At 46.8% G+C, this 112,271-nt stretch overlaps 6 protein-coding genes across 8 annotated transcripts; 3 read left to right on the forward strand and 3 right to left on the reverse strand.

Annotated features, from left to right (window-relative positions):
• The first annotated feature begins 2,622 nt into the window (after nucleotides 1-2,622).
• rint1 (RAD50 interactor 1) lies at nucleotides 2,623-61,555 on the forward strand. The gene is made up of 15 exons (XM_030113562.1): nucleotides 2,623-2,803; nucleotides 6,129-6,254; nucleotides 6,859-6,974; nucleotides 16,998-17,171; nucleotides 17,861-17,999; nucleotides 35,517-35,703; nucleotides 37,437-37,547; nucleotides 38,342-38,567; nucleotides 40,421-40,558; nucleotides 43,723-43,817; nucleotides 44,102-44,206; nucleotides 44,408-44,628; nucleotides 45,999-46,179; nucleotides 51,239-51,357; nucleotides 60,575-61,555. The coding sequence occupies exons 6-15, from the start codon at nucleotides 35,632-35,634 to the stop codon at nucleotides 60,783-60,785; spliced, it is 1,479 nt and encodes a 492-aa protein (XP_029969422.1). The 5' UTR covers nucleotides 2,623-2,803; nucleotides 6,129-6,254; nucleotides 6,859-6,974; nucleotides 16,998-17,171; nucleotides 17,861-17,999; nucleotides 35,517-35,631; the 3' UTR covers nucleotides 60,786-61,555.
• Nucleotides 61,556-68,552: 6,997 nt separating this feature from the next.
• Nucleotides 68,553-75,402, forward strand: prl2 (prolactin 2). Its single transcript, XM_030114080.1, has 5 exons — nucleotides 68,553-68,687; nucleotides 69,926-70,141; nucleotides 70,504-70,611; nucleotides 74,573-74,752; nucleotides 75,208-75,402. Exons 1-5 carry the CDS (start codon nucleotides 68,553-68,555, stop codon nucleotides 75,400-75,402), a joined length of 834 nt encoding a protein of 277 aa, XP_029969940.1.
• A 3,382-nt stretch (nucleotides 75,403-78,784) lies between these two features.
• hspa14 (heat shock protein 14) lies at nucleotides 78,785-85,215 on the reverse strand. The gene is made up of 14 exons (XM_030113499.1): nucleotides 85,119-85,215; nucleotides 84,752-84,832; nucleotides 84,392-84,474; nucleotides 83,541-83,589; nucleotides 83,137-83,242; nucleotides 82,445-82,535; nucleotides 81,449-81,553; nucleotides 80,971-81,132; nucleotides 80,503-80,658; nucleotides 80,282-80,384; nucleotides 79,995-80,210; nucleotides 79,731-79,895; nucleotides 78,997-79,064; nucleotides 78,785-78,930 (listed from the first exon to the last, which is right to left on the reverse strand). Exons 1-14 carry the CDS (start codon nucleotides 85,173-85,175, stop codon nucleotides 78,849-78,851), a joined length of 1,524 nt encoding a protein of 507 aa, XP_029969359.1. The 5' UTR covers nucleotides 85,176-85,215; the 3' UTR covers nucleotides 78,785-78,848.
• An 876-nt stretch (nucleotides 85,216-86,091) lies between these two features.
• LOC115404254 (beta-2-microglobulin-like) lies at nucleotides 86,092-88,263 on the reverse strand. The gene is made up of 4 exons (XM_030113510.1): nucleotides 88,131-88,263; nucleotides 86,823-87,095; nucleotides 86,613-86,643; nucleotides 86,092-86,512 (listed from the first exon to the last, which is right to left on the reverse strand). Exons 1-3 carry the CDS (start codon nucleotides 88,192-88,194, stop codon nucleotides 86,630-86,632), a joined length of 351 nt encoding a protein of 116 aa, XP_029969370.1. The 5' UTR covers nucleotides 88,195-88,263; the 3' UTR covers nucleotides 86,092-86,512; nucleotides 86,613-86,629.
• A 1,858-nt stretch (nucleotides 88,264-90,121) lies between these two features.
• On the reverse strand, nucleotides 90,122-93,656 carry LOC115404251 (beta-2-microglobulin-like). Of its 3 annotated transcripts, none has more exons than XM_030113503.1 (4): nucleotides 93,448-93,656; nucleotides 92,398-92,670; nucleotides 91,227-91,264; nucleotides 90,122-91,115 (listed from the first exon to the last, which is right to left on the reverse strand). In XM_030113503.1, exons 1-3 carry the CDS (start codon nucleotides 93,512-93,514, stop codon nucleotides 91,251-91,253), a joined length of 354 nt encoding a protein of 117 aa, XP_029969363.1. In that variant the 5' UTR covers nucleotides 93,515-93,656; the 3' UTR covers nucleotides 90,122-91,115; nucleotides 91,227-91,250. The 3 variants fall into 3 exon arrangements, with proteins under 3 accessions (XP_029969363.1, XP_029969365.1, XP_029969362.1); XM_030113505.1 differs by having other exon boundaries at nucleotides 90,122-91,157; XM_030113502.1 differs by having other exon boundaries at nucleotides 90,122-91,112; nucleotides 93,448-93,655.
• A 1,053-nt stretch (nucleotides 93,657-94,709) lies between these two features.
• On the forward strand, nucleotides 94,710-96,750 carry LOC115404253 (beta-2-microglobulin-like). Its single transcript, XM_030113509.1, has 4 exons — nucleotides 94,710-94,870; nucleotides 95,747-96,019; nucleotides 96,199-96,229; nucleotides 96,330-96,750. The coding sequence occupies exons 1-3, from the start codon at nucleotides 94,807-94,809 to the stop codon at nucleotides 96,210-96,212; spliced, it is 351 nt and encodes a 116-aa protein (XP_029969369.1). The 5' UTR covers nucleotides 94,710-94,806; the 3' UTR covers nucleotides 96,213-96,229; nucleotides 96,330-96,750.
• The last annotated feature ends 15,521 nt before the right edge of the window (nucleotides 96,751-112,271 follow it).

A 112,271-nucleotide genomic window follows, 5' to 3' on the forward strand; every position in this document is an offset into this window, starting at 1 on the left:
AACACATATTGGTTTGAGAAGAAAAACGCTTTATTTTCGGGACCCCAGCAAACTTGCCAGACTACTTTCCTCTGGACCTAAACCAGACAGGATCTCTGCTCACTGGACGCTGTCAGGGGTCAGGGGTCAGGGGTCAGTCTGTGTGAATGCACAACACTGCTGATGGGGATGCTATACAGACTCCTGTCAAAAATCCCGAACTATGCCTTTAAACCAGTTAAGTGATTCAGTGTGTTTTGGCCAATTGTGCATCTCAGTTTAATTTTCATAAGACCAAGTCTGCAGTACCGTGTGCAGTCAGTTAATTAAAGGACTGTTTAACATGCTGGGAACAGACCATAAAACACCATCAGTAAAACAAATTACCAAGCTTTGTAAATGGAGTAGGATGAAGCAAGGATTCCTCATTCCGAGCCGCCGCACTGGCACTCCAGCCACTCCAGCCAGCTCCATCGGCCCTGCTGCTCAGCACAGCTGCAGCCAGCGGGTCCCGACCAGGTCCCGACCCACGGGTCTGGGTCCCCAACCAGGGACGCGGCCAGCCCCGTAATAAGCTGCACTCACCGAGCGGCGCCGAGCCCCGCAGAGCCTCGCCAGGCGGCCAGTCATGATGAACAGCGTGCATCTCGGCCACACCAGGTCGACGTTCGGACCGATACGAGCGGAAATACGGTGAATGACGCAGCGAAGAGGTGCTCAGTGCTTTGGCTCGTGGAGAAACGAATTACAAAGCTTCACAGAACAGATGGCGGTTGACCACACTTTGGTTGTGACAATCAATCAGGATAATGATTTTAACAGCAGACCCACCTCGACTGTGACTCCGCTGGGATGTTAGGTTTGCAGAGGCCAACTCCAGACTCACTGCGAGGCTTTAATACTCCACAGTCGACGCGCCACACGCGCTCCACACAAATCATCCTCCCATTTCCGGTTCTCACACATGGGGTCGTTTCACAAACTCTGAGTCTGTCACCGTGAAGAAGGCAACTCTGAGTTTTCCCGATCGCTCTCTCTCTCTCCTATTCTCTCTCCTCTCCTCCCTCTCTCTCTCTCTCTCTCTCTCTCTCTCTCCTCTACCTAAAGAAAATGCCAAAATTTCTATTGCCACTTTAATTATGTTTTAATTTTTTTATTTAAAATGTTAATTATTTCACTTGAGGCACGCTCATACCACACATCAAAAGCATTTATTGAAAGAAACACAATTTTAGAGACACACTGGAAACAAATCGATGAACATACTTGTACACACAAGCTGTTGACTGTTATAGTCAAATGACAGAAAACATCACAGGGTGAGCATATGAAACAAGCACCATCCGCAGCATGAAGTGTCAAGAGGGACTGAACAACACTGCCACAATATTTGAGAGAACAATCAAGAAAATAATAAGCAGATTACAAAAATAGTCATATCAGTAAAGACATTTTTTTGTAAAATATCAGAAATTTCTAAAGTGCAATATAGTTTTTGGGGTGTTGTGTTTAGGTCAACTATTTATACAAAGTGTGTGTGTGTGGTGTGTGTGTGTGTGTGTGTGTGTGTGTGTGTGTGTGTGTTCTCGTATTTCTATCCTTGTTGGGGCCAAATGTCCCCACAAGGATAGCAAAACGTGGAACGACGTGCCTTGTGGGACCTTTTCCGGTCCTAAGTAGGAGAAACACTGTTTCTTGACCATGTTGTTGTTACTGAAAAAAGTAAAAGTGCAAAAACATTTCTTTAGGGTTAGGCTTTATTGTGGTGTGGGTTAGGGTTAGGGTAAGGGTCAGGGTTAGGGGCTAGACATGATGGGAGTCAATGGAAGGTCCCCACAGGATAGAAATATGAGACTGTGTGTGTGTGCGTGTGTGTGTGCGTGTGTGTGTGCATGTGTGTGTGTTTTAATTTGTTAAAAATGTCTCTACTGGAAATCTTATATCTCTACAGGAAGTTTGCGTTTGGTTCTTCACAGAGGAAGGTAACTCAGCCTTAACTCTAACCTGTTTCACGGAGGGGGGTAACCTCTCAAGCTGCGTTCACACCGCCAAACTTTACCGGCGTAACAGACTAGACTGACTCTTCAGATCCTCATCACTCCCATGACACCAGCTGAGCCAGAGCAATGCTTCTTCAACACTTTCCTCAGAAACACCATGACCCCATTGAGAATGTGAGGGGTCAGTGACCCCACTGAGACATTTTTCTCATGCACTGAGAAAAAGTCAGAAACATTCCTGATTTTAACAGGAAGTTAATCAAAAAGTCTGACTCTCAGAAGGACGTAAGTGCTAAATTCTCCTAAATGAAGCTGAAATTGGGTTGATGTGATCTCTCCTGCTGGTTCTACTCAGAACTCTTTCTGCAGCATTTTGAATCAGTTGAAGACAGATTTTTCTTGTTATTTATTTATTTTTTTTTTTTAATTTTTATTAATATTTTTAAATTATAGTAGGTTTCTGTGGAATTGGACATGTCCGAAATGACACTAATAAAAAAAGAAAAATAGGAGGCCGTTAGCTTTATATCACACCCCCATACAGAAGGGGGCGGTAATGAGCCTCAAAAAGCTGCTGCCGCCCACCTCAAACAGAAGAAGTAGTAAAGCTGGACGACGCTGTAGAGAAGAAGGAGGAGGAGGAGGAAAGATGGCGGCGCCCGCTGCAGCGTCGTAGAAGAAAGAAAAAGTGACCAAAGTTTGGAAAAGCCTTCAGAGGATGTCATGGATTTTCTGGAGAGGGAGGTAGGCGCGCCCTTCGATTCTTGGACAATGTTGGCGCCTGCTGGAAAAGCTGAGAGAAGAGACGCCGTGCTTCAGAACAGGTGAGTGATGGGATTTAGAGCGTTAAGAGCCTCGTCAGGTTTATATATTCTAGATGCATTAGATCTAAATGCATACGGTTAAAGGTCAACTCGCTGCATATGATTAACATATAATTAAAAACAATTTTTTTTCGAAAGCCATTTTTTTTCTTTTCCTTCACCACATCATTCTGTACACATATATTAAACAGATTGAATACCAGGGTTGATGCATTTAACATTATATCGCAGTGTCGCAGTGGATTATGCAGCAATTTCATGGATGCATAAGATTGGAGCTTGTTTAGAGCTAGAGACAGTCTGGCTCCAGTCTGCGGCCCTCTTAGCCCTCTGAAGCTCCCTCAGCTTCTTGTTGCTCAGAACCTGACATGGACCGAACACCAGCTTGGCCTCCTGGTGGGGTCGGAGAATCTGAATTCTACAAGCTAATAGTTTCAGTTCAAATCAATCCCAGTCTTACTCACACATTCTGTCCCTAAAGTGCTTCACCAAGGAGCATAAAACAGAATGAATATATATATATATATATATTTATGTTTTGGCTGTTGAAAGTGCCAAGGGCTGGTTATCAGAGCCTTACAGAAAAAGAGGGAAAAAAATGTATTGTAATCTAAAAAATAAGACCACCCTCGTCAGAATTAAAAGCCAGTCCAAAAATGTGGGTTTTCAGCTTCGATTTGAAAAGGCTGACCTCAATGTTGGTGCTAATGTCCAGGGGACAGCCCACTGCTTCAGCCTGGATTGTGGGACTTCTGGCAGAAGCTGACCTGAGGAGCGCAGGGCCTGCCATACTCATGGACAGTTACAATCTCTGACATGTAAGAGGGAGCCAGGCATTTGATGGCATTAAAAACAAACAACAGAACTTTAGAATCCATCCAAAACAAACAGGTGGCCAGTGGAGTGATGACAGCACAGGGCTGAATATGTTCACGTCTGGATGTCTCTGGTAAAAATCGGGTCAGATGAGGAAAAATTGTTGCTCATCATTTAGTGGTTTTATTTGCTTTTTGTCACCTAGCTCTCGTGTCATTTTGTGTGAGATTTGTCGCCACTCTGTTCACAGTGCTGCCTTTGAGATGTCAGTGTGGAAAGTGTCTACCGTATTGGCCCGAATATAAGACAACTCCGATTAACACGACCCCTATTTTTCAACGATCATTTTGTGGAGAAAAAAAAAATGCTGAAGACAGTAAGGTCACTCATAAAACAACTTTTTATTATACAGTTATTATAAACTCAAAAACTCACAACTGAGGTAACATTTCACGGGATATAAAATGAAAAAATATATTCTCTTTCTCAAAATAAGAAACAATAAGCAACAAATAAGAACTTCAAGGGGTCAAAACTGCATAAATGATGTAAATAACTTTCCAGGTCCTTCAGCTGAATCAGGCTCTGGTGGTGGACATTCCGTCTGTCCGTCTTTCAGAGACGTATTCACTCACCCTTCTATCAGTCTCTCTGAAGCGTCTCTCAGGACCACGGAAAGCTTTTCTCATAGCGTTAGCATCTGGAGTGTTTTTTCTGTGCTCTCCAATAAGAACGAGGCTCTGCTCCACCAGACCTCCTGGCGGCTTGGCAGTAGTTTGATGACTCTGCTGCGTTGATCACCATCAGTTTAAAGTTGGTATCATAACTTCTCCTCTGTTGTTGCTCAGTTGTCCAGCGTTCAGCCCCTTTGTTCCAGATGATCCGCCATTTTTCATCAGATCATCTGATCTCATTTCATCGCTCCACTCGCTCTCTGCTCAGTGATACTTTGGCTCCATCTAGCGGTGCGGATGCGTATTGACCAATACGGTATATAGCTTCCTCTGTTACCCCCAATTTCCACCGGACGCGAAAGCGCCGCGCAGTGGAGCGCCAACATCTTGCTCATAAAGTGAACACACTGGGAGCGCAGCGCCGCGCCGTCCAGATGGGGAGGGCTGGTCCTCGGAGAGGCTCCCGTGCTCTTGATATCATACGAGCATCACTTGATATAAACAGAAAAAAAAAAACACACGCACACCTCATTTTGCTTCTGCAAGGTCGCTCTGCTCGTCCAGCCACATTGATCTGTAATTTATAGTACTTCCAGCAAGGATGAGTACATGGTTTATGTTTTGATCTCAAATGAGTGCTTTTCTTTATCCAATAGTTACTTTTATATGGTTTATTCTACATAAAAACGGTAATTTCCGCGTTTGCTACTGTCTGAGACCCTGTTGAGCTGATGCTTGTGCCTCCCGAGGCGGCGGAATAACATGTAGGAAAAAAGTTACGTCCGTGAGGTCGTGCATTGTGTTTTATTTTGAAACTTCCGGTGTAACTTCCTGTCTGGTGCTTTCTCAACGACGGTGAATTTACGAGGTTTTGAAGCAGCGGCGCAGAAAATAGAACTGAAGGGAATCGCCAGCACCACGGCGTGCCGCGGAGCTTCTGGAGCCCGACGCGGCGCTTTCGCGTCCGGTGGAAATTGGGGTTTAGACAGCTGCTGACTGCCCTTTGTACCACTGGGGGGCAGCAGCCTCGTGGTGTCAGGGGGTGCTACAGTGAGTGTAAACCTGCAGAATTCAAGGACACTGTGATTCACAGTATAACATGCAGTGATACGCAATTAAGGGTGCTTTCACACCTACTAGTCCGCTAGAGTGGTTCGGTTCGGACATAAATTATTCATAAATGTTGCAGCTGTCAACTGGTTCGGTTCGCATTCACACCACTTGTTTTTGCAGATGAACTATCCACTATGACCCTCCTGCCCCTTGGTGGCGCTGTTCACATAATAATGTGTTTTGGGTGCGGAAGTGAACCCTGATATGCCAGCATGTGTGACGTGATGTGCTGCGCGGCTTGCTACGGAAGCCTCCGCCGACCAAAACCTTCTCCACAACGAGCGGACAAGACCGAGGCTGGTCAACTTTCACACCAGCAGCGGACCGCGCCGACCGCACCGAGACCACCTCCTCGAGGAGGTCTCGGTGCGGTTCTTTGTCCCGGACCAAAACTAACTGGTCTGCTTTCACACCAGCGCGTACGAACCGAACCTGCCGGAGTTGGGGACGCTAGTCCGCTTCAAGCGGACCAGATGCTGTAGGTGTGAAAGCATTCTTACACACGTTCCAGACCGAAACCTCAGTGAGAACAAGAATAAAGATTAAAACATGCTAGATGTGTGTGTCTGTGTGTAAAATAGATCAAAGCATCTGCAGGGGTCCAGTCAGTGGTCTCTCTCGGAGTGTCTGGAGAGGCGGTCTCTCTTGGAGGAAAGCGGTGGTCTCGGTGTGTGTGATGCTTTTGGTGCGTTCAGATCATGATTGCTTGCTGTCTCTTCCAGGTCGTGAATGTTTCTGGCTCGGTGCCTCCCAAAGTCTCGGAAGCTCTCTCAGTTGCGCGTGAAGCCAGATGTTCTCTGGACGACCTGCTGCACAAGGAGCAGCTTCTCTCCAGCAGTGTGGACCAGGTGAAGCGCCTCTCAGAAAGCAGCATTAGATCACTTCACAGATTTACTTCGACTGGATAGTTTTTAGAATAGATTATCAAAGAGTACAGCCATACCCCGACACAAACACAACACTCAATAACAATATGATGTTAAATATGTTAATCATAGATTCAGGAAAAGGACTGTCCCTCAGCCTTTTAGAAATAATTCAGTGTCAGAAGAATTCATAGAGCGAGTGTTCCAGCAGTTCACACTGTGCCTTTTAAACCTTGGCGTCTTGAAGCCAGGTTACTGAGCTCAGTGGGCTTAGACCAAAGCCGTTTGTTCTGTTTCACACTTCTTTATATCACAGATAATGAACCAATGCAACACCATTCCTATATTTTTATGAACTGCCTTCTCACTGTGACAGTCAGTATTTAAAACACTCTACTGATTTTCCAAAAATGTAGAAAAAGTCACTTGTTCAGAATTAGATTTGTTGTGATGTGAATATACTGCAGTTTGCCTGAATTCTCGGAGGTGTGCACTATACACTCTTATTTCAGAACTGTTGTGGTTTACAGAACTAGTTCCGTTGTCCAAGCGTTGTAAATAATCATCTTGGTGTTCTGCTTTCTAGCACTTAGCAGACGTCCAGTTGTGGATGGATGATCTCGGCGAGACACGCGACCAAGTGGACACTATAGAGAGGCACATGAAGTACCTGCGCTGCCTTCAGCACCTGGAGGAGCTCAGGTAATGACATGGAAACAAACTCATGTCACATTTCATACCAGGTTGTCTGTCCTGTTGTCACTTATAATATCGACCCTATATTTTTACTCCAAAAAAAGGCAGTTAGTATTGTTAGTCACGCTGATTTTTATGCACCATCTAATCCCATTTTTGTGGCGTTACAAACATTAAAAATATGACATTTATCTAAATACATTAGCTGTCATTTACAAAGCTACTATAATAATCTTCCAAACTGCATTCAAGGTATGTTCGAACATAGAAAGAATTGTTCTAATCTTAGGGGCTCTTGCATTTTAAAAACAAAATAGGGTAAGAACAAATAAAAAATGCAAATTATCTCAGTAATTGGAGTCACCAAGTGGAACGAACTTGATGAGGGTATAAAAACATGCAAGACCTTGAAAGTATTTAAAAAGCAGTTGAAAAGATTAGCTCTTGAAAAATATCAATCCCAGGGAAAATAAACTAAATAACCAAAATGATTTTGAATGGACTCCTCTTATCTTGTTAATGATATTGATAGATATTAGCCTGGTTTTCTCTTCTCCCGTTTGTTTGTTTTTTCTTGTCTTTTCTTGTCTTTGTCTTTTGCCTACATTTTTTTTTCTTTTATTCCTTTTCTCCTATGAAATATGGAAAATTTTGTTTTGGTTGAAAAGGGTTAGGCAAAATCAGTTTTGACTTCAGCCTGAACCCTTCGGTCACAGGATGATGAAGTTGATGATTTTGATGAGTTGTTGTTGTTGATACTGATGATAATAACTTATGTGGATGGAGACGATGATGATGATGATGATGATGATGATGCCATCATCGTACACAATTGTTACAATGTTTATTCTTTTTCCATACTGACCGAATAAATCTACTACTACTACTACTACTACTAAAAAAAAAAAAAAAAATGTAATCTTTAAGTTGTTTTGTATCTCACTCACCTGCTGGGTGTTAAAGGTCTCCCTTTGGGGGGGGGTTATATAATATGTGTATGTATTGGATTACATGGATGTTTTTCCCGTTACTCGTCCATCTTGCATGGGCGTATGTCCCTCTCACCTGTCTCTGGTCCTCTGGTCCTCTGGTCCTCTGGTCCTCCTGTCCTCCTGTCCTCTGGTCCTATTCCTCCACTCTGCTGCCTCCAGCCTCTGCATCGGTGTCGGCTCCTCATCTCCTGGGTCCGGTACCTGCTGTCCTTTCTGCCCTAGCTGGGTCCTGGACTCTGTGGGACCAGCAGACCCTCAATTACCCCTTTTTGACCAAACTGGTTCCAGTGTCAAAATGGGGCTAGTCCCAACTTTGAACTGGTTCCTTGTGTTCGCACCAACCGCGGCCCTGGCTCTGGCTCCCAAAAACTGGGGCTTTTCAGGCCCCGCTTCGCAGCTGGGCCAGCTCAGGCCCCGATCTGGCCCCGGCCATGGACTTCAGGCCCTGGGGGGCGGGGTTACGTCTCCTCCGGCAAAACACGCAGTCGCCATTGTTTTGTTTTTTTTATCGGAAAGCTACGGCGGAGCAGCATTTAATTTAGTTTAATTTAGCCAAGAAATGGATTTTAAGAACAAGCGGTGGTCTGAGGAGGAGACCGGGGCTTCCTGGTGCTGTGGTCTGCAGCAGAGGATTACAGTCAGGTCGACACCAATCCAAGTCGGCCCGCAAACTCGGCACCGCCCCCGGATACAGCCAGGTCGACATCAAGCCAAGTCGGCCTCGGGGGGGGGGGGCTCTCAAGTGGCCGAGTTGATCGGTGCCGACTTGACTGTAAGCTGCTTACCAAATCGGCCAAAAGCCTCTTTCTTTTTAATCATGATGCGGCTGCGGCGCGGATTTGCACAGTTTTTTTGACGACCTGTTTGAACCAAGTAGCTTAGCTACGAGCGCTTAGCGGTTGTCTTGTCGTTTTACCGGTCCCCAAGGCATTCTGGGAATCGTAGTGCAACGATGCCGACTGCAGCACGACGTTTTGCAGTTTTTTTTTTCGTGCCGGCTGCGCCGCTTCTCCTCACGTAGCAGGCGGACTGGAGGACAAACTGTGATGATGGTGACTGACAGGTTCGAGGTGGAGAATGGACCTGGAGCTTCATGTTTGACGTTCTGTTTGAACCGAGTAGCTTAGCTACGAGCGCGCAGCACGAGCGGCTGTCTGGTCATGTGACCAGAACATGTGACCAGGCGGCGTTTGATCAAACCAGTCGCCTTTCATTAGAATTATAAACTGCAAATTGTCGCGCCGCAGCCGGCATCAGCTCCAGGATTTGCACAGTTATATTATAATGCAGGCGACTGGTTTGATCAAACGCCACCTGGTCACATGATCTGGTTGGAGTCATCCCTATGTTCCCCGGGTCCGATGTTCCCCGGGTCCGATGTTCCCCGGGTCCGATGTTCCCGGGTCCGATGTTCCCCTCTATCAATACCGGGGAACATAGGACCCTCTTTCCCCGCTGTGTCATAGCGCACTCGGATGTAGGTTTTTTTGTAGTTTGTTTTTTGCTGCGGCGAGAGCGCAGATTTGCATTTGCACCAACCTAGTTGATGTAAACAACAGTGAAATATAATAAAATTTTAAAAAATGTAAATAATAAAAATTTGAGGAGTCTGTGCCTTCAGAGCTGACAGAGCGGACGTATAATGAAACTTTTCCTAATCACAGCTAAACTGTTTTTATTCTGGTGTAAACTATCTATTAGAGTTGGGCGGTATCCAAATTTTGATACCGTCATACTGTCGGTCATACCCCGGTATCTGGTATTACCATGACTAATTAAAAAATTATAACTCAAGGCTCAGACAGCATCACCAAACTGCTGGCTGGTCCCTACACCGTTCAGAAACGGAAAACCAAACACTGATAATGAAAGAACAACAACATAATATGCGAAATATTAACAACTTTATTAGCAACAGCTTAAAAAGTGCAAATACAACAAACAATTAACACAACCATCCAGAACAGTTTTTGTGCAGAGTGCGCCACGCACATATCAATTAAATTAAAATCACAACCTGAACAACTTTTAATAACTAAAAAGAGCAGCTTCTAAAAAGCTTTAAATACAACAGTCAAACAATTAAATTAACCTGACCGTCCAGAACAGTTTTTGTGCAGAATGCGCCGCGCACACATCAATTAAATTCAATCAACTTCGTATTGCACAATTTACAAACTGCCTCGTCAGCACACCGCTCTCCCTTCTCGTTAGCTCAGAACCGAAATACTGCCGGTCCGCTGCAGTCCTGGTCTGCTTTGGGACCAGGTCACTCGGTGCGCGACTCGCCATCTTTCTCCTGCTCTCTCTCTCTCTGTCTCTCTCTCTGTCTCTTGCTGTCTCTCTCGCGCTCGCACTTTCACGTGATGACGTCATGTTCATAAACTTCATCAAAAGTCTCAAATTAAACTACTGTGAAAGTAAAACTGAGAATTCAACCACATAAGTGCTGCTGGACAAAGAATCATTTTTAGGCATTGAATAAATTATATTTTATATTTAATCCTTATCTTCTATATAAGTGCATTGCCATTTTTTTCAATGACGGTATTGAAACTGATACCGTTGTTTTTGAAAGACACCGCCGGTACACCGTATTACCTTATTACCGTATTACCGAAAAACCCTACTATCTATCCAATCTGTGGACAAAAATAATGATTTAAGATATTTAGTGATTTAAATAAGCAGCTTGTGTTTGTCACACTATCCGCTCAAAAGAAAAAAACTAACGCAAAACAGAAAAAAAAACACACATGGAAAAGCTGTGTGATTATCAAATGCGGCGGTCAAATTCTAAGACATTTAACTATGTTTCCCTCCTCCGTACAGTAGAACTTAATTTTCTGACAGGCTCATCACAGTCCTCACAGTCTGCTGCTGCAGAGAGAGGGGGGGGGGGTCACGCTGACGGAGATGCCGAGATGAATGAATGAGCTCTCCGCTTATTCCTAATAGTGGAGATGAACGTCAATATAGGAATGGAGGGAAATAATGATTAACACTAGAACTAAAATGATGAACACTAGAACTGCCAGCATTCTTACCCCCCCTCCACAGGCCGCAGCGCTCAGCCAGACCGTCATACATTTCGCTGTGTTTTTGCGCAGGAGCACAACAGGTTGTTTTTCTGGGATTACAGTCAGGTCGGCACCAATCCAAGTCAGCCCTGGCCAACTCGGCACCGCCCCCAGGATACAGTCAAGTCGGCATCAAGCCAAGTCGGCATCAAGCCAAGTCGGCATCGCGGGGGGGGGGCTCTCAAGTGGCCGAGTTGGTCGGTGCCGACTTGACTGTAAGCTGCTTACGAACTCGGCCAAAAGCAGCACAGACCCAGTTTGGATCCAACGGGAGTGAAGCAGCTGCTGCATGACTCCATATCCTGGTGAGTTTCATTCTTAAAGCACCGAGCTGTGAGCCTGCTGTGGATATGAAGCAAGAAATCATCCAAACTTTGAAACGCAACAATTTATGTTGATTCTGTTTTGTAGAGTTGTTGGGTCGCAGTCATCAGCCTCGTTAAGCTCACCGTCCCGTCCTGCAGCTGACCGGTACTCCTGCAGCTGACTGTCATCGTGCTGCAGGACGTCTGGATCAGCGTCCTCCCAGACCAGACCAGACTCGACCCGGTAAGATTTGTTTACAGTAGCATCTCATGACTGCACAGTACAGCATTTGTTTGTTTTCTCATGAATGTAGAGAATATTTATTAAAAGCTGTTCTTGTTTCTGTGCTTTTATTCAGCAAAACAAAGTGCGGTTCTGACGGCGGCCCGGTGGACCGTTCGGACCTGCAGCAGCTGGAGCGGCCAGCAGGGGGAGCTCATGTCGGTGTTACTGGAAAACAACATGAACAGACTGGACTTTCTCTTTGTATAAATATTATTTATCTTTGGTGTTTTCTGGTGTGGCGTGAATAAAGCAGCTGGAATAATAGATATTTTGTGTCATATTTGTGTTACCATCGCACCATGTAGGTAAAAATCACCGACACCTGCTCAGTAATCTTTTTTTTTTTTTTTTCCCTTGTCCTGTTCGGCAGCTGGGGCGTGCAATATTGTATGATTGTAGCCTTTTACTATCCGAACAGATTTTAATGTTAGAAGCAGGACGAGACTGAGTCTCCTCCTGCTGCTGCCTTTATTTAAAGCTGGCATCCGGCATGGCTGAGGACAGGACCGGGACGGAAATGCTCAAAGAGCAGGGACAGAAAGAGAGAAAGGTAAAGAGAGGGAGAACGGAAGGGGGGGGGGGGGGGGGGGGGGGGGCACAACCTATGTACAAAGTCACAATACAAAACAGTGTTGTCGACGCACCACACGCAACCCAGAACAATCCCAAACCCCCAATCTAGACAACACCAAAACAGAGCCGACAACCAACACAGAAAATTACAGAACCATACATACATTTTTTTTTTCGAACCATATTAGTGAACAGACCAGGCCACAAAAATAAAAGGAGGTGTAGGGGAGGAAGGAAATGCAAGGACACCACAAAACCGTTTTTTTTTTTTTTTTTTTTTTTTTTTGAATATAGCTAGTCGTAACTAGTAGTAACTATAGTAACTCGGGGCGTGCATCAAGAGAGGTCTGCTACAGATCACCATTATTCGAACCACCACAAGAAGACAGGTAACCCAGTATGTAAAGAGTGATTAAAGATCACGTGATCATGTGAATATGATGGTGACAGTGATGGTGATAGTGATCATGCATATATGACCTCTGACCTCTGAGAAGGCCAAGAAGCAGGCCAGAGAGGCCCTCAGAGCCCAGACAGCCGGCGGACATCACAGAGCCCGGATCAAGCCTGCCCCCCCAGGCAGACGCCCACGCTCCAGTCCCAGAAACGGGGCAGAGGAAAGCCCCGGCCGGGGACCCCGCAGTCCCGGGGCCCGGGCCCCGCGGAGCCACGACCGGCAGGAGCCGGTCCACCCCGGGCGCCGGACGCCCGGGGCGGGCAGGGCCGAGAGCCCGAGGCCCAAGAGCCCAGGAGCCAACCCCCCACCCAGGCGGAGGGCCATGACCCCCCGGGAGAACCAGCCCACACGGGCGGCTACCCACCCCAGGCCAGTACACCCCCCAGCGCTCCGGCCACGCACCCCGAGATCCAGGGTATCACCCCCCCCCCCCCCCACCCCACCCCCACATACATATCCAGATACACACCCACACATCACATACCCACACACTCACGATACACCTACATAAATCCCCACACATACAAAAACATATATACATACTCCACATACACACCACACACATATACACATACATGTACACGCACCTTCCCCACCCCCTAACCCCCACAGCCCACCACCCCCTATCTACCCCCCATCCACCCCGCCCGTCCCCCACCACCCACCCACCTCCACCGCCACCCCCAAACCCATCCACCCCACCCCCCTGTCCCCCACCACCACAACCACCCACCCCGATGCCCTGAATTCCGGGGCAGCACTAGACACCAGGGCGGTGCAGCGACCCAGGCCGCGGCAGCACGCCCGAGCTGACCGGGCCCCCCCAGCCAGTCGACCCCCTCACCCTCACGGAAGGAGAGAGCCCCCAGGCACCAGGGCCCAGGGCCCCCAGCCACACCCGCCCCAGGACACCCCGGCCGCCCTGGACATGAACCGGCACCCGCCGACCCCGGCCCCCCGCGGCCCCCGCCCCACCGCCGCCAGACAGCCCCAACAACGGCGGCCCCCCCACCCCCAATCCAAACCAAACACGAAGACAGCCCCCAGCGAAGCAGTCCAGATCCCGACCCAAGACAGTGCCAACCACCTGCAGCCATCAGGCCCCCCCCCACCAACAACCAACCCCCAGAGAGGAGAGGCCCTCATCTTCCCTTACATTAAGTGATGGAGCTGATCACAGGGGACCAGAGGGAACCGATTCAGCTGATTGATCCTCTGAACAGACAGACTCGTCTCCAAGCTGATATGATCTAATAGAAGATTCTTAACTGCCTGATACTCAGATTACTTCTGGATTTCCAATTTACAAGGATAGTTTCTTTGCGATGCACAAGATGGTGAGAAACCATGTAGACAGAGTTTATCGACATGTTAATTTCACCCAGATCACCCCCCCCCCCCCTTCCGTTCATCCCTCTCTTTATCTTCTCTCTTTCTGTCCCTGCTCTCTGAGCATTCCGTCCCGGTCCTGTCCTCAGCCATGCCGGATGCCAGCTTTAAATAAAGGCAGCAGCAGGAGGAGACTCAGTCTCGTCCTGCTGCTAATATAAAATCTGTTCGGACAGTAAAGGCTACAATCATACAATATTGCACGCCCCAGCTGCCGAACAGGACAAGGAAAAAAAAAAAAAAGAAAAAAAAAAAGAATTTTGAATTGTATTAGTTGTATATTTGAATTCTTTGTCATTTTGAAAGTATTTAAACATATTGTGACCACGCATTTTGGTCAAAGTTGTTAGATAAGTCAGCCTCCCATTTAAGGTCGGAAGAAGATTTCATCTTCTACCTTTGATAATACTTTATATATCTTTGATAGCAACTTTGGGGAACTGAGGTTTAAGAATTCTTCGACCCCGAGAGGTAGCTGTCCCTGCAATTGTTTAAAGGTATACTTTTTGCCTATGATAGATTTAAGTTGATGATATTCTAAAATGCTGGCTGCTGATTCCATATTGTGAGATGAGAGTATTGAATGATAGAAAGTTGCCATTTTCAATGCTCAGTAATCTGATTACATGATCTGTCTACATGCGCTACTGACAGAAATTAATTCAGTTTTCGAGAGAAGTTCAAGAGAAATGTGGAAATTTAACCGCATCATGACAGCAGGGTGTTTAAGAACAAACACGGGTGATTCCTCACTTCAATGTATTTAATGGAACGATGGTAAGAGTAGAGTTCTGGAGACAGAAACAATGACATTATCCCTCTGTTCTGTAAACAGAACGCAGAACCTTTGGTCACACTCTAAACATCAGTCACCAGAAAGATTAAAATCCTCCATCAGATCACAGAAGTATTGAAATAAGTCCGCCACACAGAAGTTTAGCACAAAGTGATGCTGCTGGAATGTGTCCAGCGGCAGCGAGACGGAGGAACCAGGAAGAACCAGGAGGAACCAGGCAGCAGGAGATCTGCAGCTCACAGTGCTGAAGATCATCTAGAAAGAGAAAACAGACATCATCATATATTTACTAAATTTGTTTAACCACGACTTGAATGACGCTAGTCTACTGGTTAGCAGCTAAGCTAACGTAACACGTTCACTATAGAGCAGTAAAACGTCTGATATTTGCCTTCTTTCTTCAAGACGCCGTCGCTGGTGAGACGAGGGTGGTCGTGGCTAACAGCTTGATGATGGTTTGAGAGCTCGCCATGAAAAAATAGAAACACTTTCTGGGAGTCCTCCATTGTTGTGGTTAGTTGGCGTGTGAGCAGCCTGCGTCCACAGTGGCGTATGACGTTCTGCAGTGACGCTGTGCCGTAGCTCCACCTCCGCGGCTCCCGAGGCGGTGAAAGCAAAGCCGGTGCTCAGGAGGCCCGGGCTAGCAGCAACTTCGGCCCTGGCCCAGATTTGGCAACGGGAGCCAATGCGTCAAAAAGGGTGTAAATGTGTCCATCATTGACTGGTACCCGTGCTTCATTCTCTTTCAGTATTCTCTTGAGCCCACGCATTTCAGTCATTTGGTTGCCAATTCAGCTGCATAATGATCAGAGTCGCTCTGTCCCTGGAGTTCAACTTCTCAGAGCCGTCCTGAGGACGCGCTCTCTGATCTCCAGCTTCAGAAAGTTGATAGCGAATCGCTCTCGGGGGCGTGTTTGGTCGTGGTTTCGGCACTGAAGCCCTGTGCGCTCTGGTTTCTCCAGTTATCGTCCTCCACGCACTCCTCCCTCTGTGAATAGGTTGATCCACTATTCCCTCCTGTAGCCCCCAGATGCCAAATCATTCTTTTTCATCTGCCTTCCAAATGCATTTCTTTCTGTGCGGCCGTCTTTGTTGTTCCAGCGATGTCTTAATAACGTCATTGGACATGGGCGCTCCACTCCAGCCGCTCCCACGGGCCACGCCTTCTCCCAGAATTCCCTCTGCGCCTGCGCCGTCCGTTTGAGCCACTTCAGCTCGCAGGTCTTCCACCCAGCTGGGCCGTACTTGGGCCCCTGTCATGCATCTTTCCTGGCCATTTTGAACCTGGTCCTCCTTCTTTCTTTTGTCTGTTGTGGTTTAGGTGTTTCATCCGTGTTGAATATTCTTCCACCTTCGAGTTGAGGTTAGAAGGATTTTTCTTTGTTCTTCTGGATTATCGACCGGGAGCCCCTCATTTCTGCTGCTACAGTCCAATCAACAAGCCGAAAGTCCCAGCACGGGAGGTTTCAGGCTTTGGAGAGACGAACATCAGCATTTATGTGGTGTCTCTCAGCAATAAACTGCATGTAAATGATTTAGATGGCAAGTAAACTTTCTTCATCCTTGTGGGGGAAATCCTTCTCTCCATTTTATCCATCCTATTGGAAGTGAACCTTTCAGTTCAATCCAGCTTTATTTGTATTGCACCAATCTCAACACAGTCATTGTAGACACCTTTACAGTGAAAAAACCACAAATTGCCCATGAGCAAGCAAAAGTGAGTGTAGACAGGAGAACTCCCTTTAAAGTCAGAAACCTGCAGAACCAGACTCGGAGGAGACTGAATCTGGGCTTTCTGCTATTGTGGTTTGGGGTGAGGGGATAGAGAGAGAGGACAGATGGAAAACCTTCAGGGACTTTACTATTTAGACATTCAGTGACACTCCTGCAGCTAATACACTCAGACAGGCTGATATGTCCTGGAAAAAGACATGAGTCTCACAGGGTTTGGGTTTTATAATTATAAACTTCAGGTGCTCCAGAAACCATCTGGCTTAGATGTCTGGGGGTGTGATACAAATCAAAAATCTTTTCGTAGACTGCTCTTCATTTGTCAAAGTGTTGATACACACTTTAATCCTCAAGCTTCATGGGGTCAATTTCTTTGTAATAGGAGGTTTTAAAGACTCTTGCTGTGTTGTGTGTTTGCAGTGCCGCAGTCCCAGCAGTGCCTGATGACCAGCAGTGTGTCTGAAGCCATCCGGGCTGTCGATGCCTTGCTGCACTGGAATGTGGACTGAAGCAGTCTGCATGTTCCTCACTCAAAGGCTTCCTTTATAAGACTCTTCGTTTCTGGCACAAGATAATCAAGGACCGGTTGTCCAGGTAAATTTCCATTATTCCTTCAACCACGCATGGCTGAGAGGTCTGTTGCCACATGCTGTGTTACCCCCCGATGCACACTGGATGCGGTCCGGCTGCGGAACAGCTCCGGTCCGGACACCCGGCTAATCCGTAGTCATTAAAATCAATGCTGTGATGCACACCGGCCGCGGTCCGGCTCCGGTGCGGCTCCGGAGCCTCAGCGGAGCTCCGGTCTCTTTCCGCAAAGATCCTGTTTTTCCGCATGCCGGAGCCCTACCGCGTCAATCCAGACAGAAGCAAGTCAGGCGCCGGAAGGAAACCCGATACATGTTCCAAAATAAGTGACTTCAAAATAAATCTGTTTTTGCCTTAATATTCTATTTTTTTACTTCTTCTGGTAGAACACAGAACAAACAACGTCATGTAGTCATTATACGCTTTAGAAGAATGAACGTTTTTTTCGTCACTGCTGAAAAGTGAAATGACACCAAAATGGTTCAAAACAGCTCTGTGACCGAGCAGCTCCGTGTTGCCAGATTGGGTGGGTTTATGCCAAATCAAGTGTCTTTTTTGAACCCGGTGTGCATCACAGCATTGATTTTAATGACTACGGATTAGCTGCGGTGTCCGGACCGCAGCCGTTCCGGAGCCGGACCGCATGCAGTGTGCATCGGGGGTTAATTAGCTGCTCTTCCCTCTCTTTCTTCCAGTGACTTTGACAATATTTTGACTCAGCTTCACTGGCCCATGTTGTCCCCTCCCACTCACTCCTGACGCCGGCTGTCACGGCCAGGAGATCAGCAGCCAGCTGGAGCTCGTCGTCACACAGCTGCTCGCTCTGCAGACCTCGTATCCTTTCACTCAGCGTTCACTCAGCGTTCACTCAGCGTGGCACAAGGTGCTGCAGCTCATGTTCATGCTGAGCAGGGGGCATGGCTTTACGGGTGTCCGCTGCAACTTGTCCTGGCTGATGGAAATCACTGGCCATGTTTAGACCCAGTCATCAGCAACAGGAGTCAACCGTCTGCTTTTGCTTTATTTCTGCTTTTAACACATTTCCTGGTTTTGAGAAAATGTGGCTGTTGAAACATCAGTGGTGAACAAAGTACTGAACTCCACCTCTTTCGTCAAAATATAAAAGTTGCTTAGAAAAATTTTTTACTGCAGTTACAGTATGAAAGTCATTCCTTTTGAAAATATTTAATACAAAGTTACTGTAGCAGTCCCCAGAAGAAAGATGACGGAGGTTTTTCGAACGGGTGGAAGATGTTCTTTACTGCACACGTAGTATCGTCGTCGTACGCCGCCATGTCCAGCAAGGTTCAGTTGAAACCACCGTGAAAACTACAAGTGCATAAACAAACAAAAACAAAATACATTTGAATCACATAAATAGAACTACAGATTAAATTGCATTGTCACACAAGCACAGACCTCGCTCCGCTTTCCCAGGGCTGCAAAATATTCTTCTTTAACCAAAGTCCGTGGCTGCGGGCTCCATTGCTGCTTGTAGCTCTCAGAAACCGAAACCGAAAAAACAATCCACTTCCGCTTGTGTGAAGAACAATCAGTTGTGTGCGAGCGCCCTCCAGAGGACAAAAATTAAAACAACAGCTCTAAACAAAAGGAACTAATGTGATCAAATAACATCCACTTACACTCCCACCCATGATTCCAGTCACAAATGTATGTAAACAAAACATGGTAAACTCAAACACGTCTGACTTGAGCACACAGACGGCACTGTGACTTGGAGTTTAGTGAGCTTCGAGGAGCACAACTAATTTTTGGATTGGCCGCTCAACTATATGTGCTTTTTGCGGCGTGCCTTGTTTCTTTGGTTCAGTCCGATCTCCTAACACAACTTTAACTCTGCGGACTATAACCATCATCATCTTCTGATGCTTCTGTTGCTCTGCCTAGTTGCCACTGGCTTCAAGGAAGCATCTCTTCTCTGAGTATGACTACGTCATTGATTTTCAAGTTTCGACGTGGTACATGCCATTTTTGTCTGTGGAGATGTTCAAAAGGTATTCTCTTCTCCACCTGCTCCAGAACTGTTCCGTGAGATATTGGACTCTACGCCACCTTTTCCGTGCGTATAAGTCCTCCTTTACGAACGTCCCTGGAGGGGGTAAAGCAACTTTTGACTTCATGAGTATGAGGTGGTTTGGAGTGAGCAGTTCGAGTGACTTTGGATCATTGATTGTATTGACACTCAGTGGTCGCCCATTGATTATTGACATTGCCTCATAGAAAAGTATCCTGAGAGAAGAATCATCCAATCTGCCCGAACACTGGGCAATAGTAGCATTGAGAACGTTGCGGATGGTTCGGATCTGGCACTCCCAAACGCCTCCAGTGTGACTGGCAGATGGGGCATTGAACACAAACTCACATTGTCTGTCAGCTAAGAACGATTGGAGAGCACCTGCATCACATTGGTTGGAGGCCTTTCTTAGCTCGTTTTTTGCCCCTACAAAGTTTGTGTCTTGATCACAGTAAAGTCTACTTACAGCTCCTCTTAGACTGATAAAACATCTCCAGGCGTTGATGAATGAGTCTGTGGACAAATCTTCCAGCATTTCTATGTGTACTGCTCGAGATGACAGACAGGTGAAGAGTAATCCATATCTTTTGTGCTCTTTCCAGCCTTGTTTAGTCATAAATGGCCCAAAGCAATTCATTCCACAGTACACAAAGGGCTCTGAGATTTCGACTCTCTCCTTTGGAAGCTCTGCCATCCGTTGTTGTTCAGTGGGGCGTCTTAGCTTTCGACATTGGACACATTTGGTTATCAGCTTTGACACTTGATTGCTTCTGCCAATCACCCAAAATCCATTAGCTCTTAGTTCCAGGGCTCGACATTATAAATGGCCCGGTGGCCCGGGAGCACTTTTAAAACCGTCCGGGCCAGTAGAATGCGCAATGCACTGGCCCGTTGGGCCAGTGAAAAATAATGCCTCGAAAATAAATAAATCATTTCACATTAATTCCCAATGGTTCTGTGAATAAAACGTAGCGTTACGTGATTCCAATCAAAGATGAGGTTTTATTCCTTCTGTGCGCAGCAGCTGCTGTCACACACAGTGGAGCCGGCTCCTCCCGGGTACGTGAACGCCGCCACTGGCTCGCCTCGTGTTCAGTCAGCGGTGCATCGCTGGAGAAGAACAGCAGAAGACGACGACACAAGTTCCACCTTATAACGATTTTTTAAAAAAAATTCTTAAACCCCCAATTCTTAAACTGTTTTAAAATAGTTTTAAGTCAAGTGGGCGGTACCGCTGAGTGCACATACTGTTCTACTGTAGCAGTACTAAAATAAATGGCATTGATTGAAACAAATACAGTGTCATGTCAAGTTGCCTGTATAGAGGATGCACGCTTAGCGTGCGTGTCCGGGCCAGTGAACATCAAAATCCACTGGTACGGGGGGCCAGTAGTAAATTTCCCTTAATATCTACCCCTGAGTTCCATCAATGTTTGGCTTCTGCCTTAATGACAGATTTTGGAGTGGCAGTGTGAGATGATCAATCTCGTTATGTGATGATCTTTGGGAAGCACAATGGGATGTTTGACTTCGAGACCAAGAGTAGATTTCTTCAATCTGCCTCCGACACAGATGAGTCTCTGATCTAACATGGGTTCTAGTGAAAACAGGGGCTTGAACTCGGAAGGTTTTCTCCCACCTTCAACCTTTCTAACTCTTGAGGGAAGGCTTGCTGCTGCAACAGACGTATTACAGCAGGGGTCGGCAATTAGCGGCCCGCGGGCCAAATGTGGCCCGCCGAACCGTCCAATCCGGCCCGCGAGAGGATTCCAACACGCGCGCGCACAAACGCACGCATTAGCCCGGGCCCTCCAGCGGACGCACGCACCCCTGTTGGAGTGCGATGTCTGTCATTGTGTTGCAATAGACAATCTTCGAAGGATGTGTTGTTTAGTTCTAGTTTCCGGTTTGTCACTGAAAAAATAAAGAGGACTGGCACCTCGTCTGGAGAACAGAGAGCGCAAGTGAGTGCTGCACTGAGCTCACCGTGTGTGTTTATTCTCCAGTCAGTTTGAGCGTAACGGTGTGTTTCCACCGGACGCGACGCGAATTTTTCGGGTGACGAGATTACATATAAAGTCAATGTAATGACGCGATTGTCGCTCAACCTTGAGCGGCGGACGGCAAGCGTTTCCAGGGAAAAATCTCTCTGCCGCCCGCCACCCGCCGCTCCATTGCTCGTCGCTCGAGTTGAAATAATTGAACTTTTCAAGTGAATTGGCGCCAGGACAGCCTATCAGCGTGGAGGTCTTCACGGACGTGCTGACGGAGGGCAGCAGGGCTCCGACCAGGCAGAACAGTTGGCATGATGCCAAGGCGCGATCTCACTTGTTCACCGCTTCTGGTGGAAACCGGGCGTCAGCCTGAAGCAACGCTGGAACCGGCCGTCCGGGCGCAGCTCCTGCAGAAGACGGTGGAACTCACCGAGCTCCGTGGCGCAGCTGCATGCAGCCAGAAGCGATGCCGGCGCCTCGCCACAGCTGGAGCTGGCTTCCAAATAATACAGAGCAGCGATGGTGGCAGGCGGAGCATCTCAATCTCGATCTTTATTTGTAAAAGCACTTCTCACATTCATAAAAGTGCTGAACAGTAAAAACAGTCATAAAAACAAAAAAAGAACAAAACCGGCACCATCGATCAGTATGCGCGCACACCCACACACATACACACAGACAGCCGGGTGCACACAGGACTGTGGGACAAACATCAGAAAAATCCTGTCCACTGTGCAGGAGACGGTGATGAGGAGCTGTGATGTTTCTGCAGGATGTTCTGTGTTGCATAGTTGTTCCAGCGTGACCCGTCCCGTGAATGAATTCACACACCACCGATAAAACTTGTGCAGCTAGCGCGGCGCGGTGTCATTTGTCGCGCGAATGCAGTGGGCCCCCCCCCCCCCCCCCCCCCCCCCCCCGCTCTCAAGTCCGCGGATGGACGCGCGCACCAGCCGGAGACCCTTTGGCCCGCGATTGAAGTGCCCCCAAAAAAAGTGGCCCGCCGCCAAATCTAATTGCCGACCCCTGTATTACAGTGTCAGCAGCTTCTTTTCTTTCTTTGACTGTAACATGAGCAGCGTGTTGAGTTTGCCTTGATCCAAGTCTCTTTATTCTCACAAGTACTTTCAGAAGCAGTGACCAGCTCGAAAACCTTGAGAAACGATCTAACAGATCATTTTGCCTCGTCACCTGTGTTTTAAGCACTTCGACGGCTTTGACCTCTGGATCTCCAACTAACAGTTCAGCTGTGGCAACTGGGATTTTGGGCTCCCACAGGAACTTTGGACCAGCTAACCAGTTAGTGGTTGTCAGCTCTGATACGCCAAGACCTCGAGAGGCATGATCAGCAGGGTTTTGTGCTGAATCCAAATAATGCCACTGTTTGGGGTCAGTAGTTTGTCTGATCGATTGGACACGATTTGCGACAAATACGTGGAACCTTCGCGCTTCATTGTTAATGTATGCAATGACCACTTGGGAGTCTGTCCAAAAATGCTCTTCATCAATGTGCATTTCAAGTTTGTCTTGAGCATGACACTTAACTTAGCTGAAGTGACTGCTGCTGAGAGTTCCAAGCATGGAATGCTAGTGATCTTTGTGGGTGCGACCCTAGCTTTAGCAATCACTAAACTACAGTGCGCTTCATCTTCATCTTCATCTTCATCTTCATCTTGAAAAAACGATTTCCGGTTCCGGTTGAGTGAACGCTGGCGCGCTCTTGCTGCCGCTGCTCACCGATAAACTAAACAAGATAAAACTGTGATCGCACAGTATTGAATGTCGTGATCGACTTGTGGCTTCGGCTGTTATCTGTGGCCTTCCTGGACCTGTGACCTGTGGCTTACCTCGGACCCCTGGCGCCCTCGTATTCTCCTCCTGAGAAGCGATGTGGATCTATCAATTAACGAGATGGTTTGCTGTCATCTGGTTCCTCGTGTCATACGTGTCCTGGCCCCAAACAAATGCTCTCCTCCTGTACTCTGCTGCCCAACTTTTAAAACTTCGGCACCATGTCTTCGTTCTGCGCCACCACCTGGGCTCGATATCCCGCCAGACATCGCCTTCCAGCCCCGACGGAGATACGAAGGGGGACCCAAAAGTTCCCGGACTGTAGTTATAACTTTTTATTTTTTAATCTTCGCAATTTTTTGAAACTGTCACCTTCAAAATCCTCTCCTTTGGCTTGAATACAACGCTGCACCCGAGATTTTCACTGTTCAGAAGAGTCGCCATGACCGTGCGTAACTGTGCCGGAAAGATAGAGCTTCGATTTTCCCTCCCCCGCCTGTATGCCTGTCTTACTTTTCCGCTGCCGCTCTAGTTTCATCTTTGACAACAAAAAGCTGTCGCCCGGGGCCAGATCAGGGGAATATGGCGGTGGGGAGGCTGGCTGGTCACGGTTTTAGTCCAAAAATGTGCTTTACGCACAACATTTGGTGCTATTTCTGTGCGTGACGGGGCGTCCTGTGGTCTGCTGTCTGCTATGATGCGGCCATTTCCGGGTGCCTTCATCTCACTGCTTCTAATAACCGCCTGAGGATGATCTGTCTGGATCTCTACAATACTCCCATCAGTTCTGCAATGTCATCAAAAGTCCTGCGTGGATCTACCAGGACGTCTTATTCAGTTTTTGTGACGTTTTCCTCTGTTCTGGAAGTGGATCGTTGTCCTCTGCGTGCCTGGTCTTCGTGATGTAATCTGATCGCTCTTAAAGGGCCCAAACCACTCAGACGCCCTAAGAATCCTTCTTAAAGAATGTCTGCAACATGGTGAGTGTTTCTGCCGCTGTTTTCCCAATAAAAAACAAAATGTTTTGACAGAGCGCATATCCGTGGATATCCGCCATCTTGAAAAATCGAAGAGCGGGGTGTCACTCTGTCAACACAAACAGTGACTGTCAGCTGACCGCATCACGGGGGAAGACCAAACCTGGCACAGTTATGCATGAGGCTATCCTGTAGCGACATCTAGCGGCCAAAGTCGGAAATTCATTGTATTTTTTTATTAATAGAATCAGTCCGGAAACTTTTGGGTCCCCCCTCGTACATTCACCGTGGATCACGCCGTAAGTTGCAGTACAATGACTCTCATCCAAAAAATCGCTCTGGTCCACCTTTCGCCGTCCGTCCTGTTACGCTGGTCAGGATGTTGACCACAGCGTCCTGGCTAGCTTAGCTAAGTCAGCTAACTCCACGGCCAAGAGCTTCTCCACCACTGTCAACTTCGGTCTCCTCAACGTCCGCTCTCTCAGCAGCAAGGAGCATCTCATCCGTGATGTCCTTGTGGACCAAAAGCTTGATTTCTTGTGCCGAACTGAAACTTGGCAGCAGCCAAATGACTTTGCCTCTCTGAATGAGTCGCGCCGCCGGGGTTTGTTTACATCTGTCAACCCCGCACGTGTGGGCGGGGCGGAGGTCTTGCGATGTTACAGCACGAGAGTTGGAAAGTCGTGCTGGTACCTGCTGCTCCAGTGTTCTCCTCATTCGAGTACTCTGCCTCACTGCTGCCTGGACCCTCTCCTGTAATTGTGGCTACCGTCTACCGCCCGCCAAAATATAATAAAGACTTTTTGAATGACTTTTCTCACCTACTTACTCACTTCTCATCTCTGTCTCAAAATACAGTTATCCTTGGTGATTTCAATATTCATATGGACAATACCACTAATCCCCTTTCTAAAGATTTTTCATCCTGTTTAGAAAGTTGTGGTTTGCAGCAATACATCAACTTCCCAACCCACTGTAAAGGTCATACTCTGGATTCAGTCTGCTGCTCTGGTATCACTCCTTCTGACTTTACGCCTCACACGCTGCCATATTCTGATCACATGCTAATTACTTTCAATACTAGCCTCTCTTTATCCAAAGTTATCCTCCCCCGTACCATATCATTCCGCAATATCAAAAACATAAATGTTGACACCTTCTCTTCAGACATTAATAAGTTCCCAAGCACACTTGTCAGTAGCTCACCTGACGATCTGGTCTCCCACTACAACAACAGCCTCCATACACTCCTGAACAGTCATGCTCCACTAAAAACCAGATCCGTCTCTTTCTCCCACTCTGCACCCTGGTTCACCCCGGTTCACCCCTGCCCTCCGTCAGCTCAAATCCCGAGGTCGACAGCTGGAACGGCTGTACAACAAAACTGGACTCACCATACACAAAGAAATGTACAATAATCATGTCATGCTTTGTAAGGACCATATTTCCTCACTACTCTGGTCTAATTCACACAACTCAACCCTGTTCTCTCTTCTCAACAACATCACAAAACCCCCTGACTCTCTCCCCCAGCACATGCAATTTACTGATTTCTGTAACTCCCTCATGTCCTTTTTTGTCTCCGAAATCTCTGATATCCACCAGCAATTGTCTACATGTGGTACTGCAGTCTCTGGAGTCTCTACGATCCCCATCTTGCCCATCGTAACCCCACTCTCTAGCTTTGTCCTCCCCTCAGTCCAAGTCATTTCTGAATTCATTCTTAAAGCCAAACCCTCCACCTGCCAGCTGGACCCCCTCCCTACAGTTCTTGTAAAAACCTGCTTATCTTCACTTGCTCCCCTCATCATCAACATCATTCATTCCTCTCTTATTTCTAGCACTGTCCCTCACTCATTCAAAACTGCTACTGTGACCCCTATTCTGAAAAAACCTGACTTGGACCCATCGAATTTCAATAACTTTCATCCTATTTCCATCTTACCATTCCTCTCCAAAATCCTTGAAAAATCTGTAGCCTCTCAACTCCACAATCATCTCATCACCAATGACATCTACGAGCAGTTTCAATCCGGCTTCCGTCTCCGACATAGTACTGAAACAGCACTCCTCAAAATCACCAACGACCTCCTTTTAGCCGCAGACTCTGGTTTACTTTCCATTCTCATCCTCCTTGATCTCTCAGCAGCATTCCACACCATTTCTCAGCTCTCTGCTTCTCAGACTCTCATCGATTGGCATCTCCCACACACCCCTCGCCTGATTCACCTCCTGTCTTTCTGACCGCACACAATTCATCCAACTCAAATCTCATAAGTCCAAGACCTTCTCTGTCTCTGCCGGCGTGCCCCAGGGTTCTGTCCTGGGTCCCCTTCTCTTCATCATTTGCATTCTCCCGCTTGGTCACATCTTCCGTAGACACAATATAAATTTCCACTGCTACGCTGACGACACCCAGCTCTACCTCTCTACCAAGCCATCTTCATCACTTCCTCCAGCCTCCCTCTCCGTCTGCCTACAAGAAATTCACTCCTGGTTCACTCTCAATTTCCTGAAACTAAATAGTTCTAAAACCGAAGTCCTCCTTGTAGGCACCCCCTCCACTCTCTCCAAATCCAACAGTTTTTCCATTTCCATCCACAACTGGACTGTCCCCCCCTCCCCTCAGGTCAAGAGCTTGGGTGTCATCCTTGATAGTACACTCTCTTACCATTCCCACATCAATAACATTCCTCGGTCTGCATACTTTCACCTGCGCAACATCTCTCGTCTCCGACCCTTCCTCACTTCTCAAACCACTCCATCCTGTCCACAGCCTTGTCAAATCCCGGACTGATTACTGCAACGCACTTCTCCTTGTTCTCCCCAACAAATCCCTCCAGAAACTGCAGCTCCTCCAGAACTCTGCAGCTCGCCTCATTACCCGGACTCCTGCCATTCACCACATCACCCCATTCACCACATCACCCCATCTTACAACAACTCCACTGGCTTCCAATAAAACAGAGAATTAACTATAAGACACTTCTCATTACATTCAAAGCACTCCATAACCTGGCCCTCCTTACATATCCGACCTCCTCCACATGGCCACTCCTGTCCGTTCACTCCGCTCTTCCTCCAGCCTCCAGCTTCCTGTTCCCCCTGCCGCCTGGTCTCCATGGGTTCCAGAGCATCGAGTCGCTCTGCTCCAGCTCTGGAACGCTCTCCCTCCAGACCTCCGCACCATTGACTTCCTGCCACTGTTTAAAGCCCAACTCAAAACTCACCTCTTCAGACAGTCCTACTTCAACAATGGCTCATAGTCAATCAATCAATCAATCAATTTATTTTTGTATAGCCCAGTATCACAACAACAGTTGCCTCAGAGGGCTTCAAGATGTTACATTTGTCGTTAAAAGTAAAAACAGTGAATAAGCATAATGGTTATATGTCAATATTTACAGTAACGAGACAGAACGAAGCAACCACCGCCTTCGACCCTCACATCCGGCAAGAAAAAACTCCAAAAACCCAGTGGGAAAAGAAGAAATCTTGGGGAGAACCACAGTATGGAGGGATCCCTCTCCCAGGGACGGACAGCTTTGGCAACAGCTAGCATGAGACAATAAGAAATAAAGCCTAGGACAATGTTGAGGACAGTCCGTTGGACGGTCCAGCACAAGAACCACGGATCCCAGCAGTAGAACCGAAGCCAGTCCACGGGCAGGACCGACAGGGGTGTCCTCCCGGTCCGGACGGAGCTTGTTCATAGGCCTTCGTAATAGTGGAGTCAGCAACTGAAACTGGAGAAGACTCCCCCTCGAAGGGGGGGACAGCAGGGGAAAAGCAATGGACGGACTAAAGGGAATAACATTCAGACATTAGAGGAGGACAGGGCTCAGTGCACCGTACTTCCCACAGCGTTCTAGCTCCTGGGGCAGCTTTGTGGATACTTAACTGTTTAGACTAGTATTTAGTTAGTATAGTTTAGTTTAGTTTAATTTAGTTTGGTTTAGTTTAATTTTGTTTAGTGTAATTTGGTTTGGTTTGGTTTAGTTTAATTTAATTTAATTTAATTTAGTTTAGTTTAGTTTAGTTTAGTTTGGTTTACTGTAGTTTGGTTTGGTTTACTTTAGTTTGGTTTGGTTTGTTTTAGTTTAGTTTAGTTTAGTTTAGTTTAGTTTGGTTTACTGTAGTTTGGTTTGGTTTGTTTTAGTTTAGTTTAGTTTAGTTTAGTTTAGTTTAGTTTAGTTTAGTTTAGAATCCCTAGCTGACCTGATCATAGGCTGCATCGAAGAGAAACGTCTTGAGCCTAACCTTAAATGTGGAGACTGTGTCTGCCTCTAGTCGCACTCACCATTCAATGTTGTTGCCTTTTGTTTATGTTGTTAAAACTCCTTTTAATTTTTTTCGGTGTTTTAATGTTCAGCGTCCTTGGGTGTTGTGAAAGGCGCTTTTAAATTGAATTAATTATTATTATTATTATCTTTGTTGTTTTTGTACCTAAGGTAGGAACAAGCACCATAGCCTACATTACTAGCATCGCTAAAGTGATGTAGCTCTACTCTCACAATGTTGTCAAAATCAGGAGGTTGATAACATCTGGGCACTGTGATTGTCTTCAGAATGTGCAAACCGTCTTTCCACTCCTCCCACCGTGAGCTCAAGCTCTCAGGAATAGGATCATCCCAGCCAATGCCTCTGCGACATAGCTCCTGCAGAATGCTTTTACCACTCAGAACAAACGGAGCTACAAACCCGAGTGGGTCAAACAGGGATGAGATCACAGACGGTATGCTTCGGCGAGTGGGGGTTTTCTCTTTTGTGCTGGTATTGAAACGGAAAGTGTCATTTTCAATAGACCACTAGACACCAAGCACATGGCCATCTGTTGTCACATCTGGTTTGAGATTTAGAGGCTCTGTGGTATCTGCTCTTTCTGAGGGTTCAAGATGGGACAGAGCTTCACCGTGGTTTGAGTTGAACTTGTGCAGTCGCAAGCCTGCTTCTTTACACAGTTCTTGGGCTTCTGTAATGAGCTCTTTGGCTTGGGTGACAGAAGGGACACTTGTTAGCCCATCATCGACGTAGAAGTCATTTTCGATAAAGGCTGCGGCTTTGGGGAAGTCAGATCTGTGTTGTTGGGCTAGATACTTAAGACCGAAATTCGCACAACCGTGCGAGGAGCCAGCACCAAACAAGTGGACAGCCATTCTGTATTCCTTGGGTTCAGTGTCTAGCTGACCGTTTTCCAACCATAGGAATCTTAAGTAGTCACGCATCTCAGGTGTGACAAAGAACTGATGAAACATTTTCTGGATGTCACAGATCACAGCTACAGCTTCTCTTCTAAAGCGACAGAGCACTTCCACCAACGAGTTAGTCATGTCAGGACCTGTGAGGAGTGTATCGTTCAGTGAGATGCCTTTAAACTTGGCAGAGCAATCGAAGACAACTCGTAACTTGGCGGGCTTCTTCGGGTGGTACACCCCATGGTGTGGGATGTACCACACAGTTTCACTGTCAGATCCTGGGGGAGCTAACTCTGCATCACCACTCTCAATAATGTCTCTCATGAAGGCTGTGCAGTGTTCATGATACTGTTTGTCAGCCTTTAACCTTTTTTGTAGGTGCTGCAAACGGACAGTGGCGAGTCTCTTGTTGTTTGGGAGGTCTGGTGGGACATAGGCTGTGTTCGAAACCGCATACTTACCTACTACTCATACTAACTTATTGAGTATGCAGTGCGTTTACACTGGCAGTATGCGATTTTGAGTAGGCGAGAAGTTCCCGGATGCATACTGCATTCGCCAGAAATGTTGAGTGGACATTGTGAGTTCACTACTCATACTGAAATTACCCAAGATGCAACGCGACGGACATTTGAATAAACTTTATTCAGTTCACAATGATTGTTTCTTAATGATTTACATTTAGCAAGCTAAGTATGGTTCTAGATATATTTTTCCCTCCAATTTTTGTGCTCCTAGGTATATTATGTTACAAGATTTTTGATTGGATTGACATTGATTAAAAATAGTATAAAAATAAAAAAACACTTATATCTGACAACAAGTCCATGTTGAAAGCGACCATGATGTACCGAAGATGGCGAGCCGATCTTTGTTGAAGAGCCGAAAAAACTCTCCGTCGGTAAAGCATCATAATTGGCATCATAACTGGTCCGTTAACGGCACACCGGTCCAAACGGCGATGTTAAGCGAGATATATTGCTGAAAGATTGGCTTCTTGTTTTCAAAGTAAAAGCACAGATTTATCACTGAGGTTTTTTTTTTTTTTTGCATGAAAAAGGGAAAGGGATGGTGTATTTTGGTGAAAATAACCAGAAGTGCGTTGCTCACTGCGGCTGGCTTGAATTTCGCCGAATTCGTCCGAACAAAATCATAAACGGCTGGTATTCGGACAAATAAACGACACACTCAGGCTCCAAATGACCACTTTGTCTCCTAATTTACAAAAAAAATCTTGATGAAGTTATACATTTGAAGAGTTCAGAGCTAAAGTGAAATCAGCTTCAGCAGGTCGATTTCTGCTCAGGGAGGAGTGCAATGCATTGTGGGTTATTATGTAGTATGCTGTAGTGTAAACGCTTTGCATACTGTCTGATGGACTGAGTAAGCAGGATGCAGGATGGATAGTATGAGTATGGAAGGATGTCGTAGGCAGTGTGCGGTTTCGAACACAGCCATTGTCTTTGAAAGGGAGGGGCATTTCGTAGTGCCCATCTGGCCTTTGTACGATTGTGTCACGCAGAAGCTGTATGAAGCGGACATCATCTTGAGACACATACTTGTCCTCATAGTTCCTCTCATTAAAGTCTGACTCCAGGACTTTGAGCGCATCCACTGCTGATGGTGTGGGCACTTCTTTCACTGTGATACGATGCACGTAACTCTGATTGCCTTCTCTGTCCAAATGGGGATTTGCTGAGCCAATGACACTCCAGCCCAGTATAGTTCTTTGAGCAAACGACTCATTTACATTTCCAGTAACTACCTCTAGGGGAGCTAAGGCTGATGGGCAGTCATAACCGATTAACAATCCCACATCACAGTCCAGAAGTGGCTTCATTTTGTTAGCAAGTGGTTTGAGGTGGGGCCACTGAAGTGCCGTTTCCTTAGTGGGAATATGGGACTTGTCAACTGGAATAAAGTCTCGAGAGTAGGCCTGATGTATTTGGATGTGAGCGTCAGAATCAAACCCACGTACTTGTAAGTTACAGGCAAGTTTACTCGCTACAACAGTGTTGACAGAGGTCATGGTACTTAACTTTAACTGCACTGGTTTTGACTCAACATTAAGTTCAGTGGCCAAATCACCTAAAATGAAAGATGAGTCACTCTGGGTGTCAAGTAAGGCATAAGTGAGGATTTCCTTTTGGGGGTTTGAGGCAGCTGAGACAAAGACTGGTGCTATGCTGGATGTGGCAGATGTTTTTCTTGTTAGCACATGAGACATAACTTTGTGTACTTCTTTGTTAGCACTTTCTCCTGAGACGTTCTCAGCATCCTTTTGTTTTGATTCCCTTGGTTCCTCAATGTGCAGACAAGTAGGATGGCGTCGGCCACACTTGCCACAGGAGTGGCGTGCTTTACATTGCTTTGAAAAGTGGCCTTTTCTTAGACATCCAAAGCACAGGTCATTTTCACAAATAAATGTTGTCTTTTCATCCATGGCCTTTGCTGCGAACGCAGAACATTTCACAATGCCATCTGTGTCCTCACGGCAAAATAAACAAGGTGACTTAGGTTTTGGAGTCACAGCAGGGGTTGAGATGTTTGATTTGGTCTGAGCAGTTGTGGTGAGTGCTTTAGCTCGCTTAACATATCTCTCTTCTGAAGCCTTTTCATTAATTAAGAATGGTGAGGCAACAGGATTACAAGCCACTTTGGCTTCCCTTTGCATGAAGCGTGTAAAATGAGCAAAGCTGGGATACTCTTGATTTTTGTCCATCGCATCCACAACAATACGACTCCATCTTTGTACGATCCACTCAGGCAGTTTCTTTAACAGCTTATGATTTTCTTCACAATCATTTAGAATCTCTAGACCCTTGACTTGAGGAACAGCCTCAGCACAACTCTGCAGGGAGTCTGCAAACTCTCTTAATGCGAGAGGATCATTAGCGCATATTTTGGGCCATTTCATAAGCTTTGCTCTGAAGGCTCTTTGAATCATGAATGGACTGCCGTATCTTTCCTCCAACACATTCCAAATACCTTGATATGCCATCTCAGTGTTTCGATAGAGGTAACCCTCCACTGCCTTCTTTGCCTCTCCTGCAGGATAAGATTTTAGGTACAACATTTTCTCGCATACAGGTTGTGGTTTGTTCCCGATTAATGCCATGAATGACACTTTCCAGTCCATAATCTTCAGTGGATCGCCACTAAAAATCGCAGGCTCAGGTAGTGGGAGGCCATTTAGTGTCAGAGAACTTGCCAGGGCTTGAGCTATGCTGAGCTCTTGCTGGGGTGGAAGAGGTTGGAATGAAGGGGCCTGAGGATTCAGGGAGAATGGAGCATCATTGTTAATATTTGCTGGTTCATCTGAATGGTGCGATGACAGCGAAATTCTTTCAGACTCATCTTGGGCACTGTAAGCTTTGACTCAAGCAGCTGCCACTTTTACTTCGCTGTCTGCCTTCAGTTGTTGTAACTTGTTTTTCTCCTCCTCTATTTTTGCTTTTGTTTCAAGCTCCTCTTTTTTGAACACGGAGAGTACTTCAGATTCCTTGATTTTCCAATCACTCTCCATTTTACTGACCTTTGCTTCCTGTACGAGTATTTCTTTGGTGACACAAGCCTGCTCCACCACAACAGCTAGTTGAGCTTCTGCATCTGCACGATTGACTGAACTGACGGTCTCAGTTATGGTGGTCCTAAATACTGAGCCAAAATCATTTCTACTCAACACCATTCTGACTCTTTCCTTTTCAAGACGATCGTTAAATGGTTCCTCCAAAGTGTCATGTCGTTTTTGACTGAGCTCACATATTTCAATTGTGAAGGTATTGCACACGTCCATTCTCTTAACCATTTCCTGTGTCATAGCCTGGTTGCGTGGGAGGGGCTCATAGTTTAACTTGACTACATCACATTTAGCCCAAATATTGTGGCTGGCTTCTTCAAATGTGAGGACCTGTTTCAGCCCTGTTCTGATTTCTCTTGCTGATTCTCTCCAAGACTCATATGATTTAGTGAACGCCCTTTCGTGTTTCTTTGTCTCTTGATCATGCATTTCTTTGCCTTTCTGTGTTAGGCTTCTTTCACGGCTGCTGGATCTAACCTGTGGCTGTTCTGCTTGCTGTGTCTGTTCTACTTCTTCAGCTGGAATTGATATTTTGTTATCTTATTGTGTATGATGCCGTAAGTATAAAGTCTGGCTTTACTTTTCATAAACCTGTGCCTTATTTCTGCCTTTTGTAGGACACAATGCTCAGCTCAGACATTTACACTTTTTTCCAAAACCTCATAAAGCAATCACACATATGACAAAGTGTCGTAAACTTCAATACTGCCAATAAGCTGCAGAGACTCACACAGGTAATATTAACAAACTGACCCAAACACTTTTAAGAGTTTGCATGAAAACCACTTAAGCTATTATAAACAGTCTCTTAGCATTGCACTTGGTTTTTAAATGTAGTCAAACCAGAACTTGAAATGTCCTCCGGCGATGAGATGGCGACGACACGTGCAGGCTCTTCTGACCATTGCTCTCGGCTGAGGGATCTTGCCTGGACATGAACCGTCGTGTGTCTTCAACGGTCGAGTTTTCACTGTAGAAGTCCCCAGAAGAAAGATGACGGAGATTTTTCGAACAGGTGGAAGATGCTCTTTACTGTACATGTAGTATCGTCGTTGTACACCGCCATGTCCAGCAAGGTTCAGTTGAAACCACCATGAAAACTACAAGTGCATAAACAAACAAAAACAATATACCGTATTGGCCCGAATATAAGACGACTCCGATTATAACACGACCCCTATTTTTCAAAGATCATTTTGTGAAAAAAAAAAAAAAGCTGAAGACAGTAAGGTCACTCATAAGACAACTTTTTATTATACAATTATTATAAACTCAAAAACTCACAACTGAGATAACATTTCACGAGATATAAAATGAAAAAATATTACTACAGTATTGAATTAAAAAATATATTCTCTTTCTCAAAATAAGAAACAATAAGCAACAAACAAGAAGCCTCAAGGGGTCCAAACTGCATAAATGATGTAAATAACTGTCCAGCTCCTTCAGCTGAATCAGGCTCTGGTGGTGGACATTCCGTCTTTCCGTCTTTCAGAGACGTATTCACTCTCCCTTCTATCAGTCTCTCTGAAGCGTCTCTCAGGACCACGGAAAGCTTTTCTCATAGCGTTAGCATCTGTAGTGTTTTTTCTGTGCTCTCCAATCAGAACGAGGCTCTGCTCCACCAGACCTCCTGGCGGCTTGGCAGTAGTTTGATGACTCTGCTGCGTTGATCACCATCAGTTTAAAGTTGGTATCATAACTTCTCCTCTGTTGTTTGCTCAGTTGTCCAGCGTTCAGCCCCTTTGTTCCAGATGATCCGCCATTTTTCATCAGATCATTTGATCTCATTTCATCGCTCCACTCGCTCTCTGCTCAGTGATACTTTGGCTCCATCTAGCGGTGCGGATGCGTATTGACCATCTACCGTAAGTCCGCGATTATGACACGACCCCACTTTTGAGGATGCAGTTTCTGGAAAAAAACATCGTCTTATATTCGGGCCAATACGGTACACAAGCACAGACCTCGCTCCGCTTTCCCAGGGCTGCAAAATATTCTTCTTTAACCAACGTCCGTGGCTGCAGGCTCCATTGCTGCTTGTAGCTCTCAAACGTATGTACAAAAGGAAACCGAAACCGAAAAAACAATCCACTTCCGCTTGTGTGAAGAACAATCAGTTGTGTGCGAGCGCCCTCCAGAGGACAAAAAGTAAAACAACAGCACTAAACAAAAGGAACTAATGTGATTAAATAACATCCACTTACAGTTACATTTTCTTGCACGAGTTCGATGTTTTCTTGATGTTTGTATGATGTAACTCTCTGAAACCAGCGAACGATAAAGTGATTCACTGGTAGAACCACTCAAATCTTGTGGGTGTGCTGCTTTCTCACCAGAGTTTCCTCTGCCACCTTCTTTGCAAAAAAGGAAGAGTTCCAACAAGCATCCTGGAAATGTCTCGGAGTCAAGAGTACAATATTTGCCTCTGAATTATAAGGGAGTGAAAGTATTTAGTATTCAAAAAATAAAAACTCATTTAGAAATACAAAATATTCAACTTAAGTTCACTGCGCTTCGCTTTAATTTGTCCAGTGCATGAGGTGAGGATGGCGACGCTTCGAACAGATGAAACTGTGTGATGTGTTTCTGTCACTGTTTGTTTTATCATAATGTAGCAGATTTAAATATAATTGCGTTGATGAGTTATAAAGCAGCTTTGACCTACAGAACTACTTTTATTTTTCATTTAGACTATTTTGTTGTCCTCAGAATGACTTCATGCTGCAGGACTATGTTAAACAGATACATTTCAGTGTGTCTTTAACTTTCCGGTCAGAGATGATATCATTTCACAGGCTTTGGTCCCCTCCCGAGGTGAACCGTCCCCTCAGCCTGGGTGTTCTGCCACACCTCCACCACACACTCTGCCCCTCTGTCTGCCAGTCCAGATCATGCTGCTGCCGCTCAGCAAGAGGTTCAAGTACCACTTCTCTGGGAACCGACAGACCAACTCCCTGAGCAAGGTCTGTCACATGCTGAGCGCTCTACCTTTAGAAAGATGAACACTTAGTACATTTTTACACCCAAAAGAAAGAAAGAAAAAAAATATATATATATGTATATATGTATGTATATATATGTATATATATATATATATATATGTATATATGTATGTATACATCTGTAAATGTCAATAACCGACGTTCGCCAGAACGACTACATGTTTCAGTCATCTATTGGTCACCAGTTAACACGGGCACCAGTTAATTCGAAACATCGTCATGCGGAGCAGAGCTCACCGAGATGTGGCGCTCAGCGGCGGTGCTCCAGCCGGGGAGCAGCGCTCCTTCAGCAGCTTCTCATGGAGATGTTGGGACATTATTTGAGCAGATATCAGCAGATAAAAACTCTCTGCTGGGCGCTGAGGACTGCTGCTGCAGGGAGGAAGACCTGGAAGTTCCTCCAGAGACTCTGTCCTCATGTCACAGGACGCTGTATAATCCGCTTCACCCAGGGTCCTTGGAAACGAGGATTCATCGTGGATCGCTTTGTATGCCGTACATGAATACACTCGCGTTGAATACGATGGTTTACAATCGGATTGAAAAAACACCCATGTAAACTAGGCTATAGTGGTACGTGGAGGATTATGAGGAGACAGACAGCAGGATTAGCAGCAGCAGCCACTCAGTGCTCGGCTGTGGCTGACAGCAGGCCTGAGCTGCAGGAGAATGCAGCCTACGCTCATGTATGGTCAAGAGACACGGCAGCCCAGAGTGGGAGGGAGCGCAGAACAGGCTTCTCCTCAGCACAACCAGATCGTAAATAAATGGACAGACCTTTCTTGACGTCACCCATTGCGTTCCCAATTTCTGTTCTGAAGACTTCAGCGAGTCCAGCAGGACAAATCCACATTGAATATTTGAAACCGATGTAAATGTGATTGGTCCAGCCCGTCATATGACCGCATCACGTGGACAGAGGAGGCGCTGTGATAGGGCCATTTATGCAAAACTTTAACTTGTAATATAAAATCGACATATGATAAGTGAAAATCAGAGTCTGGTGAAGCAGCAGGTTCTAGAAACTAGTGACAGAGACCAGAACATGTTCTGAAACCAGGCGCTTTATATGTTTATTTGTACTCTGAAAATTGGCATTTTTGAATGGGTTCCAGTGAGACTGGGGCTCTTTTTGAAACCAGCATCGTCACCCCCTGCTGGAATTTCCCCAGAATTACAGCTTTTTTGCACTTCCGCATTATCTTCATGTTTAATGAACAGAGGTTGCCGCTTGGGCAGGATTTCTGAGGTCAATCTTTGACGGCTAATAAAATTCACACCGAGTGACTTATTACAAGGTTGTACTTAGCTTTTGTAGAGAAACTTCTCCTCTTTCACACAGTGGTACTCTGACGTCTCTACAACAAACGCCTTCGGAGGAGTTCATTTTTTTCGTGAGAAGTAAATTTGAGCAAAAATCTTACTTTGAAAGGCAAATTGCCAGTTTCCTGTTGGCTTTACTCACTTAAAGTCTCCCAAACTGGCCTGCGCAACGCTCTGGGCACGTTATGTGGCATGATATTACTTTCTGCACTTTTAAGCTTTGATAAATGTAGGTTTAAACTGAGACCAGTAGAATCCAATGTATCTGTCCAACAAATGTCCAACAAGCAACACAAAATGAGACCAGATTCAGGTGACATTTACAGTCTCTGGCTAACAGCAAACATCCACTTTTCCTGTGTGCTTTATAGCCGGAGTGGTACCTGACACAGACCCTGCTGTGGATGGGGAACAGCTCAGCCTTCATGGAGGAAAAGATTCAACCGATTTTAGATCGATCTGCTGCTACCATCAATGCCAGGGTATGTTTTTGGTGTTTTGTTTTTTAACTGGATCAGGAAAAGGAAGTGAAGCATTATTTTTTACTGCCTGACTGATTGCACGCTAAATTGCATTTTCCCAGTTTATTACTGCGCAGTTGAGAATGTGTTGGTGTAATGCTGTCAGCTTGATTGATACTGTTATTTTACTATTGCTACTGGAATATAGTATTTCTTAAAAGCTAATATACAGTATAATTTAAAAATGCCACACCTCAAAATAGAGCCTCTAAATTAAATTTGAAAAGGTGAAAGTGAGGTTTTGTGTGGAAATGTGTTGTGAGTTTACACGAGACCCCGTTCTTTTGTAAAGGCGGCCTCATGGGGATTGACAGTAGCAGCTCTTTCTGGACACACTTCCTCGTCTTCCTGGACGTCACCTTCCCGTCACTGACGTGTGTTCCTCTCTCAGGGTTGATACTAGCAGAGTGACCATTCACTCAGATCACCAGACAGGATTTCCACGTTTAAGAAGAGGTTAAAATGAAAAAATATCTGACTGGAAAAACAGACTTTAACCGTCACGAAACAGTCCAGGTGCATTTTGAAATGTTTTATAATTTGCATCCATGCATGGCCTCATCATGAACACGAACTTCTTTCCACAGATATAATGAAATATTCCTTCTTTTTTTTTTATGTGCTAAACTGGAACCAGTCATCCTCTGTCAGTTCAGAGCGTCTGCCCGTGTCTGTCCTGTCACCTGGTTACTGTTTGGATTTGAGAACTGATTGAAACAGGAGCTGCTGTGTTGTCTGTCTGTCCCTCCGTGCAGGTGGAGTTAAGTCGAGGTCTGCTGTCTCTGGTCCAGGAGAAGGTGGCCTTTGATGCTGGGCGGCTGCTGTATGACGACGTGCTCTTCTGTCACTTGGTGGAAGAGGTGCTGCAGTTTGAGAAGGAGCTGCGAAGTACCTACTCATACCCGAAAACATTCCCGGGCCTGCTTCACCTGCTGCTGGACGAAGCAGTCTTGCAGAAGTGGCTGACGGTCGAAAAGAAGAGTAAGTTACCCAGATTCAGAATATGACTTTGCACAATACGTGTCTCAGTTTTGTCCGACAGTGCTTCTTTAACTGTTTCCCATCAACAAGCTTGGACACAAATCAGGGTGTAAACGGGCAAAGTTAGGGAGGAACGTTATTAAAAAAAACATAGCTAATCTGTTACAGGACCTTAAAAAACGTGTTATCTGGTGGGATCTTTACGATTATAATTGTGGTTCAAACTCAGCCTTAACATGTTCTGTACATCTCAAAAATCCAACTTCCTCCTTATGAGGGGCTTTAAAACATGTTTGATAACTTTAGCAGAGTGATGCTGTCAAAAAACTGTACAAAAAAAATCTTCTGAGTTTACAGTCGATAAAAGGGCTTTAATATTGACTGTCTCAAGTCATTTTCTACATACCGTATTGGCCCAAAAATAAGACGACCCCTATTTTTCAAATATTTTGTGGAAATAAAAATATGTTGAAGATAATAAGGTTACTCATAAAAAAGTTGTTATAGAGGTCAGAAACACCTGCATTAATCAGCTCGTCCTGTCATGAAAGACAGGAAACAAGGAGCCTCCTGAAGTTCAGGAAGTGGTTGAGTTGTGCATGGAGTCCATTGACCCCTCTGTCACGGGCTGAGAGCGTCAGTGTTGCTTCACTTGTTCTGAGCAGCTGTGAGGAGGGTGGGAGGAACCCTGCTCACTAAAACACTCCAAATGTTCGGACTGCTTCACGGCATGCGTCACATCATGATAGAACATTGTTTAGCCACCATTAGATTTATTTAGATTCATGACCTCGTCGCTATCCGTCCTTCACACAGCCACTGGAAACAAATGAAGGCGAGTTCAGTCCGACAGCACGCCACTGGGAGCAGCATGTTACCACGCCACGCGCTAGGCCTCATGGGAACTGTAGTATCCTTCAGGCAAAACACTACCGCTTTGTCCACTGGCGCCGCCAAAATCAACCAAAACTGAAAGTTCCTTAGTGTTGCTTTAAGATCAAGAAATGTTACTGCAGTAATAAATAAAAAAAAAAGTATATTTTCTTTCTCAAAATCTGAGGCTCCGTCTCAGTGAATAGGCAGCAATTAAGTAGCCTCAAAGATTCAAAACTGCATTAATGATGTGAATAACTTCATAACCATCAAACTCAAGTTCCATTCAACTTCATGAGCATTAAAGGAATACTCCGAAGATTTTGGACCCACGCCCTATCCCTATCATTGACAAAGTGAGACAAGCTCATAAATACCTTATTTGTGTCTGTGCGTCCAGTGGCTGGATCCCAGCTGTTAGCATCGTAGTTAGCTTAGCTCAGCTGCTGGAGGTGAAGAGGAGACAGAGCCGGACTGACGAAAGTGGACAAAATCCTCCTTCCAGTGGTCCAGGGGACGGCGTGTTAGCACGTGAAGTAAATCCCAATGGTTATAAAGCATTTTAAAAGACGTGTTTTCTCTTCAACCCTTTAAGCGTTAGCCTTAGTTTCCGGTTCTGTAGCTTGTCCTTTGGTTTCGGATCTGCTTGTGATGTTTGCTTTCAGCATATTGAGTTTCAATGTTGATACAGTTTTTAAAGAAGCATTATACAGTCTGACAGCTTATGAGCAGAAGAGATGCTGTATTAATATGATTTTACAAAATTGCGGGACGAGCATGGCTAAACACCTCCATATCCATGACGGGTAATGGATCCAAGCACATGTAAACAGAAGGTGGAACAAAATCTGTTTCTTATATCGCTAAGTTAAGTTCCTAAAGGGCGGAGTGGTAAGTAGTAGACTCGTATCCCCAGTGGATATGGATATGGATCTGCAGTTGACCATTGAATGGAAACCAGTGAATCTGTTTTCACACAGTGGCCGTGGAGAAGATGGATGCCATGCTCTCAGCAGAGGGAGCCTGGAGCTCTCAATACAAAGACATCAATGACATGGACGAGTTGAAGGCTCCAGATTGTGCAGAGACTTTCATGACTCTGCTGCAGGTCATCACTGGTACGACTTCTTTCACTGGCCGTTTTTTCTTAAATGTTCACTGATTTCAACATGACTCCCTGCTTCAACACACCTGAGTCTCATGAAGGTTCATCGCCTTGTGTAGCAGAAAGTCTGATAGCAACCCTCCAGGGTCAGAGTTCACATCCCTACTTCAGGCCACAGCAGACGACTTCGAACAGATTTGGAAAGGACTCCTGGAAATCCTTCAGCTCACATTGAAGACAGGCGTTTTGAGTTTTTAATCACATCCCAGTCTCAGACTTTAGAGATTTTACAAAGACTGAATCTTGCAGGGTCACTATTTACAAGACTAGAAATAGATTCCTGTAGGATTTTCTTTCTCATCGTGCTCTTAGTACAAACTTCCAAATTGGGGGAGAAGCAGCTTTTGGCTACAGCTGCTTGAATGTGTTCTGAAAAAAGCAACAAAAACAAGAGGAGGTGCTGCAGAATGTGGGCACGGCCCTGGATTTCAGTCACAACAATAAATCAATACATCCAAGTTTGATTGATGTATCGATTAGTTACCCACCTTCTGGTTACCAGACAGTGATTTAAAATATTCACACATTTAAAAAAAAAAAAAAAAAAAAAGAATTAACAACCAAAAAAAACATTTCTTGGAGGTGCTTTTGCCATCCTAGCACCCCCCCCCCCCTTACCCAGGACAACAGACCCATTAGCCCCCCCATCAGGGATGTGACTGTAACTGCAGTTAAAGGAGCTGATGCTGTACTGCTGTGATTTATTATTTAACTAGAATTTGGCACTCAGAGAGCACAGACCTCCGCCGCAGGTCAAATCAGGCTGTGTTCGAAACCGCATACTGTCTACTACATCCTTACATACTCATACTATCCATCCTGCATCCTGCTTACTCAGTCCATCAAACAGTATGCGAAGCGTTTACACTACAGCATACTACATAATAACCCACAATGCATTGCACTTCTTCCATGAGCAGGAATCGATCTGCTAAAGCTGATTTCACTTTAGCTCTAAACTCGTCAAATGTATAACTTCATCGAGATTTTTTTTAAATTAGGCGACAAAGTGGTGGTTTAGAGCCCGAGTGTGTCGTTTATTTGTCCGAATACCAGCCGTTTAGGATTTTGTTCGGACGAATTCGGAGAAATTCAAGCCAGCCGCAGTGAGCAACGCACTTCCGGTTATTTTCACCAAAATAAACCACCCCTTTCCCTTTCTCATGCAAAACAACCTCAGTGATAAATCTGTGCTTTTACTTTGAAAACAAGAAGGCAATCTTTCAGCAATATATCTCGCTTAACATCGCCGTTTGGACCGGTGTCCCGTTAACGGACCACTTATTATGCCAATTATGATGCTTTACCGACGGAGAGTTTTTTCGGCTCTTCAACAAAGATCGGCTCGCCGTCTTCGGTCCATCATGGTCGCTTTCAGCATGGACTTGTTCTCAGATGTAAGGTTTTTTTTTTTTTTTTTTGTTTTTTGTTTTTACTATTTTTAATCATTGTCAATGCAATCAAAAATCTCGCAACATAACATACCTACGAGCACAAACAATGGAGGGAAGATTAAATCTAGAACCATACTCAGCTTGCTAAATGTACATCATGAAGAAACAATCATTGTGAACTGAATAAAGTTTATTCAAATGTCCGTCGCGTTGCATCTTGGGCAATTTCAGTATGAGTAGTGAACACACGATGTATACTCAACATTTCTGGCGAATGCAGTATGCATCCGGGAACTTCTCGCATACTCAAAATCGCATACTGCCAGTGTAAACACACTGCATACTCAATAAGTTAGTATGAGTAGTACGTAAGTATGCGGTTTCGAACACAGCCTCAGTCACCGACAACAATAAGAACACCAGATATAAATATAACTAAGCAGATGTACAGAAAGTCTTCAATTTAAGACGTAGTACTGAGGCCCTCTGCTGGACAGATACAGTACTACACTGGTCAAATGAAAGTCGTCGCCCTAACGAAACTCAGAAATAAAAACAACAACACATTGACAGACATGCAGAGATGCATAACAAAGGAAACACACAGTCCAACATCGAGTGAAATCACTTACAGACAAAGCTCTGATCAAGTTTTGAAGAGAAGCCAACTTGTGGCGATTTTGTCGTGCTGCTGCGCCACTGTTCCGTCCGTGAAACAGGTCCGACTAGGAACTAAAACAAAAGTTCCGCTGGGCAGTACACCCTATCTGTCAATGATAAAGAATCCTTTAAAAAATTCCTGGATCCAGACAGTGACCATCACCAAAATGTAATGGATTCTAAGTTAGCCCAAGACCCACCTTTCCACTAAGTTTAATTGTAATCCGTCCATAATATTTTCCATAATGTTGCTAACAAACCAACCAACCAACAAACTGAAGTGATTACATAACCTCCTTGGCGGAGGTAATTAAGGAACATCATGATACGCTTCAGTTTTTATTTTAACTTGTATGGCATGTGTATTTATATATAGTCTATATAACTCTTATCTAATGATTACAAATCATCTCAGATCAAAGGGAAACTGAAATGATTGAATTGCTGATCACACGTTTAAATCCTGACAGTGGGTCTGGTTGAATGTGAGAACAATGTGTAGTCAGAGGAGAATAAATATTGGTTTCCATTCGTGGGACTTCTGACTGGAAAAAAGGATGAGACTGAATAAATCCTGGACCTGGTCCTGGTCGGGAGCAGGCTAGCTCCACAGAATAAATCTCCATGGTAGGCGGATCATCCAGGATAACCAAGATGTCCCAGCTTAATTCTCTCTCTTGGTTTTGTGCATCAGGCCCCAGAACTGCCTGAAACCTTAAATCAGGGGTGCCCAGCCCTGGTCCTGCAGACCCCCTGCCCTGCATGTTTCAGTGACCTCCCTGATTTAACAGTCCTGAGTCCAGTGATTCTGTCCTCTGCACGCACCGAGCCCAGCCCAGGGATGCCATCAGGGGTGTAGGAGCAGAGCCAGAGGATTCAGCCGGCAGGACGGGGGCTCTGCAACAACAGGGCTGAGCAAACCGCCTTCAGTGATTAAAGATGAGACAAAACCACAAAAGAATTCAAACTGAAATGTTTATTTTGAGCCAGTTGTGCCTCTGAACTGCACACCAATGTCATCATTCTCTTAAATTCAAGCGTTTTTCCTGCGTTTGTGACTCAGATCGGTATCAAGCCCTGCCCTGTCCCTCTGCCCAGCTGAAGTTTCTGGGGCTGCAAAGGGAGCTCGTGGATGATTTCCGTATACGACTCACTCAGGTAGGATTGACCGTCAGCGCTGGTAGAAAATGTGAAAATGGCGCCGGTTGTTGGGGCTGCCTGGCGGCGGTGGGGCAGGGTCTCCGGGGGCCCTGGATCGGTGGGTGCCGCCCGGACATGGCCGGGGCTGGGGGTCCTGGGTCCAGGGGGCTGCCCCCTACCATCATTAACCAGTCATTACCCTCCACAGATGGTAACGTGATGAAGAAAGCTCTCTTGTGCTGGCAGGGATTGCGTGACCGAACGGGTTGGAGATGCTTCATAATTTGTTCTTCTGTTCCCAGGTGATGAAGGAAGAGTCTCGCTGCCCTCTTGGCTTTCGATATTGTGCCATCCTCAATGCTGTCAACTACATTTCAACCATCTTGGCAGACTGGGGAGACAATGTGGTGTGTTTAAAATAATGATTCTACCTTCCTCAGGAAGGGTTCAGTTCATCAGTTACCGGCTGTAGTTTGTTAGTTTGGCAGCTATTCCATCCACTGTACCTACCAAACACTGCACAAGAGCCACATTTCATTTGGAAGAACTAAAACGTGAGAAGACAGCCAGAGGCGGAGGGCGTTAGTGTTTTGTCTCCTTTTGTTCAGTTTTTCCTGCAGCTCCAGCAGGCGGCCGTTTCCCTGGGCGAGGACGCCTTGCTCAAGGGCCTGGGCGTGATGGAGCTGGGCCGCCTGGCGTCTCTGGAGGGCTCTCTGTTCGACGGGGAACTGGCCCTGCTGGACCGTCTGAAAGGAGACATGCTGGGGAGGCTGCTGGAGTGGACCATGAGAGAAATCACAGAAAAAGCCAAACCTTACTGTCAAGACAGGTGATTCTGTAACCTCTCGATGAAGACTTGATTCTTTTTTTACCTGCTTGTCTCTGTTTGGAGCCAACAATGTCTGGGCCATTGTTGTTCTATCAGATTAAATGATTGTATTTTTGTTGAGCAACAGTGGATTCTGGGATGGGGCTCCCAGCTGTTATGCCCAGACTGAAGTCTGAGTATTTTAAAAAAGTCCATTAAATGTTGAATTCTATGGAATTTTGGATATTTGATGTGTTTAAGATCATATGTACTGTTAGATAGACACTGGCACTAAAACGCATGATTTCCGTTCCTCTGCAATTTTTGAAAGTGTCACTACTTTTCAGAAAATACAGTTTACATGTCTCCATTCCATTCAAATGAAACTGAACAGCGTTACAGATGAGGGAACTTTACACTGTCAGCTGCAGCTGCTGCTGCACCGAGGCTGTTTTACAGCATTTACTTTATCTAAACTTCAGAATTATGTGTGAAGAAAAAACAGTAAGTAAAGTTTATTTGTAAAACTCTTAATTGTGAAAGTGCTTTACAGAGCAAGGCAAAAGACTAACATACAGTTGTGCATATCAGATTTAGCTAATGAAAGATTATCTAAGAGCTTCTCTAAATAAAATGGTCCGCAAGTCTGTTTTGAAGGAGTCCATAGACTTGGCCATGCGGAGAGACAAGGGCAAGAGTTTCCAGAGTCCAGGGCCAACAGCCTGAAAGGACCAGTCTCCCTGGGTTTTAAACCAGCAACCTGAAAGGACCAGTCTCCCTGGGTTTTAAACCAGCAACCTGAAAGGACCAGTCTCCCTGGGTTTTAAACCAGCAACCTGAAAGGACCAGTCTCCCTGGGTTTTAAACCAGCAACCTGAAAGGACCAGTCTCCCTGGGTTTTAAACCAGCAACCTGAAAGGACCAGTCTTCAAAAATCTTAATTTAGTTTTCCATAGATTTAAAGTCGACTCCTCTGACTCCATACTTCTCCGGTTTATTGATCAATATGATTAAATTGGTTTATATTATTGAATGCTTCTTCAGATCAATGAAAACTCCTGCTGCAAGTTTTTTGTTGTCTCTAGAATTTGTCATTTCTTCAGTGGGAGCGAGTGACGTTGACCATTTACTCTAAATCCATACTGACTGTCTGACAGGTTGAATTCTTCTACAGCGTTGTCGAATCATTATTAAAAGTTTTTGGGGGGATTTTAGAGAATAGTGAGAGAAAAGAAACAGGTGTGTGTTTTGTGGAGTGGTGTCCGTCACTGTTTTCCCCAGAATCGGAGGTGATGTCCATAACCTCGGTACAGAACCTATCAGAGAAGAGCCGTGAGACTGACTGACACCAGAGCTCACCGCTGTGCTCACTTTCTCCTTTGTTGCTTTAGGTGGCTGTCCCTGCCGTCCCAGCATGACCAGTCCACCATGTCCCTGTCCAGTTCAGCGTGTCCCATGATGCTTTGTCTGCGAGACAGACTGTTGAACCTTCATCAGGTCCTCAGTTTCTCTCTCTTCCAGCTGGCTTGGCAGGGCCTGGCCGAGAGACTGGACAGCTTCATCTACCAAGAGGTGAGAGACGAGCCGCTGGACGTCCACAACACACAGCAGCCGAGACACACAGGCCAGGGATATCGAAAAGTTCCCTGTTCCAGACCGTGAAGCACCGAGTCGTCTTTAAACTCAACCAGACCACCACTTAAAACATTTTGCTTATATTTTTGCTTATATTTTTGCTGCTCTAATCATTTCATGATTTGCTGCTCTAATCATGAAATGTCCTAAAGTCACAAGAGAGGTTTATATTTCTGTCTGGACAGGGTTGTTTGAATTCCTACCTATTTTAATTAATGCGAGCTATAGATACAGGTTTATAGACATGTTATTCAACTTCATTTCTACTAATACAATTATTTCACTGTTTGTTTTACTGCCTGTCATCCCTGTGTGCCTTCTGTCCTCCGTCTGCTCCGGTCTTCATGATGACTGTTTTACATCAGTCTAATATATCTTCTATATCGTGCTGGACAGAATTTCGATATCAATACATACCGCGGTATATTTTTATTCAATAACGGTGATATGAGTTTAAAACAAATATTCGCTATAGTGCATTACAGTATGCGTTTAACAATCACTAACTGCTGTTAAGCCGAACAGAAAGTGCCGCAGAGAGTGATCACTACCCGGCACACCACAGCTGGCCGTCCTCGGCTCAGGCTACCAGCTGAGCTCCTCCGGTAAGTTTGAGCTCCAAAATGAGAACTCCTGATGTAAACGCGACTGAACAAGCTTCCACAAGATAATTTGTGGCACGAAATAATAAATTGTGCGCACGAAATACTAATTAGTGGCCACGAATTAGGAATATCATTCACTGAACAGTCCAGTAAAGTTAGCAGCATGTTGACAGATGTGGACTTTCAGTCTCAATAACTCTTTAACTAAACGTCAGTAACACACAGAGGAGCCTCCATCCCATCGCTGTGAGCTGGACCACAGGCTGCAAGCTCATTTTCATTAAAAGTATCTGTCTATGAAGCAGCAGAAACAAAGCTGGTAGTTCTGCGGGGTTCAGGGACCGGCTGCAATTTACAAGAAGCTGCAACAGTGAAGACAAATTCCACAAGAAAAAAAACAGTACAGGGATTCGCTGCAGTGTCACCATAATCACTACAACCTGAAGTAATTCTGTACTTAACCTTAGTAATTCTGAGCTCTTTCATTTTCCTTCCTGGTTGAACCTTTGTTTGAATCCATAACAATAACATAACTGTATTTAAGTGTAAAGTTAAAGCTATTTATATTGAAAAAGGTGAAACTTACGTTTATTTGACAGTGATTTCATATTTCTTAAATAAAAGGTAAACATTTAATTTACTGTAGTTTTTATTTCTAAATGTTATACTGGAGGAGCTTCCTGGATAAATACTTTCTAGTTTTACAGGAAGTACATTATGTACATGATTCTTCACAGTTTTTCTGAGGCTTTTGTATTATTTATATCGATATCGGAATTATATCGTATCGACCGAAATTATGAACTATATCATGATAAAACTTTTGGCCATATCGTCCAGCCCTACTTCTATAGATAAACACATCATTGGCACCATTCAGTTCTTGCTTCAGTGAATACAGAAATGTGTTATACTGTTGAGCAAAGAGAGATATTAATCATAAACAGGTGTACGAGGGCGCAACCAAATGAAACCGGAATTTGACTGTAACTTTTTATTTCTTCCATTTCAAAATAAAACACCACCGTCGCCTTCAAAATAATCTCCATCCGCATTAATGCAGCGCTCCAGCCGTGTCTCCCACTTCACCAATGTGTCGTCAGACTCGTGCGTAATTGTGCCATTTTTTGCTGGCTGCGTTTTTTCTGTCCCCTCCTCCACATCTGCAAACCGCTGTCCCTTCAGCTGCTTCTTCAACCTGGGGAACAAGAAAAAGTCACTGGAGGCTTCATCTGGAGAATCAGGCGGATGGGAGAGGAGATTCATCTCATTCTTCTCCAGAAACTGCGTGAGGCGCAGCGCCGTGTCCGCTGGCGCTCTGTGGTGGTGGATCAACCGGCTCCACTCCGCCACGACGCTCTGCTTCCTCCTCACATCCTCACGGAGCGTCTGAGGACTTCCTGTAGTAGTCCTGGTTTACAGTCTGACCTGGAGGGACGGACTCGCTGTGGACGAGACCCTGGACAGCCGAGAAGCAGCTCAGCATTGTTTTCACGCTGAGCGGACCTGACGCGCTTTCTTTGGCCGAGGGGATCCGTGGTGTTTCCACTGGCTGGACTGCTGTTTGTTCTCTGGATCATACTGCAGCACCACGTCTCGTCCCCGGTGACGACCTTGGACAGCAGCCCGGCGTCGTCCTCCAGCTGCCGTCTGATCTGCCGGCACACGTCCACGCCAGTCTCCTTCTGCTCCGGTGTGAGCAGGCGCCACCATTTTGGCAGAGACCCGGCACGGCCCCAAATCCTGGCTTATGATCCTCTGGCAGGGACCCCAGGAGACCCCCGTCAGATCAGCACCTCTCCAACGCCCCGGCCTCGATCCGCCATCACAGCCGCTTCAATTTACCCAACAGTTTGGGCTGTGCGGGAGGTGGAGGGTCGTCCTGATGTGGGCTGATCCTCAATGGACATCTGGCCCTTCTCAAACCGCCTGAACCACTCACAGACCTGCGGCTTCCACAGAGCATCATCCTTGTAGGCTTGCTCCAACAAGCTGAGTGTTTCTGCTGCTGTTTTTCCAGCAAAAAGCAGAATTTAATGTTCGCGCGCTGCTCTGGCTTCCCAGTCACTGTCGCCATTGTGGAAAAATCGCAGAGGGGCGCGGCCCTCTGTTACTGTAAACAGTTTGTGACAGTGCGTGGGATCTCAGATTTTTCACAGATATGCAAGAGGATTACCTGCAGCACATCTGACGGCCAGAAGTCGAAGCTCATTAGTATTAGTACTTTATGACCGAATTCCGGTTTCTTTTGGGTCCCCAGTCGTATAACAAAGAAAGTCAGGAGTTTAAGGAAACTTTATTTAACAAACTTCAACAGAACCTTCAAGAGTAAAAGCAAAAATAAGTTAGAAACATGAGGAGGTTAAAAAGTGATATGTTTTTAAAGATTCTACAGTTCTTTCTGTTATTTACCAGGAACAACAACAACAACATGCACAGGTCAGTGATAAGGTGGTGATGTGACTCCAGTCTTCAGGGTTCTCCAGGGAGAACATCGTTATATTGCTACAGATTCTGCTCCAGGAAAAATCCCCTGGATGGAGTGAGAAGCTTCGGTCTGGTTCCGGGCGGGTTCTGCTGGACTGTCCTCAGTGTTGGGGATGAACTGATCCGCTTCCAGACCGGAGCGGCTGGAGGAACCTGCAGCTTTGCTCTCCTGGTCTTCAGGCATTTTTCCGTCCTGCTGGAGTCGCTGATGAAGCCACGTCAGAATTCTTCCTCCTGTAGATCCACAGACACATCTTTTGCCTAAACAGAGTTTTCCCTCCATCATACTACAGAGTGTCTGTGACGCCAAAGGGAGCTTTACTGAGGCCTATATTGACAACCTGGGATGTGATGAGGCCCTGGTCCTGCTCAGATCCACCATGAACCAGCTGTTCCTGTCTCCACCAGCTGGGTTCTGCTGGGTGGAGGTGGAGACTCAGACCTGCTGCACCCAGGAGCCTTTTCTTCCAATCATTGTGAAGCAGAATTCACCCAGCATTGGATTGTTCGCCCACTAATAGGGCCCGTGACCTGGTTTAGACCGTGGTGAGACAGGTTACTTTGACCCTGCTGGTGAGTTGTTGCAATAGTGATAGTAAGTAAACATGAAGGACACTGAATTCTGACCATGATAAGATCATATATCAATCACAGGAAGCATCTCTGGTGTCAAGGTCAGATACCTGGGATTGTGCCTCTTTCATTTTTAGCTTGTTTGGCGTCACATCCAACCCTGAAGAGATCCCCAAGTCTCTGAGGAGGACATAAAGACAAAAAGAATCACACACTACCAAGTTGCTCATACGTGCATTAATTGAAGCACTGAAAAACAAACCTCCCTCCATCCACATCTGGCTACAGACCACCTCTGGACCAGCTTCTGGTTCCTCAGTGGTTCCTTGATTGAAACAGTTCATGGTTTTAGTCTGAAGGCTCAACATTCAGCAGTAGAGCCAGTAGAAGACGTTTACTCCAGAGACGGAACTTCATGGTCAACATTAACATCACCTCCTTTAAACATTAAAGTTCAGTTAAACAGCTTGAAACCTGAACTTTTCCTTCAGCTGAAACAGATTAAAGTGGATCCAGACCCACTGGATTCACACTAAACGATCCTTATCTCCTGTTACACCTCAGCAGAGAGTCACAGCCTGCCGCAGTCGGCATGAAGCAGCTGAGCACCGGGTCACCCTGGGTCACCCTGGGTCACCCTGGGTCACCCTGGGTCACCCTGGGTCACCGGGGACCGCTGTCCGCTCCACAAATGTCCAAAATCATCTGAACAAATTTTCAAATGAGCTTGATGTGGAGACACTGAGCCCAGATCAACATTCTAAACAGCTACATTCTCGCCTAAAACACCATCAAAACTACCTTCTGTTGAACAATATTTCAGAGTTTTTTTTACTCACCACTGTGTGTTTACGCCTCCGACTCGTCTTGTGAAATGTATTCTGGGTAATTTCTCTTCTCAAGTCTGCACAAGTCTGGTCCGATGCAGACTCGTAAAGTGGGCGGAGTTGGTCCACATCCGGGTATTTCATGCGTGCTTGGTGAGATGCGTACTGTGAACGGGATCAGGACTTGATGACGTTTCACGAGTACGAGAGAACGCACGCATGGACAAGTATATGTGTTGAGAAACAGCCTCTCTCTCTCTCTCTCTCTCTCTCTCTCTCTCTCTCTCTCTCTCTCTCTCTCTCTCTCTCTCTCTCCATCGTTTTGGACTTGTTGGTCACTCTGTATGTTCCTCCAGTCCTTAAAGCGGTGTTTCTAGTTGAGTTTCACAGTGAAGCATCGATAGTCTCCAAACTGTAGCAAGTGGAAATGAAGCGTTTTATGTTCTTTGAGTGTTTGCTTCTGTATAACGTAATTCAGTCTCTGTGCTTTCATCTGTCTCCCAGGTGATCCTGTCCAATCACTTCAGTGATGGTGGGGCTGCTCAGCTGCAGTTCGACATGTCCAGAAATCTCTTTCCATTGTTTGGACACTACTGCAAAAGACCTGAGAACTTCTTCAAACAGTAAGTGGCATTGGAGCTGTCAGTAGTAATTCATGATTAACTATTATGAATTAATTATGAAAAGAATTGGGATCGGACATGCCTTGCCTGTTGCACAGGAAGTGACAGCTGGTTTATTGATTTCCCTTTCATAAGATAGGTTAAACTATTAATTTGGAATTAGGATTCACCTTTACCAAAGAAAGAGTAAAGCCTGAAGAATTTCGGAGTTCTTGACACAGGTCAACATTTCTTTAAAAAAACAGCTATGATTCCAAACATGTATTTCCATCCATCCATTTCCTACCGCTTCCCCGGGACCGGGTGGGGGCAGCAGTCTGACGGCGTGTTTCCACCGACCCTACCTGCTCCGCTCCACTCCACCCTACGGTACTGGACTCCACTCGGTTTCCTTGTGTTTCCACCGGCCTTGTTTGTCTCCATGGATACTAGGGATGCACATTTTCAATTTTTTTTTTTATGACCGATAACCGACGCCCTTTAACCAGTTAATAACTGCTAACTGAAGGCCCGTCCACGCTTCACATGTCCGCGTTGGTCCGCGTGACGTAAAAATCGTCATGAATTCCTGTCCGCTGGGGTCCGGCGGACCGATCCGCGGACGTCCGCGCAGCAGCCAGATTTTGTGACTGCATTGCGCGTTGTGCGCAGGTGGCACTGGTATATGCATCGCCAGAGCGCCACAGCAAACACAACATGACGGTAAAAGTGACGGCAGGCGGAGCTCCAGCCTGATGGCTCCCACAGACACACCGAGAGAGAAAAACTGGTGGACGGAGAGAGCAGACTCTGTCTGGAGGGAGGAGAAGCTCTGCCGACAGAAGTGAAAGTATCTAATCACACCGGCGCCGCGCCGCCATTCAGAAACAGGAAAAAAAAAAGCCTAAATAAACTTTGATACTAAATTATAAAATACTGACCACGTATGTGCTTCATTTTCTCTAAATAATTTGTAATAAAGGAGCAGATAAACAGTCTGGAGTGCCAGAAAAGCTTCTTGAGGATGCGTGGATCAGTGGCCTGCATGGAATGCTCTGAGCCCAGAATGCATCCTGGGAGAAAGCGCCTGGCATCGGTGGATCGGAGGCACCAAAGTGGACGCGGACATTTGAACCATGGATGAGCCTTTAAATTGATGCTTCAACATTTTGGCAAATTGGCCCATTTAGCGCAATTCCTTGGTCATTTCAAACAGAATACTTAGTGTTTCTGTGAGGGCGAGCTGTTGTTTATTCAGAGGTGAGTCGGGGAAGGTTTTCAGGACAGACTCAATGGAAGTGGACGGTATTTTTGTTCCCCCTCGTCAAACTCATCAAATATACAATCCAACAACCCCAAAACACTTTGGTGGACACGTTATAATCCACACATTCACTACGCTGTGGAACACCAACAAATAATACTGTAGCGTTACGACACTGAAGCAAATACTGGGAACTACTTTTTCTTTTGAAATCACTACGCCCAGACGCCATGTTTAGTAAGTAGTTCCGTCTGAGCAATCTTCACATAAACAACTCAATCTGGTAAATTTGCATTAATATTCCACAGCGTAGTGAATGTGTGGATTATAACGTGTCCACCAAAGTGTTTTGGGGTTGTTGGATTGTATATTTGATGAGTTTGACGAGGGGGAACAAAAATACCATCCACCTCCATTGTGTCCGTCCCGAAAACCTTCCCCGACTCACCTCTGAAAATGACGAAGGAATTGCGCTAAATGGGCCAATTTGCCAAAATGTTGAAGCATCCCTTTAACGCCCTGTTGAGTGGCTCCATGCTGCCGCTCCGACATTCCGACGCACCACCATTTAGACACATCACCATTCCGAAATACTGCTATTCCGACACGCAAACGTCCCTCCATTCCAGCACGGAAATGTGAGTCACTCCGAGTGAGAGACTGACTCGGCGCTGTCCGGTGCTTCTCTGCAGATTTACAATGTCAGCAAATACTCATCTAGAATGTGAAAAAAGCTTCAAGATTTGGATATAATTAGCAGTACTGTAGGCTTCAGTCATCTCCTGTTGCTTTTTAAATCATGTGGAGAGCGAGCGCGCTGGTGATTTCTTTGTGTGTTCTAGGGTTTGGGTTAAAATAAAGTTTTAGCTTCTGAAATTCGATTTTTAAACAGTTCTGATGGAGCTGAATGTTTATCTGGACGATGTGGCTTCACGCCGAAACACTTCACTGTAAATCTGGACGAGCCGCGGAGTCTGGAGATAAAAAATAATATTCAGTGTAACGCGGTTTTGTGCCACATACGTAAATGTGCTGTTATGGCAATTTTATTTAATAAAGGGCTTCCGCCGGTGAGTTCGTTTTGGTATCTTTTATTATGCTGTACAGCAGGAGAAGTCACGCAGTCAACAGAGTAACAGAGTGAGTTCTGCCCTCGCAGGGGCGTGCAAGCCTCTAATAACTATCTGCTACGTTCACTCCCAGGGGCCTTGACTGCACCCAGCCGTAGCCTGGACACAGGAAGACTCCCACGAGTGCCGCAGCTGCTACGCTAAGATTATCAGGAAAAGTAAATTCTAGACAAAGCATTCATGGTTCCCCACACATCTGAGTGTGTGAGCTACGGTTGTTTACAAAAATACCTCTGTGAGCACTACAAGTGAGAAAAAGCATGCATACATGAGAAATTTCCATTACATTCCCCCCTTTTGATTAAATCAACCACGGTTTAATCAACTTCAACACATGGGAGATGCCAACAGACACCCCACATCAGTCAATCAACCCCAAATCATCAGCATCATCATCATCAGAATCATCAGAAAGGTGAGCGAACAAGGATGCAAACAGTTCAGTGGAATGAAGCAAAGTATAATGAGCCAAAGTAGTTGTGAACATGCGAGCAACCAGACAACGGACCAGGGGAATAATGCAGCAGGAGAAAACCCCCAGAATCGACAGGAAAATAGCAAGCATGCCAGCAACCTTAGTAAGCCAAGCTCGCCAGCTGCCCTCAGTCAGCCATCCCAGAAGTCCCATCCAGACAAGGGGACACCCGTTTCCTGAGAGCTCAATTCAGCAAGCAGAGAAGACAGCTGAGTGTCTACGTTAGTCATGTTCTCTGAGATGTCAGGAACCCAGGAGCAGTGCTGATCACCTATGAGAGGGCAAACCCCTCTTTCTCTTCAAGAAGGAGGTCCAGGGCCACTCTGTTCAGCAGGCCCAGGACACACAGCCTTCTGCTCCTCCATGAGGAGGTCAAATCCATCAGTAACAAGACTAGTGAGGCTCTCATGCTCTCATGCTGGTTATGAATGGTGCCATGCTAAGGGAAGACACCTCCTTAGAATGCTGCTGAAAAGGAGAGGGAAAGTGTAAGGGTGAGACTAAGGCTAAGGCTAAGGGTTAGAGTGAGAACCAAGGATGTTGCAGCTCTGTGCCAGTGCTATTCCTGCCTGCATGCAGAAACGTGTAGAGAGAATCCTGGAGAGGAACAGGAACAAGGAACAAGGAATGGTAAAGTGTTAGCGGAGGCAGCATAAGTCTTAAAAGCACAAACAGTACAGTTGGCATCATGTGACTCTGGAGCTACCACAGGGGCAGCTCTCCGCCACAGGCTGTCCTGGAGTCCTGTGAGGTCCACCATACGTCTGCAACGAAGCAGGGGGGCCACTGTGGTTTGGGCAGCAGCACCCTCAGGAGCAGGAACATCTTCACCGTTGCCTGGTGGAGGGTGGACTACCTCACACAGGAGCTGATCTCAGGGATTATTCTGCCCTGTGGCTGGGAGATCAGCTGTTGGAGTCAGGGTGGTGCTGGGAAAGGCTTACAGTGACTCGCCTGGCTCCAGGTAGCTCGCTTTGCTACCTTAAAGGCAGCATGAGTCCAGCAGGACCTGGACCTGGCCACTGCCTGGCCTTCCAGTGTTTCCTGCAGAAGTCCTTCACCTGGATCCAGTCACCTGGGTTCAGCCAGAAGAGTGGAGAGGCCCTTCAGCCAGGAGGGGAAGGGCCCTGTGATGGTCTGTCTGATCTGAAACAGAGCAGCTCCACGAAGTCCACCATCAGGTGGTCACAGGGTACTCAGGTGGCAGTGAGCAGCATTCCCCACAGCGTTCTCCTCGCCTTGCCTTGTGATGCTGTTTCTCAGGCTCAACTGTCCTCAGCTCCTCAGCTGATAAAGATGCAGCTACTGAATGAACTGTTTGTTTTACAGTTCGCTTTGGAGGGTCTGAAATAAAAAAAAAAAAAAAAAAAACCCTCTCAAGATTAAATTAATAAGGTTTTACATTCTGATCCTAACAAAGTGAACTTTTGTTCCGTTTGTTTTTGAAAACACAATTTGCATACGTGGTTATTCGAGCATGCTCATTGGAACATGTACTTCAGCGGAGGTCTTACGATATGCTGAGAGAGATGGCGAATATTGGAGGGTTGGATCAGCAGTCGGCTGAAATCACGCGTTGTCGCACGAACCGTCCCAAATCATTCCATTGCCCATCGCGGGGTTTGGCAAGGGAACTTTGGAAATATTTGTGAGAACCTGAAACATTAAACAAAGACATCTGGACAGTAGACAGACATACAGACGCTTGCCATTGAGTCCTGTTAAAAAAACGTTGATATAGTCAAATCACTGTCAAAGTCCTGGAAAAAAACATTGTTCATAGTCAACATCACGTCCTGTATGCACAGTGCATATAATATGCACTGGGGTTTGTCTGAAGTTTTAAATTTGCGGTTGATGTGAGCACCATCTCCAGTTTGATCATCGACTGTCAGTCAATCAGAGTCATCGGGCAAAGTTTAGACAATAAGAACATGTCGCATCTCAGTGGACATGGAAAGCTTTCTTCTATTACCAGGAGTCAACATCCAATTCACCGTCCCAGAATCAACCAAGTTTATAAAAATAAACTAAAATAAAAATCCCACAGATGTCCGTGTTATCTTGAGCGTGAGCATGGGAAACCTCAGATGTACATCAGTAATTGTGCATGAAATACAATTAATCAATGTGTTGTTTTTTTGTATTCTTTTCAAGCTCTGCTACTCTATCCTGACCCTGTGCAAGCTGTGTATCAGTGCAAAGCGCTTCTTCATTGCGGTTAGCGGGTTGTGTGTTATTTTGCGTACGTCACCCATGCCATCAGTGCGTGGTGATTTCATCTTCTCAGTCAGAATTTCCTCCGTCAGTTGGATAAGAATTCAACGTGACCCGGTGTCCCCCCTTCTTGTGCTCCTCTGCCTGGTTCTCCACACCATCGTCCATGTCCACAGTTCTTATGTGGGCAGTCACGGACCCAGTGTCCAGTCTGTCCACCAGCCTCACCCTGGCGTCCTCCGTCCCCGTCAGGGTGGTTCTTGTAGCTTGAGCCCTGAGGAGAGTTGCTTCGGAAGAACCATGAATGATGTTGAGCTGTTGACTCGGTTTTTACTTCCATCATTCATCCAGGAGGTGGTGCTTTCCAGCGCCGATGTGTTGGGAGTGTCTGACAGACTAGACCACTCCTTCAGCAGGAAGCCGATGCAGAGGTGGAGTTCGACACGTCAGAGAGGGTGGGAGTAGAGTAGAGCAGAGGCCATGGTGGTTGGATGGATGTTTGAAGGGGAGGAGTCCAGTCACTTTCCTCACACATCCGACGTCCAGTACGAATCAACCTCGAAAGAGAGCACATGGCACGGAGACACATGTATCTGTAGTAAAACCCTTTCATGTCCCTCATGATGTTTTCTCTCCCTGTTCTCTCCCTAAGCGGATGTCCCTCTGCTTTCTACCTCTGCTTCCAGCTTCACTCATCAAAAGTGACTTCTCAATCTTCTTCTTATCCCCGGTTTTCCTGTTTCCCGGTGAATATTTTAGCAGAACCAGTCACTGTCTCATGCTCAAACTTCCCCCCTTTGGGGAACCCAAACCATTCACTCAATTCTCTCACACGTCCCACACACTCGGGCCCATACCTTCCTGACATGTCATTACATATTGGGGTGTCTGGAGGACTCTTCTCTTTAACAGATCTGTTACCCATTTTCAATTGGACGTCTCCAACGGCCTTTTCGCCTCTACGGTCCCAGCCCAGACCCGAGGGTGCAAAAGTGCTAAAAAACCCTCTCCAATCTCTCTCCCACTCCAAACACTAAACAATCTGGGAGGATTGAAGTTTTATGCTGTGTATTATAGTGACCGGCACTACATCAGTCACTCGCCCTCCAACCAGTCCAATATGGAAAGAACTCACCGGGTGCTTGTAGGAGTTTCCCCGAAAAGGAGGGAAACCAGTTCGTGGATCCTAGCGGTGGTCCGGACGGTAGGCTCAGACCCGGTCCCCATAGAGTCCGTCAATGGCGGCGGGGCTGCAGCAATTTGTCCGCAGGATGGCCAATCACCAGGTCTCTGTCCTCCGCCGGATTCCACTCGTAGGATCCTGTTCGTGACGCCAACTGTTATGGCAATTTTATTTAATAAAGGGCTTCCGCCGGTGAGTTCGTTTTGGTATCTTTTATTATGCTGTACAGCAGGAGAAGTCACGCAGTCAACAGAGTAACAGAGTGAGTTCTGCCCTCGCAGGGGCGTGCAAGCCTCTAATAACTATCTGCTACGTTCACTCCCAGGGGCCTTGACTGCACCCAGCCGTAGCCTGGACACAGGAAGACTCCCACGAGTGCCGCAGCTGCTACGCTAAGATTATCAGGAAAAGTAAATTCTAGACAAAGCATTCATGGTTCCCCACACATCTGAGTGTGTGAGCTACGGTTGTTTACAAAAATACCTCTGTGAGCACTACAAGTGAGAAAAAGCATGCATACATGAGAAATTTCCATTACAGTGCACAAAGACACACACCCTCCCCAACTGCACAACATGAAGATACACAAAGACACACACCCTCCCCAACTGCACAGCATGAAGATACACAAAGACACACACCCTCCCCAACTGCACAACATGAAGATACACAAAGACACACACCCTCCCCAACTGCACAGCATGAAGATACACAAAGACACACACCCTCCCCTACTGCACAGCATGAAGATACACAAAGACACACACCCTCCCCTACTGCACAGCATGAAGATACACAAAGACACACACCCTCCCCTACTGCACAGCATGAAGATACACAAAGACACACACCCTCCCCTACTGCACAGCATGACGGCAGCTGAAGTTAATCAGGGACTTAAGGAGTCGTCTGCAGCGCCGTCATTGATAATTGTAATATAATGCCAGCGTGCATGAAGACGCACGGCTCTGTGGAGAGCTGGAGCTAAAAAAAAAAAAAACTGATAGTATTAATCGGTCAAAGTTCCTGTTATTGGTTAACGGTTGAACGGTTAACCATGTGCATCCCTCATGGATACCGTTCTCAGTGGGCGGGGAAATCAGACAGTCCACCGCTCAGCGGACATAAAAAAGCACAATGACGGACAGGGAGGCTGTTGCTTTTCTTTTTGCTGTTTTGTTGCAAAAAAAGTGAGAAGAGAGTCATGAAATGTGACAAACAGCGAGAAATAAAGTGAAAGAAAAGTCGGGAAGAGTCTGGAGGCCCTGCAGCAGAATCAAGGCCGAGATGAGACGTTAAGCGCTGTGAGAGACCACGGCTCCGGGTGAGTCACCACTCTGGAACTGCTGTTATTAAGACTAGTTTGTGCTTTAAATTGATTAATTTGCGTTATTCTAAAGGGGCTGTATCATGCTTGTTTAGTTAGTCCAATCCCTATTATAGGCATTAACATGGTAATAGTTTATTTTTGGCGCTAAGGAAAAGTCATTTTGTGTGAAATAAAAGACCATCTTCTCCTATCGACGTCACTATGGGTTAACAGAGAGTTTTCACGGTGGGAGGGGCTGCCTCTCTGAGCAGCTGAAACATGAGGAAAGCTCAAACACACAGGCACGAAGGAAGAAACACTTTGGGGTGTTTTTGATGAGTACATAACTATATAACAAGGTTAAAACATACTAAAACTGAATTTTGCATGATACAGCCCCTTTAATGATCAGGCCGCGATATTCCAAGAGTCCTTCAAGCAGTACAGTCGGTGATTAGCATTAGCTTCAGTCATTAAAGAGCATTTCTGTTCTGTCTGTCAGCAGCTCAGAGGAGTTTGAAATGCGCAGATCACATTTCAGATCCACGGATGAATATCTATTTAGTGCAAACAACAAACCCAGGAAAAGTAACAAGAATTTAACAATTGACTTAAGAGCCCCTCTTCAATGACCAGAGGATCCAGGTTCTTAGCGCCGTTCCCTGCATCAACCACTGATTCAGCTATAAGCAGACTGGAACAGACAAAGGTAATTATCAATATTTTAAATGAATGAGAAACATTAACCGTTGGGGGTCTGTTCATGTCCTGCCTGGTGACGTTTTAAGGTGTTGAGATTATCATTTTAAATGTCATTATTTTAATAATAGATACTTATGGTAGTTAGTTGTATTAGTAGAAGTCATGATAACTCATTGTAATATCTATTGAGAAGTCCAAATGACATCTTTATTTTAATGTAATCACATTACATATACTGCCTCTTCCAGAGGTCCTGTCCCGTCAGCAGCTGCTCGACGCTCTGAGCTCCGCAGTGGAGGATGAAAAGGTTCCAGCTTCTCAGCTGAGCAGTGGAGGCAGCAGGGATGTTCCTGGTTCAGCAGGTGGAGCGGCACCAGATGTGGAAGCAGGAAATGAGGTTCAGGATGTTCTGATGCTCCATCTGATCAACCACCATAAGGACTGCTGAGTTTTGAACAGATTGTCACTGTAACCAGTTAAACCAGTGTTGATCGATTGTTACGATGATAAACTGTTTCATGCTGCAGCATTAAAGTATGTTGAAAATAATGATTGCTGATTTAAGTCCACTCAATATGCCCTTCGTGCTTTTTCACCCTTTCATTCAATAAATTCGTTCCCTCAGCAGATCTGTTTTCATTCATGATCCAAAATGTTTTATGGAACAATTTTGAACAATTGCCGAAAAACCTACCTGGGTTGCTGAAGGGAGGGGAGTGGGGTAGGTGGAAACACGCCATCAGCAGGGATGGGTCTCTGCACCTGGAGAGGACAGACCACCTTCTTCCAGTCCAGGACCATGGCCTCGGATTAGGAGGTGTTGATCCTCAGCCACGTTGTTTCACGATAGTTTGAACGCGTTTGATTTGGAAGCCAGCAGCCTGTACTGCCCTCTGCTGGCTGTGCTGAACAACAGCATCAGGCTGGATGGTGATTTTTGGTCTGTGCTGTCCTGCAGTGTGAAGGAGGCCTGTATCATCCTGTGTCTGAATGTGGGCTCGGCTCTCCTGCTGAGGAGCCTCCTGAAAGACTCCCGGGAGACCAGCGACTGGATGAGTGCCGGGGATCCTCCACCGGAGTCGGCTCTCAATGAGCTGGGAGTGTATTGCTTGGCAGCATGCGATGTGTTGATTCTCCTGGGCCTCAGAGCGTCGTGGCCAGGACAGTAACACCCGTCCCGGGTCCTGGACCGCTCTCTACGTCTCTTTGACCCTTTCTCAATGATTTTCACCAGTTTAATATAGAAGTGACAGTATGATGGGGTTCCTTCAAACTCACAGGATGAGCCAGTAGAAAGTGTTTATACAAGATGGTTTTCACCACTTTGTCACGGTTACTCTAGTATCACAGTGTGGTGCTGCTGTGAACCTGGGAGTATCTCAGCTGCCCCTGTCCACACATGAATGAGACATTTAAATGCAAAAATATGAAGTTGACTGGTTTTATCTGTGAGCACAGTTCTGGCATGTGGCTCCATCTGCTTTGAGGTTGTCATTGTAAGAATTAAAGGATTTTATAAATCCCAAAAGTCGCTGGACTTCCAGCGCGACTGATTCACTCAGAATAAAAACCAAGATGATGCTGGAACTTTCAACAAAGCTTCATGTCTTCAAATATCCAGCAGAATAATTTTATGGTCAGTAAATACCATATTTTACTTCATTTGAATTCCCCAGAACACATTCTGTTGCTCTTATATGTTCTTAGACAAAGTTTCTGTTTGATTTGAAAGTTAATTGAATGATGTTGCTTTCTCCGTTGTGAACAGTTTAAATCCATTATGTTCAGAGCAGTGATGGTGAAGAGTGCTTCACTCCTGTGAGGTGCACCTTTCTCTAAATCTTCACGCATCTCTTCACCTTTCAGTATCAACTTTCTGTCTGTTTCATACCTGAAACCACTGCTTCGTCTGCATCTGAATAAAAGCTGACATTGTGCTACCTGGCATTGTGTTTGTTTGTTCATTTTTTACCTGTGGTCAAATGATTACATGAAATCAATGCTACAATAACTTACCAGAAATTAGTGGTATCTTGTCATCACCAGTGGTTTTCACCTCAGTTCTGCTCCTCACACCATAGAGTTAGTTGTTGGACCAACTCCCAAGTCGAGACAGTTAAGTCCCACATTCTGAGCCTCATCCTGGAGTTCAGGACATTTTTGATTGAGATAGTGATGCTCCTTTCAGACGTGAGCTTGTAGATTGATAGATAGATTGGCTATTAGTATTATTATTCTAAAATAACTGAAATGTTTTGTTCTTAAGTATGAAACTTTAAAGGACTGCTTCGTTCAGACGCAGACTCAAATCTTTGTGGCGGCTGCAGAGTTTGGTGCCTCGGTTGTGTGGATGCTGTGGACTGCAGGGTGGAGTTCTGGACATCACTGTTAAAGAAGGCACAGAACTGTTTTTTTTATGAAGTTGCACTCCCAGAGCTTGTGGCTTGCCATTTTACCAAGGACTCTAAAAAATCACCGGTGCTGCATGATCCACCTGCTTTAAAGGGGCTGTATCCTGCTTTTTTAGCTCGTCCAAACCCTAGAAATGGCATTAACATGGTATTACTTTATTTTTGGCGCTAAGGAAAAGTCATTTTGTGTGAAATAAAAGATTTTCTGGGGCTAATTCTGAAACCCGGAAGAGAAAACGCTCCGTTTCACAGAAATCCCGCCTCTCCCCCTGTGGACTTTGACTGACAGCTACTTCAACCAATCAGAGCTTCAAATCAAATACGCTGGCTAGCTTTAGCTTTTTAGCTCTAGCTTCTCTACACGCTAAGACACGTGAAAACGTCTTTTCCTGTGAGAAACTCACCAAGCGCAGACCCTCCAGACCCTTCAGACCCTCCAGACCCTCCAGACCCTCCAGACCCTCCAGACCCTTCAGACCCTTCAGACCCTTCAGACTTTTCAGACTCTTCAGACTCTTCAGACTCTTGCTCTTGCTTGATTGTTGCTTTCAGACGATGGTTAAAGTTTATCTCCGTAATCGGAGTTACAAAAAGCAGCAACGCTGATTGCCGAGGGCCTGCGGGGGGGGGGGCTCAGGGGAGCCATCTTCACCGTGTGACGTGAACGTGGGAAACGCAGCGTTTTCTCGGTGTGGGAGGGGCTGCCTCTCTGAGCAGCAGAAACACTAGGAAAGCTTGAACACGCAGGCACGAAGGAAGAAAACGCTTTGGGGTGTTTTTGGTGAGAACATAACTATATAACAAGGTTAAAACATACAAAAAGTGAATTTTGCCTGATACAGCCCCTTTAAAAACAAAGCTGAAGCCCTGAACAGAATCACCAGTTTGAACAGAAAAAGAAACCAACAAGGTAAGGTCAAAGGTTAAAGTTGGTGCCTGTGGGACAATGAGTTGTGTTTTTCGCAAAATTACACAGAAAAGGTTAAACTTTGTACATAGGTTTACTTTATTACCTCACTTGCAGTGATATTATGTTTGCACATTGTGTTTTCCTTTATTTGCAGCATTGCACAGAATTTTCAAGTTTGAAACTCATATTCAGCGTATTTATGTTTGCACATTGTTTTCCTTTATTTTAATTGCAGTGTTATTTGTTTATGCCCCATACTTTATATAGCTGCAGTGATATTTCTTGACTGCTGACTTTTAGACTTTTTTGACTTTTGCACCTTATTTGAACTGGAACTGGAACTTTAACAGTGTCGTTGCGCAACACAAGAAATTTAGTAATAAACGGAAAAGACTTTGAAACAAGAAACGGTCTGACAGTATTGCATGGGTAAATGAAGTTTTATTAATAGCTACTGAACTACAATATTTATTTTCACCATAGTCTTATTAACTTATTAAAGCAGATTCTGGTGTTTGTCACCATATGAGCAGTAACAGGTGAATAGGTTTACCTGTCCTGACAGAATGAAATGTTAAGGATAAATATCAGAATGAAGCAGAGGAAGACTGTTAGCCATCAGTTTTATTTACAGAAAAACAGAAGTTGGTCACATATAATCAAGATAAACAAAACAAACGGTTCATCTCAGCACACATGGACTTAATGCCACCATTCATACGTTCACAACGGACACACTGCTCACTCTCCACAGGTGTGTGCGGAGTAGGTGTAGCAGCTGCAGGTGTAGCAGCTGGAGGTGTAGCAGCTGGAGGTGTAGCAGCTGCAGGTGTAGCAGCTGGAGGTGTAGCAGCTGCAGGTGTAGCAGCTGGAGGTGTAGCAGCTGCAGGTGTAGCAGCTGCAGGTGTAGCAGCTGCAGGTGTAGCAGCTGGAGGTGTAGCAGCTGCAGGTGTAGCAGCTGGAGGTGTAGCAGCTGCAGGTGTAGCAGCTGGAGGTGTAGCAGCTGCAGGTGTAGCAGCCTGGAGGTGTAGCAGCTGGAGGTGTAGCAGCTGGAGGTGTAACAGCTGGAGGTGTAACAGCTGGAGGTGTAGCAGCTGCAGGTGTAGCAGCTGGAGGTGTAGCAGCTGGAGGTGTAGCAGCTGGAGGTGTAACAGCTGGAGGTGTAACAGCTGCAGGTGTAGCAGCTGGAGGTGTAGCAGCTGCAGGTGTAGCAGCTGCAGGTGTAGCAGCTGCAGGTGTAGCAGCTGGAGGTGTAGCAGCTGCAGGTGTAGCAGCTGGAGGTGTAACAGCTGGAGGTGTAGCAGCTGCAGTAACTGCCGTCACAATCTCCTGTCTCCTCCTCCTTCGTTGGAATCTGTCGTAATCCGCAGCTTTCACCTCCGTGTGTCCGAGATGATCCATGGCAGGTCAGAGGTGATCCCCGGCAGGTCAGAAGTGATCCCAGGCAGGTAAGAGGTGATCCCTGGCAGGTCAGAGGTGATCCCTGGCAGGTCAGAGGTGATCCCCGGCAGGTAAGAGGTGATCCCCGGCAGGTAAGAGGTGATCCCCGGCAGGTCAGAGGTGATCCACGGCAGGTCAGAGGTGATCCCCGGCAGGTCAGAGGTGATCCACGGCAGGTCAGAGGTGATCCACGGCAGGTCAGAGGTGATCCACGGCAGGTCAGAGGTGATCCCCGGCAGGTCAGAGGTGATCCCCGGCAGGTCAGAGGTGATCCCCGGCAGGTAAGAGGTGATCCCCGGCAGGTCAGAGGTGATCCCCGGCAGGTCAGAGGTGATCCCCGGCAGGTCAGAGGTGATCCCCGGCAGGTAAGAGGTGATCCCCGGCAGGTCAGAGGTGATCCCCGGCAGGTAAGAGGTGATCCCCGGCAGGTCAGAGGTGATCCACAGCAGGTCAGAGGTGATCCCCGGCAGGTCAGAGGTGATCCCCGGCAGGTCAGAGGTGATCCCAGGCAGGTAAGAGGTGATCCCTGGCAGGTCAGAGGTGATCCCCGGCAGGTCAGAGGTGATCCCCGGCAGGTCAGAGGTGATCCCCGGCAGGTCAGAGGTGATCCCCGGCAGGTCAGCGGTGATCCATAGCAGAACACAAGCTGCTATCGGGCTGATGTCTCATCCCGAACTTAACCTGCTCCAGAGCAGTTAGCTGTTCAGGGGATGTTACCATGGTGATTGATCTGGTTAGTTAGTTAGTTAGCTGCCTCATAGCAGAGAGCATCCAGGGTTAAACCTGAAGTTAGCTTCATATTCCAGTCCTCAGGTTTGTACCATTTACGGTTTGAAAAAGAACACTGACTCATCTGCCCCAGACATGGACCCCCGGGGGAGACCCGGGTCAGGTCACTGTTGAGACGGCGTCAGAGGAGCAGCGCCTGGAGAGACGAGGATTCCACGAAATTCACCATGCACTGCAGTTCAAACCAGTAACATTACAGACTCACCATTACAGCAATCAGGTCAGTGAACTTCAGGTCACTGTGAGAATGCGTCACGCGTTTTATTAAAATGATTCAAGTGAACATCGCAGTAAGGTATTATTTTTGATGTTGAATGAATTTGCCCTGCCATGGCACACATAGGCCAGTTTGGGTTTGTTGTTTTGTCAGTCTTTGAATAGAAAACAATCCCAAATTATCTCAGTATTTTAAAAGCGAGAGAGCAAACCCTGTAAAGGTGCTGTGTCCTGTGGGGATGTTCAGACAGTCACCCCGTCACTCTGCAGGTCAGGCCGAACATGACGGCTGGAGGCCGTCTGCCCAACAACGCCACTCCTCCACATGTGAGGACGTGCAGCAGAATCACGTGGCTTCATTCATCTGGCAACACTGCGAGTGTGAGTTTATCTGAACGGCCATCTGCAGCCCTGCTTCAGACACATTTCACTGGAGCTACTCCGAATTCTCCCTCAAGCTGTGGAAAGAAAGAACTGACTGTGTGTCTATCTGGAAATTCTTCACAAGCCAATAACTGAAGATATATTCTGACTGTAAATTCCTCATTCAGGATCATTTTATAGTTCTGAGCTCTGACAGATGGAGCTCGCCGTCTTGATGACAGCTGTTCTGTTTTGCAGTGTTGATCCTGAACAGTGTGACGATGTGGACGGTTCAGACCAGACGTGTTTCCTCCTAACTTCAGAATTATCACTGTAAAAAGCAGCAGTGTTAAAACAAACACTGTCTAAGACACATACAGCAGAACATGAAGTAAAATATATTACACTGAGGTGATAGTACAGACTATATCCTGTAATTTATACTATTATCAATAGATAATCGTGTGGATTATTATTATCAGTGGATCTGTTGTACATAGTCCACTGTGCAGGTTGCAAAAGAGGAGACAGATGTGGGAGCAGGTTATTCACAAGCTCAGAACTGACAGCCGTCCTCACAGGAAGCTCTCGGTGACAGACCACCCCCCCATCACCCCCCATCACCACCCCCCCTCATCACCCCCCCATCACCACCCCCGCTCATCACCACACCTCCCCCCATCACCATCCTCCTCATCACCCCCCACTTATCACCACCCCCCTCATCACCAACCCCCCATCGCCACACCTCCCTTCCCCCCCATCACCCCCCCCCCCATCACCCCCCCCCCCCCCCCCCCCCCCCCCCAGTGGACAACATACCCTGTAAATGATCCTGATGTTCATCTCAGTGCAGAGCCTGGAGCCGGTCCAAATCCCACCCCAGCTGCCAGCTCCAGCTGCCAGTGAGGGGCAGCTCCAGCTGCCAGTGAGGGGCAGCTCCAGCTGCCAGTGAGGGGCAGCTCCAGCTGCCAGTGAGAAGCAGCTCCAGCTGCCAGTGAGGGGCAGCTCCAGCTGCCAGTGAGGGGCAGCTCCAGCTGCCAGTGAGGGGCAGCTCCAGCTGCCAGTGAGGGGCAGCTCCAGCTGCCAGTGAGGGGCAGCTCCAGCTGCCAGTGAGAAGCAGCTCCAGCTGCCAGTGAGGGGCAGCTCCAGCTGCCAGTGAGGGGCAGCTCCAGCTGCCAGTGAGGGGCAGCTCCAGCTGCCAGTGAGAAGCAGCTCCAGCTGCCAGTGAGGGGCAGCTCCAGCTGCCAGTGAGGGCAGCTCCAGCTGCCAGTGAGGGGCAGCTCCAGCTGCCAGTGAGAAGCAGCTCCAGCTGCCAGTGAGGGGCAGCTCCAGCTGCCAGTGAGGGGCAGCTCCAGCTGCCAGTGAGGGGCAGCTCCAGCTGCCAGTGAGAAGCAGCTCCAGCTGCCAGTGAGGGGCAGCTCCAGCTGCCAGTGAGGGGCAGCTCCAGCTGCCAGTGAGGTGCAGCTCCAGCTGCCAGTGAGGGGCAGCTCCAGCTGCCAGTGAGGGGCAGCTCCAGCTGCCAGTGAGGGCAGCTCCAGCTGCCAGTGAGGTGCAGCTCCAGCTTTCAGTCACGCTGCTGTGGAATTTAGGGATCTGTAGTTTTCCACATTCTGTGCACACCGCACTGTGCACATAGCAATCTGAGGTTTGGGTTCGGCACTCGTTTCATAGCCAAGATCAAGGTATTGTATCATGACATGGTGTTTTATGTGTGGAGGGATTCACCAGGGCCGTGCACTATCTGCTATGTTCTACACACCCTCCCTTGACCCCCGGTGTGATATGCAAAAATCCAAAACAGAAAATCCACAGTGCCTGGGGAGCCTCCTCCCCCTCCTGGCAGCAACCAACAGTCCAGTCGACTCCACAGTTCCAGACGGATGCAGACTGTCTGCTCCCAACATCTGCATCTTCTGTCCATCAAACCTCTTCTCCTCGGGTTCCGCTTTGGGTTCTCCTTTGGCTTCAGTCCTTTAAAGCCCCGGAGAGGAGGCGGAATGATCATCAGTAATTACCCACAGCTGAGCCAAATGGTCCCTTCTGTATGGGCTGCTGACCCGACTCTCTCCGCCAGTCTCCGCCCCGCAGCCGAGCTCAGCCATGCCCTGCTCCACAAGGTCCGGTTTGTTTTGAGCTGGTTCTACTGGGAACATTGTCTTGTCTGCGCACGCAGACGACGTCATAGTTTTTATAAGAAACCGGGGCAATGTCATTCTTTTAACTAAACTAAGAAGTGGTTTTAAAAGAATCTCAGCAGCCATAGCAAACAGGAAAAAGTGAGGCTGTTGCAGTGGGCTGCAGAGGTGGTCTCCCAGACCTCCCAGAAAACCTCATGTGGAAACGGGATGGGCTCAGATACCTCTACGTTTTCCTCAGTGACTACAGGACAGAAGAAAAGACCGGGGACGCTGTCGCAGAAAAAGTAGAAAAAAGCTAACATGGAAGTGACTGCTGCCTCAGATGTCCTACAGAGGGAGAGTCTCATCATCAGTCACCCTTCTCTGGCATCGCCTGGCTTGAGCAGGCTTCAGGTAGACTACAAGACTACTGGCCGAAATACAAATCAAGCTGGTGATTTTTTTTTTTTTTTGGTATGGATTACATGGGTACCACAGGGTGTATTGTTTTTACCGAGAGAGCAGAGGGGACAGGGGGACAGGGGGACACAGTGGGGACAGGGCCTCACCCACCTGGCCAGCAGGACTGCCACCTCCACGGCAGATCTTGACTCTGCACTGGTCTTATAGGAAGCCCTCATCAACAGGGCGAGGCTGAACGTCTGCAGCGGGGAGACTCCTGGGCTGATGGCGGTGCTGAGCCGGACCAGCACAGTGACCCTGAAGTATCTGGTGGGGCCAGCGCTGACTGATGCCGGGAGTCTGTCCTCTCCCCTGGGTGTCCGGTCCACCCCAGTGACTCTCAAAGTCCTGGAGGAGCGAGTAGCCTCCTGGGCAGTAGCTCTGAACCAAACACCGACCATCCCGTCCTTTAAAAGCCGGACTCTGGGAAGCTGAGCGTCCCTCTGCTGACCGGACCAGACACAGGAACACTGAGCCTCCACAGGACGGACAGAACGGCCTTCTACAGGAGCACTGAGAGGAACTGAGCGGCAGAGCCTCCACGGTGGACGACCAGAGCAGCAGCTGAGATGAAGCCACTGTGGAGGAAACACACCGTCCCCATGACTGCCCCCATCCAGCCCAGGGTTTTACGTAGAACCATATCCAGCGCAGCGCTTTTGTAACATTTCTAATCCCACTGTGTCAAACACATGTCCCTGCTGTGAAGCACCACAGACTGCTTTTCATGTGTTTACTGAGTGTCACAGACTTTTCAGTCTCTTCACTCTTTTAACCCCAGTTTTTCATCGTTTTGCTGAAACTTTTCCAAAAATATCTTGTCTGCGGAGTAGGGAATGGACACACAAATCCAAACAAATAGCAGCTGCAGAACTTTATGTCAGGTGAAGCAAAACTGGCCATTTGTGTTAGCAGAAGAGCAAAACTGGACAATGACAGTGACTGCGGTGCAGCTGTAATGTTTCTGTACCCTGCATCTGGAGTTTTTGTTTTATACAGCCACAAACAACCTGAAAACCTTCCAGCAGAAGTGGTGCCATGGAGACAAGATATGTTCGAAGGAAGATGATGAACTGCACTTTGCACATGACTTCAGTGTCTGATTCCAGTGTCCTGTTGTAGAGTACTCTGTCCTGTGAAGAGGAGTGTGATCTGGCTGAACTGTGGAAATGACTGAGTTCACTGTAAATAAGGGTTTGGTAAAATCATCTCTCTCTCTCTCTCTCTCTCTGTCTGTCTCTGTCTCTGTCTCTGTCTCTGTCTCTGTCTCTCTCTCTCTCTCTCTCTCTCTCTCTCTCTCTCTCAGAGACCCTCATGTGAAGCCCCCCGGTCTTGAAGCCTCAGTCTGGTCTGAGTAGTGAAGCAGTAGCTTCTCTCTCTCTCTCTCTCCCTCTCTCTCTCTTTTTGGAGGATGCCTGGAAAAATCAAATCAGGCAGGTATTTCAGGATTGGAGCTCTGCATGCCGTTGAGTGTTGTTCCACATTCAGTTTGCCATTCTTTGCAGTTTCACATGATTTCTTTCTTGATATTTAATATTGCCACGTTTGGAATGTGTATATTCTGAGACTGAGCTGAGACTGTGGGCGTTTTGTGAAAGTCTTTCCTGTGTTGTTGGTGTTTGGCAGTGTGTGCTGGATGGCTGCTGTTGCTGTACGTGCTGCTGTGCTGCAGGGTCGCCGCTGTCCGAGCGGCGCCTCTTTGCCCTGACGCTCAGTCCAGGTGTGATGTCCTGCCGCTGGCCAACCTGTTTGACCGGCTCATTCAGCACTCAGCTCGGATGCATGGTTTTTCAAACGATCTCCACTCACAGTTTGTACGTCCATACTTTGGAATCGAGGAGCTTTTCAAATGAAAAACCTGGTGTAGAGAATACAGAGCTGAATCACTGACTTTATTATAACTTGTAGCTCACTCCTCCTTTAATTGATCTCTTTAGTTCTTGTTAATATCTTTGTACATTCTATGACTTTTCCTGCTGTTGATGGACAGAGTCTAGAGAAATATTTGTAATAATATGCTATTATTTAATGTTATTCAAACAATATTTTCTGTTCGGTTTGACTCGGTTTGCCATTTTACTCCCTTTCACTTGAACCTTCTTTTGTCCTGTTCTGACTGTCTGACATTTACGTGACGCCTGATCTCTGACATTTCATTCATGTTTGGTTTTGTCAGGAGCTTTACTTCTGGCCTCCTAGAAATCAGGTTGGTCGGGTCAGCCGCAACTGTCACACCTCGACCATACTCACCCCGAACGGCAAGGACAACGCTCAGAGAATGGCAGTAAGTTGACTTCAGTAAAATGTGTGTTTGTCTACATGTACACTTTGACTGTGAATGTTTCTCTTTCCTTCTCCTTTCAAACTTCCAGACTCCTCGTTTCTTTCTAACCCTGCTTATGATCTGAACAGTTTCAGGTCCATGCTGGTTCTGATCCAGTCTCTAGAGTTGGGGTCAGATTCTCCTCGCGGTGCACTTCTGTCACATGATGGTGTTTACAGTAAAATGTGTGTTTTTCACAGCTGGACTGGGGGATTCAGAGGAAATGCTGCTTCAGTTGTTTTTTTCCTGATCAGACTAAAACAAGGAGAAAGTTTCTTTGTAAAGAAAGAAAAGCTGCCAGCAAATCGTCTTCCTGCTACCGCTGGATGTGCTCATGTGATCATGTCGCAAGGCATTATGGGATGGATCCATTGACAGACCGCAGATAAACCTGCACCTCAAGTCTGATTATTCAGTCTTCATGTAAACGGGATAATCTGATCTCAGTCTGAAACTATTCAGTCAGATTAAAATAAGATGTGACGCTTAAAGACCTCTTCAGAATACAGGAGCAAAATGGAAATACAGTGTGTGTAAGTATCCTAAATCACCCCGGGGATGGAAATGTTCAACCTTATTTGCAGGGCCGGTGCGGGCTTCTCAGGTGCCCTGGGCGAGCCCGACACGAGCGCCCCGTGGCAGTGTCGCGGAGAGTTGTTGGGGGGGTGCGAGTTGGCGAGCGGGGGGGGGGGGGGGCGCTCACAGTCGCCGACAGTGGAGCAAGTGAGCGATGCCGAGCGAAGCCGAGCAGTGCGCTGCTCACACGGGCCGTCACAGCGGCGCACCGAAGGATCAAAAAGCGACGTCGCTATGAACGCTTGGCCGCCCTGGGCAAGTGCCCCGGATGCCCAGCCTAATCGCCGGCCCTGCTTATTTGTGTAATCAGCTGTATTATATGTCATTTAAAAGTGCCTTTACAGACAAAAAGCCAACAAGCTGCTTCCACGGGACAGGAGCCAGATAGCTGAAGGCTCTGCCTCCATTCTACTGTAGGAGAACTGAGGAACCTCCTGTACTGGCACTCTGAACTGAATGTTCTGGGTAAAATGGGCCGAGCAGACCTGAGGGACTCTGGTTGTCAAGAAGGATTTAAAATTCTATTCTAGACTTAGCAGTGATGTGTTCCCTCCTCTGGTTCCTGTGAGAACACGACAACAGTGTTCTCAATCAACAGAAGACTTTTTTGTCATTGGTTCTCCCTGATAATAGAGAACCATAAAAATATACAAGAGGAACAGATGATGATGAGTGATGTGTCAGCATCACTCTGAACCAACACGTTCCGGATTTAGAGACTTTACGGTGAAAGCAGGAGGTTCTGAAGTCAGTCCTGGTCCAAAGTCCCGGTTCCTCTCAGTGTCTCTGGTCTCGGACTAAAGTAACACAGGTTCCTCTCAGTGATTCTGGTCCTGGTTATGGTCCTGGCCCAAAGTAACTCCTGGCTCCTCTCAGTGGTTCTGGCCCTGGTCTAAAGCAATCCTAGACTCCTCTTAGTGGTTCTGGAGGTGCAGTATGGCATCAGGCAGGGCTGGGTGGTCCAGTCCCAGTGCAGTGACGAGGGCTGTCCCATCTGAAGACAGCTAACTATTGAACCTCTGCTGTGCAGACTGAGGGAGTGGCTCAGTGGGTTCTCTCTGCCGGGGTCCTCGGACCCTGACCCCTCCCTTACTGTCTCTGCTTATGCAGATGACATCAGTGTTTTCATAACTAACCAGGACTCAAAGTCTGTAGGACTCCTGTCCCTGGATGAAAAGGCTTCCTCTGCACAGTGAGGGTTTTTGTTGGGACAGTCGGGGGACGGAGCAGGGCCCAGTCTGCCTGGAGGATCTCAGTGGGGGATGGAGGGGTCTCAAGGTGCTGGGGGTGTTTCTGGATGAAGAGGACTTTCAGGATAAAAACTGAGAGGGTGTTGACGAGGTTGTCTAAATGTAAGTGGTTGCTTCCCCAGCTGTCATATAACTTATATATAACTTATAACTTGGTCACATCGGCCCTTTGGCTCTGGTTCAGTGTTTTGACGCCACAGAGGAGCCTCGGAGAGGACATCCAGGGGACCATCAAGGACTTCTTCTGGTACTGGAAACACTGGGTACAGACTAGTGGCTGATAGGTGGTCAGTAAAGTCTATAATTTTATACATTTTTTAATTCAGTAACATTTCCAGCTGCAAAACCAATCAGTTTAGGATCCAAATCAGTCATTCGGGATGGAATTCACTCCAACTGAGTAACAATGAGAAAAATGGACGATTGGAGACAAAAATCCAAAGTAAAAGATAACCAGTAATAAGAAAGGGAAAAGGGAAGCCAAGAAAAAATAGAAAAAGTTAAAGAGAACCACAGAAGAAAAATTAGATAAAATGAATCAAAACCAAAAAGAATTGTGGGAGGGATGATAAATGGCTAAATGATAAAAATCTGAATTAATTGATGGATAAACAAAGGAGGATTGACATACGTGGCTGCTGTCCAAAGTCTCTGTTCACTCTTCCGAGTCTCGGTGAAAGTGTTCTGTTGTGAATGTCCACTGAATGTGATCAAAAGTCAAAACTAAGTCTACAGAGCTTTGGAGAGAAAATTTTGCAGCCAACAAGTGTCCACTTCCAGCAGTCCTCCTGGGTAACGGAGATTTCTCTCACTATAAAATCCCCCAGAATGCCAAGTAATAGCAGTTTGAAGCCTTCTTTTTACACTCCTCATCTCCATATCCCCCAAAACTCCACATATTGCCATCATCCTCTGGCTATAAAGCCCTCATCAGGGGCGGGCGGGCCATCGGGAGGTTCGGGAGGTTTCCTGAACGGCCGGTCTATTCGGGGCCGGCAGGGTGTATTCCGGGCCGTTGGCAACAAGTGGCTGAACGCATTGACCCGTAGTCTCCTTTTAAAGTCAGTGAATGCACCTGTCTTCATTTTGCGTCACATGGTTGAAAGATTGTTTCAGCCTGGTGAGGTCCATGGCTGCTGCTTCTCTCAGAACTCTTATTCTGTGGCACTCTCATTTTCTGCCATGTACAGCTTGGTCAATGATGCGGTTTACTTTAGCCAGAATAAAGCTCTTTCGGTATCTTCAGGGCGTTCCTGCCATCATCAGCAGCCTCATGTCTGATCAGTGATAGGCTCTTATCATCAGTCTGATTAGCTCGAACACAAGTTGTGGCACCAAGACGCCGGTCGCTCTGCTCGTCTTGTTTTTTCTTCTTTGTTTTAGCATCAGCCCTGATCGCACGGCTCTTTGACCTCCGAGGTTTTGTGCCTCTTTTTGCTGCTGTCGCTCATCTCCAGACTGGTCCCACCCAACAGTTTCTTGAAGCTCTGTGCAATATTCCATGTCAACCTTCTCCCAGAACTGTGTGTGTCTGTGTGTGTGAAACATCAAGACAGAGAAAAGGCTGGTGGGGTTATCATCTTCTTTTCATTCCTGGCATATACAAAGAAAGGAACCTTACACACAGGGGTGGCGAATGCCAGGATTTCGTGTAATGGCAATGTGTACAAGAAGAAAAAAAAATCACGTTTGGAATACACTGTAGTCCAGGTCATTTGTGTACAGTAGTTACTTCAAACTACCAGTCCTTACAGCTTTTTAAACTACCAGACTGACCCTAAACTGCCAATTCTTAAAAACAATTTGAAACTGCTGGTCCTTAGACTATTAGTCCTTGTACCTTTTTAAACATTTTACGAGTTAAACATTAAACTTTCTTTAAACTTAAATGTTTTTTCAAACCAGAACTTATCCATACCAGTCCTTGAACTAATTTTAAACTATCAGTCCTGAAATGTTTTCCAAACTAGTTTGAAATGCTTGAATGCTTTCCAGTTCAGCTGAGGCCTTCACACTGACAGCGTCCAGACGGATGTTTGCTTTGCGCCTGGAGAAGAAGCGTGATGTTGGCGTTGTGTGTTGTGTTGTGTCGGCAGCAGGAGGAGCTGACTGAGGTGATTCTGAAGCTCCTGGTGGCGTGGAGAGACCCTCTGCAGCATTTCCATCAAAACATGGCTCACCACCACGACTTCAGCCACTCCAGCTTCAACAAATCTCTGGAAATGAGTAACATGGTCCGTGAGCTTCGCAAAGGAGTCCAGAAAGTAGTTGAGAAGGTACAGTTTGAGTGGGTAATCAGCAGGATGTCTGACATGAAGCACAATGCTTTGGTGAGGGCTGCTTTAGGCTCTGAAGCTGTTATGCAGTTTCAGTGACACTGGGTCGAGTTACCGCTTCATCACCTCAGCTGCTTCACAACACCACATATCAGTACTAGGAAATAAATATTTGCTGGTTTGGCATCCTCTTGTAAAATTCAACAGTCTGTAAATGTGTCCGACAGACTGAGAAACATTGTTTTTGTCATCCTATGGCTGGTTTAAAAAAAGGATGTTCGGATTGTTAATTTACTATCATAGATCATGTTATTCATCCATAATTTTGAAGAAGAGTTGTTATCTGTTTTCTTCTGAATAAAGGAGCAAACACCATGACAACACGTGAGAATGTGGATTGTTTGGAGTCTGTGTTGGACTGTTGGAGGCTGATGTCTTTGTCCTTTCCTCTGCAGATGCAGATGTTGGGAATGATGAGTAACTCAATCAGCAGCGTAGCGTCTCCTGAGGCTTTGCTGCCATCTGATGGCGCTGAATGGCAGCTCATGAAAGACTATGACCTCCTCTACTGCTTCCGTCGGGATTCCAATAAGGTGCAGAACTACCTGAAGATCCTGAAGTGTCGCATTGTTCCACAGCACGGCTGCTGAAGGCCTGCCGGCGGGGACACTGCTCAGAGACAGCGGCACTGGAGGGTGACTGCTTTGGTTACAGACTCCATGGATGAACCTGTTTTGTTTTTGTTGTTTTTTTTTTTTGTAAATTCTATCTGCACAGTGTGGAATACAAAGTCCTCCATCTTCAGAAGGGGCTACTGCATCCGTCATCTCATCCTTTACACTCGCTGATGACAGACAGGATGGAAAAAGACCATGTTATGAAAGACATCAAATGAATTCATATCATACTGGAATATAGTAATAACATATAAAGATTTGAAAAACCATTTGTTGTATGTTCTTTGTTCTTTCTTCTGAGGAAAAAAACAGGCTGAGAAATGCTGCACATGACAAACGTCAGAAAGGTGAATGTGTTTGATGAAGAGTCTGCCTTCATGGCTGCAGTCATGAGTCTGGTGTGTGAAGGGCTGAGGAGCTGAGGACGGTCACGTCACATGGGGTCACAGACAGGTCAGAACAGGCCACCACATGCTGAGCCAGGGTTTCAGGATGACAGTACAGACACAGGCAACACTAAACGGTGCAGGAGCCTTCAAATGGAGCCAACCCTTCCCTGCTCTGAGGGCTGCTGAAGGGAACGCTTCAGTTCATAAACTGCAGATCAGAAGAAAAGCTGCCATGAAAGAACGTGTAGAGGGATCAGTACTGAACTTCAGAAATACACCGACTAGAACTCTTTAAAAGAACAGGAGGCAGCCTGCTCAGCCCGAAACCAGCGGCTCACAACACAGAGACAACCGTTTCCTCTGCCAGGAATAAACCAGGCTGACAATTAGCAAGACTGCTGGTGACTCCTGGTGACTGCTGGTGACTGCTGGTGACTGCTGGGTGACTGCTGGTGACTCCTGGTGACTCCTGGTGACTGCTGGTGACTGCTGGTGACTGCTGGGTGACTCCTGGTGACTCCTGGTGACTCCTGGTGACTGCTGGGTGACTGCTGGGTGACTGCTGGGTGACTGCTGGGTGACTGCTGGTGACTCCTGGGTGACTCCTGGTGACTGCTGGTGACTGCTGGTGACTGCTGGGTGACTCCTGGTGACTGCTGGGTGACTCCTGGTGACTCCTGGTGACTCCTGGTGACTGCTGGTGACTGCTGGTGACTGCTGGTGACTGCTGGGTGACTGCTGGTGACTGCTGGGTGACTGCTGGGTGACTGCTGGTGACTCCTGGTGACTGCTGGGTGACTGCTGGGTGACTCCTGGTGACTCCTGGTGACTCCTGGTGACTGCTGGTGACTGCTGGTGACTGCTGGGTGACTCCTGGGTGACTGCTGGGTGACTCCTGGGTGACTCCTGGTGACTGCTGGGTGACTGCTGGGTGACTGCTGGTGACTGCTGGTGACTGCTGGTGACTGCTGGGTGACTCCTGGGTGACTCCTGGTGACTCCTGGTGACTGCTGGTGACTGCTGGTGACTGCTGGTGACTGCTGGGTGACTGCTGGTGACTCCTGGTGACTGCTGGGTGACTGCTGGGTGACTCCTGGTGACTGCTGGTGACTGCTGGGTTACTGCTGGGTGACTCCTGGTGACTCCTGGTGACTGCTGGGTGACCGCTGGTGACTGCTGGGTGACTGCTGGGTGACCGCTGGTGACTGCTGGGTGACTGCTGGTGACTCCTGGTGACTGCTGGTGACTGCTGGGTAACTGCTGGTGACTCCTGGGTGACTCCTGGTGACTGCTGGTGACTGCTGGGTGACTGCTGGGTGACTGCTGGGTGACTGCTGGGTGACTCCTGGTGACTCCTGGTGACTGCTGGTGACTGCTGGTGACTGCTGGGTGACTCCTGGTGACTCCTGGTGACTGCTGGGTGACTGCTGGGTGACTCCTGGTGACTGCTGGGTGACTCCTGGTGACTGCTGGGTGACTGCTGGGTGACTGCTGGTGACTCCTGGTGACTGCTGGGTGACTGCTGGGTGACTCCTGGGTGACTCCTGGTGACTGCTGGTGACTGCTGGGTGACTGCTGGTGACTCCTGGTGACTGCTGGGTGACTGCTGGGTGACTGCTGGTGACTCCTGGTGACTGCTGGGTGACTGCTGGTGACTCCTGGTGACTCCTGGTGACTGCTGGGTGACTGCTGGTGACTGCTGGGTGACTGCTGGGTGACTGCTGGTGACTGCTGGGTGACTGCTGGGTGACTGCTGGTGACTGCTGGTGACTGCTGGTGACTGCTGGGTGACTGCTGGGTGACTGCTGGTGACTGCTGGGTGACTGCTGGGTGACTGCTGGTGACTGCTGGGTGACTGCTGGGTGACTGCTGGTGACTGCTGGGTGACTGCTGGGTGACTGCTGGTGACTGCTGGTGACTGCTGGTGACTGCTGGGTGACTGCTGGGTGACTGCTGGGTGACTGCTGGTGACTGCTGGGTGACTGCTGGGTGACTGCTGGTGACTGCTGGTGACTGCTGGGTGACTGCTGGGTGACTGCTGGTGACTGCTGGGTGACTGCTGGGTGACTCCTGGTGACTCCTGGTGACTCCTGGTGACTGCTGGTGACTGCTGGTGACTCCTGGGTGACTGCTGGTGACTGCTGGTGACTGCTGGTGACTGCTGGGTGACTCCTGGTGACTCCTGGTGACTCCTGGTGACTGCTGGTGACTGCTGGTGACTCCTGGGTGACTGCTGGTGACTGCTGGTGACTCCTGGTGACTGCTGGTGACTCCTGGTGACTGCTGGTGACTGCTGGGTGACTGCTGGGTGACTGCTGGTGACTGCTGGTGACTCCTGGTGACTGCTGGGTGACTGCTGGTGACTCCTGGGTGACTCCTGGTGACTGCTGGTGACTGCTGGGTGACTGCTGGGTGACTGCTGGGTGACTGCTGGTGACTGCTGGGTGACTGCTGGTGACTGCTGGGTGACTGCTGGTGACTCCTGGGTGACTCCTGGTGACTGCTGGTGACTGCTGGGTGACTGCTGGTGACTGCTGGGTGACTGCTGGGTGACTGCTGGGTGACTGCTGGGTGACTGCTGGTGACTGCTGGGTGACTGCTGGTGACTGCTGGGTGACTCCTGGTGACTCCTGGTGACTCCTGGTGACTGCTGGGTGACTGCTGGGTGACTGCTGGTGACTGCTGGGTGACTACTGGGTGACTGCTCGGTGACTGCTGGTGACTGCTGGGTGACTGCTGGTGACTGCTGGTGACTGCTGGTGACTGCTGGTGACTGCTGGGTGACTCCTGGTGACTTGGTGACTCCTGGTGACTGCTGGGTGACTCCTGGTGACTGCTGGGTGACTGCTGGGTGACCTCAGAGTTTGTCACTGTGTTTTTGTTGGTATGTCTGTAAACCGCAGCCTAAGCTCTCGACATCGTTGTCAAAGTTCAACACTATTACAGTGAGATCAAGAAAACAAAGTTTGACTTTCGTTTTATTGTGTAAAAAAAAACTTCTCTCCCACACTGTTGGATGAATCAATGGCTTCAAGAGGCTGCAGCCAATATGGTGACGACCTCTGACCTCCCGGTGACCTGCTCCACACAGGAGACGTGGACAGAGCCGTCCCTGAAAAACACAGAGGTTGGTCCAGAGTGCTGCTGTGAGGCCAGTGGAGTGGAGATGTGGAGATACCTTTTCATCGTCACCACGGCGTCGACGTGGCGCTGCTCCTCCGAGGGCTGCAGCTCCTGGAAGACCATCTGCTCCAACAACACCCATCCAGGACATTAGTTTAAAATAATCAATTGCAACTCTGAGCATGAATGGGATTCATGGCATAATCTGAATTTGTGATCAACAAAAAAAATGAGAAATTAAATGCACCAAAACGGTTTTATCTGAGTCTTTCAAGTGGAGCACGTGTTTTAATTGTAGAGTTCCAAATCAGAAAACACTCAAATGTGGGATTTGAACCATCCAACATTTTAAAGCTGACATGCTCAAGGGAAGGCCAGTCCCACTCTCTCTTTCTGTGTTGAACAATCCAGGAGGATATCTTGTAACTTCTGTAAGCTTCAAATGACAAATCTAATCCCCATAATGCACCTGTGCTGCAAAGGGACGAGAAAACAATGTCCCATGATGCACCGGTGCTGCAAAGGGACGAGAAAACAATGTCCCATGATGCACCGGTGCTGCAAAGGGACGAGAAAACAATGTCCCAAAGACAGAAAAATGAGTTTTATTGTCTATTTGCTTTGAGCCACCTGCTAATCTTAACCCGAATCCTGCGAATAATTCCCATTAAAAACAGTCTGGAATAAAGCAGTTAAAGCTGACAGCCTGAGTTTAAACCAAAGTTGTGTTTGTGTCAGACTCCGGATGAACATCAGTGTGAAATCTGAAGCTGTGTGAGCCATCTTCACCTTGGAGAGCTTCTCTGGATGTTCGCTGACAAACCTCTGATAAATCTCCAGACACAGAGAGGACGAGTGTCCAGGTCCACTCAGGACATGGTGTCTGCGTGCAGGGAGAGGCGTTCCTGATGGAAGCAGCACGGTGAACAGCTCCGCTCCAGATTCATCCACCTCCTGCGACACAGGTGACCACAGCACCACGGCCCATCAGCTCATTCCATCCATAATCAGTGTGTACTGCGAAACGGCAGAGTGAGGATGAAAGGACCGGACCTTGACCAGTATGTCAGCTGGAGACACGTCCACCGTCACAGACTCGTCCTCAGGGCCCAGCCCCTCCCTCCCCACCAGCAGCCCCGCCTGAAGCGCCGCCCCCACAGCGATCACTTCGTCAGGAGGGGCCGAGGTCAGGAGGTCCACGTCGGGGAACATCTCCCGGATCATCTGCTGGAGGCGGGGGATCCTGGCCGAGCCGCCACAGAGAACCACCTCCAACACAACACAAGACGGCGTCAGGACCCGCAGCGCCAGGAGGGACTCTCCAGCTCACCGTGACTCACCGTGTTGATGCTGCTGGGCGACAGGCCGCTCTGCTCCACCAGTGCCCGGATGGGGCTGATACTCCTGTTGAAGAGCGCCGAGCAGAGCAGCTCGAACCGAGCTCTGCACACAAACAGTTCACGCTGAGCGTCTGACCGGGAAACGAGCCGAGCAGGAAGCTGGGCCGTTCTGAGACGGAGTCCGTGGCGATGACGCCTCGGGCCGGCGGCGAGCCACTCACCGCGACACGTTGCAGTCGAAGTCGATGCCGTCGTGCAGCGAGTCAACAAAACAGTTGGCCGACCCCAGAGAAGACAAGGAGTGTTTGGCCATGTCGGCGCCATTCATCAGCTTCAGCATGGCCCGGGCGTTACTGCTCACGTCATGCTTGAAGGTTCTGAACAGGATGGGGGAGGCATTACTGTGTGTGTGTGTGTGTGAATAACATATCCAATATTCACACTGTCAGTGCTCCAATCTTATCACCACCACATGAAGAAAGATTTGCTCTAAATGTGCATTATTTCTCACAAAGAACCTTTAAATGTTCAGTGAATAAATAGAATAACGAAACAAATTCTGTCTATGGGTGTGTCACTTTGCTTGAATTTGTGCTGTTCTGTACTTTGTATGTTTAAATAATATTAAACCCAAATGTCAGCCCCGAAAGTCCAGATTCCAGCTGACATGCTGACAGGGGAAGCGGTACCGTTTGAACTCGGAGGCCAGGTGCTGGGCCAGGGCCTGAGTGAAGCTCTCTCCTCCGATGCTGTGGTCCGTGTGAGTGCTGAGGACTCGGTACATTCCCCCGCTCACCTGCAGCACCGTCACGCTCAGGGACGTCCCGCCCAGCTTATACACCAACACGTGGCTGCAACGCAGTGGCAACACCGTCAGCCTGTCTGACTGACTGAGCCTCAGACAGTCCTGGTGCTGGAGCGGAGCAGTGACTCAAATTCCCAAATGAAATCTCAAGACAAGACTGTCCAACAGCGCTCCACATGATGTAGCTTACAGACATATTCCCATGAAACTAGTTTCTTTCTTTATTTATTCATTTAACCTTCATTTAACCAGGGAAGTCCCACTGAGATTAAAAACCTCTTTTTCAAGGGAGTCCTGGGAGTTTAAAGCAATGAGCAATTCCATGAGATTTGCCTCTGACAGAGGGAGGCGGGGTGACCAACCTCTTCCCAGACGACGACTCCTGCCCGATGTTGTAGGACAGCAGAGCAGCAGCAGGCTCGTGGATCAGCCTCAGGACGTGAAACCCTGCAGCTTCAGCGGCGTCCCTGCAGCGGCAACACGGCGTCAACAGGCGGCAACGCAGCAACCAACAGCCGCAATGCAGAAACTAGGGATGTCCCGATCCGATCACGTGATTACGGACTCGGTCGGGATCGGAAGTTTCCTCCCGATTTGGACTCAGTTGGATACATATGCTTATTTTTTCTTTAATTTCCTTTTAAACCCATTGAAGCCAGGACGCATGTACGGTCGCGGCGTTGTTGCGCAATTCTATCATTAATCCTGAAGCGCTGTTGCACAGTTCTACCACCGACGCCGGGTCTTTTTTTCCTCTTCTTTGCGCTAATCAGCTGTTTCTTGGGCAATGAAATGCATCAAACTCGCGCACATGCAGAACTGGTCCTGGTTCCGGGTCCAGATCGTGTTGCTGCTCTGCCTCCTGACTCTGTATTGAACGTTTCTGGCCGCTGCTGCTCACTGAAGCAGGCTTCAGCGGTGATGCGTTCCCGGCTTTAATGGGTTAAATGAGATGTGTTTAGGTTTTCCGTGCTACAAAAAGATGTAATTACAGAGAGACGGCAATATGTGCAACATACTGCTGTGTAGTTTTGAATTGACGGTAAGAAAATAAAAAAGGAGACCTTTTCATAAGTCTTTTTTTTTTTTTAATAGATAATGTACATATTTTACTATATTAGAAAAGAATCGGATCGGGACTCGGAATCGGCAGATACTCAAAATGATAGGACTCGGAGGCAAACAAACCTGATCGGGACATCCCTAGCAGCAACCAGCAGCGGCAACGCACCAGCCAACAGTGTCAGCACGCCCGTCGGCTCACTGACCAACACTCCGGTCACACCCGTCGGCACACCGCAGTCACGCCACAGCGAAAGCTCCCGCAGTGTCCAGCCGGCGGCAGAGATGAGACTTACCTCAGAGCCTGTTTCTGAGCCTGGGCGAACTCGAAGGGGACGGTAATGACGGCGTCCCGGACATCTGCGCCCAGAGCCGACTGAGCCGTTTCTGTGGGAACAAAACGCCGTCAGGCCGTCTCCCACTGCCGAACTGCTTCTTCTGTGTAAACTGCTGGACAGGTCTGACAAACAGCATTACTGTCTGTGTAAAGCACATCTGACATTCACTTTTGAACATATTATCAATGGTAAAAAGAAGGTACTGAACAATACAGAAACATTAGCGCTGTGTTCGGCCCCTGAAGCAGTCTTTCACCATCTCTCGGTTCCTCTCCAAAAGGCTGCCGTGTGCAGCTCCGTGGTTCTCCTCGTCTTCCCTGGACGCCAGAACTCTCAGAGTTTAACTTCTTCAAGCTGGAGAGTCAGAAGAGCTGGACTCATGCAGTGGGTGTGGGGGAGAGCTCGAGTCTGCCACCAGCTCCACCACCAGGTCAGGCTCATGGAGTCGGCAGTTTACAGTTATTCCAGCGTTTTTAACAGAACAGCCCTCTGATGCTGTTTTTCATGCCGAACATGTTGATTTTGGCGCCCAGGGTGAAGCTGAGGCTGAGCCGCGGAGCACGGAGCGCTGAAAGGTTCATCCACGGCAGCCATGAGTTTGTATTGGAACGAACAATCCAGCACCTCCTGCTGAGTCTGCATGCCTGTACCTTTCATTTTGTAGAAAATGAGCTTCGCCACATCCTCTGGAGCAATAAGCTGGGTCTGCTCCCCTGCTGTGATTTCATAATAAGGTTTCTCGTCCCTGTTGACGACCTGCACGGCAGCAGAGTGATGATCAGTACATCCCCTCACCTCACAACACACACACACTCAGATAAATACTTTAACTGAGGTTTTCATGAGGCAATCACACACTAGCACTGTTAAAAGCTCAAAAGTCCATTTTTCATGACAGGGATCCTCCAACTGAGAGGAAATGTGAATTCTTTTACTTGCATTAAAGGTTAAATTAAACAAGACCAATCTGAAGAAACACGGGAAAAGGCCCGCAGCAGAAACTGATCATCTCATTCCATGAAGACTAACGCTGCAGCACATGAAGCAGACTCACCCTGCACTTGGTCCTGGCCGAGTGGCTCTGAGTCTCCGGGTCGCTGAAGCTGTGGACAGAAGACGCCGAGAGTCAGCTGTGTTCTTCAGCCAGCAGAAACATTCACACACAGTGAAAGAAGGAGAATGAGGAGACGCCGGGATGGAAAAACAGATGGTGACAGCGCAGACAGTGAAGCTGAGTAAAACACATCTCTACTAAATATAAAGCAACTTCCAGAGGAAGCTCACCGGCCCACTGACACGGCACGCCCACCAGGCAGAATACCGGTTAAGACAGGCTTGATCACAGCTCAGAGGGAAACAGCAGCACATCCTCACCAAAACACACAATCCAACAGATTTACAGCCGTCCTGAAACAGCTGCTCAGCTTCACTGCTATTATGGAGCCACGACGAACAAGTGCTGGTTTTTATCATCACATTCAACAGTTCTCATCATTTCAACTGTTTCAGCTCTTCCACCATGTTCATTTGTTTTAGAATATTCTAGTGAACATTCTCTGATATCACAGAAAGAATTAAAAATAGCTTCATTAGATCATTGGAATAAGAAATAAGACCAATATCAGTGAAACATGACTGTCAAAGCAACAGGCTGAGGGGTCCTCCTCTCCACCAGGGTCTGACCACTGACCAGCTCTTCTCAGGTGGACATTTGGAAAAAGGATATAGAAAGATGGGCCAAACACAACCAGACAATGAGAGGAAAACCTGACAGTCAGCATGAACACTACCACACACGTTACTCCACCACAAGCACTGAAAGCAGAGCGGTTTGCTCCACTGAGGCCACGAGGAAGAGCCAGGGAGTCCACCGGCTGAGCGGCAGCAGAGACCTGGAGGCCTCACCTTCTTCCCAGCACCTGTTTCACTTTGACCACGGTGTTGGCAGCGTTGCGGACCTGTCCTTGCTTTGCAGCAATTCCAACAATCTGCGGAAACAGAAACAGAGAAGCAATCAAGAGAAAACACAACGTTCCACAGGGTCAGCGTGACAGTTCACCTTTCACTGTGACAGGATGAATCACAGCTGAATCTACAGCCAAACTCACACGTCAGGTGTACCGGCTGCGTCCTCGCGGCTGGACAGAGGACACGCTATCTGCACGTCTCCACAGAGACGGACTGTCCACCCGGAGCGAGCCGAGTCTGAAGCTGGCTCTGACCGGACTCGGCCGGGCTGGGTTCTGACCGGACCGAGGGACTCACCTGCTCGGTGTCTCTGTAGCCCACCACGGCGGGGGTCACCCGGTCTCCGGCATCGTTCGCCACCACGTCAGCCCGCCCGTCCTGCAACACACACACACACACACACACACACACACACACACACACACACACACACACACACACACACACACACACACACACACAGCGAGAGAGACACATACAGAGAGAGAGAAAGAGAGAGAGAGAGAGAGAGAGAGAGAGAGACTACATGAAAACCTGGAAACATGCATCCCCTCCTGAGCAGCTATGGAGGCGGATTAAATCCTTCCGGCGGGACAAAGTCCTGCATTGGTCCACAAAATAACAACATTAAACGTGCGTCGACCTGAAATATAAATGAATTTACCTTGAATATCGCCACACAGGCGCATGTATAACCAAAGTGAACTCCGATGGCGGCCATGCTGCAGGATGCGTGGAAGGGGAACGGGAGCGGACGAGCTGACGTCACTTCCGCTCCAGATTCTTCTCACTCACGCTGCCGCTCACTGGAGCCACGTGCCGACGCGGCGGCCATGTTGTGAAGGAGTTGAGCTTCCTACATTACATGTATGGAAGAAGTGATCATAATTCCATCTGGCTTTAACTTATATTCAAGTTTGTTACAAATATCCCACATGGACGACACAGATATATAAAGAACAAAAGAACTCAAGCAGTTCAGACTGATTGAGTTGTTTTTATTGAGAGATTGGTTTATGATTTATATTGCATTTGACTGTTAACTAGTCAAATGCAACATGTGGGGGGGGGGCGCCACCGCTGCTGCACCACCACTGATTGTCATGCATGAAGCGCTGCGTGGGCACATACACCGACACCAGCTGTGCCGTGGCAACGAGGCTATACTCGCGTGTGCACGCACACACACATTGCTTCTTTCTTTTTTTCAACCGCACAAACTTTTCTTCCCCTTGCACCTCGCGATCTACCTGGGGACGCTGCGATCGACTGTTTGGGCCCCCCTGATCTACTGAACCCTGCAGGACCTACATGGGACTGCTGAGGCTGGACAGACTCGGGGCACAGGGCTCCATTGAAGAAGGAGGCTGGATCTCTAGACCAGGGGTGTTCAACCTGCGGCTCTGGGGCCACGTGTGGCTCTTCAGTCCCTAGTACTGGCTCCATGAAGCTTTCACATCATGAAATGTGATTAAACATTGAACTTATCTTTATTATAGTGTCACATGTAGTGTTACGCCACAGGACTGTTCAAAATGATTTGTGACTCACCTGTGAAACTGGACACGTTTGTTTAAAACATCCCTTTAATAAAAGAATTCAGGACAAATCATGTTGCTTAAAAAACAAGACTTGGAGACATTTTTCAGAGTATTTATTCAATACCCCGTTTTAAATAATTACTCTGTACAAGACAGTTTACCTGGTCAAAAAATCATCTGAATAAAAGGAATTACCTCAGGACTCTAATCAAAAGAGTTAAAACAACGACAGAAGATCAAGAAAACACACTGGAACCTTGAATCCAAACAAAAGCCTTCAGTGATTTCAGCTCGGAAGACACTCAGGACGGAGCGGCTGAAAGAAGCAGGCAGGAAGCGCTCCCAGAGGACAGACAGAGGACGACCACAGCACTCAGTCCTTCACACCAGCTGGGCTGCTGTTAGACTGACGAGAGAAGAGGAAGCCTGGAGAGGCTGCTGATTCAGGGGGCTGCATGACGGATTACTGGAGGAGAATGACTGCTGCTGGCTGCTGAATGTGAGACATCTGGGATCGCTGTGGACACAGGAAGGACACAGTCACACCATGAAGCAGGACATGATATGAGAAAAGACACAACTGAATCCACAGTCCTTCAACAAAGCAGGAAACTCACCAGAAGAGCTCCAGAAGCTACATGTTTGGTTCTGTGAAAGACAAGAGCAGTGATGAGTGTTTGAGGCAGCCAGTGACAGCATGAGCCGCTGTCAGAGCATCCCATCATGAACATCAGCTCAGAACATGTCCCCACTGGACCGGGATGCTCGGTGGACGGCTCTGCTCTGAGCTGACGGCTGGGAGGACTCAGTGCTGTGAAGCGACTCACCCCAGGCGAAGTCCGTGACCTTGGAGCCATGGGTCACCCTGCACAGGGTCTTCCGTCCGTCCTCGGGGGTGAAGGCGGCGCTCTTGGTCAGATGGAAGTGCCAGTCCTGCTTGAAGGACAGGTCCGTCTGCTGGGAGTTGGGAAGCTCCGCGCCGTCCATCAGCAGCTCGATGGAGATGTCTGGAGGGTGGAAGTTGCTCACGTGGCAGATGAAGGTGTTCTGCTTTCCAAACTCTCCAGGGTTACGGCTGTACACCTGGACCTTAGGTGGCGCTGTAGAGGACAGACAACAGCAGCCAGGTGAGACACACACAGCCAGCGTATGGACGAGCACAGGGTTTCTTCAGGAAATCCTCAAACCGTCGTCTGTTCACTGGGGACTGTATGTTACTGTGACTGAATAGTTTCAGCTGAGAGGTCAGACTGTCGTCTTTACATGAACACTGAAGCAAAGGATCACGCTCATGTTGGACTCAGCCAGTGGATCAATCCCATCATGCTTCGGGCCACGATCACACGACTCCAGATCCAGCTGTGGCAGGAAGTATTGAAGCTTTTGTTTCTCTAACAGAGAAAGGTTCTCCTCCCTCAGAGTCTGATCAGGAAAAGACGTCTCTCCGTCTGAAAGCAGCATTTCTTCTGAATCCTCCAGTCCAGCTGTGACACACACACAGGAACCGGGATTCTGGCTCTGCCCCAACGGACCTGATCAGATCCGGATCTGAAGACTGACCGCTTCACAGGAAGGGTCGTAACTCTGATCGCACTTTATTTCCACATCAGCAGGCCCACTTTAATAGATAAAAAACAATCATGGAAGCCCTGAATCCTCTTCACACTGTGTGTGTGTGTGTGTGTGTGTGTGTGTGTGTGTGTGTGTGTGTGTGTGTGCGTGTGTGTGTGTGTGTGCGTCAGAGGGAGAGGCTGTTAGAAGAAATCGAAAGTAAACTCTGCGCTGAGGGGAATTCTAAAGCACTAAAAACAGGCACATTTTCTGTAGTTTCTCTTCTATACTTGACTTTAATCACAGTTTATGTTCCATTGCTATAGAACCACATCAAAATATCATCTATGAATACACGCATCTTTACTGTCTTCACCGATTCCATCAAGTTATCAACATCCTTTTAAAAATAATTATTTCCTTCAAGATGGTGGTGTGTGTGTGTGTGTGTGAGTGTGCGTGTGAGTGTGTGTGTATTTACATAAGTATAAGCAGTGATGTTTATCCCGCCATAACACGGAAAAGGTGAAGCAGCGACAGTTTTTGGAATAGTTATATAAAATGATCAAGTAGGAAGTACTCACAGTATTTGGAGTCCACTGCGCAGTAAAGAGCTGCCAGAGCGGAAATCCACAGCAGGACCTTCATCGTGGTCAGTCTGGCTCTTTTCTTCAACACCTCCTGCTTTAATGTGTTCACCAGCTCTGAAGAATCACCCTGAAATCCCCACTTCACCTCCACTGGCCCCGCCCACTGGGTGGCCCCCAGCCAATCACATATTAGAACCGCCTGTTGCTAGGTAGACTGCTCGGAGACAGGTTATGTTCAATGGTAAGTTTGCGGAAATCCCCCAAATTCCCACACCAGCCAGAGAAATGACCACACAAAGCTTTTATTTTCCTCACAGCAAGCACGAACCGCACCAACGTTTATGAAATACAGCACAATCAATCATTTGTAATTATTCTCTTCTCCCGGTGTTGAAGAATTGAAGAAATATTATGTTTTGTCTGATTTCTTGGTGACAGAATTTAGCAAAAAGTAGTTTGTTAAAGTGTACTACAGGTATACTTATTTCATGCTAAAGCTGAAGCAGTATACATGAAGCTTGATTTTTATATTCTGTATACTTATACTATAGTGAAGTATACTTCACTTCTACTTAAGTATCACAGAAGTCAAAGACTAAGTACATTAATTGAACTTAGACCTATACTTGAGACTAAAAGTGACACTTGTCCCACAGTTCTTTCCTTTAGTTCCTTAGTCCTAACTCTGTGTCTCTTGATCCTAGAACAGAATAAGGCCAAGTTGTTGACTTGAGTGTTATAAAAATAAATGCTGAAGATCATATGAGTGCTGGAGTTCAAAAGTCCACAGTAAATAGTTTGTGTGCTCAATTTTATGATCATAATGTTCCCTACAAACATCCACAAGAACACAGAAACAAAGAAGCAGTGGTGTGCTCCTCACACATCACTGTAATGTGAATCTTTACATCGAGGCCCGCCTGCTTCAGTCAGGAGCTCAGCCAAAACACAACCCATGAACAGACAGCAGAAAGTGAACAAGGTCGTTTAAAAATAACCAAGTCATTGATGAAACAAAGCTTACAGTATACTGAAAGTTTAACAAGTAAACTAGTAAAACAGCAACCAAAAAATAGTGCCAAGTATAAAATAGTGTGTGTTTAGTTTTAGTAAAGCTGACGGTTGTGTGGCACGGTGAGAGGAGTGGTGGTGGAGCTCAGTGTTTCCCAGAAGACTGCCAGGTGTCAAGATGGCCGACAGCTTCTGGACTACAACTCCCAGAAGCCACCAGGAGACGGACAGGTGGAGGTGCTTCAGCCACCTGGTTAAAGGGGTGGAGAGAGTGTTGGAGGAGGAAGGCAGACGGCTGGAGAACCGACTGCCACCAGAGAGGAGAGAAGACCAAACAGAAAGGGGAGTGTGGTCACTGCCTCAGCTGCAGTTTTGAACTTCTGTCATCCATGTGATCCGATTGATTCAGGTGGTCTCCGCCGATCGATAACCCGCTCCGTGTCTCATATATACGGTGCTTGACAGCTGAGCAGATTAAACGGGGGATTATTTGTTCGGTGCATGCGCTCCCTCGTACGTAGTGACGTGGTGACGTGCGCATTAAACAGGAAGCAGGACAGTCAAAAACAAGGACCTACACACACACACACACACACACACACACACAGACTCTGTCGATGTGTCACAAACCATCACAAACCGTCACAGTGGGACAGTGGCAGGTGGGGAGTTTGACTGGAGCGGTACACCTGTCAAACAGTAACGCAGGTGTCCTGAGGCGAGCTCAGGGAGGACAGAAACCTCCCGTAGAGCAGAAGGGCAAAAGCTCGCTTCATGGGACTTCATTCAGTGTTCATGTCAACGGCCAGTCTGCTCCTCCAATCACAACGAATTCAATGTGACTGACAAACCGTGAGCAGATGTTATCAGTGTCTGAAGGCTCAGTCCGTGGTTCACCTCTGCAGCAAACAGCTCGTCTCTTCATTCCAACAAGGTTTAAAGCTACAAATGAACACAGCTGCTTATTCTGGAAATGCTTCTTGTTTTGAACACTTTATTTGTAATTCTTCGATCATATTCTCTGTTGTACAAAAGTACTTAGACAATTCCCACAAAAAAGAAAAAAAATCAAATGAAACCCAAAATCAAACATATTACATCAAAAACAATCCAAAGTAATACTTCTTTTAATGGTATTCAGTAAGAAAACACATCTACACAAATCAAACCCGCTGCATTCTTATCAAACCATTCCTTGTTGCAGCATGATCAGCAGCGTTTTCAAGTAGGGCTGGACGATATAGCCAAAAAGTTAAATCTCAATTTTTATTATTTATTTTTTGCTTGAAATCCAATAAGCAATTTTAATCGATTGTTTTTCTGTGTAAAGAAACACAATTAAACATTTTTCAAAAATAAGATATTTTATTGGAGGCCGAAACGTGAGCATTTACCTGTATAGGCAGTAAAGTTATTCTGAGGTAACTTTAACAAGACCATTTGCATGGGCACTGCATTGAAATAAAAACATTACAAGGAAAACTGGAGAAAAATGAACAATTTATTTTAAAAAATTTGAGCGCCGGCAGAAAACACGATTTAAGTTTCATTTTCATCATGTTTGCGCTCTTCATTTCATTTTGTGAAATAAACACGATGTTGAGATTTAATATTTTTCACATTGACTGAAAAAATGAAATCGAATTATTGGATATATCGCCCAGCTCTACTCTGAAGTGAGAAGGTTACAGCCGTCATCAAAATCCAGATTTTAAAGTGGATATTTCTACACTGGATGAATATTCCCATACACGGTAAGGCTCCACAGTCCTGAAATCTAAAGTTCAGCTGCTCAAGCACAATTAAAAGCGGGTTTCTTCAGCTCTCCTTGAAGCAACAGGCCACACGCTGCTCCAGGGTGGATGAAGGACATTAAAGGTGTGATTCCTCATGATTGTCTCAACAGGACACAGTAGTCAAACTGTTCCTGAGTCACATGGAGACCCTGTGTCCCACGTCAGCCTCCTGCTGGGATGGAGAACAGGCTCACAACTCTCAGCCACATGGTTGCTGATCAAACACATTAAAGTATTAACAGGATAGAAAAGATCCTCAACATGTGGTAAAAACTCAGCGTACCTGTTCAGGAGCTCAGAGGAGACCCTACATGTCTGCGTCTGAAAGAAGAAGAAACAGATGGAGGCCGTCAATCTTTACTGCTTCATTCTCAGAGACACTTTGGGCCAAAGTCCACAGGCAGGCTGTGGTCAGTACTGGTGGGGTGATCAGAAGCAGCACAGCGCTGTGGGAGGGGTTTACCTGCCAGCTGTCTGCCAGGGGCCCGCAGTGTGTATTGGAGTCCTGTGAATGAGTGTCTGCGGGGCTCCCTCACTGCTTTAAAGCCATACTTCAACATTTTGGCAAATTGGCCCATTTAGCGCAACTCCTTAGTCATTTCGAACAGAATACTTACTGTTTCTGTGAGGGCGAGCTGTTGTTTATTCAGAGGTGAGTCGGGGAAGGTTTACAGGACGGACACAATGGAAGTGGATGGTATTTTTGTTCCCCCTCGTCAAACTCATCAAATACACAATCCAACAACCCCAAAACACTTTGGTGGACACGTTATAATCCACACATTCACTACGCTGTGGAACACCAACAAATAATACTGTAGCGTTACGACACTGAAGCAAATACTGGGAACTACTTTTTCTTTTGAAATCACTACGCCCAGACGCCATGTTTAGTAAGTAGTTCCATCTTAGCAATCTTCACATAAACAACTCAATCTCGTAATTTTGCATTAATATTCCACAGCGTAGTGAATGTGTGGATTATAACGTGTCCACCAAAGTGTTTTGGGGTTGTTGGATTGTGTATCTGATGAGTTTGACGAGGGGGAACAAAAATACCATCCACCTCCATTGTGTCCGTCCTGAAAACCTTCCCCGACTCACCTCTGAATAAACAACAGCTCGCCTCACAGAAACAGTAAGTCTGCTGTTCAAATGACTAAGGAATTGCGCTAAATGGGCCGATTTGCCAAAATGTTGAAGTATCGCTTTAAGAGCATGTGAGCCCATGAGGACAGACTGGACCAAACCAGACTGCTACAGCCCCACCTGGGACCGCTCCGCTCTACAAGCTGGCTTTAATCCAGTCACAACTCAAGAGCTGGAGGACCTCAGAGCTGTGGTGCAGCCATGAAAAGAGGGACATGTTGTGGGAAGAGTGGAACTGAGGGATGACTAGAGTCCAGTCAGGCAGCGGTGAGTGCAGTGAAGCAGAGGACAGCAGAGATACAAACCCCAGTCGTAGGTTTTGGTGTCTTGCAGGTGGGTCACTCTGCAGGAGTACTTGTCCTTGGGGTCTGGGGTGAAGGACACATGTGTGGTCAGGTGGTACTTCCAGCTCTCCTCGAAGGCCAGGTCGGTCTGCTGGCTGTTGGGGAGCTCCTGCTCATTCTTCAGCAGCTTGATGGAGATCTCTGGTGGGTGGAAGCCGCTCACATGGCAGATCAATGTGTTGTTCTTCCCAAACTCTCTGGGAGCCCGGCTGTACACCTGGACCTTCGGAGAAGCTGAGCAAGGCACCAAAAAGTCTCTTTAGAGTCACTCTGACTGCAGCAAACATCTCTGGTTTGATGCTACTTCTGTCACAAACATCCTCTACACCACATCACTTAATTCATTCTGATACCTCTTCAGCTTTCAGATATTCTACTTTCTCAGGTTTGTGGATATTTAGACAGATTTAATGAAACGGATGTTGTGTCTGAGGCTCTCCTCTTCATGTCATTGATCATGTTTAAAGTCAATATTAATCACAATAGCAGTGATAATATCATGATAACAGAAGCATTAAACACAACAGCGATGATACAATTATAGTGCAGTACTGATATTTATACTAAAGAAAATAATATGATGTCAATATAATGATATCACAAAAATACAACAATATCAAGAATAATCAAATTCAACAAAAACCCTAAAATCAGTTCTCTCAATAAAAAGTGTGTGTGTGTGTGTGTGTGTGTGTGTGTGTGTGTGTGTGTGTGTGTGTGTGTGTGTCGTCTGGAGTAAAGCTGATGATCTCTGATCGCTGGGCTGAAGGCTGGCGGAGCAGACAGGCTGCTGACAGGAACGTTCCTTCACTGACACCCAGGGGAACGCTGCTCCTGGTTTCCACAGTGAACCTCTGACTTCCTGCCTCTCTAAACTGGACCTGAACGACTCTTCTGTTTGTGACGCCCTCATATTTCAGGATTTGCTCAATAAGTATGAAAGTTACGGACTTCCGGGTGTGAACTGGGCTCGCGTGGAACCGAAGCGATCAGAACCAGCAGGAAACTCACCGTCTTTAGCGGCTGCCGAGCAGCACAGGCAGAAAAGCAGCAGCAGGAAGCAGAGCAGCCGCCCCATCTTCAGCTCCTCTTCACACTTCTTCACCTTCACCGGACTTTAGTTTTTTAACTGCGACACGAACAAACCGAAAGGAAGCGAAGGGCGGGATGTTTATAGCGCTCGTTCTGCGACACCGGGACGTCCAGGCGGAGCTTCGCGCTGACGACTCAACCCTGACACACCAGGAAGGGAGCGTTTAACCCCGCCCCCCGATGGAAACATTCGGTTTAATTAATAAACAAACCTCTCTGCGACCAGTAGGAAACCCAGAAGCTCTGTTGCTAGGCAGAAAGTTCTGCAGCATGTTGTCAGATCAACCCTGAACGACAGCGCGAAGGAAATTAATGTTTTTAGCGGGGAATAGAGTTTAACGCCAAAGATCACATTAGCTTTCAACAAGTCAGAACTACGAAACTCTGTCATTGAATTATTCATGAAGGAGGGGACACTTGAATTCTTAAGAATAACACTCAAAGTTACTGTCAAAATAATCGTTATCTGTTTCTTTAGGTAAATTCGGTTATATAGCTAAGTGATATCTATAATCAAATTCTCAACATGCTTTATTGTGATTTACAGTAAAGAATATATCTTCCACAATCCTGGATGGAAATCAGTGCTACAGACATTTACCAGAAGTCAGGAGTCCTTTCACTTCTCTGAGTGTTACTGGAATATGATTACATTCTGTGATACATGAGGCATATTGCTTCCCCATAAACATTGGACTGACGGAGATACATTAGAAAGGTTTTTTTCAGTCGTTTCTGTGTAAATTGGTGTTTCATCCTGCTGAGGACCTGATACCAACATAATGTGGAATCTATGGAGGAATCTGCATGGGAACGACAAACTGTCTTTTTAATTTAACCTTCTAGACATTTAAACACACTTTAGTATTTCTTTTTTGAACGAAAACTTCCCTAAAAAACGTTTTCAAAAAACCAAGATGTGTTTAAACACTCCTTGATGGTTCATTGTCCACATGAACAGGAATGACACGAAACTCAAGAAGGAGACTTATTAATAAAGCAAAACGAGAACAAATGCAAACAAAGTTTCGGTTGTGTTGATGTTTTTCATGAATCTTGGTTAGGTTTGTGTTTGCTGTGAGGAAAATAAAATGTTTTTTGTGGTGTCATTTCTCTGGCCGGAGTGGGAATTAGTGTGTGGTTCTAATTTGTGATTGGCTGGGGGCCACCCAGTGGGCGGGGCCAGTGGAGGTGAAGTGGGGATTTCAGGGTGATTCTTCAGAGCTGGTGAACACATTAAAGCAGGAGGTGTTGAAGAAAAGAGCCAGACTGACCACGATGAAGGTCCTGCTGTGGATTTCCGCTCTGGCAGCTCTTTACTGCGCAGTGGACTCCAAATACTGTGAGTACTTCCTACTTTATCATTTTATATAACTATTCCAAAAACTTGATGGAATCGGTGAAGACAGTAAAGATGCGTGTATTCATAGATGATATTTTGATGTGGTTCTATAGCAATGGAACATAAACTGTGATTAAAGTCAAGTATAGAAGAGAAACTACAGAAAATGTGCCTGTTTTTAGTGCTTTAGAATTCCCCTCAGCGCAGAGTTTACTTTCGATTTCTTCTAACAGCCTCTCCCTCTGACGCACACACACACACACACGCACACACACACGCACACACACACACACACACACACACACACACAGTGTGAAGAGGATTCAGGGCTTCCATGATTGTTTTTTATCTATTAAAGTGGGCCTGCTGATGTGGAAATAAAGTGCGATCAGAGTTACGACCCTTCCTGTGAAGCGGTCAGTCTTCAGATCCGGATCTGATCAGGTCCGTTGGGGCAGAGCCAGAATCCCGGTTCCTGTGTGTGTGTCACAGCTGGACTGGAGGATTCAGAAGAAATGCTGCTTTCAGACGGAGAGACGTCTTTTCCTGATCAGACTCTGAGGGAGGAGAACCTTTCTCTGTTAGAGAAACAAAAGCTTCAATACTTCCTGCCACAGCTGGATCTGGAGTCGTGTGATCGTGGCCCGAAGCATGATGGGATTGATCCACTGGCTGAGTCCAACATGAGCGTGATCCTTTGCTTCAGTCTTCATGTAAAGACGACAGTCTGACCTCTCAGCTGAAACTATTCAGTCACAGTAACATACAGTCCCCAGTGAACAGACGACGGTTTGAGGATTTCCTGAAGAAACCCTGTGCTCGTCCATACGCTGGCTGTGTGTGTCTCACCTGGCTGCTGTTGTCTGTCCTCTACAGCGCCACCTAAGGTCCAGGTGTACAGCCGTAACCCTGGAGAGTTTGGAAAGCAGAACACCTTCATCTGCCACGTGAGCAACTTCCACCCTCCAGACATCTCCATCGAGCTGCTGATGGACGGCGCGGAGCTTCCCAACTCCCAGCAGACGGACCTGTCCTTCAAGCAGGACTGGCACTTCCATCTGACCAAGAGCGCCGCCTTCACCCCCGAGGACGGACGGAAGACCCTGTGCAGGGTGACCCATGGCTCCAAGGTCACGGACTTCGCCTGGGGTGAGTCGCTTCACAGCACTGAGTCCTCCCAGCCGTCAGCTCAGAGCAGAGCCGTCCACCGAGCATCCCGGTCCAGTGGGGACATGTTCTGAGCTGATGTTCATGATGGGATGCTCTGACAGCGGCTCATGCTGTCACTGGCTGCCTCAAACACTCATCACTGCTCTTGTCTTTCACAGAACCAAACATGTAGCTTCTGGAGCTCTTCTGGTGAGTTTCCTGCTTTGTTGAAGGACTGTGGATTCAGTTGTGTCTTTTCTCATATCATGTCCTGCTTCATGGTGTGACTGTGTCCTTCCTGTGTCCACAGCGATCCCAGATGTCTCACATTCAGCAGCCAGCAGCAGTCATTCTCCTCCAGTAATCCGTCATGCAGCCCCCTGAATCAGCAGCCTCTCCAGGCTTCCTCTTCTCTCGTCAGTCTAACAGCAGCCCAGCTGGTGTGAAGGACTGAGTGCTGTGGTCGTCCTCTGTCTGTCCTCTGGGAGCGCTTCCTGCCTGCTTCTTTCAGCCGCTCCGTCCTGAGTGTCTTCCGAGCTGAAATCACTGAAGGCTTTTGTTTGGATTCAAGGTTCCAGTGTGTTTTCTTGATCTTCTGTCGTTGTTTTAACTCTTTTGATTAGAGTCCTGAGGTAATTCCTTTTATTCAGATGATTTTTTGACCAGGTAAACTGTCTTGTACAGAGTAATTATTTAAAACGGGGTATTGAATAAATACTCTGAAAAATGTCTCCAAGTCTTGTTTTTTAAGCAACATGATTTGTCCTGCATTCTTTTATTAAAGGGATGTTTTAAACAAACGTGTCCAGTTTCACAGGTGTTTCTGGTCTTCAGCAATCTATTATTATGAGGCTATAAAATGAAGTTCATGAAGTTTCAAATTTAGTTCAGATGCACATACAAAAACTATCGTGAAGATTTAAACACAGTTCAGAGTAGTGAACATTTTATTGTTCTGAGCTTATTTTTGCACCTGATTTTAACCTGAGCTCCTCTTTTCAAGCATGTTTTGTTAACACTTTGAAATGTTAGCTGTTTTAACCATTTTTCCTCTTTTTAAGTAGTTTTTCAAGATTTTTCCAAATGGCTTTAATCTTCTTTTAGAAATTCTACAGATTTCGGGGTTTTTTTTCATGTGTTCCATCATTTTCACCCTGTTTCTTGTATTTTTAGCTCATTTTCCCCATTTTATTTGAACCTTCCTTCGAGGCCCTGCTGAACCGGGAGTCACAAATCATTTTGAACAGTCCTGTGGCGTAACACTACATGTGACACTATAATAAAGATAAGTTCAATGTTTAATCACATTTCATGATGTGAAAGCTTCATGGAGCCAGTACTAGGGACTGAAGAGCCACACGTGGCCCCAGAGCCGCAGGTTGAACACCCCTGGTCTAGAGATCCAGCCTCCTTCTTCAATGGAGCCTTGTGCCCCGAGTCTGTCCAGCCTCAGCAGTCCCATGTAGGTCCTGCAGGGTTCAGTAGATTCACCATTCGTGGTAAATCTTCACTGTAAGGGTCGCTCTGGCAGCATGACAAAGTCCTGTGAGGCAGTAATACCAGTCGGAGTGCAGGATATCAGCCAGTGGAGCAGAATATGCTTTAATCAGAGAGGGATGGCAGCCAATCTGTTATCTCCCTGGTCAACCTGATCCTGCAGAGGTGCATCCTGGGACGTGTTTGGGGGGAGGGGGAGGCACTTCTACGTCCAGGGTCAACATGCTTCCTGTATGACATTGCAAGCACAGCAGATATACAGTTTATGATGCTTATAGATACACCCTCCAGTGGAGTCCCAGCTGGCTCTTTGTGATACATCATGACTGTAGTTTTGGAGTGAAGACCAGGCCTGGGCGATAAACTGAAACTTTACCGATACTGAAATTTACTATGATAACCGGCACTATTTGCCCATATCGGTACAATCGGTGTTTTAAAAAAATGAAAATAAAAGTGTGTTTGGTGTAGGTGGGCTGCGTTCATGTCCCTGTAAGACGCTGCACTGCGTGACTCCGCCCACTCCTGTTTGAAATCACAGTGACGCTGTTCAACCGTCTGAACATCTGAACCAGTAGACATGATCCCTGGACTCATGCAGCGTTCCGAGGGTACAGGGCTTCTGAAGTCACTCTTTTTCATTCGCAGAAACTCAAGAACACAATGCTCGTTGGAGCTAAGCAACACACTCCTTTTATTTTTTTACAACACCAACTCTGAAGAAAAAAAACACAACACCGTCACCTCTCTCACGTCACCATCGCGCCACACTCTCACATGCGTCCCTCTTTACAGTGGAGAAGGTCCCCATCTCCCAATACACATGTAAATAAAACACCGGGGGAAAATAAAAAACAAAAAAACAAACAAACAAAAAAAAAACATGATGAGCATATAAAACACAACACACTCATACAGACAAACAGACCATGAGGCAAATATTCAATAACAGAACTCCAAAGGGCACACAGCCTCGGTAACCCACATAACAGAAACGCACCATACATGCAACCCCTCATCCTCAAAACACAGGGAGTCCACAAACATATGCATGTATAAAACAGTCACTCCATGACATAGTCCCGAAAGCGAGCAGGGGTCGTGAAGGCCTACCAACCCGAGAGAACTTAGGTGAGGCGACCACCATCAAAGAGGGACACGCCCACAGGGACACCAGGCGTGGCAGCATCCTCCCGTATGGTGGGCGGGGGGGGGGTTCGGGGAGGTTTCTAGACGGGCCCTCCAAGGGAAAAGTCACAGGCAGGTTACAGCCTCGCAGCCTGTCATAGTGGACGGTCTGAAGAGGGGGCTCCTCCCCAAATGGGCTACTAATCTGATAGGCACAAGGTCCCCAGCCTCGCGTGGTTCATTCCTCAACCTGGCATCATACAAAGTCTTCTGCCTTCTGCTTGCCACAGCGTTGTTTTCCTTTGCCTGATCAAAAGCAGTGTCCAGGCGCCGGAGGAGAGAACAGGCAAAGTCCTCTGGGGACCCATCTGCCGGCCTGCTTTGCCCCAGCGGACCCAGCACCACATCCACTGGCGTCCGGGCCTCCCTGCAGTGTGCGAGGAAGTAAGGAGTGAACCCGGTGCTGGAGTGCACACTGGTGTTATATGCAAATGCAACCTGCAACAGAAAAGAGTCCCATTCTCCCTCACACGACAAGAGTGTTTTAGCCAACTGGTCAATAAGAGTTCGATTAAACCTTTCCACCATGCCGTCAGACTTCGGATTGTATGGAGTGATATGGGTTTTCTTTACACCCGGCAGTCTGCACAAATGTTTTATGATATCTGATTCAAACTGCCTCCCCATGTCTGTGTGCAGTGTTTCCATCACACCATGTTCCAGAATGTAGTTCTGGAAAAGACACTCAGCCGCTGTGGTGGCTTTTTGATCAGCGATGGCATACAGGTTAACGAATTTTGTGAAATAATCCTCAACAACCAAAACATACCGGTTGCCCCTGGAAGTGACTGGCAACTCCAGTATATCGGCTGCGACACGTTGGAAAGGTCTCTCCGCCTGTGAAGTCCTCATAGGGGCATGATGTCGAGGAACAGCGGACTTCCTCCTCTGACGGGCATAACACTGATCACACCAAGCCTTAACTTCACCATACATAGTGGGCCAGTAACACACACCCTGGGCACGCGCCAATACCCGTTCATACGCAAGGTGAGCTGTCAAAGGGGTGAAGGGGTGCCATGCAGGTGTCTGAGGACCTCGGGGACCAAGACAGCAGGGACCACGACTTGTGTCGTTTGCCCCCCTCAGAAAGCCACACAGCCCTGCACAACAGTCCATCAATGTAAGTCAGTCGGGGAAACTCGTGCCACAGTCTCTTTAAACCATGACTAGCATTCTTCAGCCTCCACCTAGGGGGTCTCTGACCTTCCTCCAGCCAGGTCAACACTTGTCTGATGTCAGTGTCACTCTGTTGGAGCTCCCTGTTGTTGGAGCTGTCGTGTGACAGAGTGTAGATCAGAACTCGGTCCAGACAAGCCTGGGGGTCAGAAGGCAAATGGGTGTTGGGGCTGGAGCTGGGGGCTGCTGCAGGAGCCGTGGTGGAAGTGGGAGTCTCGACGGCACACACGGTGTTGGGTCCTTGTCTAACACAGTTTGGGTACCTGTGTGCACAAGGGTGTGGACAGAATCAGGGGAATCATGGTCCGTCAGCTCTGCTCCGGGGCCAGGTCTGCGTGAAAGAGCATCTGCGTTAGTGTGTTGACTCCCACTTTTGTGCACAATCACCCAGTCATAAGGGTCCAGCTCCAAGGCCCAGCTGCTGCGACGCCCCGTTCTGTCATTGTCAATGGGAAGCCGTCGAAGGTTCAACAATGTCTATAACAATAGTGAACGGGCGAAGACCCAAATAGTGTCTGAAATGACGGATAGCCCACACTATCGCCCACAGCTCCCTGTCGCACGTAGACCATCGTTGTTCGGCTGCTGTGAGGGAATGACTAGCATATGCCACCACTTTCTCCAGACCATCAGCATCCTGTGCCAACACTGCCCCCACAGCAACTTGGGAAGCGTCGGTGTGTAGAATGAAACTGTGAGTGAAGTCTGGATGACTCATAATAGGTTCAGCACAGAGAGCGTCCCGCAGGAACTCAAACGCCATCTGACAATCTGCAGTCCACTGAAACGGAACATCCTTCCCTGTAAGGTGACTGAGGGGGGCGGCCCGCTGGGCAAAACTCCTCACAAACCTCCTGTAGTAGGAACAGAGCCCCAGGAAGGCGCGCACCTCAGTGACAGACCTCGGCACAGGCCGTGACTTCACCTTCTCTGTGTTCTTGGGGTCAGGGGGGAGCCCCTCAGCAGAAATGACATGCCCGAGGAAGACCACATGATCCCGGGCCATGGGGCACTTTCTGGCATTCAGCCGTAGCCCAGCTGCTCCAATCCGGGTGAAGACCTCCCCCAGAGCAGAGAGATGATCCTCAAACGACCTGCTATATATCAATGTATCGTCAAGATAGACCATGCAGATGTGCCACGGTAGCCCCTTTAACACCAGCTCCATAACCCGCTGGAATGTCGCTGGCGCATTTGTGAGTCCCATGGGCATGGATCTGAACTGGTAGAGGCCCTGGCCAGTGGTGAAGGCGGTCTTTTCACGGTCCTCCTGTGCCACCTCCACCTGCCAGTAACCATCTGAGAAGTCCAGGGTGCTGAACCAGGTGGCTCCCGCTAGGGCGTCAAGTGTATCATCGACACGCGGCAGTGGGTGGGACTCTGTAACTGTCACAGCATTGAGGCTCCTGTAGTCAACACAAAATCTCCACGTGTTATTCTTTTCCTGACGAGAACCACAGGAGAGGACCAAGGGCTGCAGCTCTCCTCAATGATGCCATCCTCCAAAAGGCGCTGGACCCGTCTGTTCATTTCTCTCCGCTTGTCAGGGGAAGTGCGGTCGGCTCGTTGCTTTATTGGGGGGTGGTTACCTGTTTGAATGTGGTGTTTGAGCAGGTTGGGGTTGCCTGTTCCTCCGCGTGCAGGGCTGAACACTCCCTGCTGTTTCCCCAGCAGTGCCAGCAGCTGCTGCCTCTGATCATCGGACAGCAGACACTCAGTTACATCAGGTAGGGGGGCATCCACCTGCTGAGAATCAAAAACCTCTACAGGGGTGAGTATGTCACAGTCATTAACATGGTGAAACACTCCCAGGTGCGACCCTGGGCACAGTTTCAGTTCCTGAACAGGGACAATCATTTCACTGAAAGGTGGAACATTAGCATCAGTAGACATAGTGACGTTACAACACTTTGGAATAAAGTCTGCAGCTTGCAAAAGAGGAATGTTAACGACTTCAATGCTGAGAAGCCCACGACCCACATCCATAATCGCACGAGTCTGCCGCATGAAATTGAACCCCAGCAAAACAGCCTTTACAGCCCCTCGCATAACATGCACAGTTTGTTCAAAAGACATGCCCCCCAGATTTATTGGAAGGGCCATAGTGCCTAAAGTGTCCAATAACTGTCCATTCACTGCACGAGCAGACATGTACTGTGTATTCAACACACGTTTACGTAAAGTTGGGATGGATATTCTGAACTCCTCAGAAATCAAAGAAACATTAGAGCCAGAGTCAATCAACACAGTCACATCAACTCCCTCCACCAGTCCTTTCACATAGGCCGTAGACTCGGACTCACCCACCGAACAGGAGTCCACTGTGGGGTCCAGAGACGCTGTTGCAGAGTCTTCATGGTGACCCTGTGGCGGCGACACTAGCATCCGGGTCTCGATGCCAGCTACTGGAAGTTTCCCCGCTCCTCTCCATGCAGGGATGGAGATGGTGACCGTCACGCAGGGGATAGAAACCTCACTCCCCGCCGTGGCTGACGTTCCTCCGTAAAGCACGGCTCTCGCTGTCCGGCCAGCGCGGCGAGGAGCCAGCAGTGGTGTCTCGGGTCCCCCGCTCCCGTGGAGACCATTCCCTGTCAACGTAGCCTCCCTGAAGCCTGCGCTGCAGAGACGGGCCTCTCGAGTTGTCATCCATCCGGAAGTCCCTGGAGGTGGACCTGCATCCAAACCCGCCGCAAGTGCAGTAACAGGAACGCCGCTGCTCTCTGTGCTCCCCCTGGCCCTGCCGACGAGCCCCAGGAAAAGGGGAGCCACGACCATCACACTCAGTTCCACAAGCACGTGCTCTCAAATCCCTCACCTCCGTTTGTAAATTGTCCATTCTCAAGGTGAGTCGTTCCATGGCATGAACAAGCTTCTCTGTGACGTTAGCATTACAGTCCAACACACCTGGTGGTGTCGGATCGAGAGCGGCCACAACAGCAGGATGTGGCATGGAGTAAGGCAATCCAGGCGTGCCTGCCCTCAGAGCCTGCCGGGCCCGTTCACATCGGCCTGCAATAATCAAGGCTTCCTCCACATCCGTTGCCCCCCTGTTCATGACACTTAGCTTGGAGGGCAGGGTCAAGTCTGGCAAGAAAACGTCTGAAAGTCTCACCGTTCCTGGCAGCTCCGTCATAGTCCGGAAAAGCCTCGGCCACGAGCCTGGAGATGTCGGCTGCACAGACTTCCAAACTCTCGTTCGGCTGACGGGGCCGTGCAGAGATGCACGTCTGGAAGTACAGGAGGAACTGTTTTTGTCCAAATGCGTCCTTTAACCTCTCCTTCACTCACTCATAATCACACCGAACATCCGGCGGTAGAGTGTCCCACAACAGGAAAGCCGTGCCGTCCAGCCTCGTAGGGAGGAGATTCGCCAAAGTGGCGGTGTAACTCCTGCTCCTGATGCCGCTCGTCTGGGCACGGACCGCGGCTTCAAACTGCTTCACCCACGTAGCAAACGGTTTCTCGCCATCGCCACGAAACGGCGGCGGAAGCTCCACTCTCACGCCACTCACGCCACCAGTCCATGTAGTACTCCCACAATAATCGTCATCCATGTCACAGTCCGCAGCTTCGCGCTTCACTCCTCCGAACATGCTGCTCCAAAGTATCCAAACGAGCACTGCTAGCCGCCGCTAACAGGGCTGACCAAAAAGTTCAGTAATTGCGAAAGAGAAACTGCTCCAAAAGCCAGAACTCACTCCAGTTACCGCTGCCACCAATGTAGCGTTCCGAGGGTACAGGGCTTCTAAAGTCACTCTTTTTCATTCGCAAAAACTCAAAAACACAATGCTCGTTGGAGCTAAGCAACACGCTCCTTTTATTTTTTTACAACACCAACTCTGAAGAAAAAAAACATAACACCTTTGCCTCTCTCTGACATCACCATCGCGCCACACTCTCACACTCATGCTAGTTTAGCCGCTACCGGCTACAAGCTAACAGTGCAGATTAATGCTTTTCCAAGCGTTCTGAACAAAAAATCCTGATCAGCTGATCAGCTGATTGTTGCTGCAGAAGCTCCTTGTGTGGTTTTATTAACAGTAATAATCTTCTTCTGTGGTGTTTAAAGGCAGCTTGCATCCCAATGGTCACATTACCGCCATCTCCTGGTCGTTATGTACTCCGATCAGATAATCTTACTCATAATTTCCCCATCAAGGCCGTTTCTTTTAGAAAGCTGTGGTAATCAAATATCCTCCACCTCGTCCCCATTTTAATGGTTCCTTCTCTCCTGTGTCCTTTATCACTCTTGTCTTTAAACTTGATGATCAACTTGAATCCACTCTCTTCAGCCATTCTTGTGATTGTCCTCATGTCCTGAGATCCATCTGCATCCCTCTCAGACCGATCTCTTTTCTTCTCAGAACCTTTGCTCTATGTCTCTTTTCCCCCGAGGAGGGGGAACACTTTAAATTTGAATCCTCTCTATTGTTTAGGTTTTTCATAATAACTACACCAAGATATTTGATCTGTTCTTTAGCTGTGGAGTTTAGAGCTGTGCTGTTAACAGCCAGTATCCCACATTTCTTGATCTTTAAAATCACACCAGAGACTTTCCAAATAATACTAATTTCATCAGTTGCCTCAGAGACCATGTCACGCTTTTCTAAAAGCAAGGCCATGTCGTCAGCAAATGGGATCATTTTAAATTCCCTCTCCGAAATGTTTATGCCTTTGATGTCTGGGGAGTTTTTCAAGTGAATTTCCATCAGCTCTGATCAGTAATGAGGACTTTAAAAGACCTTTAAACAAATCTAAAAACGAAATGAAGCTGTCTTGTAGTAATAGTGAACCATAATCAGTTAAATCTAGTATGAAACTAGAATTTGGCTCTCAGAGAGCGGAGACCTCCGCCACAGCTCAAATCAGTCACCAACAACAATAAGAACATCATATATGATAAAAAACATTTTATTTCTCCCCAACACAAACAATGTGTGGGAGAAAGCTGCTTGTTGCATGTTCATATCTCATTGTGTTGCCTCACAGTGACCGACACTCCGGAATCCCCCTGTTTTTGTCTGCTCTGGATCCTGGTATACAGAATACTTCCTGATCTGGATCAGCAGCTGATATCTCTTAGAGTCATTGAAGAACTGACACTGTAATTTTTTGCTGAGCCCCCTTGTCATTTATTGTTGAGTTATGCCCAATATGTCAAAGACTGCCCTATCTCTCAATGATAAAGAATCCTTTAAACAATTCCTGGATCCAGACAGTGATCCGGATCATCACCAAAACTTAATGGATTCTAAGTTAGCCCAAGACCCACCTTTCCACAAAGTTTCATTGCAATCCGTCCATTACTTTTTCCGTAATGTTGCTAACCAACCAACCAACCAACAAACTGACGTGATTACATGACCTCCTTGGCGGAGGTAATGATTATGATTATGAATATCTCTTCCCTTAATGAAAGCTGACTGTGTCTCATCAGTTTTCATGTTTATTCATTTTTTAAGCCTATTTGCATAAACATGTGCAGCATGTGAGCATGTGACCAGAGCCGGAACACAACCAGTGTGGTGAACCTCATGAACATCTGATCTGTTCCACCCACCAGCTGGAGACTGCAGGGACTTTTAAAACTCTTTAATTCCAAGTGGAAATATCCAGCTGACTATTAAGAACTATATTCAGAATTATTCTTATCGTGTACTTTCAAATTAAAAAATCTACTTTGTAGGCTACTAAAATTAGTAGGCTACTTGTAGGCTAAAAAATTAACTAATAATAATAAACTAACTAAATTTGAATTTTTTTTTTATTATTTATTCATTAATACAATTGTTTTTACATTTATTTTTGTGCTTCTTTGCTTATTATTTGTACATTACCAAAAAGTTATTGCTCTAGATTGTGTCCATATAAGTGTACATTGAAATTGTTAATTTTGCTATTTTTGTTCGTTTGGCTTTTTTTTATTTGCTTCAGTTTTCTTTCATTTGTGGATAAAAACTGTTTTTAGCTACTCAGTAGACTACAGGTGTGAAAGCCCCCTCAACAAGGGAAGCAGAGGTATGACTTGACAGGTATTCAAGTGCCCCCTCCTTCATTAAAGCTCGGGTTGGCGATTTGAATGAGATACATTTTTTTAAATACTGGTTAAAATAATCTTTATGACCCGATGGGAAGCAATTCATAGTGTGTTTTTAAAGTAGTTTGGAAAATATCTGCTATCTACAGCAGGAGTAAAACGGGACAAACAGTATGGAATGAAATCCCTATCAAAATTCAAGAGCATTTTAAATTGATTTGAGAGCAGCATTTATTGATTTCATTCTCGGATTTCATGATATTGTCTCTCAGAGCTCTGCTCTCGCGCTCAAATTTGCTCTGCGCGCGCTCAAACTGTCCTCGCGCTCGGTTATGACGCTGCTCGCGCAGATTTCCTGCGCTCACACTCAAACTTATGGAAAGCCAAAGGAGTCACAATTCGCCACTAATCCAACGCGTCTGATCCTTAAGACGCTGTAAAAAATGCCCGTTTTTAAATAAAACGTCGTAAAAAAACGCGCGTTTAGACAAATTAAACGCGCGTATTTTACGCCGCTCTTACCGAAGGTTGCAGAACACCGTAAAAAACGCCCGTTTTTAAATTAAACGCCGTAAAAAACGCGCGTTTAAAACCAGCAAAACGCGCGTTTTTTACAGCGTTTTCTAAGATGTTAATGAGCTCTGCCCTCTGAAAAACACAGCCAATAAGTTTAATCTTTCTGAAGCCAATCAGCAGAGAGCACAGCGAGGCCACAGCAATGGATCCAAGAGACTTCAGCTCCTCTGCTACAGGAAATGACTGAAATTCAGAGGATTAAAATGTCGATCTGCACGAATTAAAACATCTATTTTGAGATGCTAATCATTACACTTTCTCCCATGTCCACCCCTACATAATCAGTATCACCGTTTCCAATGTAATCAGAGCATTAAAATATCGATCTGCACGGATTAAGTACGTATAATCACCGTGGCCGAATACACTATGCTGAAAACATGTAGGTGGTTTATAAAATAAACAAACAAAACTTGATCATCGCATTTCCAAAAGTATTAAGTCCAAATATATTTGCTTTTTGTTTATTTGCGTTTTGTTGTTGTTTTGTCAAAACTACGAGAACAATCTCTTGCTAAAACACTTATTTTGAGTTGTTGATCGTTACACTTTCTCCCATGTCCACCAACAGTCAGCATCACCGTCTCTGATGGAATAACTGCAGGTTTAGCGCAGACAGTCTGGTTTAGCGCCACATCTGATCTGCCAACAGGTCGTACTCATAAAGTGATGTTGTGCATTTTAACCACAGGGTGGCAGTAGTGCTTTAAAACAACTCTTTAAAATTCTTTAACGTTTAAAAAAAATAGTAATCCTTTGTGATATTTATATTGTGTATTTGTTATATTGTTATATTTCTTGTGCCTGCACTGGAAAATAGAAACTCCATCTGTATAACAACAATGATATGTTGTGTGTATATGTATGTATGTATGTATATGTGTATATATATATATATATATATATATATATATATATATATAATATATATATATATATATATATATATATATATATATATATATATACTATTAGCACTTAATTCATTATTATGGCAACCTAAAGATGCTTAGGAAGACAAGGGGTGGGAGTTAACAAGTTATCTTCATCCCACTCCTTTTCAAGGCACAGTCATCAAATTTGAAAACAACATATGTCTAGTTCTTAATTGTAAATATTGTTGTTGGGGTTTTGTTGTTTTTGTTATTTCTTCTTTTTTTTATAATCAATTTTTTTTTCTTTTTCATTTTTTTTATTATTATTATTATTTTATATTGCTTCTGTATAATCTTTTTTTTCTGCACAGTGTGGGGAATTTTGTGTTAGTTATTGTACAATATATTTTGTGTTGCTTTTCCTGTACCTCGAATAAATGTATTCATTCATTATTCATTCATTCAATGATAAGACCATTTTGACTGTCATGGTCCAGTTACAGAGTTCATGTCATATGTAGAAATGAATTATGATGCTTCTCTAGCAGAAGTACCATTTGAAATGTGTACTGAAGCGAGCTGTTGTCGTGGTTTTATGATATTTACATGGTAAAAACATGAAAATAGTAACATGACAATAATCTGCTTAACTCATTGTGTTCCTCCACTGATCCCAGATGAAGAGGCTGCAGTCCAGTGAGGCTGGATTCATTGGAAATAACCACAGGAGATGTTTCTATTGTTCAGCATATCAACATATCTATTGGTTATTTAAAACATTAAGTGTATAAATTCGGAGTGATGAGGAGATCACTACAGGGCGCCCTCTGCAGGTCATTTTTTGTAACTGCTTTCATGGAGCCACGGTGATCCGTGCAGATCGATATTTTAATTTAATCCTCTGATTACATTAGAGACAGTGATACTGATTACTGGTGGACATGGAAGAAAGTGTAATGATTAGCATCTCAAAATAGATGTTTTAATTCGTGCAGATCGACATTTTAATCTCTGAATTTCAGTCATTTCCTGTAGCAGAGGAGCTGAAGTCTCTTGGATCCGTTGCTGTGGCCTCGCTGTGCTCTCTGCTGATTGGCTTCAGAAACATTAAACTTACTGGCTGTGTTTTTCAGAGGGCAGAGCTCATTAACATCTTATAAAACGCCGTAAAAAACGCGCCTTTTGCTGGTTTAATTTAAAAACGGGCGTTTTTTACGGCGTCTTAAGGATCAGACGCGTTGGATTAGTGGCGAATTGTGACTCCTTTGGCTTTCCATACAAACTCCTCCTCTTGCTCTCACGGAACTTGTGCTCACGGATCTCTCTCTTTTTTTTTTGTACTTTATTGGTAACAACAATGATACAACATCCAATCGGGGATTAATTTTCTAACAATGACAAAATAGAACTACAACAGAGTCGAGGCAACAATGACAACAGAAACAACAGAAAGAAAAAAAAAGGGGGGGGATTGCAATAGCACCATATCTTAAGGCAGTTGTGACAATAACAATTTAGAGCATAAGACATTCTTTAGCAAGAATAAGCAGGTTGGATGTTATAGAGTTTCTCTCTGACAGTAATTCCAGACACTGGAAATCCTTCATCAGTTCGTTTTTGAACCCAGCAGCAGAGGCAAGCAGTTCCTCCATTTTTTACAATGAATATGATATTTGCCTAAAATGAAAACAGTATTCACTAAAGTATGGCATTTTTGAGGGATAGCTTCGACATACAGCAGTGTTTCCTGGAGATCCAAAACAAAGTTATGACCCAAATGAAACCAGGTGATAACTTCCTCCCAAACTTCAATGAAAAAGGACAAGAAAAAAAGAGGTGTTCTACTGTTTCGCTTCCTTTTCCACAAAAAACACACAGCTCCACTTCAAACTTAAACCGCTTCTTCAAAATTTCAGCAACAGGGTAATAATTATTAATTATTTTGAATTGAGTCTCTTTAACGTTGGGTGAGACTGGCCACTTCAAGTATTTGTAGACAGAGTTTTTTGGGATAGTAAAGTTTAGCAACCCCACCCTTCTTGGATTGTGATAGTTAGTAAATAGTTTCCGTTTTAAGGCATTCCTGATAACTTTATTATTGCGCTGTTTTTTCTTTAATTCTATTTCTTCAATTTTTAATTAAGGTAGTTTAATAGTCACTTTGGAATAGACCAAAGTGTTTTTGATGAGCTGCATTGGGGAAGGTGGAATTGCTTTACATACAGTTTTAAATTCTCGATATGAACACTTCAGGGGAAACTTGCCAACAAAATGATTAAACTCTAGTAATTCCCCATTCTTATCCAACAAATCTGAAATGAAAAAAAACACCGTTGTTTGCCCATTCTAATTTAAAAATAGATTTATTTTTTATAGTAATAACTCTGTTGCTCCACAAGGTGGAGCTGTGTGGTGTAAAATTATGAGAAAATGCCATTTTTCAAAAGAGCAGCATCTGCTTATGGAAGTCTGATAATGTTAAGAAAAGAGACATAGAGCACTATGTATGGTGAAGTTAAGGCTTGGTGTGATCAGTGTTATGCCCGTCAGAGGAGGAAGTCCGCTGTTCCTCGACATCATGCCCCTATGAGGACTTCACAGGCGGAGAGACCTTTCCAACGTGTCGCAGCCGATATACTGGAGTTGCCAGTCACTTCCAGGGGCAACCGGTATGTTTTGGTTGTTGAGGATTATTTCACAAAATTCGTTAACCTGTATGCCATCGCTGATCAAAAAGCCACCACAGCGGCTGAGTGTCTTTTCCAGAACTACATTCTGGAACATGGTGTGATGGAAACACTGCACACAGACATGGGGAGGCAGTTTGAATCAGATATCATAAAACATTTGTGCAGACTGCCGGGTGTAAAGAAAACCCATATCACTCCATACAATCCGAAGTCTGACGGCATGGTGGAAAGGTTTAATCGAACTCTTATTGACCAGTTGGCTAAAACACTCTTGTCGTGTGAGGGAGAATGGGACTCTTTTCTGTTGCAGGTTGCATTTGCATATAACACCAGTGTGCACTCCAGCACCGGGTTCACTCCTTACTTCCTCGCACACTGCAGGGAGGCCCGGACGCCAGTGGATGTGGTGCTGGGTCCGCTGGGGCAAAGCAGGCTGGCAGATGGGTCCCCAGAGGACTTTGCCTGTTCTCTCCTCCGGCGCCTGGACACTGCTTTTGATCAGGCAAAGGAAAACAACGCTGTGGCAAGCAGAAGGCAGAAGACTTTGTATGATGCCAGGTTGAGGAATGAACCACGCGAGGCTGGGGACCTTGTGCCTATCAGATTAGTAGCCCATTTGGGGAGGAGCCCCCTCTTCAGACCGTCCACTATGACAGGCTGCGAGGCTGTAACCTGCCTGTGACTTTTCCCTTGGAGGGCCCGTCTAGAAACCTCCCCGAACCCCCCCCCCGCCCACCATACGGGAGGATGCTGCCACGCCTGGTGTCCCTGTGGGCGTGTCCCTCTTTGATGGTGGTCGCCTCACCTAAGTTCTCTCGGGTTGGTAGGCCTTCACGACCCCTGCTCGCTTTCGGGACTATGTCATGGAGTGACTGTTTTATACATGCATATGTTTGTGGACTCCCTGTGTTTTGAGGATGAGGGGTTGCATGTATGGTGCGTTTCTGTTATGTGGGTTACCGAGGCTGTGTGCCCTTTGGAGTTCTGTTTATTGAATATTTGCCTCATGGTCTGTTTGTCTGTATGAGTGTGTTGTGTTTTATATGCTCATCATGTTTTTTTTTTGTTTGTTTGTTTTTTTGTTTTTTTATTTTCCCCCGGTGTTTTATTTACATGTGTATTGGGAGATGGGGACCTTCTCCACTGTAAAGAGGGACGCATGTGAGAGTGTGGCGCGATGGTGACGTGAGAGAGGTGACGGTGTTGTGTTTTTTTTCTTCAGAGTTGGTGTTGTAAAAAAATAAAAGGAGTGTGTTGCTTAGCTCCAACGAGCATTGTGTTCTTGAGTTTCTGCGAATGAAAAAGAGTGACTTCAGAAGCCCTGTACCCTCGGAACGCTGCATGAGTCCAGGGATCATGTCTACTGGTTCAGATGTTCAGACGGTTGAACAGCGTCACTGTGATTTCAAACAGGAGTGGGCGGAGTCACGCAGTGCAGCGTCTTACAGGGACATGAACGCAGCCCACCTACACCAAACACACTTTTATTTTCATTTTTTTAAAACACCGATTGTACCGATATGGGCAAATAGTGCCGGTTATCATAGTAAATTTCAGTATCGGTAAAGTTTCAGTTTATCGCCCAGGCCTGGTCTTCACTCCAAAACTACAGTCATGATGTATCACAAAGAGCCAGCTGGGACTCCACTGGAGGGTGTATCTATAAGCATCATAAACTGTATATCTGCTGTGCTTGCAATGTCATACAGGAAGCATGTTGACCCTGGACGTAGAAGTGCCTCCCCCTCCCCCCAAACACGTCCCAGGATGCACCTCTGCAGGATCAGGTTGACCAGGGAGATAACAGATTGGCTGCCATCCCTCTCTGATTAAAGCATATTCTGCTCCACTGGCTGATATCCTGCACTCCGACTGGTATTACTGCCTCACAGGACTTTGTCATGCTGCCAGAGCGACCCTTACAGTGAAGATTTACCACGAATGGTGAATCTACTGAACCCTGCAGGACCTACATGGGACTGCTGAGGCTGGACAGACTCGGGGCACAAGGCTCCATTGAAGAAGGAGGCTGGATCTCTAGACCAGGGGTGTTCAACCTGCGGCTCTGGGGCCACGTGTGGCTCTTCAGTCCCTAGTACTGGCTCCATGAAGCTTTCACATCATGAAATGTGATTAAACATTGAACTTATCTTTATTATAGTGTCACATGTAGTGTTACGCCACAGGACTGTTCAAAATGATTTGTGACT

Source organism: Salarias fasciatus, chromosome 17, assembly GCF_902148845.1.
Source record: "Salarias fasciatus chromosome 17, fSalaFa1.1, whole genome shotgun sequence".
NCBI classification, from domain to species: Eukaryota; Metazoa; Chordata; class Actinopteri; order Blenniiformes; family Blenniidae; genus Salarias; species Salarias fasciatus.

What these genes read in the sequence shown, in the direction of transcription:
- rint1 (XM_030113562.1), top strand. Translation starts at nt 35,632, where the DNA reads ATGCTGCTGCCGCTCAGCAAGAGGTTCAAGTACCACTTCTCTGGGAAC. An exon ending in TCCGTATACGACTCACTCAG is followed by an intron (nt 43,818 to 44,101) that starts GTAGGATTGACC and finishes TTCTGTTCCCAG; the next exon opens with GTGATGAAGGAAGAGTCTCG. An exon ending in CCTGAGAACTTCTTCAAACA is followed by an intron (nt 51,358 to 60,574) that starts GTAAGTGGCATT and finishes GCTGTCCTGCAG; the next exon opens with TGTGAAGGAGGCCTGTATCA.
- prl2 (XM_030114080.1), top strand. Translation starts at nt 68,553, where the DNA reads ATGGCGGTGCTGAGCCGGACCAGCACAGTGACCCTGAAGTATCTGGTG. An exon ending in ACGATCTCCACTCACAGTTT is followed by an intron (nt 70,142 to 70,503) that starts GTACGTCCATAC and finishes TGGTTTTGTCAG; the next exon opens with GAGCTTTACTTCTGGCCTCC. An exon ending in TCCAGAAAGTAGTTGAGAAG is followed by an intron (nt 74,753 to 75,207) that starts GTACAGTTTGAG and finishes TTTCCTCTGCAG; the next exon opens with ATGCAGATGTTGGGAATGAT.
- hspa14 (XM_030113499.1), bottom strand. Translation starts at nt 85,175, where the DNA reads ATGGCCGCCATCGGAGTTCACTTTGGTTATACATGCGCCTGTGTGGCG. An exon ending in GCTACAGAGACACCGAGCAG is followed by an intron (nt 84,475 to 84,751) that starts GTGAGTCCCTCG and finishes CTGTTTCCGCAG; the next exon opens with ATTGTTGGAATTGCTGCAAA. An exon ending in AAACAGGTGCTGGGAAGAAG is followed by an intron (nt 83,590 to 84,391) that starts GTGAGGCCTCCA and finishes TTCTGTCCACAG; the next exon opens with CTTCAGCGACCCGGAGACTC.
- LOC115404254 (XM_030113510.1), bottom strand. Translation starts at nt 88,194, where the DNA reads ATGAAGGTCCTGCTGTGGATTTCCGCTCTGGCAGCTCTTTACTGCGCA. An exon ending in CGCAGTGGACTCCAAATACT is followed by an intron (nt 87,096 to 88,130) that starts GTGAGTACTTCC and finishes TGTCCTCTACAG; the next exon opens with CGCCACCTAAGGTCCAGGTG.
- LOC115404251 (XM_030113503.1), bottom strand. Translation starts at nt 93,514, where the DNA reads ATGGGGCGGCTGCTCTGCTTCCTGCTGCTGCTTTTCTGCCTGTGCTGC. An exon ending in CTCGGCAGCCGCTAAAGACG is followed by an intron (nt 92,671 to 93,447) that starts GTGAGTTTCCTG and finishes TGCCTTGCTCAG; the next exon opens with CTTCTCCGAAGGTCCAGGTG.
- LOC115404253 (XM_030113509.1), top strand. Translation starts at nt 94,807, where the DNA reads ATGAAGGTCCTGCTGTGGATTTCCGCTCTGGCAGCTCTTTACTGCGCA. An exon ending in CGCAGTGGACTCCAAATACT is followed by an intron (nt 94,871 to 95,746) that starts GTGAGTACTTCC and finishes TGTCCTCTACAG; the next exon opens with CGCCACCTAAGGTCCAGGTG.